This window comes from Mobula birostris, chromosome 17, assembly GCF_030028105.1.
Source record: "Mobula birostris isolate sMobBir1 chromosome 17, sMobBir1.hap1, whole genome shotgun sequence".
Taxonomy (NCBI): domain Eukaryota; kingdom Metazoa; phylum Chordata; class Chondrichthyes; order Myliobatiformes; family Myliobatidae; genus Mobula; species Mobula birostris.
In genome coordinates, this window is record NC_092386.1 from 28133118 (window position 1) to 28277296 (window position 144179).

Here is a 144179-nt window from a genome sequence, read left to right on the forward strand (position 1 = left end):
ATATTACTTGAAGCTTCCAGGTCCAGAGAACCTGTGTTTTTAAACAATGATAGAAGTACCATTAAGTGCCATTTAAAATGATACTCTGCTGACTTCAGGCCCTTCACAAGGCAATTGTAAAACTTACTACAGATGGCTCCTATAAAATTCAGGGTGCCCAGTCTGTGCTCAAAACAATAGATTAGATTATTAGATTATGAGGACACTCAGCCCTCGTTTATTGTCATTTAGAAATGCATACATGCATTAAGAAATGATACAATGTTCCTCCAGAGTGATATCACAAAAAAAAAACAGGACAAACCAAAGACTAACACTGACCACATTATTATAACATATAGTTACAGCAGTGCAAAGCAATACCATAATTTGATAAAGAGCAGACCATGGGCACAGTAAAAAAAAGTCTCAAAGTTCCGATCGACTCCCGATAGTCTCCGATAGCAGGCGGCAGAAGGAGAAACTCTCCCTGCCATAAACCTCCAGGCACCGACAACTGTCGATGCATTGGAAGCACCCGACCACAGCCGACTCAGAGTCCGTCCAAAAACTTTGAGCCTCCGACCAGCCCTTCGACGCCAAGCACCGAGCACCATCCTCTGCCGAGCACCTTGACCCCATCCCGGCCGCCGAGCAACAAGCAAAGCCAAGGACTCGGGGTCTTCCCCTCCGGAGATTCTGGATCACACAGTAACAGCGGCAGCGAAGAAGGCATTTCAGAAGTTTCTCCAGAAGTTTCTCCAGATGTTCCTCCGTTCTCTCACGTCTGTCTCCATCAAATCAGGATTACGCACGGCAACCTACTTGACAGATTACAGATATTATTCACCGGAGTGGCCACACAAGCTACGTTGCGCCGCCATCTTCTCCTCCTGGGGAATGGGATGAATGCGAAACTGATGTAATGGTTGGTTCAATGTTAATCCCACCAGTGGTTGAGTATGGGGTTGAGTGCTTAGCTGATCAGTCTAGCATGGGAGCTGAACCACGGAATGGAAAGACAGAAATGCAAAATTCTGAAGACCTTTTCCGCCAAAGTCTCCCTCATACATAGCAGCATATCTTCTGCTAGAGTTTGGCCACCTAAGGGATTGTGTCTTTAAGTGTGGATGATACTGGAGTGGCCAGATAGAGATACATCTCTACCAAAGGAGATGTAAAGCGTTCCTTCCCTCTGCTGGCCTGCAGGTCACCATTGGGCAAGGTGTAGCACCTGCTTAGCCCCCTGATCAGGGTCACTTGAAGTCATGAGAGTAGATGGTGGATGGTCAGCAGGTGCATATCACAAGTCCTGCTTTTGCAACCATTGACACCAGGCAGACAATCTTTGAAGAGTATTGGTAATGGCTGGGGTCACCCATCTTGTGAAGACACTGCCTAGGAGAAGGAAATGACAAACCACTTCTAGAGAAATATTTACCAAGAACAATCATGGTCATGGAAAGACCATGACTCCCATGTCAAACAACATGGCACATAATGAACGAACGATATTTTCTGAGTATCACACAGAGGCTGTTTTACAATGGCCGTGCTCTCATATTGGTACACACAGGAGATTCTGCAGATGCTGGAAATCTTGAGCCACACATATAAAATGCTAGAGGAACTCAGCAAGTCAGGCAACATCTATGGAGGGGAATAAGCAGTTGAAGTTTTGGGCCAAGACCCTTCATCAAGACTAGAAAGGAGGGAGATAGAAGTCAGAATAAGAAGGAAGAGGAGAGGAGGAGGAGATGAAGCTGGCTGGTGATAGGGAAGGTAGGTGGGTGATGTAGGGGGAATGAAGTAAGAAGCTGGAAGGTGATAGGTGGAAGTGTAAAAGGCAGAAGAAGAAGGAATCTGTAAGGAGAGGACAGTGGACCATTGGAGAAAGGGAAGGAGGAGGGAAACTAGAGGAAATTGATATTCATGTTCTTAGGTTGGAGGTGACCCAGATGGAATATGAAGTTTTACTCCACCAGCCTGAGTTTGGCCTCAGTGTTGCAGTAGAGGAGACCATGGACAGACATTTTGCTATAGTAATGAGATGTCAAATTGAAATGAGTGGCCACCGGGAGACCCTTCTTTTTGCGCTGGATGGAGGAAAGGTGCTCGATGAAGTGGTGCCCCATCTGTGTTGGGCCTCACCAATGTGGAGGACCCCGTATCTGCGTTGGGTCTCACTGACGTAGAGGAACATGTCCTGATGAGTGCCAGCATTTGATTGTGCCTGTGACGTCCTTCACGGGGCATAGGCTCACACATGATAACTGGGCACGTGCGTAAGAAGTCAAACAGCAGTCAATGCTTGCAAATTTGTACCTCGACAGATTGAAGCCAAGGAGAGAGAGATGACTGAAGGAGGAAATAATAACAATTTCATAAACAAATGGTTCCCTAACTATTCCTTCTGATGAATTTGTATTTTAATTGCAGGAAGTCCCTCATCTGAGCTATCAACTAAACTAACAGAAATCATTGTCCTCTGCTCCCATCAATAGCCTTCAGTCAAATACATTTAGAAGGAATCCTACTAGTAAATGATTGCCATTGTGAATATGAAATTGCTAGCATATGCATTCAGTTGAATAGAAAGTGGTTGTGGAATAGATGAACGTCTTTTTCATTGGCACAAAGCAAAGTGTTTAATAAATATAATCAGGGGATCTGGCCTGTAGATTATACTGGCTTTAGAGTAATGGACACCATGCCGAAGGATCCAATTTTGTTAGCCAGCTGTATACGTGTTGCATTTCACTTCAGCAGAGCTTCCCAAACCAAGACAAAAGTAAACATTGGTGCATTCTGATCAACTTGTGAACAATGTTTGAGCACGTTGCAGTAAATGATTATTGCCTGGTATTTCACAACCAGGGCCATATCACCAGCAGCTGGGGATCCTACTACTACCTCATGAGGAGGCAGCTAACCTTAATTTCTTAACTCATAGAGTGATGCATATTTACAATTCTCCATTGGGGTAGGGCTGTGGACACTTACTTGTTGACTAAAACCAAAACTGATATCAAAAAGTCTGGATAGTGGAGGATAGAGGCATATGGGGAAGAGCTAGGAATATGTGACAATCAGACATGATCTTGCTGAGTGGCAGAATAGTCTCAAGGGGCTGAGTAGACTGCTCCTACTGTTCTTTCACTTATCTTCTTATATTCTATGTTCAAAGGATTTTGGAAATGAATTCTGTCCTGGTGGAACCAAGGTTCCTAATTTTTTGTGATTTTTATTATGTTTTCTGACAGCCGGCCACAGGAGTTCAAACAAGAAAACTAGGCTTTAATCTTCAGCAAATATTCAACGGATCCTTTAATATTCCCTTCAACTCACAGCTTATCTTTAAACTTTCATTATTACTACTCTTAGTTCAACACAGCAAGGTGAAAGGTAGGAGGAGGAGAAGATGGTGGCACGACACAGCGCGCAGCGGCCACTCCGGTGAATGATATCTGTTATCTGTCAAGTAGGAGGCCGTGCACAATCCTAATTTGATGGAGGCAGACGTGAGAGCATGGAGGAACATCTGGAGAAACTTCTGAAATGCCTTCTTCGCTGCCGCTGCTACTATGTGATCCAGAATCTCCAGAGGAGAAGGCCCCGAGTCCTCAGCTTTGCTTGTTGGTCGGCGGCCAGGGCGGGGTCGAAGCGCTCGGCAGAGATGGTGCTCGGTGCTCGGTGCTCGGTGACGGAGGGCTGGTCGGAGACTCGAAGTTTTCAGACAGACTTAGAGTCAGCTGTAGTCGGGTGCTTCCAATACATCGGCAGTTGTCGGCGCCTGGAGGTTTATGGCAGGGAGAGTTTCTCCCTTTTGCCGCCTGCTATCGGCGACTATCGGGAGTCGATTGGAACTTTGAGACTTTCTTTTACCGTGCCCATGGTCCGCTCTTTATCAAATTATGGTATTGCTTTGCACTGCTGTAACTATATGTTGTAATTATGTGGTCTTGTCAGTGTTAGTCTTTGGTTTTGTCCTTTTTTTTGTGATATCACTCTGGAGGAACATTGTATCATTTCTTAATGCATACATTTCTAAATGACAATAAACGAGGACTGAGTGTCCTCATAATCTAAAAAGCTGGAACATTAAGTACACTGAATTTTTATACGTGATGGTCAAAAAGTATCTTTTCAGTACAGCCAACTGACTCCTTTTAACCAAGTTTATTAAAATCTACAGTGTCGTTCTGAAGTCTGCCCTCCAGAGTAACTCAGCTGGCATCAGTAACTGACCCAAAAGCAAAGGGAGCAGCAGAGAATTTAATTTACTTTTTAAATTGCAGACATTCATCTCTTCAGAAATTTGTGTCTACCTTTGATGGTCTAAATGAAATGTTTTTGCAGATCTTCAAACATTTTCACAAACCTTGAGTTCTGCCAAAGAATCCTAGTCCTGGAACACTGTCCCTTATATTATACAAACATTATTTTATTCTCTCAACAGATTTAAAACAGGATGCCTGAATAAAGCTTTGTGCCGGTATTACAGTCTTAATAATTAGTTGTAATTAAAGGAGTGACAGTGGATAATTAATCCCTGGCTTTTAATTCCTCTTATTTTCCTTAAGAATGTCACCTACTTTTTCTCTGTAAAGGCTGGGAATGTAAAACTATAAGATAGTAAAAGAAGAGAAAGTTTATTAAGTTCATCTAATTCATCCATCCAGAAGATAATCTGCAATCTCTTGATGAAAGTATCCAACTGTTTTTTAATGCTTGCAGAATTGTAATAGATTTGTAACCAGCTTTACACCTTAGTTAGCTTTTGTGCAAAGAATAAATTCCCAGGTCCTTTCTGGTGATGCATAAGCTTGAGCTGAACTGAAAGTTGATCCCAAGTCATGTATAGTATGAACAGATTTATCTGGTCCAGAATTCAAGATACAAAATAGTTCCAACAGTTCTGAAATTAACAACATTATACATGTCATTTTTGTTCAGTTTCTATGTGCATTATAGATACATTTGAATCAGATATATAATGTGTGTAACTACTGAAATCATGGATGCTATTTGTGTCACTGAATTGTTACAAAGAGAAAATGGAATAGTGATTTGTGAAATCCTACTCATGATACCATTCCTATAAAGCAGAGAAGTATGGAGAGAGAAGAGTAATGAATGATGGGCAGATCAAGATGTGCAAGTAGCTGAAGCAGACAATCAATTGGTAAAGATGACATTAAAACAATGGAACACACATCAAAGTTGCTGGTGAACGCAGCAGGCCAGGCAGCATCTCTAGGAAGAGGTACAGTCGACGTTTCAGGCCGAGACCCTTCGTCAGGACAATTAAAACAATGGAATCAATTTTAGCAACTGAGATAGCAAAGCAAGGATATCTGGAAAGATGAGTTAAAAATGAACATGTCATGAGGACAGTCAGTACTTTGCACCAAACATGATATGGTGTTCTGGATAAATGCATAATGTTTTATTATTTATGGTTGATCTTTCTCGCCATTTGAATATGTGATCATTTTTGTTAACAATAAGTATAATGGCTTCTGAAACAAGTAACAGTAAAACTGTGTAATGGAGAGTCTCTAAAGGACTTATCCCCACTTAATTAACGCAAGATGACTCACTCATGTTTGACAAAAGCTATGGTTTACACATTCACTGGAGTAAGCGATATCATTAAGCGCGCATACACGTTAGCACGGTCAAGTCAATTTCTAGCAATGAAAAAGAGTGAAATAGGAGGAGGGATTGCAGGCCTGAAGCAAAATCAGAACAATTTCAGTGTGAGTGAAAGTTCACTCTGCACCCCTCTAAATTTCATTAATCATCTTGAGCAACTGGTCAACGTGCTTGTTTAGGAGCTAAGTTGTAGAGTGTGACACAGAGGGAACATTTCTGAATACCATCCAAAGGTGGTTGTCCTTAGGGTTGACAGTCACAAAGTCTCCCAGTGAGGGGAGTCTTTTGTCAATCAACATAGAATGGATTTAAGAAGTCCAAAGTAATTGGATACCAAAGAAGAAGCAAAATGGGGAACACCACAACACAGAGAATAAGCGAATATGTTTGTCAGACATTCCAGAACATACTGATAAGTGCTTCCTTGAGCAAACCTGCTTATTATCAGGATCAAACCCTCTCAGCCTGCAGGTAATATCTTTCAACAGCTCATACAAAATTCCAGATTTTTTTTTGAAATTTTATAGTAGCCATCTATTGGCATTATGATGAAAGTATTTTATAAATCAAAGAGTGATGAAGCAGACTACTTGATGTTCCACAAATCCAATTTCCATGCATTTTGGCAGGCTTACTTGTCTTCATAAGGCCCTTAGAACTAAAGGAATATAAGCACGATCTGGCTGTTTGCCTCCCACATGCCTACTCCGTCATTCAATGAGATGATGGCTAATCTTTTATCTCAATGTTATTTTCTTGAAATAACCACATATAGTATCCATTGATTCTTTCAATATCAAGAATCTATTGATTTCTGCTTTAACTACATTCGGCCTTTGTTAGGCTCTGAATAAAAAAAGATCCTCCTCACCCATTTGTCCTGAATATTTATTGTACAGTTTTGAGAATTTGAGCCTTGGTATGGACACCCCAGTCAGCAGAAATTATCTACCCTGTCAAACTCTAAAAGTATATTGAACATTTAATGTCAACCAACTCTCTTCCTTTTTAACTCAAGAGAGCATAGTCCCAGCCTACTTAATCTCCTAGCAATTAGAGAAAATGCCATCTCACCAATCAGTCTGATGAACCATCTGCGTACTCCCCCCTTTCACAAGTAATCTTTCCTCCAGCTAGCTGACAAGACTGACACTCAGTGGCCACTTTATGGGGTACAGCTGTACACCTTCTGTTTAATGCAAATATCTAATTAGCCAATCACGTGGGAGGAACTCAATGCATAAAAGCATGCAGACATGGTCATGATGTTCAATTGCTGCCTAGACCAAACATCAGAATGGGGAGGAAATGTGATTTAAGTGACTTTGACTGTAGAATAATTATTAGTGCCATACAGGGTAGTTTGAGTATCTCAGAAATTGCTGATCCTTGTGATTATCATGCACAACAGTCTCTAATGTTTACAGAGAACGGTATGACAAATAAAACAAAATAAAGAACATCCAGTGAGCAAAAGTTCTGTGTGCCTTTTTACTGAGAGGTCAGAGGAGAATGGCCAGACTAGTTCAAACTGACAGAAAGGTGACAGTGACTCAAATAACCTTGCATCACAGCAGTGGTTTACAGAAGAGCATCCCTGAATGCAGAACACATTGAACCTTGATGTGGATGGGCTACAGCAGCAGAAAACCACAAACATACACTCAGTGACCACTTTATTAGATACAGAAGGTGCCTAATAAAGTGGCCACCGAATGTATAAAGAATATTCCGGATACAACCTTACCAAGGCCCCAGAAAATTGGAGCAAGATCTCTTTACTGTTATACGAAAATCCTCTTACAATAAAAGCCAGCATATTATTTGCTGCCTAACCTGCTGAGTTCCCAGCATTTATGTGTGTTACTCGGTATATTATTGCCCTTTATAATTGCTTGCTGCATCTGCACATTGACTTCTGGTGGTTTGTTTTGAAGGGCACCCATTTCCTCTGAAATCTAACACCTTTCCATCTCTCACCACTTAAAAATTAATTTGCTTTCTATATCTCTACAAAAGTTGAAGTTTTAATGTTTTCCATATTTTAGTCCAACCAACATGCTTTAACCCTGTTTATAATCCCTCTCATGTCACTTTTAATCCTCTTACACAGCCAATACACTGCCACAAAACCCTGTATCATCAGCAAGTTTGGGATCTCTTCTTCCAATTTATTGATACAAATTGTACAAGGCTGGGGCCCCTGCATCAATTCCTGTAGCACCTCAGTAGTCTCAGCCTGTCAATGCCAGATTGATCCATTTAGATTTCTATCCGTTAACCGATATTTAATGTACACCAGAGTATATTCTCCAATAAAATGCAAACCAACTTAATTTACAAATCTCTTAAGGTCACAGGATCCTACAGCATGGAAAGAAGTTCATTGGCCCACCATGTCTATGCCAGCCATCATCTCCATCTACTCAAATCCTATTTTATAGCAGTCAGTTCATAGATTTTTGTAGATTTTCGAGCATTCATCTAAATATTTCTTGAACATCGTAGAGTACCTCCCTCCACCAGCCTTCAAGAAGTACATTCCTGATTTCAACCATTTTCTGATGAAAATATTCTTCCTCAAATCCTCAATAAATTCCTTATCCCTTAAAGCTATCTCCTCTTTATAGGTATTGCTGTCAAGTGAAATGTCTCCCTACATTCTATATGTATGCTCATTATGATACTGCATGCTTCATCAGATTCCTACCCAGTGTTCAAGGAAAACAACTTAGCCTGTCCAATCTCTCCTCATAGCTGAAAATGTCAATTGTCTATTCAGAAATTTTTTTTTATACTTCTAATTGTAATTTATGGTTTTTATTATTGTGCATCCAGTTAAGATGTCACCTGTGTACAACACTCCTTTGGTCGACATCTTCTGGATGATCATGAAACCATATATTTCACGTCTTTTAAGTCTTTTACATTTGTTTTTCATCTTGAATGTGATTCTGGAACCATTGGAGCCTGTGATTTGCAATTCGGAGATTGTTTGGGTGTTTCAGCACTCTGTTGTCTCCGAGAGGATTCCGGGAGGGAGAGGCAGTATGTGTGAACCTCATGGCAGGAAGGCTGCCGGACAGGGCACCAGATGATGTTCAACTCCATTTTGCTGATTAAAGCTTCCATTGTTCACCGATTAGGTGATGAGGGAGATTGAAACATTGAGGCGAGTGTGGAAGGTGAGTGCCAGCTGCCTGCCTTTTGATCACTGGGGAATCGCTCTGCTGCCGGAGAGGGGAGACTGCATTTGATCGCTGGTGGGATCACTCTGCTGCCGGAGAGGGGAGACTGTCCTTTGATTTTTGGTGAATCGCTCTGCTGCCCACAGAGGGAAAGGCCTGTCACTCTACCTGGAGGATGTTACCCAGGTTTTCTGCGTTTGGATATCGACTTGGACTATAGATTTGTTTTCAGTCTTATAATTTTTTATATTCTGTGTTTTTCACCTGATCTTTCTCATTTCCTGTGTGCAGGGCAGGGGGATTTGGAGGTCGATGAACCTGTTCGTTTTTGTTCATTTTTTTGTGTGGGAAGGAGGGATTTGGGGGTTGATGATCGCGCTCCTGTTACTTACTTTTTTGGTTTCGTGGCTATCTGAAGAAGAAGTATTTCAGGGTTGTATACTTTGATAATAAGTGGACCTTTGAACCTTTGAAACCTTGCAAAGTGTTGCTGCCGCAAAACATCAAATCTGAATGGACATTGAGCCCATGAACACTAGCTCACTTTTTTATTAATTTCAAAAATTAACAAACCTCACGATATATGCCGGTGATACTAAATCTGATTCTGATTCTAAAATGCTTTGTTCCATATAACATCCCCATGAATCTCTTAGAGCCATAGAGCCATAGGTTACTACAGTACTGAAACAGGTCATTCCGCCCATCTATTCCGTGCTGAACTATTAATCTGCCTAGTCACATTGACCTGCACAGACTATAGTCCTCCATACTCCTCCCATCCACGTAGCTATCCAAATTTCTCTTAAATATTGAAATCAAACCCGAATCCATCACTTACTGGCAACTCATTCCACACTTTCACCACCTTCCCCCTCATGTTCCCCTTAAACATTTCATCTTTCACCCCTAACCTATGACCTCTAGTTCTAGTGTCACCCAACCTCAGTGGAAAAAGCCTGCTTGCATTTACCTTATTTATGCTCCTCCTAGTTTTGCATACTTCTATCAAATCTCTCCTCATTCTTGTACGCTCTAGGGAATAAATTCCTAACCTATTCAACCTTTCCCCATAACTCATGTCCTCAAATCCTGCTGATGTACTTGTAAATTTTTTTCTGCACTCTTTCTATCTATCCTGTAGTAAATTAACAGAACTGCAAACAAAACTCCAATTTAGGTCTCACAACTATCTCATACATCTTCAACATAACACCCAAACCTTGTACTCAATAATTTGATTTATGACGGCCAATGGGCCAAAAGCTCTCTTATGACCCTATCTACTTGTGATGCTAATTTCAAAAAAATATGAATCTGTATTCCCGTTCTACCGCACATCTCAGTGCCCTACCACTCACTATGTAAGTTCTACCCTGGTTTATCCTCCTAAAGTGTAACAACTCACAATTGCCGTCATTAAATTCCATCTACTATTTTTCAACCAATTTTTCCATTTGGTCCAGATCCCACTGCAAGCTTTGATAGCCTTTTTACTGACTACTACACAACCAATCATGGTGTCGTTCTGTAAGTTTTCTGATCTATCTTACCACATTATCATCTAGATCATTCAGAATCTATTGAACTTTGTAAGATGGCATGCAGTGAATTATTTATCAATCTTCAGGGGATCTACTTCTCCTGGGGTTCTCCAATTCTTTTTCCTTCAATCTAATCTATATCTTTGGTTCCTTTAGGCTGTCATAGCTGAGGGAGGTAGTGGGGATAAGCTTCCACTAACTGATAAATACTCTTAATGGCGTGCACCTCAAATGGCCTCTGAAAACCAAGTCAAATTCCTGGCCTGTACATGAAGTTTAGCTACTAAACTTGGCAGAACCATTTCTACTGACAGGAGAAGGTGCAAAGGCGGGTTATGGCACTTTAAAACCAGTCACTTTGGCCAGATGTTTTGCAGCTAATCTGGGAGGAGGAAAACTCTGATCTGAGAGCTTCACTGCCACACAGCTATACCCACTCATGGAGAAGGCTTTGGGAGTAAACCCCAAGGGAAAAATCCAGAGCTGGATTACCTAAGGCAGTCCAACATTGGGATCAATGCTGACTGTCAATTCCTGCGACCATGGAGCCAAACTCTGTTGGTCTCTGCCGTCCTTTTGGATTCCTCAGCTGTATAGAAAGGGGGAAACCTGCTGCACGATCAGCAGCTTGCTCTCCATATTGTACTGCCCTGGCCTGCACACCAGCTTGCATATCACGTAGACTGCTAGGATGCATTATCCATGTTAACCCTGACCAACAGAAGGTCTCAGTGTGGCTCTTTATCTTTACATGCTGGCAATGGACAAAGCACATTTGCCCCATCCTTCTATTCCAGCCCTGGATCACAAATGGCATAGGGAGTAGTGCTGAGATCACAACCCAGGATGTCTACTTTTTTTTAAATCTTCTACCTAACTCCCCAAATTCTCTTTGCAGGATCTCATTTTCTTTCATCTTATGTTGTTACTACCAATATGGACCACAATCTGCTTTCCCTCCCTATTCAGAATGCCCTGCATCACTCAGAGATCCTGGCACAAGGAAGCCAGCACCTCAGTACAAATGCTCACTCTCAGCTACTGAAATGCCTGTCTGTGCCCTGACTCTGGAGTCTCCTATCACAAGCACTCATCATTCAGTATTTGACCTGCCTTGCTCTCCACAGACCAGCCACAGTGTGAGCAAACCCCCTGAGAGGCTAACAGTATTCAAAATAACTTGTGTGCTAGAGAGGGGAACAGCCACGGGGGACTCCTACTCAACCTACTTTCCTCTCTTTCTAGTTACTCATCTGCCTGTCTGCAGTTGATGTGTCACCACTTCCCTTTAGCTCCTATCTCCATCCTGTATGCTCCTCATTAGGTCCGACCAATCCATGCATTTTGAGAGGAGCTGCAGTTGGACATACTGCCTGCAAGTAAAGACACAGAAGTCCAAATAAAGACCCTTGGCTTCTCCCTAGTCTGCCACATTTCACAGGAGGAACATACCATTCTCATTCATGCATTCATTATGTGCTGTGTCATATGACTTGGGCAATCATGGCCTTGACCACGATTGATCTTGGCAAATTTTTCTGCAAAAGTGGTTTGCCATTGCCTTTTTTTTCTGGGCAGTGTCTTTACATGATGGGTAACCCCAGCCATTATCAAAACTTCAGAGATTATCTGCTTGGCATCAGTGGTTGCATAACAAGCACTTGTGATGTGCACCATCTGCTCCCATGGCTTCACATGACCCCGATCACGGGGGCTAAGCAGGTGCTACACCTTGCCCAAGGGTGACCTGCAGGCAAGTGGAGTGAAGGAGCACCTTACACCTCCTTTGGTAGAGATGTATTTCCACCCCACCATCCAAATACCATTCTACATGTGTCATTTCTACCTGTTTAACCAAAATCAATATCCTTGCTGGTAGCATTGCTGGAGCCGTTCTTTGCTTACTATCCATACGCAGCAATGAAGGTCCTCCATCTCGGTCCGTCCTTGACCACTCAGATGTAAGATGATTCTTCATTGCTGTTTGCACAAGAGCTTTGCTTTACCAGTCAGGGTTGTTAGCACTGAGCTGAACCCCCAAACCTGGAGGATCGGTGGATCATTTTTAGTCTGGCCTGTACCCTTTGACCTGTTTGGCATTGGTGACTCTACCAAGAGCCAAAGGAGAAAGCCCTGACTCCAGCCAATGTAGCTCTCTGGGCCATCGAGGCACGCAAGCCTTCAAACCATGATAAGCAACACACATCAATGTTGCTGGTGAACACAGCAGGCTTAAAAACCATGACAAGGTTGTGGTCCTCAAGGAAGGGACCTCTGTTTAACACTGGGATGAAAGAAGACTAAAGCAAAACCTTTCCCTTTCTTGTAAAATGAGGGAGCTACCTGAGAAAGTACGGTGGTTGCTGACAACTTGTGAATTGTTTGCAAAGAAGTGTATTGGTTGAACTTCAACGTTATCTTGACCTGTGTCAAACAGCTATGAATATTACACTGGCCAGTCTACCAAATCAAAGAAACTGACTACTGGCTTCTTCACAATTTTACTTTGCCTCAGGAAAAGCTGGCATTTTCTACTTTCACGAAGAAATTGCTTATTAGATTTGAGAAGTAATAGTGGCACTAATCCAGAACTATCATGTGGTTACTAATTATAGACTCTTGGTTAACCCTGTGACATTACTTTCTGTTGGTAGGTGGCTTCAGTCATTGACCTCATAATCTAAGATTTGCTGTGGGAAGGAATGCATTGTGCTTAATTTGTTAATGGGATAAGGTAACTGAAATCCCTAAAGAGGGAGTTACATGAATCATCAGTTCCAACAGACCACCCTGTCTTTAACACATTCAATACAATCCTGTGAATCATAGAACACATCCTTACAGCTTTTGTATCTGTTAAAAAAGGTATATAATGAATGCTAATTGTTCACAGTTTAAATTCCCCTTGTCAAATTCTGTGGAACAGCTTTGGCTATTGTACAAAATACTCTACTTTGCACATTTTACCCTCAAGTACTGGTTACTGGGAAATAACTTGGTAACAGGGGAAGAAAGATAAAAGCTAAAATAAATTATTACTGAGTACATACTGAAGTTGGGAGGCTGGAAATTGTCATCTGAATGGGTGGGCCAAGACCATGAAGTCATTTGATGAATATGTGCAGCACCGTGTCTTTCTGACTTCAATGATCTTACTCCCCCAGGTGCAGCGAGTTATAATCAGCCCTACCTTCTCTCACAAACCTTTACAGCTGAAAGGTGCATCCGGGACTTCCTACTTTGAGAGCAGCATCTGTCATCAGATTCATAAGCTTGGCCTGTATACTCAGACAAAAATAGGCTGTTTGCACTCTGATTTGTGAAGAAACCAGCTTTGAGGCAGGCCTGTGGGAAAAGCCCAACATCAGTCCAAAAGCTTTGACAGGCAATAAAGAATTAGAAGCAAAAAGTTTGAAGGCAGCTGTCTGTTATATTTTCACCATTAATTTCCACTCCATCAGAAAGAAACACTGAAAGCATCAATCTTCTATGAGAATAATCATTCTTTATTGCTCAGTTAACAAGAGTAGTAACTTTCCATTTTTCTTGCAGGATCTGCTATAAGCAGCTAATTAAGTACTCATGATGGTAATGTAAGAACAGCCATTTTGCCCACGGAAAGCTCACTGGAGCGGCAAACTAGAGGCTTTGGATGCTAGACGGGAGGATATTACATTGAGAAATACACAAAGGAGGGGGCTTCAGGGAGAAATGTAACATCTGTCCCTTCATCTAACCATTGAGATTCCAATCACCTCGATGAAATGAAGATAAACTAACAGGTTAGCTGAAAAGACGGTGGGCTTCCTCAAAGACCATTTTACATGAGTAAAAGTATTTCAAGGCAACTCTGTATCATGCAGAGTATCCTATTTTGCCTGTTGGGTGCTAGTTATCTGCAGCCTGTATTTCTGAAACAGGATCTGCACTTTGAATTGTATGTCATTGATCAGTTTCAAAGTCCTTGATCCATCACTGTAGCGTTTGTGAATGACTCAGAAATTAGCATAATAACGGAGTTCATTCCTCATGAAATATCCGCTGGTCTGTAGCTGTTAACTTGACATTGATGTATACTTAAAACAGTGTTGCAGAGCAAACAGTAGTGGAAAAGATCAGGCAGAAGGTGACCCCAAACAGCTGTCTGAACTGCTGGAAATAGCTGCCTTGCCTAAGTACAGCTTAAGTGGTGCTTTTATTACTTCACCTCAGAGAACAACAAATGTTCAACACAATAAGCAACTACCTGGAATAAACATAGACTGTGCAAGAGAAGGAGATAATTCTGTATGTATGATACAATACTCAAATTTTCAGATTTCTATTTTTAGGTTCTACCACTATTAAAACCCTAAATCTATCTGAAACAAGACACGAATGGATAGTGACTCCCGTGATATTCATGTCCCCAGAGGACTTATGATTGGACATAAAAAATATTGATTGATAGCTACCAGCTGATTTCAGTTAAATTACGTATCTGGTATTTATTCCAATGAGTTACTACCTTCTTTAGTTTCTGTTGTATGCTGCACAAACGAGAATAATTCATACTTAAAGCATAGCAAAATCGGTTGAATATCATAACATGTTGGTGAAGGCACTGTCAGCAGCAATATTCTACAGGCCAATTAAGAGATTACCTGCAAACAATGGATATAATTGTTCCTTTTGGTCACAATGGCATCAGGTTTCAAAAGCATCCTTGTTTGGTGCACATGAAAGTGTGCTTCAGCTGTGTCCTTAGGACCAGTGTGATGAAAAGCATTGTCATATAATTATCAGCATCTCCAGTTAACTATCTTTGATGTTACTTCATGGTTGCCAGTGAAACCTATAAGCAATCTTTTCCGATAAGTTCCTAGATAATGAGTAACTTTGCGGAAGCTCGCCCATATCTGAATGGCTAGCCAGATTTCTTACTGCACTCTTAAACAACACCCCCCACCCCCGGAAAACAAAATTAGGAAAATTGTTGATACTTCAAGCTGATGAATGGCACAATGATAGAAATGGAGCACCTGGGAGGAAAAAGAACATCAGACAACTCTAACTTCCCCTTAACCAATGAGACCGAAGGGTCGTGAATATACAGCACAAGGAGGTGTGTTAAAGGAGATGGATTCAAAATCAACTGAAACATAACATTAAAGATAAAGAAAGGATAAGAGCAATTTGAAAGACCAATGAAGCAGAACACAAATATTTTTTTAAAAAGTCATTTTAAGCTTGCCACTTTCAAACTGTTCCTGGAGAAGTCAAAACTTGAAGGAATGAGGTTCCTCACTGGAAGAATATTAATCTTCAGTGCTAATAAAATTGATTGGCTTAACTTCACCATGATGAAAGTAAATAATATTTACTGCCCTTAAATATGCAGTAAGCGCTGTCAGTAAGTTCAGAACCTCCTGATTCACAGTATATTTTCTGGAGAAATTTGGAAGGTGCAGAATATATACATCCCCATGATGAAGAAATATTCGGAAGGGAGGGTGAGGCAACTGTGGCCGACCAGGCAAGTCAAGAACAGCACAAAAGCAAAAAAGAAGGCATATAATATAGCAATAACTAGTGAGAAGTTAGAGGATTGGGAAGCTTTTAAAAGCTACCAGAAGGCAACTATAAAAGCCATAAAGAGATAAAAGATGAAATATAAAGGAAAGCCAGCTATTAATATAGAAGAAGATACAAAAAGTTATTCCAGAAATATAAACAGCAAAAGATAGGTGAGTGTGGATATTGAACCTCTGGAATATAATATTGAACAGGTAGTAATGGGACAAAGAAATGGCAGGTGAACAAAGTATTTTCCATCAGTCTTCACTGTGGAAGACACAAGATTAAAGTCTATCACAAGCCTTGTGGCCCACCAGGCTGGTGTTTATGCCCGTTTCCGTGGCGTGAAGTGACCGACAGTGTGAGACTCCCCCCCGCCACCTCCCCCCCCCACCGCCGGATAGGATGCCAGTCTATCGCGAGGTTAACCCCCAGCATTTTTGCCAGTACCCATTCTCAGCTGGGTAGACTGGAGCATTGTGTGGTTAAGTGCCTTGCTTAAGGACACACATGCTGCCTCGGCTGAGGCTCGAACCCACGACCTTCAGATTGCTAGTCCACCGCCTTAACCACTTGGCCACACGCCACACGGAAGACACAAGCAGTACGTCAAAAAATCGAGAATGTCAGTTGGCAGAAGTGACTGTGGTTGCTATTACTAAGCAGAATGTGCTTGGGAAACTGAAAGTTCTGAAGGTAGGTAAGTCAACTAGACCAGAAGGACTATACCCCATGGTTCTGAAAGAGGCAGCTGAAGAGACTGTGGAGGCATTAATATTGATCTTTCAAGAATCACTAGATCCTGGAACAGTTACAGGGGACTGGAAGATTAAAAATGTCACTCCACTCTTTAAGAATGAAGAGGGACAAAAGAAAGGAAATTATAGGCCAGTTAACCTGACTTCAGAGGTTGGGAAGATGTTGGAGTCTATTATTAAGGATGAGGTTTCAGGGTATCTGGAGGCACATGATAAAGTAGGCTAAAGTCAACATGATTTTCTAAAGGGGAAGTCTTGCCTGACAAATGCGTTGGAATTCTTTGAGGAAATAACAAGCGGGGTAGACAAAGGAGAATCAGTATATAATGTTTACTTGGATTTTCAGAAGGCCTTTGATAAGGTGCCACACATGAGGGTGTTTAACAAGATAAGAGAACATTACAGGAAAAATAGTAGCATGGATAGAGCATTGGCTGATCGGCAGGAGGCAAGAGTGGGAATAAGGGGCCTTTCATGGTTAGCTGCTGGTGACTATCGGTATTCCACAGGAGTTGGTGTTGGGACCGTTTCTTTTCATGTTATATGCCAATGATTTGGATGACAGAGTTGATGGCATCGAGGCCAAATATGCAGACAATACGAAGGTAGATACATTGGCAGGTAGTGTTGAGGAAGCAGGGAGTTTGCAGAAGGACTTAGACAGATTGGGAGAATAGGCAAAAAAGTGGCAGATGGAATATAGTGTAGGGAAGAGTACGGTGATGCACTTTGGTTGCAGGAATAAAGGCATAGAGTATTTTCTAAATGGTGAGAAATTCTTTTTTAAAAAGAGGTGCAAAGGGACTTGTGAGTCCTTGTGCAGGATTCCCTAAATGTTAACTTGCAGGTTGAGTTGGTGGTAAGGAAGGCAAATACAATACTAATATTCATTTCAAGAGGACTAGAATATAAGAGCAGGATGTGATGCTGAGACTTTATAAGGCATTGGTCAGACTGCACGTTGAGTATTGTGAACAGTTTTGGGCCTCTTATCTAAGAAAAGATGTGCTGGCATTGGAGAAGGTCCAGAGGAGGTTCACAAGAATGATTCTGGGAATGAAAAGGTTAATGTATGAGGAGCATCTGATAGCTCTGGGCCTGTGCTCACTGGAGTTAAGAAGAATGAGGGAGATCTCAGTGAAATCTATACATACTGAATGGCCTAGATAGAATTGGATGTGAACTAGGGTTGCCAACTTTCTCACTCCCAAATAAGGGACAAAAGTAGTAGTCAAATACGGGACACTTGTGTTTACCCCGAGAAAGACTACCATGACCATGAAGCCTTGCACGGGCACCTGTGTGCGCACGCGTGATGTGCACATACGTGACATGCGTATGCGTGTATGTGCCAATTTTTTTCTATAGATCGGGTTTGGCTTAATCTTCCCGATTCTGTCTGAGTGAAACTACACTGTACATACATTATTTCTACTTTATATAGGCTGTGTATTTATCATATCATTCCTGCTTTTACTATATGTTAGTGTTATTTTAGGTTTTATGTGTTATTTGGTATGATTTGGTAGGTTATTTTTTGAGTCTGGGAAAGCTCAAAAATTTTTCCCATATAAATTAACAGTAATTGCTTCTTCGTTTTATGCCATTTCGGCTTATGAACGGTTTCATAGGAATGCTCTACCTTAGTGCAGGAAATATGGGACAAGGGCGGTCTCGTATGGGACAAACCAATTTAGCCCAATATACGGGATGTCCCGGCTAATTCAGGACAGTTGGCAACCCTAATGTGAACAGAATGTTCCCTATAGTGGGTGGGTTAGGATCAGAGGGCACAGCCTCAGAATAGAGGGATGTGTATTTAGAACAGAAATGAGGAGGAATTTTTTTCGCCAAAGAGTGTTGAATCTGTGGAATTCATTACCAAGGATGGCTGTGGAGGCCAGGTCATTGAGCATATTTAAAGCAGAGGTTGATGCATTCTTGAATAGTCAAGGTGTCAAAGGTTACGGGGAGAAAGCAGGAGAATGGGATTGAAAGGGATAATAAATCAGCCAAAATAGAATGGTGAATCAGACCGAAAGGCCTAATTCTGCTCCTATGTCTTATGGTCATATGGTCTTATATTGCATAAAGACCAAAACTGGGTACCTATCTCTATAGGGGTGCAGCAAGAACTCAGCTCTGGATCCCTGACTGGTCACAATCTGCAGCATTCATTTTGTGAATGAACTGTATGCAATGTGTCTAACTGTATTGGTGAAAACAAGCTGGGTGGCAGTCTGGCTTGTGAGGAAGATGAAAACAGGCTTTAAGAGCTTACAGACAGTTTAAGTAAATGGACTAGAACATGCCAGAGGGAATTTAATGAGGCAAGTGGAATATAAAGTAGAAAAATATGAGGTCTTCCTTCAATTTTAGTAGAAAAACATAGGAACACTGAGTAAATTTTAAATGGAGAGAATTGAAAGGTACAGGTGTTTGGAGACACCTGGATGTCACTGAATCACTGCATATTAATAAGCCATTAAGAAGGTAAACAGTATAATAGCTTTATTACAAGAAAACCAGAGTATAACACTTACAGCAATTATATTGGAACCTGGTGATAATACACCTGGAATATTGTGTGCAGGTGTTGTCTAACTACCTAAGGGCAAGAGGTCAACTTGTTGCAACATACAATTTCTTCCAGTGCTTGGCAGAGTAATGAATGGAGTATTGTTTCCCCTGGAAGGCTGCAGTTCTCTATCCAAGAGGGTCATGGAGGCATAGCCACTGAGCATACTTAAGGCAGAGATTTTTCAAGGTGAGGAGAATCAAGGAATATGGAGTTGGTGTGGGATAGTTGCGCTGAGATAGAAGTTGATTATTATGTATCAACTTGCAACATCGTATTTGAATGGATATGTATTAAGTGATGAAAGGCCTCAGACTATGTGATAACTGAGAGAGCATTTTCACTTTAATAATTTGAATAAGACTCAATCAAATATTTTGGGCTTTGTGTGGTGGGATTAGACTGAGCATGGGGAGTGTTGGAGAGAGAGACAAGTAGATGGCATTACAGGTAGACAGAGTGGTGAAGAAGGCTTTCAGCATAATGGTCTTCATCAGTCAGTGTACTGTGTATATAAGCTAGGATGTTATGTTACAGTTGTACAAAATGCTGATGAGGCTTAATTTGGAATATTGTGTTCAGGTTTGGTCACTCTGCTGTAGGAAATATACAATTAAGCTGGAAGGTGTGCAGAAAAGATTTATATGGATTTTGCCAAGGACTTAAGCAACTGAATTATAGAGAGAAGTTGACTAAGCTAGGACTTTATTCTTTGGAAGACAGGAGAATGAAGGGTAATGTTATAGGAGTCTATCAAATCATGAGGGGCATAGATAGGGTGAATGCATGCATGCAATCTTTTCCCCAGGGTTGGGGAATGAAGAACTAGAGAGCATAGGTTTGAGGTGAGAAGGGAGAGATTTAATGGGAAAATGAGGGGCAACATCTCTCAAAGGGTAGTCTGTATATGGAATAAGCTGCCAAAAGACGTGACTGAGGGAGGTATATTAACAACATTTAAAACACTTGGACATCCACATAAATTGGAAAGTTTGAGTGTGATATGGGCCAGGTAAATGAGATGAACAAAGATGGCCAAGGGGCTGGTTTCCATGCTGTCTGATTCTGTGCCTCTGTCTCTTTGAGGCAATATTCAGAGCTGATACTAGATGACTGCAGTGAAATTCAGATAGTTTTTTCTTGCTGGTGAGTAATTTAGTTCTTATTCAGACCAGATATCTTGTAAAAGGAGGTCAGCAGTTAACAAAAATGTGGTTGTGTGGATCAATTTTAATTGTCTGAAGGAGCTGGAGGAGAACTTCAGTATTTTTGCCCCCTTTCTGTTTGTGACATCTTTAGAAAAGTTGTGTCATCCCTGGGAGATTTCATGGCTGGTAAAGGAAGGAATTATTTTATCTTAATGAAACAAACATCATTAAAGTAGGCATGATAGTTGCTTTTTTGCTTCTTCCTATTTTTATAAGTTCCTATATCTTATTTAAAACTTTTCATCTGAGTGCAACTGTTTTCTACTTAAAAGTTAATAGTTTATTTTCTCATAATTTTTGTGTCAGCTTTTCCAATTATTAATTTCTATTTGCACAGTCACATTTGAGTGTTCCTGTATCAACTGCTTCTCACTGACAGTGGGTTTACGTATGACTTCCATTCAGATCTCAGTGGGGATGAACCTTGAAATCTGGGTGCTATTTTTTAGATACACTGAGTTAGTCCTCATCCTTTCCTTATAATGGCATTACGCGCTATTTAATCATTTATTGTTGAGGAAGTGGAGGAAACAGATGTTCAAGCAGAGTACCAAAGGACAACAGCGTGTTGTTCCTCCGGATGACCATGTGAACTCAACTGTTAAACGCAGACTTTTTCGAGAGGTCACATTGATGCATTTTCATATATACAAACAAAAAATAAATGCTTTATTATCTGTGTAAAAATGAATATTTGACCTATGTTCTATTGGCCACGAAACTTAAATCCTAAAATGTGGTCATTCGGGTTCAACTTCATCAGAGCACGCAGTGAATAAAATACAATATGAAGAGAAGGATATGCTGTCCTGAACATGGGTATCTTCCAGCTGCTCTTCGTCAATGCTTTCTTCGTTCTCTTGACTGTAAACTTGATTCAGTTCCAACTGAATTCCCATCTAATCCTCTGAAATTATATAAGAACGAATAGGAAGCAGTTTGTTGTTTTAAGATTCATCGTGAACCTCTTAAAATTTCAAACGTTAAAAGATTCCCGGAAGAGCTGGGCTGTTCACGGATGAAACACAATGATATGTCCTTTCCACCCTTGGTTTCAGGATGCCAGTAACTACCTTTCATGAGTTGGTTAATGTTGATGTTTTCCTTTTCTACCATTGGGAATTACCATTTCCTTTATATCTGCAAAGATGGGAATCTCATTAATTCTTATGAGCCTTTGATAATGCTGGTTTCAATTATAAACTTCTAAGTATGCCAAATACTGAAAAACTAAAAGCATTGAGTACTGCTCTTTTACAGACATTGGGTTTGTATTAACAACCTGAGACCCATAATGCATCCTTTTTGTATTTTCTTCTGTCCTCTACCCCTCTCTTAGCACAGGCAACCCTAGTTTTAGGGGTCTCCTCAAGATGGAATCTCCATATGGATTGAAGCTAACACCATTCATGCTCTCGCTCAAGTAAATTCAAGTTCAGGTAAAGGACCTGCCCTCTTCTCATCGTTACTAACAGGAAGGAGGTACAGAAGTTTAAAAGCACATGCTCTGCGATTCAGGAACGGCTTCTTCCCCTCTGCCATCCGATTCCGAAATGGACTTTGAACCCATGAACGTTACCTCTCTGCTTTATTTATTTCTGCGCTTTTTTGCACTACTTTTTTTAACTTAACCACTTAATAGAAGTATTAAATGGAGGCAACTGTGGAGGCCAGGTTGTTGGGTGTATTTGAGGCAGAGCTTGATAGGTTCTTGATTGGACATGGCATCAAAGGTTACCGGGAGAAGTACAGCAAGTGTGGCTGGCCCAATGGCCCAATTCTGCTCCTATGTCTTATGGTCTATATACTTAATGTAACTCCATTTTTTTTCTCTATATTTATTTATCATGTCCTGCTGCCGTAAAGTTAACAAATTTCACACCATATGCCAGTGATATTATACTTGATTCTAATTCTGATTTATAACTGAAGTACGTATATGTCATCTTATGCTACACTGAAATTCACTTTCTTGTGGACATTCACAGTAGATATAATGAAATACAATAGAATTAATGATAAACTGTCCACAAACAAAGATGGACAAACAACCAATATATAAAAGATGACAAATCATGACAAAAAGAAAAATAATAGTAAATTATTAAGTAATAAATATTATTGAGAACATGAGTTGTAGAGTCTTTGGAAGTGAGTCAATAGGTTGTGGACTTCCTCAATATGCAACACCACCATCCCCATAGCTCACTCCCAGTGCTTTTGCTCTGCGGCAGAATTAAATCACGATTAGAGGTTTATGAAGTATATGTTTATTATTCTGTCTAGAAGTTAATTTCTGTCACAACTTGCAAGATGCTTGAAGAAAAAGTTTAAAGAATCAGGATGTAATTGGCAACAGAATATCAACATAGAACAGACAAGATTTAAATAATTGTTAAGAAGAAAGGTCACATATTCCAAATAAGAATCTAAATGAGGGAGAGCGAAAATGATCCACAGTAAATGTACTGAGATTTCCAGAAGACATTTGATATGATGCCACATCAAAGGTTATCATGGAAAATAAGAGCTAATGATGTCAGAGCTGACATTTTGTTCTGGATAAAAGGTTGTCTGGCTCGCAGAAAACAGACAAAATATTTTGTTTTCTTGTTGGCAAAATGTAATGAGTGATGTTCCACAGGGAACAGTGCGGAGACTTCAATACTTTACATATACATATGTACAAATGATTTAGAACACTGCTTTAAACATATGGTTCCTAAATTTGATGACACAAAGATAGAGCATGCAGGAAAGTAAGATGTAAATAGGATATAAGGAAACCACAAAGAGATATAGGTCATTAAATGAGTAGGCAAAAATCCAGCAAATGGAGAAGTATGTGGGGAAATGTAAGGTTGCTGTTTTGACAGGAAAAATAAGAATTACAAAGGACCATTACATAATATTAAGATACATATTTTAAGACTCCAGTCCTTGGAGATGCAAAAGTTTCAGGGTTTCCTTCTACTTGAGTCACAATAGGCTAGGTTGCTGATACAGCAAATGGAAAAGCTACCAAAATGTTAATTGAGAGAAGATCTGAATACAAATATAGGGAGGTTATGATTATTTATCTAAGACACTGATGAGATCACATTTGGGGTTTAGTATTGGTTGTCTTACTTTAAGAGACGGTGTTAATGCTTTGGAAGCAGTTCAGAGAAGAACGTTTGAATTAAAACCTGGAATGGACAATCAAGAGGTTGTGCCCAATAGAATTTGGATGAGTGAGAGGTGATGATTGAAATATGTAAGATCTCAAGGGATCTTGCCAAGGTGAATGTGGAACAGATGCCCCTTCTTGTGGAACAATCTAGGCTATGGGTTACAGAAATGTAGAGAATATTTTTTTCTCACAGACGGCTGTGAATCTTTAGAAGTCTCTTCTCCAAAATATGATGGAAGCAAAAGCAAAAACACAAGGGCTTCTGGGTAAATGCTGAGGAACTACAGAGTACAAAGTTAATTTATTATTGAAGTACATATATGTCACCTGGGATTCATTTCCTTATGAGCATTCTCAATAAAAGCAAGAAACATAAGATATCATGATAAGATATAGAACATAGAATAGTACAGCACAGTACAGGCCCTTTGGCCCACAATGTTGTGCCGACCCTTAAACCCTGCCTTCCATATAACCCCCCACCTTAAATTCCTCCATATACCTGTCTAGTAGTCTCTTAAACTTCACTAGTGTATCTGCCTCCACCACTGACTCAGGCAGTGCATTCCACGCACCAACCACTCTCTGAGTAATAAACCTTCCTCTAATATCCCCTTTGAACTTCCCACCCCTTACCTTAAAGCCATCTCCTCTTGTATTGAGCAGTGGTGCCCTGGGGAAGAGGCGCTGGCTATCCACTCTATCTATTCCTCTTATTATCTTGTACACCTCTATCATGTCTCCTCTCCTCTCATACTCCTTCTCTCCAAAGAGTAAAATCCTAGCTACCTTAATCTCTGATCATACTCCACAATCTCTAAACCAGGCAGCATCCTGGTAAATCTCCTCTGTACCCTTTCCAATGCGTCCACATCCTTCCTATAGTGAGGCGACCAGAACCGGACACAGTACTCCAAGTGTGGCCTAACCAGAGTTTTATAGAGCCGCATCATTACCTCGCAACTCTTAAACTTTATACCTCGACTTATGAAAGCTAACACCCCATAAGCTTTCTTAACTACCCTATCTACCTGTGAGGCAACTTTCAGGGATCTGTGGACATGTACCCCCAGATCCCTCTGCTCCTCCACACTATCAAGTATCCTGCCACTTACTTTGTACTCTGCCTTGGAGTTTGTCCTTCCAAAGTGTACCACCTCACACTTTTCCGGTTTGAACTCCATCTGGCATATCTCAGCCCACTTCTGAGATGTCAGTGTCTCTCTGCAATCTACGACAATCCTCTACACTATCTACAACATCATCAACCTTTGTGTCATCTGCAAACTTGCCAACCCACCCTTCTACCCCCACATCCAGGTCGTTAATAAAAATCATGAAAAGTAGAGGTCCCAGAACCGATCCTTATTGGACACCAGTAGTCACAACCCTCCAATCCGACTATACTCCCTAAAACACGACTCTCTGCCTTCTGCAGGTAAGCCAATTCTGAATCCACCTGGCCAAACTTCCCTGGATCCCACGCCTTCCGACTTTCTGAATAAGTCTACCGTGTGGAACCTTGTCAAATGCCTTACTAAAATCCATATAGATCACATCCACTGCACTACCCTCATCTATATGCCTGGTCACATCCTCAAAGAACTCTATCAGGCTTGTCAGACACAATCTGCCCTTCACAAAGCCATGCTGACTGTCGCTGATCAGACCATGATTCTCTAAATGCCCAGAGATCCTATCTCTAAGAATCTTTTCCAACAGCTTTCCCACCACAGACGTAAGGCTGACTGGTCTATAATTACCCGGACTATCCCTACTACCTTTTTTGAACAAGAGGACAACATTCGCCTCCCTCCAATCCTCCGGTACCATTCCCGTGGACAACAAGGACATGAAGATCCTAGCCCAGAAGCTCAGCAATCTCTTCCCTTGCCTCATGGAGCAGCCTGGGGAATATTCCATCAGGCCCCGGGGACTTATCGGTCCTAATGTATTTTAACAACTCCAACACCTCCTCTCCCTTAATATCAACATGCTCCAGAACATCAACCTCACTCATATTGTCCTCACCATCATCAAGTTCCCTCTCACTGGTGAATACCAAAGAGAAGTATTCATTGAGGACCTCGCTCACTTCCACAGCCTCCAGGCACATCTTCCCACCTTTATCGCTGATCGGTCCTACCTTCACTCCTGTTATCCTTTTGTTCTTCACATAATTGAAGAATGTCTTGGGGTTTTCCTTTACCCTACTCGCCAAGACCTTCTCATGCCCCCCTCTTGCTCTTCTCAGCCCCTTTTTAAGCTCCTTTCTTGCTACCCTATATTCCTCAATAGACCCATCTGATCCTTGCTTCCTAAACCTCATGTATGCTGCCTTCTTCCACCTGACTAGATTTTCCACCTCACTTGTCACCCATGGTTCCTTCACCCTACCATTCTTTATCTTCCCCACCGGTACAAATTTACCCCTAACATCCTGCAAGAGATCCCTAAACATCGACCACATGTCCTTAGTACATTTCCCTGCAAAAACATCATCCCAATTCACACCCGCAAGTTCTAGCCTTATAGCCTCATAATTTGCCCTTCCCCAATGAAAAGATTTCCTGTCCTCTCTGATTCTATCCTTTTCCATGATAATGCTAAAGGCCAGGGAGCAGTGGTCACTGTCCCCCAGATGCTCACCCACTGAGAGATCTGTGACCTGACCCGGTTCGTTACCTAATACTAGATCTAGTATGGCATTCCCCCTAGTCGGCATGTCAACATACTGTGACAGGAATCCATCCTGGATACACTTAACAAACTCTGCCCAGTCCAAACCCTTGGAACTAACCAGGTGCCAATCAATATTGGCGAAGTTAAAGTCACCCATGATAACAACCCTGTTATTTTTGCACCTTTCCAAAATCTGCCTCCCAATCTGCTTCTCAGTATCTCTGCTGCTACCAGGGGGCCTATAGAAAACTCCCAATAGAGTAACTGCTCCCTTCCTGTTCCTGACTTTCACCCATATTGACTCAAAAGAGGATCCTGCTACATTACCCCCCCCCCTTTTTGTAGCTGTAATAGTATCTCTGACCAGTAATGCCACCCCTCCTCTCCTTTTTCCGCCCTCTCTATCCCTTTTAAAGCACTGAAATCCAGGAATATTGAGAATCCATTCCTGCCCTGGTGCCAGCCAGGTCTCTGTAATAGCCACTACATCATAATTCCATGTATGTATCATTTAAATATCATGAAAGACCATACCCAACAGTCCGGACAGGCAAAGAATATACAAAAGACCAGTAACTGTGAAAATGCAAAAGAAAAAGAAAATAAATAATAATAAAAATAAATAAATGAGCGATAAATATTGAGAACCTGAGAGGAAGAGTACTTGAAAGTGAGCCCATCATTTGTGGGAACAGTTCAGTGATGGGGCAAGTGAAGTTGCGTGAAGTTAACATCCTTGTTCAAAAGCCTAATGGTTGAGGGGTAATACCTATTCCTGATCCTCGTAGTGTGAGTCCTGAGGCTCCTACCTTCTTCCTGATGGCAGCAGTGAGATGAGAGCATAGTCTTTGTGGTGGGGGTCCCTGACGATGGATGCTGCTTTCCTGCGATAGCGCTCCATGTAAATGTACCCATTAGTTGGGAGGGCATTATCTGTGATGGAGTGGGCTGTGTCCATTACTTTTCGTAAGATGTTCCATCCCAGGGCATTGGTCTTTCCATACCAGCCCATGATGCAACTGATCAAAATACTCTCCTTCACACATCTATAGAAGTTTGTCAAAGTTTTAGATATCATGCTGAATCTTCACAAACTTCTAAGAAAGGAGAGCTTTTACCATGTTTTCTTTATAATTGCACTTAAGTGCTGGGCCCAGGATAGATCTTCTGGAAGGATTACACCAAGGAACTTAAAAGTTGAAACCCTCTCCACCTCTGATTCCCCAATAAAAGACTGGAGATGGATCTCCTGAAGTCAATAATCAACTCCTTGGTCTTGCTTGACATTAAGTGAGAGGTTGTTGTTGTGGCACCGCTCAGCCAGATTTTCAACCTCCCTTCTGTATGCTGCTTTATCATCACCTTTGTTTCAGCCAACAACAGTATTGTCATTCCCAAACATGAGTATAGCATTGGAGCTGTGCTTAGCCTCTGTCGTAAGTATAAAGTGAGTAGAGCAGGTGGCTGAGCAGACAGCCTTGTGGTGCATCTGTGCTGATGGAGATTGGGGAGCAGATGTTGTCGGGGTCTGACTGGGGTCTGCAAGTGATGAAATCGAGAATCCAATTACACAAGGAGGTATTGAGGTCAAGGTCTCGAAGCTTATTGATTAGGTTTGAAGAGTTAATAGTATCAAATATCAAGGTATAGTCAATAAAGAGCATCTTTGCTGTCCAGATATTCCAGGGTTGAGTGAAGAGCCAATGAAGTGGCATCTGGTGTTGACCAGTTATGACAGCAGGCAAATTGGTGTGGATCCAAGTCACTTATCAAGCAGGAGATGATCTGTTTCATTACCAACCTCTCAAAGCACTTCAACACAGTGGATGGAAGTGCTACTGGACGATAGTCATTGAAGCAAGTTACCACAGTATTAGACATCGGTATCATTGAAGTCTGCTTGAGCAAGTGAGTACCTCAAACTGCCGAAGTGAGAGGTTAAAGATATCAGTGAACATTCCAGCCAGTTGATCAGCACAGGCCTTTAGTTCTTGACCAGGTATTCCATCTGGGCCCGATGCTTTCCATAGGTTCATCCTCACATTAGTCTCAGAGACTGAAATCCATGTTTTGATGGTCAAAGTGAGCATAGAAGAGAATGTGCTCATCTAGTAGTGAAGTCTTCTTGCCAACTATGTCACTTGGTTTCACTTTGTAAGAGGTAATAGCATTCAAGCCCTCACACTGGTGATAAGCATCCTTCAATAATTCAAGTTTAGATTAGAATTGCCACTTAACCCATGAGATGGCTTTCTGGAGATTACGCCCAGACCTCTTGTATCTTACTTGGACTTGAGCAACACAAACAAAATGCTGGGGGATCTCAGCAGGTCCCTGCTGTCACCTGCCAGGTGATTAGTAAGACCAGTTGAGTTCCAGCAGGACTCACTCTTCCTCCTGCCCCCACCTTCTTATTTTGGCTTCTGCCCCCTCCTTTTCTAGTCCTGATGAAGGGTCTCAGTCCAAAACAGCAGCTGTTTATTTCTCTCCATGGTTGCTGCCTAACCTGGTGAGAACCATTTGTGTGTATCATGATGGAAGCAGAGTCTTTGAATATTTTTAAGGCGGACCAGATTAAAAACTTGATAACGTTGGGAGTGAAAGGATTCTATCAAAAGATAGGAATGCAGAGTTGAAATTACAATCAGATTCCTGCTGATGGGGCAAAGTAGCCTTATAGTGGCCCTAATTTGTATGTTCTTATATATGTAATAAAACTGCTTTAGTTAAAACAGGCCAGGCACTACTCTTCTAAGGAGATGGAATTGATAAGTAGGAAAGTTATACGAAGGACATCTAATCTGCATGAGACCAGACATTGAACGTGATTGCATGTACAGATGCGAGTTCTAATTCAAAAGAGGATGCAGTGAGGCTGAAGAGGCTGCAAAGATAATTTACAATATTGAAAGCAGAACAATGAAAAATTACGACTAGGAAAAGATGAGCAAGCTGTAATCAAGCCTTCAGCAAGATTGCTTATCCCAAGGTTCTGTAGGAAATCCAATGCCCATACTAAACCTTTTAAACAGGCATCAAGACGGAAGGGGAACCGGGAAGTATTTGTTTATACAAACACAAGATTTTCTCCTGGATGCCTGCTGTGTGACAATGTCACCAAAGTGACAAGTCATTTTATAGATAATAAGACGGATTTGATGAGGATCAGCCTGCCTTCAAAGTATTTGCAAATGCATTTTTACCCCGGGAAACACTCTTAACAATTTAAGGATTGCAGATTAGCTCAAACTTTACTCCATCAATGCTTACTCCATAAGCATTCCTATATCGGATAAATACAGTCAAAAGGAAAAGCTGCAGGTGTAACTTTTAGATTATAATTAGGCTCAGAGAGAGAGAGAGAGAGAGAGAGAGAGAGAGAAAAGGCAACATGCAAAGAGATGTGGAAAGAAAAAAACCCTCAGTAGCTGCAAGGAAAGTTCTGAATAAAATCAGAAAGAATAATTAACATTTGGAGATGAAGTATAGCTTCATGGAAACTCACCACCTGTAGAGAGAGGAGGAGATGCCAGGTGTTACAGTTTGATGTTAAAACTGTGTAAGATGCAGAATTCTAGGGTCCTATTAAAAAATGAAAGTATGTGATATTTTATATTGTACCTTCATAAAGCATCTTATGTCACATTCTTTGTAAGCAGTGGAGCAGCAGACCAGATACCATTGTTTCTACATAGTTCAAGGCACTTGGTTCAATCCTGTTTGGCATTTCCACTTTCTTTCCATGCCTCTGTATATTTGCATGAGTGCTCCAGTTAACTCCTGCATTTCATTGATGTGTGTGACTTCTGTAAATTGCCCTTTCTGTAGGTGGGTGACAGGAGAATTGGGGAATTGATAGACAAGTGAGAGAGAAATAGGTTACAGGAAAATAAATCGGGAAATGAGACTGATGGAAAAAAGTAAGAGCTAGCATAACTTGATGGGCCAAATGATCTCCTAAAATATGAAAAAATAAGAAAGCTTATTTTATATAAGATGCTGTTTTTAGGTTTTTAGTCTGTCTTGAAAGCAGTTAGGCTTTGAGTATCACTGGATATATACTCCCCAGATAAACAGAAAGTATTCCATCACAATGGGTGCCACAGTGGCATAGCAATTGCTTACTTACTACATACTTAAACCATTCACCCCTACTGGAGCGTAGGATGCCAACAGTAGCTTACCAGAGTCCTTTGGCCTGGGCCAGTCTTTCAAGTTGTCCCCAGATGTAGCCTATCCTCGAAGATCCTTCCTTTCCCAGCGATGAAGTCTTTGAAGCTTCTGTTGGCATTTCTGAAGCTCTAGCATTTTATAAGATGGGGTTTCTAGCCCCATGCCTAAATCTCTACCTTTAGTAGTTGGGTTTGGGGCCACCCAAGGCAGATTTGGCATAGCGATTAGCACAACACTATTACGCCTCGGGGAATTCTGGAGTTTTGGAGTTCATTTCCAGAGGCACTTAAGGAGATTGTGCATTCTCCATGTGAACCATACAGGTTTCCTCTGGGTGCTGTGGTTTCCTCCCACAGTCCAAAGACATACTGGTTCTTAGGTTAATCAGAATCATAATCAGGTTTATTATCACAGGCATGTGCTGTGAGATCGTTAACTTAGCAGCAGCAGTTCAATGAAATGCACAATATTTAAGAAAAAAACATAATATTATAATAATAAATAAATCCATTACAGTATACATATATTGAATAGATTAAACATCATGCAAAAACAGAAATAGTATATATTTTAAAAAGCGAGGTAGTGTCCGAGGGTTCACTGTCCATTTAGGAATCTGATGGCAGAGGGAAGAAGCTGTTCCTGAATTGCTGAGTGTGTGCCTTCAGGCTTCCGTACCTCCTACCTGATGGTAACAGTGAGAAAAGGGCATGACCTGGGTGCTGGGGGTCCTTAGCAATGGATTCTGTCTTTCTGAGACACAATTGCTCATTGTAAATTGTCCTGTGATTGGGCTAGCGTTAAATAGGTGGGTTGCTGGGTAGTGCGGTTCGTTGAGCCAGAAGGACATATTCAGTGCTGTATCTCTAAATAAATACATTAAATTTCTGACCAGAGCCTTGTAAAAGGTGGAAAGGATGAAGGATCAAAAGTATTTTCCTTATATGTTTACATGTATCAAGAATTTGCTGTACTGTGTTGGTCAGGCTGTGACATGCAAAAAAACATTCAATAATACAAATGTAATAAAGAATTATACAAAATAAAGTTAGAGGATAAAGTACGGACCTGGAGTAAAATATACATAAATACCAGCATGTGTTTACAATGTAAGTAGCATCTAAAAAGTGGCTTTAAAGTGTTTGCAGTGCAGTACAGTAACAGGGTAGTAGATAGATGGAATGGGATTGGAGTCTAACTTGAATAGTTGATCAGATTAACTACCAGGGGGATAAAACATTTAAGATGGAGTGAAGGTTTTGTTTCAATTACCCTATAGCAAAGAACATAGAACATAGAATAGTACAGCACAGTACAGGCCCTTCGGCCCAAAATGTTGTGCCGACCCTCAAACCCTGCCTCCCATATAACCCCCCACCTTAAATTCCTCCACATACCTGTCTAGTAGTCTCTTAAACTTCACTAGTGTATCTGCCTCCACCACTGACTCAGGCAGTGCATTCCATGCACCAACCACACTCTGAGTAAAAAACCTTCCTCTAATATCCCTCTTGAACTTCCCACCCCTTACCTTAAAGCCATGAGCAGTGGTGCCCTGGGGAAGAGGCGCTGGCTGTCCACTCTATCTTGTATACCTCGATCATGTCTCCTCTCATCCTCCTCTCCAAAGAGTAAAGCTCTAGCTCCCTTAATCTCTGATCATAATGCATACTCTCTAAACCAGGCAGCATCCTGGTAAATCTCCTCTGTACCCTTTCCAATGCGTCCATATCCTTCCTATAGTAAGGCGACTAGAACTGGACACAGTACTCCAAATTTCGTATATTGTAAGATGTTGCTGCACCAGACCAGAGAGTAGTGGCTGATGTGAGGATGCTCTCTATAATAGTGTTATGGAATTGCACCAGTATGTTCTGGGAATATGGAATTTCATCAGCTGCCACAAGAAATATATCCGCTGCCCAGCTTTATTTGTTAATGAAGGATATATGGTTCTTCTACATGAGATTCTGTGCAATATTGATGCCCAGGATACTGAATATTGAATCGGTACTGACTGTAGAGCTGTTGATGATGAGTGGGTGGAGAGGAGACACATCTCTCCCGAAGTCATTTTCTAATTAAGGATTTATTAATGTCTGAAGTAAGTGACTTCCCACCAATTGTATACAAGGGGTGATTGATAAGTTCGTGGCCTAAGGTAGGAGTCAATTTTAGAAAACCTAGCACATTTATTTTTCAACATAGTCCCCTCCTGCATGTACACACTTAGTCCAGCGGTCGTGGAGCATACGGATCCCTTCTTTGTAGAAGTGGTCCACAGCAGGGGTGATTGATAAGTTCGTGGCCTACAGTAGAAAGAGATGAGTTATTAACTTCAAACCTTCTACATTATCACTCAGAGTTGAACTGCACATGCATGTAATGAGAGCATCTTGGACCTCCAAGTGGTCCATACCAGGGGCGATTAATAAGTTCATGACCTAAGGTAGAAGGAGATGAGTTATACCGCTCTCGTTACATGCACGTGCAGTTCAACTCTTTGAGTGAAAATGCAGAAAGTTTGAAGCTAGTAACTCAAGAAGAGTTATTACCCTCTATCTTAGGCCAAGAACTTATCAATCACCCCCACTGTGGACCACTTTCTGGAGGTCCAAGACGCCAACTTCTACAAAGAAGGGATCTGTATGCTCCATGAGCGCTGGACTAAGTGTGTAAATGTAGGAGGTGACTATGCGCTAGGTTTTCTAAAATTGACTCCTTCTACCTCAGGCCACGAACTTATCAATCACCTCTTGTAGGTTATATCCAGCACCTGCTAGTGCCCTGTAAATGTAGCTACAGTTTTTATGCAGACACAGGAAAATTCAGACACTGGAAGGCCAGAGCAATACACAAAGAGTCTAGAGGAGCTCATGGGTAAGGCAGCATTTATGGATTTGGACAGGTCAAGGCCCTTCATCTGAACTGGAAAGAGAGAGGGGAGAGGGCTAGTATGAACAGGAGGAGGGAAGGGGTCGAGCAAGAACTGACATATGATAGATACATGGATTCATCTGCAGGGTGGTGTTAGGTGAATGAGTGAGGGGAGAGCAAGAATAATGTTAGAAGATAGGAAGTGTCAAAGCATTGAAATCTGACAGGAGAGGATAGTGGAGTACACAATAAAGGGAGGGAGTACAGAGGGGAACCAATATGAGGAGAAAGGGTGATGGAAACAAGGGATCAGAAAAGAAAAAAGGAAAAAAGAGACTGAGAGGAACTGTTACTAGAAGTTTAAGATTTTGATGCTCATGACGTTAGAATGGAGACTGCCCAGGTGGAATATGATTTGTATTTAGCCTCATCCTGGCAGTAGCGGAGGCTGTGAACAGATGTATCAATGCGGAAGTGGAAAGTGAAATTAAAATGGCTAGCCTGCAGGAGATCCTGGCAGGCATGGCGGATGGAGCAAAATTACTTAATATTTATGTGTCTGCTGCAATTTGATCAGTAGTCATTCGCAATCCAAAGAATGTGATGCTGCAGGATTTGCGAACATTAATACCGTTGACTGTCAAGGAAAAACCATTAGGCTCTCTCATGTTGGAAATAATTATTGTTTTATATTCAGACAATGTGAATCTTACTTGTCACCTAACAATCGAAACCAAAGGTTATTATGGTCTTTTTCACATGCAGGCATAAAGTGCTTCATTATCTGAGAAAATAATTAAATTAATCTAATAAATCTGAAATATGTCTTTAAAATGGATAAATGGAAAGTGTCTTGGTTTGCAGGGAAGAGGAAGAGAAAAACTAAGACCAATAATGTCAAAGAGTCACCATACTGAAATGAGGAATTCAGACTGATCATTTCCACGGATGCTGCCCGACCTGCTGAGATCCTCCAGTGTGTTGTGAGTGTTGCTTTGACCCCAGCATCTGCAGATTATTTTGTGTTTTTAATTGAAGAGTAGTGAGAATGTGGAATTTGCTGCCAGAGAACTGTTGAGTAAGTAGTTATAGATGTTCTTAATAGGAATCTCAAAAATGATGCAAAGGTGAAGAAAACAAATGCCCATGTTGACAGAACTAGGTATGGAAGGATACTGACATATGTGCAGACTTGTGACCTGAATGACCAGTGTCTCTACTGTGTGTTCCAGGTAATTCTGCGTAAAATTACTCCATTTCATAAAATTCATACAACAGACAAGACTGCCCTTTAACCCAACAAATTCACTGTCTTAAACAATGTCCCCTTGATCTCCTTTATTCTTCCTGATGTTTTCTAAAATAGACACCCAATCAGTGAAAAAATGAAAAATAAATAAATAAATAAAAATCACAGTGCTTTGGTCAGTCTCAGGAAATAGAAGGAAAATGTAATTTTTTTTGTGAAGTTCTTTTTAACTGAGCAAAATTGTCCTAAGATGCTTCGGGTAAGTGTTATTAACATAATTATTGATAACAAGTCATTTATGGCAGCTGGAAGTGATTCAGGCCTTGGATGCAGAGCAGCTTACTGAAGGAAAGAGAATCAGAGAGTCAAAGCTGCTGAAGGAGGGCATTCCCTGGCTAAGAGTTATGACAACTGAAGGCTTGACTTCCTCTCTGCTTTGGAGACTAAACACAGGGATGCTCGGAAGGCGAGATCTAGAGGCACAAAAACATCAATGAGAACTAGAAGTCTGGAAGGGATTAGGGAGAAATAATGCAGTGATTTGAATAAAAGGATGAAAATTCTAAAATAGAGGCAGGCAAGGTGAGAAGCTGTTTCCTTTCTCATCTTGAACTACTGAATAGAGAACATGATTCAATTGTAATTGATTTCATATCATTTATGTTTAAAGCTGTTTTTATAAGAGCCCTCTAGTTCCAATGGTTATTGCTATTGATAGTAAAGAAAACCTACAATCTATACTTCTCAAAATGCCTAAATATAGTAAAGAGATGAAAAGAAATCATGCACCTTTGCAATCAAATCCGTGGGGATTGCTACTGAAATAAAGCCCCATGAAATAGAGGTGAAGTTCTAAGTATTCTTGAACGTTATCATATCAAACATAAATTTTGCCATAAAAGGAAGCTTATATGTTGAACCAGCATGGATATGAAAGCACATCATATAACATCATAAATGAACACAACATTCTGCAGAAAAAAATTACAAAATGACAAAGAAATTCATTTCAGTAATGTTCTGCGTATTCATTTCTATGAATCACATTATAATATTAGCTTCCATCTTTTAATATCCACTAGGAAATCAATCCAATTCAATGCATCTTAAGTTTAAAAAATGTCATAATATGAGCATATAAATGCACATGTATTTATAGAAAATGCCAAAAGGTATTTACTCAGATGATAAAATACAAACATTTGGTATTCTAATACGAGTGGAGATCCAAAGTTAAACTCTCATATTTTTCTAAGCTTGACTGATACGTATTTCAAGAGCTTGGATTCGTTTTTAATGATAATCTGCAGTGTGGCAAAGACTAGGCTCAAGTACCTGTGCTCTTGAAGATCAAATTAAAAATTGTCAATTGCCAGTTTGTCTCATTCTTACAAGTACTATTTTTTCAAAACTTTGGAGATTTTTTTTGTTTAAATGAATATCCCCCTTTATCTGAGAGGCTTTCGGATTAAGCTAAAAAGAGAGCCAAAGCAACATATTTGCCCCTTCCTGATCATTTTAATTAGCACAAAATACTGAGGACCTTAAATAGGTGAATTGAAAAGAGAAAGAGTAGGAAATTTATTTTTTATTTTATTTACTTATTGAGCTGCAGCATGGAATAGGCCTTTCTGGCCCTTCGAGCCACACTGCCCAGCAATTACCCAGTTTAAATCCAGCCTAATCACAGGATAATTTACAATGACCAATTAACCTACTAACTGGTACATCTGAAACTGCGTGAGGAAATGCCCATGCGGTCACTGGGAGAACGTACAGACTTCTTCCAGGCAGTGGCGAGAATAGACCCCGCATCGCCTGCACCGTTAAGCATTGAGCTAACCATCGCGCTACCATGCCTCCCAATTCTTCTTCTCCATGGCTCCACAATTGTTGGCTGGTTTACTGGGCATTCCCAGAAATGGTGTCCTTATTGTAAGAAACTTTGCACTGAGGGAAATAAAATATACTAACAGTTTGCAGTTTTGTTTCACTTAAAGGTTGATTTCATCCTGGCTTGATAATCTTTAAATTCTAACCTAAGTACCTCTGCAACTCAGCTTATCCAATTTTAGCCTTGAAAGGAAATAATCAGTCAATTAAGCATATTTAATAGGTCATTTGTTGCTTTTTTCATGTTGCTTGTTATAAGACCATGAGACATAGGGGCTGAATTAGGCCATTCAGTGCATTAAAACTTCTCCCACATTCCATTAGGGGGGAATTATTATCCTTTTCAACCCCATTCTCCTGCTTTCTCCCCATAATACTTGACTCCCTTACCAATCAAGTACGTTCTGCTTTAAATATACCCAATGACTGGGCCTCTGCTGCTATCTGTAGCAATGAATTCCACATATTCACCACTCTCTGACTGAAGAAATCTCCCCTCATCTCTTTTCTAAAGAACTGTTATTCTATCATCTTCACAATCTTTTTTTTAAATTTTTAAACCTTTGTTGAATTTTTTTTTAAACATTAAGGTGATTGATCCACGGGCCAATGTGGCACAGATGAATGATTTTCAATATAACATTGTTATATTATTTCTCAACATAAGAAACAATTCTCCCAGCAAATAACTGTATGGTACTTGGAAGGAAAAATCCAGGAAATGTATTAAAATTTTCTGAGCAATAGAGCAAAGGTGCAAGTGAAGTAGGGCATTGCATGTAACATGATTCAGAAACAAATTAACGTGGTTATATAACTACATTTAACAGAAATGCTTACCATCAATCCAAATGGACTGAATTGCTTTATGCACCCATTGTTTTTATGTGCATTGATTGAAGTTGTAATGTTATTTGAGAAAGGATTATTAACAACAATTTATAACCATGTTACGTTGTGTCTGAGAGCCAGGTTCAAACCTGACATCCGGTGTTATCTCTGTGTGGTTTGCTCAATGTCCCCGTGACTTTGTAGGTTTCTTCTACGTGCTCTGTTCTCCTCCCACATCAGAGCGAGGTTTGGGTTGGGAGATTAATTGGCTGTTGTTAATAGCTCCTAGTATTTAGGTGAGTGGTGGAACATGGGAGAAGATGCTGAGAATGTGGGGGAAATAAAAATGGATTAGTGTGAATTGGGGTAAAGTAGATCGTTGATAGTCAATGCATATTCAATGGCCCTAAGAGCCTTACTTAATGTTGTACCTTTTCATGAACCCATCCCTCTTAACCAATGAAGTACTTGTGTTTTCTTTAAATTAACAAATGAAGTTACTCACTGCCATTATCACTAATTACATACAAACTTATTTCAAGGTTTAAATGTGATAAGAACCCTTTTCAGTATTAATATTTTTTTCTTTTTCAAGGCATGTTAAGGACAAATTTGTTCAAAATTGTTTCTATATGATTTTAAATGGAAAGGATTCAGTTGCCACTTCTTCAAGGTTTAGATAATGCAAAAATAAAGATACCTTTTGTAAAGCCACAACCGGGGATGTGAGAGAAACTAGTGAAAATGTATGGACTATCAAGGCGAATGTCATTAAAACTCAGATATCTACGTGACACAATACCATCTTCAACACAAGGCTTTTGCAATGTGATGCACTTATCTTTATGTCAAAATACAGAGGTGAAAAATACTAACATTAAGTTCAATAAAATGCATTGCATTTTGAATAATTATACATGAAAAGCATATTAGAAGTTCCAGCATTTACTTTAGCTGCCAGACATCCTGATATCTGTTGATATATTATGCTTGAATTTTGCTCTTTCATACAATATAGTCTTTAAAAAAAAACTGGCGCCTAAAAGGATGCCTGACGTTGATAAATGCCCAATCATTGCTATGCTTCAGTTTAATCTTTCTAATCTGCATGGAGGCAAAATTCACTGATACAGTAAGTTTAAGAATAATTGTGTACTTGGTTACTTCCATAGAACTTGCACACATCATCCAACAGTTGCAAAGAATTACTAAGCCAATTAAAACACAAAGCTGTTAAGTCACTGGAACTGTTAGGATTACTGAACTTTAGGAGGTCTGAGTGCATTGTGGATATAATTCAAATGAAAAGGAGGCTCAGCAACATAATTTAGGTATGTTAGTGTTTTTTCTGTCTGTGCAATTGTTACAATGCTACTAATTGCATTGTAATACAATTGTGTACTCAGAATAATTTGATAAAATCATAAAAAGTAATCAGTTTGTAATGACTGGTTCCTCCATTTGTTAATATTACACAAAGACTTTCACAACAAAGAGAGGATGTGAACTGATGACGTAGGCACATATTTGATCACGTAAATTCAGTTTAGTGGTGAAGCTATGAGACTAGCTAGATAAATCTGCTTTCTTTTCCATTCAGCTTGAATAATTAATGCAGAATAACATCATCATCTGCAGAAAAGTATACAACTTCTTAACACCCTGCAATAAAAGTAGACCCTAGACTTTGGATGGAATTGGAATTGCATTTCTTGCAATTTCACATTATAACTTACCAGAAGGAAAATTAATGTGACGAGTGGCTGAAAATTACTTACTAGACCATATCTAAAGGTTCTTCTCACCTGCTGGTTTGTGAATCCCTCAAGATATCAGTCTATAATGCCGTTGAACAGTTTCCCAGTTATAAAGTTAAGATGGTTTTATATTTGGAAACACTATTTTTGATATACTTTCATCTCTTTCATGGAATGTATTCTGCATTCAAGGACAAGGCCACATCAGCTTTTTCGGAGAGAGGAAGATCAAGGGCACAGGAATCCAACTTGGAACGGCATAAATTTAGAGCAGCGAACTCCACTCAGTTGTATTATACCTGAGTAAATCGCAACCCCTCGCAAGATAAATACCAGATCCCTTAACAGTTCTTTTGCATACATGCCCTACCATTCAACCAGCAAAGTTTCACAGTGACACACCATCAGGCATATGTTATTTTTTTTTCTTATGACATATGAAGATATTCAGATCTTCAGTATACGCCAGCCTTCAGAGGGCCCCCATCAACCATATTCCGCTACTTATCCCCCTGCTATCTCTTCTTCCATTTATTGATCAACTCCATCCTAAGTGTCCTTACTTACTTACGCTGGGGGTATTTTATATCAGTTAATTAACCTATAAACAGTATATCCTTGGGACGTGGGAGGAAACTGGAGGTCTGGGGAAAATCCACAATGTACAAACTCCATACGAATGACAACCAAGGTCAGGATCAAACCTAGGTTGCTGGAACTGTGCAACGGCTAAGCTTGCCATTGTGCCGCTTTATTGACAGGCTTGCTGGTACATACAGGGTTGATATTTTCTCTGGCTGGGGTGTCTGGAACTAGGACTCAACTGCTCAGATATAAAGGGTTGATCATTCAAACATTTTAATTCTCTAGCCAATAGGACTGTGGACTCAGTTACTATGTCCACTCAAGATAGCAATTGATAAAGATTTGAGTGTGAGGGATCAGTGCTATGAGGTTCATGCAGGAAAATGGTGATGAAGTTAAATGTGAGCTATTTTATGACAAATCAGGCATGAAGGGCCAAATAACCGGCTCCTGCTTCTGTTTCTTACATCAGTACTTAATATATCAGTAATATTTGACTAATATTGTAACTATATTGTTTGATTAAGCATGCTTTGTTGTTTCCATAATGCATTGGGGGTTATATGTAAAAGTATGTAAATGGCATACGTCATTACACCACCACGTGATGCATGCGCACCTCGCTTAAGGTAAAAACTAAATTAGACTTGCTTTCCTGACTTTCTTCTTTCTTCCAATTAGTTTTATGTTTTGAGCTACAAAACATAACAGTTAGCTTTTAAGTTGAGGGAACCAGATTTTTAAAATAAATCTTGAACCGGAGGCAAATGTCAGCAGTAAAAAAATCATAAGCTTTAGGGAACTATGGTAAGTGTTACATTTTAAGTAAATATTTATTTTACATTCATTAATAGTTACCATAATTTCATATGTGGGCAAATGAGTAGAAAATGTGTTGCACTTATATCCCACTTTTGCAATTGCCTCAGCAGCAAATATTTTGTTCGCAATGTGAATATGCCCCCAAAATGAGATTTATATAGCTCTTTCAACATTTTACTAACCTCTCAGAATTTCCCTTATGAATGAATCAATTTATTGTGTGAATAATCAGAATAGGAGATCCCAGTTATGAGAGAGAAACAATATGCTGCATTTCTCATGGATGAAATTTAGAAGGAATAAACACAAGAAAGTCTGCAGATGCTGGATATCCAAAGCAACACAAACAAAATGCTGGAGGAACTCAGAATCTATGGAAATGAATAAGCAGTTGACGTTTCGGGATGAGACCCTTCTTCAGGACTGCAGAAGAAATTTAGAAGGATGTTGTTATTTATTTATAGTTATATGCATGGAAACAAGCTCCTTAATCCAGCTCATCCAAACTGATTGTGTTGTCCAGTGAACTAGTCCCTCCTGCCTGTGCCTGGCCCATAGCCTTCTAAACTGTTTGATCCATCTACTAACTGTATCTAGATGGCTTTTAAGTGTAACAAATGTGCCCATCTCATTCAAAATACACACCACTCCTTCCTTTTAAATCTCTCACCTCTCAATTCTGATCTTAAGCATATTCCCTCTTGTTTTTAGGTAGCTCTTGTACCTAACAGGGTAGCCACTGAGTGCATGTTCATAGCTTTATGCTAATCTAGCTCATCCACTTCAAGGTTTTATGTGGTGTGTGGTCAGAGATGTTTTTCTGATGGTTATTTGAGTTACTGTCACTTTCCTGTCAGCTTGAACCAGTCTGGCCATTCTATTCTGACCTCTCTCATTAACAAGGCATTTCTGCCCACAGAACTGCAGCTCACTAGACTTTTTTTTTGCACTATTCTCTATAATCTCTAGAGACTGTTATGTGTGAAAATCCCAGGATTCTGCAGTTTCTAAGATAATCAAACCACCCCATCAGGCACCAACAATCAATCCACTTTCAAAGTCACTTAGATCACATTTCTTCCTCATTCTGATGTTTGATCTGAATAACAACTGAACCTCTTGACAACATCTGCATGTGTAACACACTGGGAAAGGTTTCACTGCTAATGTAATGGTCTTTCTGTAGCAGCAACGTTTGGGTTATGGCTAGAGATAGCAGGGGCTTTGATATGTGTGCCATCCAATGAAGGGAGCATATTTTTCTTGTTGTATGCCAGAGACCGAGGTGACTTGGGTCTTTTGTTCATCGGAAGATGGGGAGAGAAGATGCCAGAAAGGGGTGGTTGTGGACACCAGAAAGGAGTGGACTTGGAGTGGGGCTGGGAGTTGACAAAGCCTGGGGAAATCGATGGAGGATGAGCGGAAGGGAAACCATGAGCTCCAACTTGTGCACACTAGACTGTTCCATTAAAATGGGCCCTTTTCATTATGTTTTCTTTACTAACCTTTTAGTCAAATTAAGAATTATAAAGCTAATTTGTTTAATTGCATATGGTGTACCGTCTGTTATTTTGTGGTACTGATTTGTAACAGGGGAACACATGACACAGCATCCAGACAAACAGGAGGATTTGCACCTCAATCTCACATGTTTAGTGGGGCCTGAGATTGTCTTCCCTAGACTTACGCTGCCAACAGAACCGGAGGGCTACACGTTGCTGCCACATGATTGGTTGATTGGTTTATTAGATATTTGCATTAACAACCAGGTGTACAGGTGTACCTAATAAAGTGGCTCATCACGTCACAGTACAAGAACTTTAAACATGGATTTCTTTCTCATTACTGAAGCTTGGAAGAAGATGATAAAAGCACTATTCTTTTTTTTAGTTAATTTTTGGGATTCAAAGGCCAGTATTCATTTCTCATCCATAATTGTCCCAAAGAAAGTTCAGGGATTCCCATGCTATTGGTGGGGTGGCAGTTCCAGGATTTAGACTCAGGAATTGCAAAGGAATGGGGATCTATTTCCAAGTGAAATTAAAACTACTTTCCAAGAGTACAATTTCACACCCTATTCCTGTCATGGTCTGGCCTGTGAAGTCTGCATTCTGGTTCATGGTCTGGTCCGTGGACTCAGCTGTCCCTTGTTTTGGTTGAGTTAATTATAGGCACCTGATTCCCATCTCGGGGCTTGTAATATAAGTGGCCTTGGAGACGACTGTGAGCTGCTGGTTTGTCTTGTCAAGATCCTCTGGGAGCAACCTGCCAGTGGAAGGCTAGAATGGCCACTTGCCATCTTTAGGCCGTGTTGGAGAACCATCGCTTCATGGATCCTTGCTGTTGGTAGTTGGAGCTGTCTTTGCGGTATGGATTCAGCTGACTCCTGGGCCAGCTGAGCGGCTGCCTGTAACTGCGACTCGGAGCAACCCTGATGCAGAGATGGAACTGTCTGTCGTTCTTCGGTGTTTGTCTTGTCTTGTCCTTGCCTCCGTGGGGTAAGTCAGGCCGTTCTGCCATTGCCCTGCAGGGGGATCTGTCTTGTCTTGTCCTCACCTCCATGGGGTAAGTCAGGCCGTTCTGCCGTTGCCCTGTGGGGGGGTGGTCCTGTCTTGTCTTGTCTTTGCCTCTGTCGGGTAAGTCCAGCCATTCTGCCGTTACCAGACTGATGGACCTGTCCCACCTTGGTGTGGAGATAAAGTTGAGTCCCAGCTTGTCTAAGTACAAGTCCCGGCTCTATGTCTATGCACTGTCCAGTCTCGTGTTAGTGTCGTGTTAAAGATGAGTCCTGGCTTTTCGATGGATAAGTCCCGGCTCTATGTTGATGTACCGTTCCCAGTCTGTCTCTGAGCTCCAGCCTCTGAGTTATCAGCCTCCGCATTCCAAGACCCAAGAACCAAGACCCAAGACCCCAGCCACGTCCTGTCCTGTAGCCATGTCATGTTCTTGTCTAGTTCTGGGGTCCGAGCCCGAGGCAAGACCCAGGTCCTGGGTCCTTGTCCAGTCTCTGGTTCGGAGTCCAAGCCCAGGCTCCTTGTTCATAGTTCCTTGTCTGGGTTCCCTGTGTCTAGTCCATGTCCTAGCCCAAGTCAGCATTCTTGTCCCTGCTCCTTGTCTGTATCCTGTCAGGTCCCTACTTTGGTTGAGTCCTGTTCCTTGTACTTCAGTGTCTGTGTCTTGCATTTGGGCCTGCTACCAGCACCCCCATTGTGACATTTCCTGAGTTTTGGATGGATCAATTAGGTCATAATATTTAGAAATACCCAATAACAAAATTTTGATCTCCCTTTAAGACTCTACATTTAGGTTTCTTATGCCACACCTTGTTTTAATTCACTGCTACAAATTTGGATCAACACTGAATTCAAAATCAAAAGCTGCCTGAGCATTATATTCAAGCCACACTTGTGTTATAATTTTGGACCTGTAACAATAACATAGAGCTTTTACAATTTATTGTAAAACTGGACCAGATCAGTGACTAAAATACAGCCTTGAACATTATTTAAAAATATATTGCTATGCAATCAAAAATAAAAAAAGACCTTAAGAGGCTCTAATGGAATATTCTTTTAAATCATTGCCCTTGAATATACTAGTTTTTTCTCAATTATTTTGTGGCAGCAAATAACCATATTTTAAGGCTGCAAAATAATATTCTTGGTAGACAGTTCAAGCAATTTCTCCTTAACTTATTGACCAAAGTAAATAGTTATTTTGCTCTTGGAAATATTCATTGTGTGTTTAATAGACATAGTTTAAAAGTAACATTCATCTTGGATGACAGCATATGACGAGCAAACCTGGCAGTATATCCCTAGAAAAGTATAACATATCCCCTACTGTTTAGATTCTGAAATGGAATTTACCATAATTTACTGCTCACTCATTGTGGAAGGTTCTCATAAAACCTACTTCATTTTCTGTTAACAAGTTGCAGGCACATGCACAGGTGCTTTCATCTTATGGGTAATGTGTTTTATCGATTATCACTCATTGTACAGATCAGTCCTTTGGAGTGAAGAATAATTTAATTGCAGAATATTAGGAGAGAATTCTTTTATGAGGATTGACAGTGTAACCAGACAAAAACTCTGTCATGTTAAATCCATCATTTTTCACTTTATCGCTGATGTTTAATTGCTATAGCTGACTTGACCGTCAGTTTTCTCTAGATTACTTGTTTAATTTGTGATCTCAAGCGTGGAGAACTCATTTCCTTTTTTAAGGCAGCCACTGATCAGGGAATATCTGCCAAGCAACATTTATATACAAGCACATCAGTATTAAGATACTAAAGTTCCAATATATTTTCAAAATGATTCAAATAACTATTGTTTGTTAAAAATGATGCGCCACTGGAAGATTTGCAAAAATGTGTATTTCCTGGTGATATAATTTTATTAACAGTAACAAAACATTCTGTAGCACAGGCAATAATAATCCATTCAAACTTCTCAAGTACTGTAAATGTCATGCACCCTACTGTTGTTATGGATGTCTGGAAGTTCATTCATTCAGCTGTGATTGCAAATTTCTGTTTTGAATGCTCATAAAAGATAATCATTAAATAATGATTTATTTCTCAGAGTCATTGTCTTGTTTTTCTAGACAAAAGCAGTGTGAAATATAGACCAGGAATGGATGTTGACTTCAAAAATTTATGGAGCTGCCTGCTATGAATCTGTTGGGATTGGAGCAAGATTCCAAGGAATTAGGTCTGGAGCTGAATATATCATTTTCCAATTCTCATTGCAACTTTCTCTGAAAGCTCCATCTGCAGTTAACATTGAAATTAGAGGGTCCTTGGGAAATGAATACCTCAAGACAGCTTTGTCTTTAATTCCACCATGGATTCATCCAGATAGCCTCTACTCTCCGGAGTATGTAAATCAGTCTGGGTTCCAGCTTAGATCATGGTTTAGACTCCAAGGTAAATCAGAAGCTTCTGGTGACAGAGAAGCATTTTTGTAACAAACACTCTATTTTAACAACAAATATGGAAACATTTTCAAAACAGTTTAACAACCAGATTAAATACATTGAAACATGAAAATAGCTTACAACTGCTGTTGAAAAGTTATGCTGAAGAAATGCCATGATTTTAACTGATCTTATCTTTTCAAATTCCTCCAAAGTCTCAGAGATGTCTCCTGTTTTAATTACAGTTACTTGTTTGCCATCCACCCCCATCTTGCCTCTCACAACATCTGATTGTAATACCACTATTGGCAATGCTTCCATTTGCCAACACCCTAAGCTCTGGAATTTCCTCTCTAAATATCAACACATACTCAATCTCTTTTTTGTCCCTAAAGTACCTTCTTAGAACACCCTGTTTGAACCAAAAATTTAGACCATAAGACCATGAGGTTATAGGAGCAGAATTAAGCCATTTGGTTCATGGAGTCTGCTCTGCCATTTCATCAGGGCTGATCCATTTTTCCTCTCAGCGCCGATCTCCTGCCTTCTCCCCATATTCTTTCATGCCCTGACTAATCAAGAATCTATCAGTCTCTGCCTTAAATATACCCCATTACTTGGCCTCCACAGCCACCTGTAGCAATGAATTCCACAGATTCACCATTCTCGGGCTAAAGAAATTCCTCCTCAACTCCATTCTAAAAGGACCGCCCCACACTGCAACCCCCCCCCCCCCCCCCCCGGTTCTGAGGCTGTGTCCTCTGGTCTTAGACTCCTGCACCATAGGAAACATCCTCTCCATATCCACTCTATCGAGGCCTTTCAAAATTCAATAGATTTCTATGAGGTCACCCCTCATTCTTCTGAATTCCAGAGAGTACAGGCCCAGAGCCATCAAACACTCTTCACATGAAAAGACTTTCAATCCCAAAATCTGTTTCATAAACCTCCTTTGCACTCTCTCCAATGTCAGCACATCCTTTCTTAGATAAGGGACCCAAAACTGTTGACAATGTTTTTAAATTTATAGCTCTGATAGCTTAAATAAACTTTGTTCAAAGTAATCTTTAATGATAGATGAAAAGTTATGTAACAGGGAACATTCAATGCCTTTAAATTCTGTAGCAGAATTTCTCTCTAGTGGCAACAGTCTTTGACTGTTTCATGTTGCTTGCCTGAAAAGCAAGCTAAAAGGGAGCAAGTTCTTAAAGGAAACTAGTCATTACTTACAATGATATTGTATATGCTATATGCATAATAGATAGACTCTCTCACGCTGATAATGAGTTTAGATTAAAGCTAAATGCTATCGCTCCTTCCCGAGACGGCATTTTGGTAAGTAGGATCATTTGGCTGAACTCCTGCTGCCTGCATACAGACAGAACCTGAAGAGCAAGGCTCCAGAGATCAAGACAACTAAGAGTTGATAGCGGGAGATGGAGAAACAGATGCAGGATTGCCCTGAGGCAGTGCAGTGGGCTGTTTTCAAGAACTCATCTGAGAACCCAAATGACTACACCAGGGTCACTATAGACTTTATTAAAACAGCTGTGGATGAGTGTGTCCCCATGAAATCGTTCAGTGTTTTCCCCAGTCAGAAGCTCTGGATGAACAATGCAATCTGGAGCCTGCTGAGAGCCAGAGCAGAGGCATTCAAGTCTGATGATGAAGCATGCTACAAGAGGTGCAGGTACAATCTCTGGAAAGCCGTCTGTCGGGCAAAGTGGAGATTCTGGACTAGACTGGAATAAGCGGGGGATGCTCGACAGCTGCGGCAGGGGTTGAATGCTATAACCCCCTACGCAGCTATATCTTGCGACATTGGGGACAGCACAGCTTCATTTCCAGATGAGCTCGCTTTGACCACCAGAACAGGGAGGAACCATCACGTACCCCCATGTCTCCCGATGATCCTTTGGACTTGGTATCTGAAGATGACGTGTGGGCTGCCTTCAAGAGAGTGAATCCAAGGAAAGCATCCAGTCCTCATGGAGTACCTGGCTGAGTCCTGAAGACCTGTGCTGACCAACAGGCTGGTTTATTCAGAGATATCTTCAATTTCTCGCTCCAGCAGTGTGTGGTACATACCTGTTTCAAGCAGGCTTCAATCATACCCTGCCCAGGAGGAGTGTGGCAACCTGTCTAAATGACTATCGCTCTCAGTGGCACTTACATCCACAGTGACAAAGTGTTTTGAGAGGGTGGTGTTGAAGCATATCAGCTCCTGTCTGAATGGTAACTTGAATCTACTCCAATTCACAGCAGGTCTACAGCAGATGCCATCTCATTGGCTCTTCACACAACCCTGGAACATCTGAACAGCAAAGATGCATACAACAGGATGCTCTTTATCGATTACAGCTTGGCATTTAACACCATCATCCCCACAAAACTAATCAGTAAACTCCAAGACCTGGGCCTTAATACCTTCTTGTGCAATTGGATCCTGGACTTCCTCACTTGTAGACCCCAGTCAGCTTGGATTGGCAAACACATCGCCTCTATAATCTCTATCAGCACAGGAGCACCACAGTGACGTGTATGTACCCCCTGCTCTTCTCACTTTACACCTATGACTGTGTGGTTGGGTACAGCTCCAACATCATTTACAAATTTGCTGATGACACCACTGTTGTGGACTGTTTCAAAGGTGGTGATGAATCAGCATACAGGAGAAAGATTGGAAACTTGGCTGAGTGGTGTAATAACAACAACCTCTTACTCAATGTCAGGAAGACCAAGGAGCTGACTGTAGACTTCAGGAGAGGGAAACCAAAGGTCCATGAGCCAGTAATCATGGGAGGAGAAGAGGTGAAGACAGTCATAACTTTAATTTCCTGGGTGTCACTATTTTGGAGGACTTGTCCTGGACCCATCATATAAATATTAATGCAAATAAAGAAGTATAGCACCTCTACTTTCTCAAGAGTCTGTGGAGGTTCAGAATGTCATTGAAAACCTTGGCAAACTTCTATAGATGTGTGGTGGAAAGTGTGCTGACTGTCAGCATTGCGGCCTTGTATGGGAACACCAATGCCTTTGAGGGGAAAATCCTACAAAATATAGTGGATTCAGCCCAGTACAGCACGGGCAAAGCCCTCCCGACCATTGAGCACATCTATTTGAAACATTGCCGTAGAAAAACAGCATCTGCATCAAAGATGTTCAGCACCCAGGTCATGCCATCAGGTAGAAGGTACAGGCATCTCAGGACTCACACCACCAGGTTCAAGAACAGTTACTACCCCTCAACCTTCAGGTTCTTGAACAAAAGGGGATAGCTACACTCATTTAAGGACTCTGTTATATTGTAATTTCATGCTCATTATTTATTGCTATTTATTGATATCTGTATTTGCATAGTTTGTTTACAGTTAACAGTTCCTGATGTTTACAGTTACTGTTCTATAGATTTGTTAAGTATGCCTACAGAAAAAGAATCTCAGGATTATATGTAGTGCCATGTATGCACTCTGATAATAAATTTTACTTTGAACTTTAAATGACACGGCATGTTACCTTGCTCTACCAGTTTAAACAGATTAGCATTGAAACCGTGGTACTGTAGGTTGTTGACAGAATCACGCAGCAATCACCAACTGATCACTAAATGCTGAAACCTGCCTGCCTTTTGATCACTGGTGGGATCGCTCTGCTGCTGGAGAGGGAAAGGCTTGCCACTGTGCCCAGAGAATATAACCTAAGTTTTCTGTGTTTTGAATATGATCTTGGACTACAGAGTTTTTTTCCCTAGTTTTTTTTAAATATATTCTGTGTTTTTTGCCTGATCTTTCTTGTGTTTTTTGTATGTGGGGGAGGGGGATTTGGGCGTTAATGTGCCTGTTCCATTTTTGTTCGTTCTTTGTGCAGGGAGGAGGGATTTGGGGTTTGATGATCGTGCTGCAGTTCTTTTCTTTCTTGGTTTCGTGATTATCTGGAGAAGAAGAATTTCAGAGTTATATACCCTGATAATAAATGAACATTTGACCCTTTGAAACCAATGTGCACATTTTGCAATGCCTGTGCTGAGCAAGAGTGTGGATTAATGGCAAACTGCTGGTCAAACAAGTATTGTTTGTGGGTTAGCTCTGCAGCAGTGAAACCTATAACAATATATGAAAAAAGTGTAACAATTTCAAACTTTGTGCTTCAGGGATACCTCTGTACCATCTGGCATAAGAAGGTCACCAACTTGGATATTCAGGATTTAAAAAAAATATTCCAACTCTTGTTGCTTGCCTCTAAATGTCCTCGTAAAAGTGAAAGTAAGCCACCTTCTTGAACCCTTCTTAAGCCCCTTCTGTTGAAGGTACTCCCACAGAATAATTCCAGTATCTCTTTACAGCCCTTGCTGAAAGATTGTTTATGTCTTACTGCTTGCAGGGATAGTCTGCTTCATTTGCAAAGGAACTTGCAAATGGAATGCAATCATGATTAAGTATCCCCACATGTGACATTATGAGGGAAGGATGGTCATTGGTAAAACAAAAACATAGCTGGTTTTAAGACACTGCCTCAGGGAGTGTAGAAATCTAAGAGCTAACTTTTGGTTCTGAGCCAATAACATTTACATGGATTTTCCACACTTACTGCATGCATAATTGACATCTCCCCTTGCTGATGAAGGGGTAATTGATAACACATAATCTGGTGGAAAGCCATACACTCAGTGGCCACTTTATTTGGTACAGGAGATGGCCACTGAGTGTATGTTCATGCTCCGTAGCACTGGTCTTATAAACCACAAACCATGACTTCACGTCTGACTGGAGCCTCAACAGCAGAGCAGACTCGATGGGCCAAACGGCCTGCTTCTGCTCCTATATCTTATGGTCTTCTGTATGTTCGCAGTCCATAGTTCGATGCATTGTGCATACAGTGATGCTACTCTGCACGCCACAGTTTTAACGCATGGTTATTTGAGTTATTGTCGCCTTCCTGTCAGCTTGAACTGGACTGGCCATTCTCTTCTGATCTCTTCATTAACAAGGCATTTTTGCCCACAGAAGTGCTGCTCACTGGATATTTTGTGTTGCACCATTCTTTGTAAACTCTAGAGACTGCTGTGCATGAAAATCCAGGAGATCATTGTTTTCTGAGATACTCCCAAATCACCCCATCTGGCACCAGCAATCGTTCCACAGTCAAAGTCACTTAGATCACACTTCTTCCCCATTCTGATGTTTGGTCTGAACATCAACTGGACCTCTTGACCATGACTGCATGCTTTTATGCATTAAGTTGCTGCCACATGTTTGGCTGAATGTATATTTGCATTAACGGGCAGGTGTATAGGTGTACCTAATAAAGTGGCCACTGAGTGTACTCCTGAGACAAAATGAAGATGGAATGCATCAACCTACATTGATTTTGCAGGTTGGCTCTTCAACAGGGCATCAGGAGAGGCAAGAAGGTACAGCCAGCTCAGCCATCTGGGAAGAGGGAGCAGAGAAAAAGAGCCAACAATTCGTGTGCTCCTCCATCCATCACTTCCAACAGCAGCAGCCAGAGAATGTCAGATCAGAGAGTGGCTCTTCTGCCACAACATTTGCAATACCAGGGTATGTAGTAATATTAAACATATGAGACTATGCACTAACAAGATGCACTCTGTTCAAATCCAAATGTAAAGTCACCATCCAACAGTGAGTTAATTGCAACTAGAACAGAAATCACACAGAAGAAACATCCTCCTGTTTTGCCTTGTTGGTTCCACATGACCTTGCTCAATGTTTAAATTCTATTAGATTGTGACTTAGGCTGTAAAGTGCTAGATTTATTAAATCGTAAATGGATCAGTGAATACCAGCAATGCACGTTGTAAATTTGCAATTGTTATAGGTTTCTTGGAGGATAGAAAATAACAGCCACATCTGCCTGCTCATCTTCAATGTGTGTTGGACTTGCACAAAGTCATTGAATATTAATTATCCATTGTGGTTTTGAATTGACCTTCCATGCAGTTTTCATGACCAATTTCATTTTTGCCTGATAGCTTCTCAGATGAAATGAGGCAGGTTGACCTATTTGTCAGATTCTCCTCCCAGTGATGTTGTTCTGAACTTCTACCCGGTCTTCTGGCTCTTTCTGAATAGTCACTCTCATTTCCTGGATCAACCCTCATTCAGTGTTAATGAAGGATTTCATTACACTACAGTATCTGCAGAGATGGGAATGCTTTAAAGATAGAATTGCCTTCAAGATCATTTGCCTCAAATTCCAATAATCCACATTGGTTGTAAGGATTTTCTGCTAGCGTGGCAGTTAGTGCAATCCCTTTGCAGTGCCACTGATCACCGATCTGGCTTCATTACCTGCCACAGCCTGTAAGGAGTTTGTACAGTCTCCCTGTGACCATGTGGGTTTCCTTCCGGTGCTCCGCTTTCTGCCCATATTCCAAAGACATATCAGTTACAAATAGTAAGTTGTGGGCATACTATGTTAGTTCCAGAAGTGTGCCCACACTTGCAGGCTGCACCCCGCACAATCCTTGCTGATTTGATTTGACACAAACAACACATCTTATTATATGCGTCACTGTACAAGCAACATAAAAAGCTAGTCTCTCATTTATCTTACAAAAACTGGATACCGAAACCGGATGCCAATGACAAACCTGGTGATTCATCCTCTGCTGAAAACTTCAGCTGCACCCAAGAACCAAGGCATTGAAACTATGCCACCCTATGCCGTACAATTTACTGAGGCCTTGCAATGGTTTTCAGAGAAAGGGGGTGAGCTGGCAGCCAAAAGACCAATCAGGGACTTGTCAATTAAGTGCAGGTAAGGAAGACTAATGCCCATCATATTGATGGTGGGATCACAGGTGTAGTATGGGGTGGCAGGTCTGTTGAGTGCATATGATACTTCTGTAAATGATGGTTGACAGCAGGGGTTGGTGATGGATGCTGCAAATCATTGTCGAGGTCAGAGATGGAGGGGACATGGCTGCAGCCAGAAGGTAATCAATTAACGACGGACAGATGCTTGGACCGGCACAGCGATAAACTGAATTGGCTAGGGGTTTCACAATGACTGAAGTCCCAGGATAAAATGATCCAGCCTCTGCTGCAAAGCTCCCGAAGGAGTATTATACAGGAATGACATCATCCTATGCATCTCCAGCAAACTCAGAGATTCTGCTCCACAGTCTGGGATGGCAGTGGAGGCAAATGCAATAGAAGCATTTAAGGGGCTCTTAGATAGGTGTGTGAAGAGAGAAACATGTACTTGAGTAAACATTGCAGAAAATAGGCACTTAAGGTTCAATTATTTTTTTCTCTGAGAGTTCCTTCTTAGAAATTGAATATTTGGAGATTGATGTAAAATAGTACATCAGTATCCAGCAAGCAGAACAACTTTGCCTTTTAATGTCCTACCACAGAAAGAAGTTGAAAACTACAGCACTAACAGTTGGAAAACACTGCGATTGGGTGAGTGCTGTTGAAGTGAAGGAGCACTCCTTTGCATAGGATAAGCTTCAATTTGCCAAGTTCCCTGCCTAAGAAAGACGTGGAAGGGGGGCAGAGACAGCTGCAACTTCAGAATCAGAATGAGGTTCATCGCCACTGACAAATACTGTGAAATTCATTATTTTGTGGCAGCAGTATCTGGAATACATAAAAAATTATTATAAGTTAGAATAAATATATATAAAAATATAGAGCAAGTAGAGAGTGAAGTTGTGAGCTGGGGTTCATGGGTTCATGGACCATTCAGAAATCTGATGACGGAGGGGTAGAAGCCGTTCCTAAAACATTGAATGCGTATCTTTAGGCTCCTGTACCTCTTCCCTGAAGTCAGCAGTGAGGAGAGGCCATGTCCTAGATGGCAAGCATCCTTCAAGATGGACAACGCCTTCTCGAGCTATTGCCTTTTGAGAATATCGTTAATGGCAGGGAGACTAGTGATATGATGGAGCTTACTGTATCTACCACTGTCTGCAGCTTTTATCAATCCTTTGCATTGACCCCACCATATCAGGCAGGGTACTTGGAGAGGCCCCCAGCAAATTTACTCCTACCTGCTATATTGACAGCCTCAAGGTAGATCAGCATGTCCAAGAACTCTACCTTCAACTCTTATACTGAACACTAACTAAGGAAGCTTGAATATTTGACATCTTCAGCTGTCAGACCATTAAACATTGTCTATCTTCATCCTGGGTATGAAAATAACAACACCAGCAAAGACTCTTGCATTGATCTCTGCTGTGAATTCGATAAAAATCCAAGAAAGAATAATGGGAGATCAAAAATGCTGAGCTATAAAACTGACCTGAGAGATCCAACAATCAATAAGTATTGGGGACCTTTAATTGATATGTCTTTGCTCACTTGTGGCAGGGTTTGATCTTTATTTCACTGATTTTCTGACTATAAAAGATCATGCCTATTTTTCTTGATAAATATGGTGATGGTCACTGCATCCACAACAATGCCATTTTATGATTGCTCAATGCCAACTGAATGTCCAGCACACTGAGGTAGATCACATGCAGAAGTGCTCAGGCAAGTTACATTATGGTCATGAATGAATACTGAGAGTGTTTGTGCAAACCACAACAGCAGGCTGTTCAACCATTCACTCCTCCCCAAGATCATGACTGATCTCTTGCATCCCTTAATTCCCCAAATATCCATACGTTTATTGATGTCTGTCTGGAACAATCCACACCCAAAATCCAACCAAACACCAAATCGAAGGATGTCAGGACAAACCACAAGAGTCACTATGTTGGTACTGGAATGTGTTTCAATACTTGCAGGCTGCCTCCAGCACACCCTTGGGTGTGTTGGTTGTTAATGCAAACAATGTATTTCACTATATGTTTCAATCTGCATGTGATAAATAAATCAGAATCTGAATTAGCTCAGTAAATATCCATCTCTTTGGGTGACAAATTTCAAAGATTCACTATTCTCAAGGTGAAAAATCTATTTTTACATCTCCGCCCTGAAAGAATGTCCTTTTATTTTGAGAATGTGACTGGCTATTTATAACACGTGACTTTTTTTGTTAGGAAACGGGCAGTCAACATTTCAGGAGATCAAGTGACCAGACAAAGAGTCTTGATCTGAAACATTGACATAAGAAATTCTGCAGATGCTGGAAGTCCAGAGTACCCACACACAAAATGCTGGAGGAATTCAGCAGGTCAGACAGCATCTATGGAAAGAAATAAAGTATCAATGTTTCAGGCCAAAACCCTTCATCAGGTCCTGCATGACCTGTTAAGATCACCACTGATCTCCCTCCTGGCACTTATCTTTGCAAATAAAACAAGTGCTACACCTGTCCTTCACTACCATTCAGGGTCCCAAACAATCCTTCCAGGAGAGGCAACCCTTCCCCTACGAGTCTGTTGGAGTCATCTACTGTATCCAGTGCTGCTGGTGTGGCCTCCCGTTTATCAGTGAGACCTGACGTAGATTGGGAGACTGTTTCACCAAAGACCTACGCTCCATCCACGAGAAAAAGCCGGCCCTCCCAGTGGCCACCTATTTTAATTCCATTTCCCACATTTCCCATTTCCATTCTGACAAGTCAGTCCATGGCCTCCTGTACTGCCACAATGAGGCCACACTCAGGTTGGAGGAGCAACATCTTATATTCCATCTGGTAACCTCCAACCAGATAGCATGAACATCGATTTCTCGAACTCCGGTAATGCCACCCCCCCCCCCCACCATTCCCCATTCCCCTCTGGTGCTCTTCCCCCTTCCTTTTCTTCCATGGCCTCCTGTCCTCTCCTATCAAATTTGTCCTTCTCCAGCCCTTTATCTCTTTCAGCAATCAACTTCCCAGCTCTTTATTTCACCCCTCCCTAATCCCAGTTTCACCCCTCACCTATCACCTTGTGTTTCTTCCTTCCCTCCACCACCTTCTTACTCTGATTTCTCATTTTCTTTTCTCCAGTTCTAATGAAGAGTCTCGGCCCGAAACGTTAACTGTTTATTCTTTTCCATTTTCCATTGATGCCGCCTGGCCTGCTGAGTTCCTCCAGCACTTTCTGTGTGTCGCTAAGATCCCCCATCTACTGTTATTCTGAAACTTGGACAGTATTTTCCCTTCCATTGATGCCCTCTGACCTGTTAACTTCGCTCACCTTCACTGTGAGCACTCCAGATTTCCAGCATCTGTAGTCTTTCCTGTCTACTCTTCTTTATCACCCCCATCTTCCTCTATTAATAATTCATCCCCACAATAACCTCATCCTCAATCTGTCACAAATAGTCCCTTTCCTTTCCATCATTACTGCTGATCTGTTGTATAATTCAGGGCTTCAGGATTCAACTAACTGCAGTTGTGTTTATTTTCTCATATGTCCACTCTTTCTTGAAGACTCCAAAGGTACCAAATTATAAATTAAACAAACTTTATTGCACAGTTAGATCTAGAATAGCCTCTTTCATCATTGCCGTTTCAAACTACTAATCTGAAAAACATTCTTATAAATTCCATGAATTTATCCTCCATACTGTTATTATTAATTTGATTTGCCAGTCAAAATGTAGATTTATATCCTCCATAATTATTTACCTTAAATCTACCTGGAATTTTCTGATTGAAACTATGCCCTGCATTACTACCACTGTTATGGGCCCCGTGGGCAATTCCTGTTGTATTTTCTGTCCAAATTGTTGCTACCTTTCGGTTTTCTGAGCTATCATCCTTTAACTCTTCTGCCTTTAGCACAGTCTTTGTCTGGGCTATCCTTCCTCCTTTTCCATTTTGCTTATGACTCCAAAAAGTTAAGAATCATGAAACATTTAATTCCCAACCATGATCATTTCACATCTCCTAATGAGTATTAGATCATGCTATTTATTTCTATTTGTGCATCAGTTCATTTATCTTGTTACAAATGTTATGTGCATTCAGGAAAAGAATCTTCTGTTTTGTCTGTTAACCATTTTTCCTGGCTCTGACGCTAATTGGAAGCAAACCCATAAATTTGTATGCACTGTCCCTTTTTGACAGATTATCATTACTCATTTCACACTATCAATTTTCCTTTCACTTTGACTTTTCAAATTTCCCTTTACCAGATCTCTCCCACAAGATTGCTCAAATTTTATATATAACTCTTGTTATTTGATTTGCTAGGATGCTGCACCTAACGATTTCAAATGCAATCTATCCCAAAGAACCAACTTGCTGTTTCTCCAGTACTGTTGGCATTGCCTCATGAATTTAAATCCTTTTTAGCACACCCTTTTTAGTGATACCCTTCAACCCACTGATCATACTGGCTTCTGTGTTAAAGTGCACATGATTCAGATGGTAATTCAGAGATTATTCCCTTCATAGTTTTGTTTTTTTTAAAATTAAAATCTGTAACTACTCCTGGTGACAGAACAAAATTCTTTGTTCTCTCACTCTCGTTATGAACCACAATTAAATCTTTCCCCTCCTCTCTAAATTGCTTTCCAGCCCTGAGTTTCCCTTAACCCCAGCACGGAGCAGGCAACACAGCATTTGGAACTTGCAGCAGCAGTAAACAGAGGCTACGCCCCTAAATAAACAGCCCCTTTCGCGACTACATTTCTTTTCACTCCCTCAACTAATCCCAAAGATTAAATTCACTTTGAGGGGTTCTGTGAAATAGTTCTATTCGAAATGGGGACCTTCCTTATCATATTTTGGGAGTCTTAAGGAATTACCTACCAGTTGAGGGCATTTGATTGTACTTGGGAAGTTGCCTCCCTTTTAACCTGCTTATAATTTACCTCACAGGGTGGTTGATGAATTGTAAATATGAGTGTATTTTGGATCATCTGACATATTGCAGATGTATGTGAGCTGTCGTCTTGAAGTAGTGTGGGAGTATGGTTGTGAAATGTCCGTACTTGTATTTGTGAATTGTTGTGCTGTAAACATATTAGCTGCCATGATATGTTCGGGGAGGGCGGGTGGGGGGAGGTTTGTTTTGGGGGTATGATGTAAAAGCAAAATGGAGGAAAATGTAATCCATTATGTATTCTGTATTGTGTCATTCCTTCAATAAAAATAAAAAAAATAAAACAAAAACTCAGGTGCATCCCCACCCCTGACCACAGAGTTGTGGTCAGTTTGCTCTTCCTCCTTGCAGATTGTGGTCTCACTCACACAGGTCGCAAGAACCATCTACTGAACAAATGCAAGTATCGGGAAGCCTCCAGCTCTATCTGGACGCACGCACTTGTCTCACTCAGAATCACATCCTCTTGTGTCTCTTGGTTGAATAATTTTACTGTACATAATACGAGCGGTGTGGCTATTTCTTGGAATAAAGTATTTAGAGATAAGAGTGTGGACATGATGGAGGATTACAAATACCTGGGTGATATGAATTGACAATAAACTGGACTGGTCAAAGAACACTGAGGCTGTCTACAAGAAGGGTCAGACCCGTCTCTATTTCCTGAGGAGACTGAGATCCTTTAACATCTGCCGGATGATGCTGAGAATGTTCTATGAGTCTGTGGTGGCCAGTGCTATCATGTTTGCTGTTGTGTGCTGAGGTAGCAGGCTGAGGGTAGCAGACACCAACAGAATCAATAAACTCATTCGTAAGGCCAGTGATGTTGTGGGGATGGAACTGGACTCTCTCACGGTGGTGTCTGAAAAGAGGATGCTGTCTAAGTTGCATGCCATCTTGGACAATGTCTCCCATCCACTACATAATGTACTGGGTGGGCACAGGAGTACATTCAGCCAGACACTCATTCCACCGAGATGCAACACAGAGCGTCACAGGAAGTCATTCCTGCCTGTGGCCATCAAACTTTACAACTCCTCCCTTGGAAGGTCAGACACCCTGAGCTAATAGGCTGGTCCTGAACTTATTTCATAATTTACTGGCATAATTTACATATTACTATTTATGGTTTATTACTATTTATTATTTATGGTGCAACTGTAACGAAAACCAATTTCCCCGGGATCAATAAAGTATGACTATGACTAACATTTCCACCACTCTAATATCTCCACATTTTATACTATACTCCAACTAACTAAAGCTCTCAAGTGAAATCATTTCCTGCAGACGTGATTTCCATCGATTCCCAGATTTTACATGTGCAGCATATCACCTGATCTGACATGCCTGTTGTAACTTAATTAATGTATGCAATTAATTTAATTCAAGATTTTTAAAGATAAAGGTGCATTGCTGCCCTGGCTAGCAAAGCTCCCGGCTTACCACAGTCCACATTTGGTAAATATTGTAGTTAATATGCAAAATGGCATTTGGTAAATCATATAAGAAATTCAGCAAATGGGTCCAATTTCTGGATTTTTTTTTCTGCCACTGAAGTAACAGCCTGAAATAATCACAGATTTTAATTGTTGAAAAATGTCTATAAAGAAAGGAAAGGTGAAATAGAGTCGTAGATTCATAAAGAAGTACAGCACAAAAACATGCCCATCAGCCCATTTAGTCCATGTCAAAATCATTGAAACTGCCTACTCCCATTGAGCTGCACCGGGACCATAACCTTCCATTCCCCTACCTATCCAAACTTCTCTTAAGCATTGAAATCAAGCTCACGTGTACCACTTGTGCTGGCAGCTCATTTCACAGCCTCTGAGTGAAGAAGTTTCCCCTAATGTTCCCCTTAAACTCCTCAGCTTTCACCCTTAACCCATGACCTCTGGTTGCAGTCCCACCCAACCTCGGTGGGAAAAGCCTACATGCATTTACCCTATCTATCCCCCTCATAATTTTGTACACCTCTGTTGAATCTCCTCTCAATCTTCTACGTTCTAAAGAATACAGTCCTAACCTATTTAATCTTTCCTTATAATTCAGGTCCTCTGGACCCTACAACATCCTTGTAAATTTGTTCTGTACTCTTTCAACTTTGTTTACATCTTCCCTGTAGGTAGGTGACCAAAACTGCACACAGTACTCCAAGTTAGGCCTCACCAATGTCTTACACAACTTCAACATAACATCCCATCTCTGGTACTCAATACAATAATTTATGAAGGTCAGTGTGCCAAAAGCTTTCTTTCCAACCTATCTACCTCTGACATGGCTTTCAATGAATTATGGACCTATATTCCCAATTTCCTTTGTTCTACCACACTCCTCAGTGCCCTACCAGTCACTGTGTAAGACCTAACCTGGTTGGTGCTAACGAAGTGCAAAACCTTGCATTTCTCTGCATTAAATTCCATCTGCCATTTTTCAGCCCATTTTTCCAGCTGATGCAGATCCCTCTGCAAGCCACGATAGTCTTCCTCAGTGCCCAATACACCCCAGTCTTGGTATCATCAGCAAATTTGCTGATCCAATTGACCACATTATCATCCAGATTATTGATATAAATAACAAACAACAAAGGACCCAGCACTGATCCCTGCTGCTCACCACTTGTCACAGGCCTCCAGTCAGAGACTCAACCCTCTACCACCACTCCCTGGCTTCTCCCTCAAAGCCAATGTCTAATCCAATTTACTACCTCATCCTGAATGCCAAGCAACTGACAAACCCCCCATGTGGGACCTTGTCAAATACCTTACTAAAGTTGGTGTAGACAGCATCCACTGCCTTGCCTTCATCCACTTTCTGGGTAACTTCCTTGAAAAACTCCATAAATTGGTTAGACATGACCTACCACACACAAAGCCATGCTGACTATCCTTAATTTCTATCCAAATACCACATATCTGGTTTCTTAGAACACCTTCCAATAACTTTCCCACAACTGATGTCAGACTCACTGGCCTATAATTTTCTCATTTCTGTTTAGAGCCTTTTTAAACAGCAGAACAACATTGGCTATCTTCCAATCCTCTGGTAACCCTCTATCACTAAGGACATTTTAATTAGCTCTGCTAGCACCTTGGCAATTTCTACACTTACCTCTGGAAGGGCCTGAGGGAACACCTTGTCAGGTCTGGAGGATTTTTCCACCCTGATTTGCCTCAGGCTAGCAAACCCCTTCTTCTCTGTAATCCGTACAGGGTCCATAAAGTTGATACTACTTTGCCTCACTTCTGTAGACCCTCTGAGTCCACCTCCTGAGTAAGTACTGATGCAAACAATGCATTTAAGATCTCACCCATCTGTTTTGTCTCCAGATATGGATTACCATTCTGGTCTTCCAGGAAATTAATTTTGTCCCTTGCAATCTTTTTTTTTGTCTCTTAACATATCTGTAGGATTCCTTAGGATTCTCCTTCACCTTGTCTGCTAGAGAAACATCATGCCCTCTTTTAGCCCTCCTGATTTATTTCTTAAGTGTTCTCTTGCATTTATTACACTCCGTAAGCACCTGATTTGTTTCTGTTTGTCTATACCTGCTATGTACTTCTTTTTTTTCTCTTACCCACGGCCTCAGTGTCTGTCGAAAAAAACAAGGTTCCCAACACTCACTATCTTTGAAAGACACGTACAAAAGACACATACAACTTTAGTACTCTAAAAAATTTTGTCTTTGAAGGCCTCCCACTTCCCAAGTACCCCTTTGCCAGAAAAGAGACTATCCTAATCCACACTTGCCAGGTCACTTCTGAAACAATAAACCAACATTGAAACAATAAGCAGCCTCCCTCTGTATAATAGAGTATGCTTTTGCTACTTTGATGCTAGATGTATGAATCCTAAGTGATTTGCAATTATCTATAGAATTACAGTTCAAGGCATCAGTGTAAAATCCACGTTAAGTCACCACATTTTTTTGTAAAGATAACATTTTGAAATCCAGCTTCTATTGTTCAGCTTTATCCATACTTGATTTGTGAAGCCACATAAAAGTTAGTGTGCTTTTGCAGGCAATAAAGTTATCTGAAGATGAACTATGAAAAACATAAGCTCAATGAAAGAGTCAGAAGATGACCAACGCATCAAGACCAAGGCTGAAGTGTTTCCAGGATAGTTATTGAAAGCAAAATGAGTAGGATATTGAGAAATAAATCAATATTTATTGACTGCCAAATGATCTAAATGTTCTAATTAGTATGTTTCAACATCTGCTTGATGTCACAGATTTTACTTTCATTTCCTCCCTTTCATGTAAGTTCCACCAACACATATGGGGCAGCACGGTAGCATAGTGGTTAGCACAATGCTTTACAGTACCAACAGCCCGGGTTCGATTCCCGCTGCTGTCTGTAAGGTGTTTGTACGTTCTTCCCATAACAGACTGGGTTTCCTCTGGGTGCTCCGGTTTCCTCCCACAGTCTGAAGATGTACAGATTGATAGGTTAGTTGGTCACTGTAAGTTGTCCTATCATTAGGCTAGCATTAAATCGGGGGGGGGCGGTCAGAGGGGTGCTGGGCTCATGGGATATATATATATATTCTGGGCCTATTCTGTGTTGTATCTCAATAAATAAATATCAACTCCACCATTGAAATCAATGTTTGCAGACTGACTTTCCCCACTGGCAAACTGTTACTGAGGTGCTGTCCATCAATATCAATAACCCCACGCCATACCACATGGTAGCTTTTCAGCACTGAGACATCTGTCACCTAGCAATATATTTCTGAAAGCTCATCATGTTCATCAGTCCGATGCCATGCTCTGAATGTACTTTGTAGCTTCCATGGCAGTTTTGTGACATCTAAAGCATTAAAGGCGTTTGCCAAAATGGTTCACGCTGCCAAGATACTGTCATAGTTCTTTTGTGTCGAATCTGTTTCACCCCGGCCCATGCATTTGCTTCGCCTTACCTTTATCTGCATCCAGGCTGTGACTAAACATTGGCATTCATGTTCCCCACTGGCATGTCTTCTCTTATTTATTGAAGGACCTTTCCCAACCTTTAATTATGTTTTTTGTGCATTTTGTCAGAAGTTAAGTCACCTTCTTTATTAGTTTTCACTCTTTCACCCTCCTGTCACATTTCTGATAATAAAGGGGCAAGTCATAGGAGTTTTTTATTGCGTTCCCTTGAGTAGCGATGTGTTAAAATAACTATTCCACAAAAAGCAGCTAGGTTCCATACTTCTGTGCAATCATCCTGGTTTTCTTCCAGGGTGATTTAATGCACCAAAATACGATTATTGTAATAGAAGTTTGGGAAAAGATTTATTGTGAACTTCAGTGTGAATAAAAGCAAAAATAATCCACACAAAAAATTGATATAAAAGAATACTGTGGCATACATGGTCCTTTTGTACCATCAGGGTCTGGACAATGTGTGGAGATATCATTCTCTCCCAAGGACAGAGTGCAGTTTCTTGTAAACATGCAGGTGACTAACTGGCTTAAGTATCAGTACCAGGCCAGCCTTGAGGGCAGAGAAGGAATGAAATTGGAAATTGGTGAGGACAATTTTATACAGAGCCAGAAGAAAGACCTTCTGACAACACATGCAGGTGAATTTACCTTTCTAGTGGAAGCCCCTGGCAATCCCTTTGATTTAATTGCATTTGAAAGCTACTGGTCTGGCTGCTATCCACTTGAGATGGCTGACTGAAGTATATTTTCTTCAAGCCACAATCAATCATAAAATAGTTTAAGAAAAAGGTCTGTAATAGACTGTTTTATATATAGGAATGCAACCAAAGCCATTTCAGAAAGGCGCTGTGACCTGCTCCATCTGCCCTAATTTAAATGGCATGTGGTCTACGCCCTCTCTGGGATTTGGGTGATGGTGCAGGTCACTTCAGACTCTGTTGCACTTAGCCTTCTCATGAAAAATATCCAACACATAACAAGTTTAAAATGTCAACCCTATCTCTAACAATTAGATAGTTCTCTACAATTCTAACAGACTATTAGTATAAAATACTCTGAACTGAGATATAACAAGGGGCACTAGAATAGTGAAGTATGCATCAGTGGGCATAGTGAGTTCTTATTTTAATTTTTTAGGTCTTCTCTCCCAGCTACATATCTGACAAGTTAGCTCCTAATTCCCCAATATATCATCACCAAACTTGGATTCTGTATTGGAAGTGGAGCTTCACAGTTTGATACCCTTTTTCGAAACAAAACTTCATTGTACAGATGGTTCAACATTGCATTATTTATCTACAGGATCAAAGGTGGCTGCTGTATATGAGATAATCCATTACTGTGTATTGGACAATCCAGGCTCAGTCTTCACATGCTGCCACTGGATCCTCTTTCTCCCCTTCCCCTACCACCATTCTGCAATCCCGTCTCTCTCAGGTCCCACCACCATTTCTTGGTTCCTTGGATACTCATCTTCTTCTCACCCTTCCATCGCTGAACACCCCAAACCGCCCTCCTGCTCAGGCACTACCAAACCTCTTCCGCCTTCTGATCCCAGCTCTCATCCATGCCGGGTCTTCACTATTCCCTCGGACCTTCCCCTCTCTGGGGCAGACGCTCTGTCCTCAATAAAGGCCTCACCTTTGTCCCCCTGCGCCCACACCTAAGTGAGTTCCGCGCCTGCCGTGGCTCTGAGCTTTCTTTCCACCGCCTCCATCTCTGTACCTACTTCTTTGGCAAGGGCACTCCACCCTGCACCGATGGCCCCTTATCCCGTCTTCAACCCTCCTTTTCCTGAGCACCCCGCTCTGGTCTTCTGCCTGCTCTAGAACTTTTTGTTGCCAACTGCTGACGGGGCATCAACTGTCTCGTCTTCAATACTCCTCTCTGCAATTCCAACCTCACTCCTTTGGAACACTCTACTCTCCACTCCCTCCACACTCATCCTAATTTCACCATCAAACCCACAGATAATGGGGGTGCTGTAGAAGTCTGGCGTACTGACTTCTACTTTGCTGAGGCCCAGCGAACTCTCAGACACCTGCTCTTAATTACCCCTCAAACAGGACCCCACTAAAGAGCAGCAGGCCACTGTCTCCCCACACCATCATGACCTTATTAGCTCTGGGGATCTCCAATCCACTGCCACCAACCTCATAGTTCCCATGCTCTGCACCTCCCGTTTCTACATCTTACCCAAGATCCATAAATCTGCTTGTCAGGTAGACCAGTTGTTTCAGCTTGTTCCTGCCCCACTGAACTCACATCTGCATACCCCAACTCTGTTTTATCCCCCCCAATTCAATCCCTTCCTACCAACATCCATGACACTTCACACCCTCTGGATCTTTTCAATGATTTTAAGTTCCCTGGCCCCCATCATCTTATTTTCACCATGGATGTCCAGTCCCTATACACCTCCATCCCCCACCAGGAAGGCCTCAAAGCTCTCTGTTTCTTTCTGGGCACTAGACCCAACCCGTTCCTCTCCACCACCACTCTCCTCCGTCTGATGGAACTTGCCCTCACGCTCAATAATTTCTCCTTCGGCTCCTCCCACTTCCTTCAAACAAAAGGTGTGGCCATGGGCATTTGCAAGGGCCCCAGCTATGCCTGCCCTTTTGTCGGAGATCCAAGCCTACACTGGTGACCGTCCCGCATTTTTCCTACATTACATCGACAACTGCATCACCCATGCAGAGCTTATCGACTTCATCAACTTTGCCTCCGATTTCCACCCTGCCCTCAAATTTACCTGGTTCATTTCTGACATTTCCCTACCCTTTCTCAATATCTCTGTCTCCATCACTATCTCTGGAGGCAGCTTATCTACTGATGTCTATTATAAACCCATGGCCTCTCATAGCTACCTGGACTATACCTCTTCCCACTCGTTACTTGTAAAAATACCATCCCCTTGTCTCGATTCCTTTGTCTCCGCCGCCTCTGCTCTCAGGATGAGGCTTTTCATTATAGAACGAAGGAGATGTCTTCCTTTTTCAAAGAAAGGGTCTTTTCCTTCCTCCACCATCACTGCCCCCAACTGTATCTCTTCCATATCACGCATGTCTGCTCTTACTCCATCCTCCCATCACCCTACCAAGGATAGGGTTCCTCTTGTCTTCACCTATAGTGTTGCACTGACTACTACATTTCTGTACCACATGGAACTTCTTTCCCCCAAATCCAGGTTAAATAGTAAGAAGCTGAACAGAAAATATTGTCACACATTTAGTGGACAAGTGTTCAGTATGACTGGTGCACTTAAGATTTTGCCTTCCATTTAAAATAAATGGAGGCAGCGTGTTGTGTCCTTGAGCAAGGCACCAACCACACATTGCTCTGCGACGACACCGGTGCCAAGCTGTATCGGCCCTAGTGCCCTTCCCTTGGACAACATTGGTGGTGTGGAGAGGGGAGACTTGCAGCATGGGCAACTGCCGGTCTTCCATACAACTTTGCCCAGGCCTGCGCCCTGGAAACCTTCCAATGCGCAAATCCATGGTCTCACGAGACTAACAGATGCCTATAAATAATAATAAAATAAATTAAAATTCCTCAGTGAATATAGAAAATGAATTGGCTGAATGACATATACATTCACCCCTGAGGTGAGCTTCAATCACATCCAGGGTGATAGGCAAAAATTATTTTTAGACTACACTGCCATCTGTGGTTAAGCTACACAAACTGTATAGCCTTTATGTGGACTTTACTTGGAGTAGCTTCACTTAATTCACAGGTGAGGATTTAATTACAATGGCAGCAATTTTGATAAACACAGGATTTTCAATCCATATCTGAAAATTCAGATACGCTGTAACCCTGCACTTCAGGATGCTCAATGTTTTAGGGAGGATATTAAATTTCAACTACAGGTTGGCTGACGGCCTGTCTTATCATGCAGACCGCTGTTGAGAATAGTCCCTCTGTGCTCCATATGGCAACAACTACAGAAGTATTTCATGTGTTGCCATTAATAAGATACGGACCCCATGAGAAACAAGATTACAGCTTATACTAAAGTTAGAATTGTCTGACTGACAGTAAAATACACAAAATTTTTCCTTTGACCATTATAATCTCTTGACTACCAAATTTAGCTACTAATTAATATTGGTCTTTGACAATAGATTCAACAGGCTGGGAGTTAATAATTGCTGTGTAATAAAAATATTGGATTGCGTTGGCGGGTGGAAACCCATTGTTCCATTCATATCCCGATTCCAAGCAGTTCTGGTTGTCTGTCAAAGCAAGAAACAATATTGCCTTTATAGTGGAAACGGACCAATTTCTCCCACCCTCTGCGGTATCGTCACCAAAAATAGGATGATATATTTTCTCAAAGGGCAGCAGTTGCTGAGTGAGTTTCATGATGAAGTTGCTTCCTTTGCCTTTGCCAGTAGATTTGGCTGAACATACAGCACAATCCCTATGAGAGCTACATCAAACAACAGCTGCACGAACAGGGAGTAGAGTTCAAAGGGAAAGCTCTTAAGAACAGATTGTAATTTGCAATTGTTCAGCATTGGCTATTAGAAAACATCCAGATGAATGATGTTATAAAAGCACATTTTAAAGCAGAAACAAAAATTAATAAACATACCATGCCATTTCTATAGCCTTTTAAATACCATACATTGCAGTACAAATCACTGGTGGAATTGCTTAATCATTTAAAATAGAAAGCTTTGCTTGTAGTAGCAGCTGAATGAGCCTCTGCAAGCTGATCCTGATCAGAAAGTTTATGGAGTGCATATCTGATGCCCAATTTTTATTGTAAAATAGGAAACACGTATTGTAATTTTTGATATCATGTTAGACTGTTTTCTCCAGACCGGTTCTACTTAGCTTTTTAATGTACTGTTTCTTTAAAAATTTCCGGTAACTACATCTTAATTTATTTTGGACTTTGTGACCCATTTCTCTTGCTCGAGTGGTATTCAATATGTACCAAAATCTTGCAAAATCTCAATACTTTATCAATTCTGTTATGTTTTTAATTTAGAACTTCAATATAACTTCTGTCTTCATTCAATAGGGGAGGTGGTTTACACACTTATTAACCTGTGACAAATCGTTCAATGAATGAGTTGAATGCAGAGAAATAAAGGCTGAAATGAAACACAAGAAAGATAACTCTTGGGGTGGAGGGTGTAATATGGAGTCAGGTAGTGGAATGGAATAATTGAGAAAAATGGAACAGCCGTGGAGAATGAGTGACACTCAGGATTCAAGCTGAAGAAAAATCGAGCAATGTCAGTTATCAAGATGGGATCATCGCTGGCCTAGTGAAGAGAGAGATGTTTAAGAAGATAAGAACATAAAAAATAGGAGCAGGAATAGGTCATCTGGCCCATCACGCCTGCACTGCCATTCAATAAGATCATAACTGATCTAGCCAGAGATTTGGCTTGACCTACCTGCCTTTTCCCCATAGCCCTTAATTCCCCTGCTATATAAAAATCAGACTTCTGAGGTCTAGAGCACATTCATAATTGAGGCTAAAAGAAAGAAGAAACATGCACTTATATTTTGTCATTCACAGTCTTAGGATTTCAAAAGTACTTTGCTGTCTATGGAATGCTTTGTGTAATCACAGTTGCTAAACAGAGCATGCGACTATCAACTTGCACCGAGCAGGGCTGCACAAATACCAGTGCCACAGATGATCAGAATATCTGTCTGCTAATTTAGTTGAGCAAGAAATATTGTTCAAAATTTCAGAAAGGAATTCTCCGGCTACTTTCTTTTTGAATCAATCCTTGGATCACTTCCATTCCGCAGAAGCATCAAGGTCTTAATTTAACCTCACGGCAGCAGGATAACGTCTCCAACCATACGACGAACCTTTAGCACTTTGCTGAAATATCACCAATCCCAACCCTTCTGTTCTGCATTATGTACGAAAGTGTATGCAGTGCTGTAACATCACTGAAATGAATAGCTTTAGACTGAATAAAACCTAAAGTGGTAAAGGAAAAGATATGTCTTTTCCAGCTATCTAAATGTTCCACCCGTCTTGGCAGGTCTGAACTCCAGAATCCATCATGACCATTTCCAGCTGCAGTCTTCCCCTAAATGAAGCTAAGGACTCAACTGTGCTGATAAAACAGTAAACTGTCAGCTGACACCCTCCTCTTTGCCCATCTACCACATTCATTCCCTCACAAACTTATAGCAGAATCACTCACTTGAATTGACAATGAAGAGTAGAAGTTGGAGCTCGTTTTTTAAGTGCTTCAGTGCAGAGTTGGACAACCATAGAAAAGCTGGGACGTGGGCAAAAAGCCCAATTAAGAGCATCTTTGGCGTAGTTATTACCCTAAATTGTGCAATAAAACATGCTGTTTCCACCATTGTTCCGGTACCTAAAAAGACCAAGGTAACATGTCTGAACAACTGGCGTCCTGTCGCACTCACCTCAATAATAAGCAAATGCTTTGATATACCGGTCAAGGACTACATCTGCAGCTTGTTACCATCTGCACTGGACCCCTACAGTTCACCTACCAACACAACTGATTAACAGAAGATGCAATAGTCACAGCTCTACACACCACCATTACACATCTGGAGAAGAGGGATGCTTACGTGAGAATGCTGTTCTTGGACTACAGTTCAGCATTCAACACCATTATTCCCTCCAGGCTCGACAAGAAACTCATAGACCTTGGCCTTCACCCTGCCTTGTGTAGCTGGATCCTATACTTCCTGTCAGACTGCCGGCAAGTGGTAAGAGTGGGCTCCCTCTCCTCTGCCTCTCTGACCTTCAACACAGGTGCCCCTCAGGGCTCTGTACTAAGCCCCCTCCTTTTCTCTCTGTATACTCATGACTGTGTTGCCACCCACATCTCCAATCTACTAATTGAATTTGCTGACAATACTACACTCTCAAATAATAATGAGGCAGCCTACAGAGAAGAAGTCGTCACCCTGACACAGTGGTGTCAAGAAACCTCTCCCTCAATGTCACAAAAACAAAGGAGCTGGTTGTGGACTACAGGAGGAATGGAGACAGGCTAGCCCCTATTGACATTCATTGAGCTGGGGTTGGGAAGGTGAACAGCTTTAAATTCTTCAGCATAAACATCACCAAAGATCTCACGTGGTCAGTACATACAACCTCTTTCACCTCAGATGGTTGAAGAAGTTTGGTGTGGGCCCCAAGTCCTAAGAAATTTCTACAGGGGCACAATTGAGAGCATCCTGACTGGCTGCATCACTGCCTGGTATGGGAACTGTACTTCCCTCAAGCACAGGACTCTACAGAGAGTGGTGCGGATAGCCCAGCACATCTGTAAATGCGAACTTCCCACTATTCAGGACATTTACAAAGACAGATGTGTAAAAAGGGCCCGAAGGATCACTGGGGACCCAAGTCACCTCAACCACAAGCTATTCAGCTGCTACCATCCGGGAAACGGTACTGCAGCATAAAAGCCAGGACCAACAGGCTCCAGGACAACTTCTTCTACCAGGCCATCAGACTGTTTAACAGATGCTGACACAACTGTATTTCTATGTTATATTGACTATCCTGTTGTACATACTATTTATTATAAATTACTATAAATTGCACATTGCACATTTAGAAGGGTGCTGGTATGTGGTAAGTGGTTAAGGCATCGGTCTAGTGATCTGAAGGTTGCTAGTTCGAGCCTCAGCTGAGGCAGCATGTCGTGTCCTTGAGCAAGGCACTTAACCACACATTGTTCTGCAATGACACCGGTACCAAGCTGTATCGGCCCTAGAGCTCTTAACTTGGACAACATCAGTGGCGTGGAGAGGGGAGACTTGCAGCATGGGCAACTGCCAGTCTTCCATACAACCTTGCCCAGGCCTGCGCCCTGGAAACCTTCCAAGGTGCAAATCCATGGTTTCACGAGAATAATGGATGCCTATAAGCATTTAGGCGGAGACGTAATGTAAAAATTTTTAATCCTCATGTATATGAAGGATGTAGGTAATAAAGTCAATTCAATTCAATTCAAAGCAGCTCTCAGCTGAAGCTAGAGCTACCATATTATTTGCCAGTGCAAAGCATGGGAAGTGTGCCCAAGCTGGGTGTACCTGTAGAAAAGGGCAGAGCTGCCATTCATCCAGGATATTGAAGGTGGAAATATGTGTCTTTAGTATGCCTGGCAGCTCTGCACCAATCCCTATCCTCCCTGCCTTGACCAGTTTACCCGATCAAATCCCACTGTGAAGCATAGACTTATCACAGAAGTCTGATCCACGTTATGCAGGAAGGCTGAAATAAGTGATGGGTCTCTAACAATATAGTTTAAAAAATACTGAGCAATAAAACCTCAGCTGGTAGTTGCAGAAAGTAATACTTCAATGGAATGGAGTTGACCTTTAAACCTTAACAGTATGCTATTAGATTTGCCCTTTGTTCATCTCATGAGTAAATAATTTGGTTCTCAGTTTGCAACTTCACAAGCCAATCTCTGACAGTACAAGCTGAAAAGGCAGCCTTGCATTAGATGCTGTTATTAGTTGTGCTTCTGTCACCAGGCAAACTTCAGACACAACAAAAGTGAGAGACAGACAATCCAATTTCCTAATCATCGCTAAGTGACTTGGAATTGATCAAGTGGATGCAGAAAAGTTTTGCGACATAAATGATGCAAAAAGTCGTCCACAGTAGGATCCAATTTCGAGACAATTACACCTGGCTCCAGAATAGTTTGTGGATTTTTGGCCCTGCATTTTATAAAACTAATACAACAGATCTGGCAATATTGTGGTGAATGAATATCATAAAGTCAGAATTTTACTGCATCATATTTATAACTCACCATTAGAAATACTTTTGCAGTCATCTAATGGATGAAATTGCATTGTGGGCAATTTAGAGACAAATAAAACTTAACTCTCTGCTATTGGCTAAACTCAACTAGTGTGTTGGTGGAGCTGGTATAAAGTCATTTTGGGTTAAAAAAGCTAAAACTCACTTATGGCTTTTTCATTTAATTTTGGGAGCAAACTGAGCTCCATTATAGTGACCACCACTATTAGCTGGCAACCATGGATATCTCTGGAATCATGACTATTTAAAGTCCTTCCACCTTCTACAAATTTAGAAAAACATAAATCTGGTGTTCTTTTGTTATTAAGCATGACTTGCAAATAAAGAAGTCTCAGTAAAATCAGAACCCTACACACCACGGGTTTCTCATTTGGTTAGATGCGGCCTCTGCTGTATGAAATAATGCATTAAATTGCTACTTGACCTACTGAGTTCCTCCAGCTTTTTATGTGTTTTGTATGAATCTACATTGTGTTATGGCAAAAGCACAAAAACACACGGTATTGAATCGTTTTACTTCACACATCCAATAATTTCTCAATATAAACAACTATTTATTAATAAAGTTCCTTTAATATATTATGAATTGTCACAAAATGCTTCACAGAAGCACTAGCAATATTCAACTGGTGTCAAAAGATTAATCAGAAACATTGATTTTAAGGAGCATGACAGGCAAAAGGCAGTAACAAGGAGGAGAGGTTTTTGGAGGGTTTTATAGGCCACCATTGCTGAAAGATTAAATATGATGGGACTGAGGTAATTACTGAGATAGGAAGGGGCGTAATTACAAATTTTTAAAAAATGATTGTGATGTTCCTGAGCTAGAGCCAGCTTAGATCACAAGTCCAAGGGTAATGATGAAACTGCACATTACATGAATTTAGAGAGAGGCAGGAGGGTTTCGGATGACCCCAAGTCTATGGGGTGTAGGTGGATTATTGCGAGACAGTGTTGGAATTATGAAGACTTGAGATATGATCACGTGGGTTTCCTCCTTGTGCTTTGGTTATCTCCCACTGATTGATAGGGTAATTGACGATTGCAAATGATCCCAATTAATGGCTAGGGTTAAATCAAGGGCTGCAGAGCGGAATGGCTGGAAGGGTTTGAATGACCTATTCCGACAGTGTCCCAATTAATTAATTAATTAATTAATATTTCAGCAGTATATGAACTGAGGCAAAGTTCGAGTTGGGCAGTGTGACAGAGGCAGAAAACACCAGTTCTAGAGATATGATGTATGTGAGGTACAAAAGCTGATGAGACAACAGTGGCTCTAAGTTTGTGAGCAATCTGCATTGAAGATCGTAAGAGGTAGGAATAGGAATAAGACAAACTTCAGCAAGAGTTGGCTCCGTTACTTCTATATTCTCCCCGCTCCCTCTATAATTCCAGAGGATGGTACACAGTTATGTCAAATTTCACTCCCCCAATTGCCTCCAACAGGCAAAGAGACAACACAGAAAGAATAATCAAAGTGGACAGCAGACCATTGCTTTTCTTTCCACATTAAGTCTCATCAATAAGGTACTGTAACAGCAGCATTACGTCGCCATCTTCTGGATGGGAGGGAAGAGAGATCCCTTTAATGCCCTCATCAGCTGGCTAAAGTGTTGTTTTACATTTGTTCCTTTATCTGAGAGAGTAGCAGAGTAAACTCAGTCTGTGTAATCAGAAAAGGAGACATTTTATGGTTGCAGAAATTACACTTCGAATAGTTTTTATTATCTGTTTTCTTTATATTTTATCTAGAAGTCCATGTGTTGCCTGCTCACCTTGTTTAATGCAAACCATGTACAAAAAAATAATATATAGGGAAAGATCAGAAACATAAATCTTTTTATTAATGATCGCCAAATACCCAGCCACAACTGACAACTATGAACAAACAAAAAACAGCAATTAAATTTCCAAATAGGTCTCAATGTACCAGCTGCAAGGTTTTATAATGTATTCACTCATCTGATTACTTCCAATGCATAACTGTGAAGCAACAAATTTATTCACGATAATCTCAGCTATATTGACTGATGTTGTGCAATACAAGCAGCATCCTGCTGTTCAGGCAGTTTATGCTGAACATCTAATAAAGATATCAGAATAGAAACAAAACAACATTGCTGCTCGATGTCTCTTTGTAGTTGGAAACCTTTAAATCTCCTTCAAATTACATTCTGCGGTGGGGACTGACTGTAATGTTGCGATTACTGAATACATTCATTAAAAGGCAGGATTAATTTGATTGGCAGCTGTGCTCTGCTTGTGCCTCAAGCCGTCAATTGATCAAGAGTGGCATTTGGTTTCACTGACAGACACAAAGCCTGTGAACTTGTACTGTATGGTTTCAGTTAGAAATGGCATGAAGCCGATCATCTGGAATTCATGCTCTAAGGCACAAGCCTTTGAAGCTTCAAATCTTGAAACCTGATCTCACTGATACTATTATAATAGTGGATAAACTGAGAAAAGGACTGCATAGTTTAAAATTGCTCAATTCCGGCTGATTTACTGGAAGGTATTGTTCTTCACATAATCAATAATACAAAAATTAAAGATTTGTTAATGGGAAGGGGCACTATAATGAACTACAGTTTGTTTTTTGGATTAGCAACTGATTTACAAGAAGTAACACATACAAACTGCTGGAGGAACTTAACAGGTCAGGCAGCATCTATTAAAAGGAATAAACAGTAGTCGTTTTGGCCTGAGTCCCGATGAAGGGTCTCGGCCCGAAATGTCGACAGACAGGGGTCCCAACCTGGGGTCCACAGACCTCTTGCTTAATGGTATTGGTCCATGGCATAAAAAAAGGTTGGGGACCGCTGGTTGATAGGTTATTCCTTTCCATAGATGCTGCCTAACCTCCAGCATTTTGTATGTCTTACTCTGGATTTCCAGCATCTGCAGAATCTCTTAGGTTTATGATTTACAAGGAGATTTAATAAACAACCTTCCTGAATTTTAAATCATAATTTGACAATCCTCAGTCGTTACAATGTAAGTCACTTTGCACTTGAGGAGTGAAAGATTCCAGATAAACATTCAGGTTGAACAGAAGCCCGTCTTTGAAGTGCCCCAGCATTTGACTACACAGGTGCTGTTTATAGCTATATCTGTCTCTACACTCTTTGACATTCTACTCACACTACATGCTCATTTTCTGCATGTTGAAATCCATTCCAGATTTGTGCAGTATTCTAAATCTGTCACTGGCTGTTCCAAGACTACCATCTATCAGCAGGTGCTGATACTCAATGCCTCAAAGGAAACACTATGAGGACGCTTGCCAGCTGAAGGCCAATGGCTATCAGGCTGCCTGCTAAAGTTGGATTTAGTTTCTCAGAGTGATGAAATCCACTGGCAGACAGTGCAAGTATATTGAAGAGAAATTACAACCAGCATGATTCTGAGTGTAAAATGAATTGACTCCGTACCCCATCAAAAACAACTATTATCTCTAAATTTCTTAAGGTAGCAGCGTAAGCTGTATAAAAAAACATCATACAAGATCTTTGGCATTATAAAGAGAGGCATAGAGAACAAAAGCATTGGTAAGGTGTTGGCAGTGTAAGGATCAGAGCATATTCATTGGAATGATATTAGCAAAGAGGAAATTCAACCATGGGGAGAGAGTAGAGCAATTTGGATTACTCTATGTTGTAGAAGCCACATAAATGTGTTTATTACTTCTGAACATGACTTCATGTCTCCATTTTCCCAGGTTCAAAAACACCATTTTTTTTAATAGCATCCAACATGCTATTATTAGTGACCGAACTCCTATCAAATCTCAGCAAACCATTGTCCTTGAGCTTGTTTTTCTTTGCTTTTACAAATAACTCTTGTCTCCCTGCCTCTACAATCTGGACCAAGGGTCCTATCCAATTCTAATCTCCAAAAGATTTCTGATTTAATTGTTCCACTACTTGGGCTTTGCCTTCAAATTCCCAGACCCCCCCACTGGTCCAGAATTTCTATCTTAAAGATCCTACTTAAAACCTTTAACTGGGAGATGAGCAACTTCATTTGAATGCTACGATCTGGTACATAACAGTCTGAACATTTTCGAAAGAAAGTGGTCATATAGAGTCAGCGTGTCAGAGAGTCACACAGCCTGAACACATTCGGTCCACTTTGTCCATGCTGAGCAGAGGGCACTCGTCCCTAATAATACTGTCTTTCAACACTCATTTCATAGCTTTCTATTCCCTGGCAATTTATCCACTCATCGAGACACTTGTCAAGTGCGGTGGTAGCTCTTTCTCTACCCCTCTCACTGGCAGTTTATTCTAAGGGTGATATTTTTCACTCAAGTACTCACCATCATCCTGTGTGTAAACCTCTTTCTTTTTACTCAAAATCTAGGTTCTCTAGCTTTATCTGCCTCTGATAAGAGGAAGTTTCCCTCTGCCTTCCCTATTTATACCCCTCAGTTTTATATACCTCAGGGATGAACCCCTTGATTGAGGTATACTTGGAAAAAAAATAGTGGCAGGAATGCAAAGAAGGATCAGGAAAATTGTAGTAATTAGCAGGTTTATCGAAGATATTACAAAGGAATAATGTGCTGATTAGCAGATTCCTGCACTTAATCGGCCAATGAGTACTATCACTTTCTTGATCAGATTATACCAGAAGCATAGACAGGCACATAGGAGAAGTCCCTATGGTTTCTCAAGCCAGCTCCATCAATGACACAATCACAGCCAACCTCAATCTTATCCTGGTGACTCACCCGCCTGCTTCCAAAACACTTCAAAAATCTACTTCAGCTTTGAATAAACCAAATGACCCAGAAATAACAGAATAAAATATCAAAGCATTTACATGCTTACCAGTGGATAAGCAGCATTCATCTTTCTTCTGCATGATTTTAGCTGCACTTATACCTTTTCTGCATTTCCAGATACTAATGAATAGTGGAGGACCTAGCCCAGTAATTCATTATGTGGCACAACATTTGCCATTTAATTTTATCTAACTTCTAATCATGGAACAAGGTTATTGTCAATATACACACAATAACATTTGGAAATTGCACTGAGGTCTGCTGAGCATACAATGCTCTGAAACATAGAGGTATTGGGGAGTAGATACAGTAGCATCAGTTGGACATTGTTTTGAATCTCGACCACAAATGGGAACAACTGAAACAGTTGATCCTTGACCGTGGGAGAAGGATAAACAAAGAGTGAAGACTTCCTCCTGCTTAGTGAAATGACCCATCCCCAGCTGGGCTATAGCCAGGTCTAGCTGTTCATAAACCTTGATTCCAGATGATCTCAAGATCTACAGGAAGTATTTTACTCCTTATTTTGGAGTGACCCTGCACCAACTAGTCATCCTTAATTTGGGATCAAAATGCCCCAAAGCAAATCAATGATGCCATATTGGAACAACAACTTTAAGAGCTCCCTGTTGAGTGAAAGAACGTGGATCAAAGTTTGTTCTTCTTGTTCGATTTTGGATCTTACTGTCATTTTGCCTGCAGGCACGAGGCATTGACTGCTGTGCACCAAAGAGGATAACTCCTCTGCATCCATAACAAAACACTGTGGCTGTTAAAATAATTTCTTCTTTAAAAATGTGTTGTTTTGTTAGGTAATTGAACCAAAGGATCCATATCAAAAGCAAGGTAACAGAGCTGAAGAATAGGTCTGCCTTAGTTGGACATTTTGGTGCAGTCAGCCTGTAAGCTGAATGGCTTATCTGCTGTATGGCTGTATGCTCCTTACATTAAGACTGAGCTTTTAGGTTGCGCAATAGAACATAGAAACCATAGAAACTACAGCACAGAAACAAGCCTTTTGGCCCTTCTTGGCTGTGCCGAACCATTTTCTGTCTAGTCCCACTGACCTGCACACGGACCATATCCCTCCATACACCTCCCATCCATGTATCTGTCCAATTTATTCTTAAATGTTAAAAAAGAACCCGCATTTACCACCTCGTCTGGCAGCTCATTCCATACTCCCACCACTCTCTGTGTGAAGAAGCCCCCCCTAATGTTCCCTTTAAACTTTTCCCCCTTCACCCTTAACCCATGTCCTCTGGTTTTTTTCTCCCCTTGCCTCAGTGGAAAAAGCCTGCTTGCATTCACTCTATCTATACCCATCATAATTTTATATACCTCTATCAAATCTCCCCTCATTCTTCAACGCCCCAGGGAATAAAGTCTTAACCTATTCAACCTTTCTCTGTAACTGAGTTTCTCAAGTCCCGGCAACATCCTTGTAAACCTTCTCTGCACTCTTTCAAGCTTATTAATATCCTTCCTGTAACTTGGTGACCAAAACTGAACACAATACTCCAGATACGGCCTCACCAATGCCTTATACAACCTCATCATAACATTCCAGCTCTTATACTCAATACTTTGATTAATAAAGGCCAATGTACCAAAAGCTCTCTTTACAACCCTATCTTACCTGTGACGCCACTTTTAGGGAATTTTGTATCTGTATGCCCAGATCCCTCTGTTCTACTGCACTCCTCAGTGCCTTACCATTAACCCTGTATGTTCTACCTTGGTTTGTCCTTCCAAAGTGCAATACCTCACACTTGTCTGTATTAAACTCCATCTGCCATTTTTCAGCTCATTTTTCCAGCTGGTCCAAATCCCCCTGCAAGGGTTGAAAACCTTCCTCACTGTCCACTACACCTCCAATCTTTGTAGCATCAGCAAATTTGCTGATCCAATTTACCACATTATCATCCAGATCATTGATATAGATGACAAATAACAATGGACCCAGCACTGATCCCTGTGGCACACCACTAGTCACAGGCCTCCACTCCGAGAAGCAATCCTCTACTACCACTCTTTGGCTTCTTCCATTGAGCCAATGTCTAATCCAACTTGCCACCTCTCCATGTATACCTAGTGACTGAATTTTCCTAACTAACCTCCCATGTGGGACCTTGTCAAAGGCCTTACTGAAGTCCACGTAGACAACATCCACTGCCTTCCCTTCATCCACTTTCCTGGTAACCTCCTCAAAAAACTCCAATAGATTGGTCAAGCATGACCTACCACGCACAAAGCCATGTTGACTCTCCCTAATAAGTCCCTGTCTATCCAAATGCTTGTAGATTCTGTCTCTTAGTACTCCCTCCAATAACTTACCCACTACCGACGTCAAACTTACCGGCCTATAATTTCCCGATTACTTTTCGATCCTTTTTTAAACAATGGAACAACATGAGCCATTCTCCAATCCTCCAGCACCTCACCTGTAGACACCGACATTTTAGATGTATCAGCCAGGGCCCCTGCAATTTCAACACTAGTCTCCTTTAAGGTTCGAGGGAATACCCTGTCAGGTCCTGGGGATTTATCCACTTTAATTTGCCTCAAGACAGCAAGCACCTCCTCCTTTTCAATCTGTACAGTTTCCATGATCTCACTACTTGTTTCCCTTAATTCCATAGACTTCATGCCAGTTTCCTTAGTAAATACAGACGCAAAAAACCCATTTAAGATCTCCCCCATTTCTTCTGGTTCCGCACATAGCTGGCCAGTCTGATTTTCAAGAGAACCAATTTTATCCCTTACAATCCTGTTACACTCAACATAAAGCACTACAGCACAGGAAAAGACACCACAATGTTGTGCCAAACTAGGTAAATTAGGAATTAAATGCCTAACGAAACTAATCTCCTCTGCACACACAATGACCATATCCCTCCATTCTCTGCACATCTGAGAGCCTCTTCCACACCTAAATGCCTCCACTACAATGCAGTCCAGGCACCCACGACTCTCTGAGTAAAAAATTTGCCCTGCATATCTTCTTTGAATTTACCTCCTCTTACATTAAATTGTGCCCTTCAGTATTAGACATTCTGTTCCTGGGGAAAAAGATACCTCTGTCTATTCTACAATGGTACAGTAGCTTTTGGCTGCCGACTCACAGCTCCAATGACACAGGTTCAAATGTGACCTCTGCCTATGTGGAACTTCATACTCCGACCACACGGGTTGCCCACAGATGCTTCAGTTTCCTCCCATGTCACAACGTGTCGGTTGTTAAGTTAATTAAGTACAAGTGCTGGTGGGAGAACCAGTGATGGGAGGAGAGCATTAATGGATATGTGAGAGAGAATAAAGAAGTAAATGGGGGATTCACGGGCTTTCTCTGAGAGCTGGCATGAGCTCAGTGGGCTGAATGGCTCTGCCTAGGTCATATAGAGATACAGAGCAACCAGGCTGGGCTTATCCCTTCCCACTTTAACTTCCACAGGTCACTTCGGAAAAGATAGATTTGGCTTGAAGAAGAGAAAAGGATTAAATGGCGGCATTGGCAGGAAATGCAATACCTATTACTGCTTGTATAATACCACAATTTGTAACCATCTCGCAGGGACATAAGATGAATAAACTGACCACTGGCAGTTACCGCCAAAATGAACTTTATAAATTCGGCTTCTGTTTTGTTCTTGCCATTGCGGGACCTATCTGAAATTTCTTTCATGGTTTGCTATAAAGTTCTGATTGTAGAAGGCTCAGTGCCAAAGCTGTGCTCGACCAAGTGATAACATTTGTCCAGTAGCTCCCTAAAGTAGGAGCAAAGCCATGTCACATTTTACAATGAGTAATTTATTGGCTGTGAAAGATTGCCAGCCCAAAATAAGAAAGGAAATGGCTGGATTTAATAATTTACATTTTAAGAGATGTTTTTCTGCTGGATTTTATGTTCAGTCAAAATCAAACTGCCTGCTATCACATCCAGCAGCCTACAGGTCAAACCCTCTGGATGAGATTTTCTAAAGGATTTCCCCTAATTAGACCAGAAGACCATAAGGCACAGGAGCAGGATTAGGCCATCTGGCCCATCGAGTTTGTACTGCCATTCCATCATGGTGAATTTATTATCACATTCTCCTGCCTTCTCCCCATAACCCTTGACACCCTTACTGGTCAAGAATCTATCAACCTCCACCTAAATATATTCAATGGCTTGGTCCCCCACAGCCATCTGCAGCAATGAGTCACACAAAATTCACTACCCTCTGGCTAAAGAAATTCCTCCCCACCTCTGTTCTAAAGTATCATCTTTCTATTCTGAGGCTATGCCCTCTGGTCCTCAACTCCCCCACCAAAGGAAGCATCCAATCTGTGTCCACTCTATCTTGACCTTTCAATAGTCAATGAGTTCCCCACCCCCCACCCATGCTTCTAAACTCCAGAGCCGCCAAACACACCTTTTATTTTAACCCTTTTATTCCCAGGATCATTCCCGTGAACCTCCTTGAAAAGGATGCCTACACATTCTTTCTTATATAAGTGGCCCAAAACTGCTCACAATGTACCTAATGTGCTTCAATGCCTTTTAGAGCCTCAGCTTTACGTCCTTGTTTTTATATTTTATTCCTCTCAAAATGAATGCTAACACTGCATTTTCTTTCACCACCAACTCAACCTGCAAGTCAATCTTTAGGGAATCTTGCACAAGGACTCTCAAGTCCCTTTGCATCTGATTTCTGAATTTGCTCCCTATTTAGAAAATAACCTGCACTCTTATTCCATCTACTGAAGTGCATGACCCCACACTTGCCAGATAATTTAATGTCAATATCTTTTATTTATCTGCCAACTCACACACCTCTTTTGACTACACTTCTGTGCACCCTGTCACCTGTAAAAATGCCTTTCCCTTTTCTCACTTTCTTTGTCTTCACTGCATCTATTCCCAATACGAGACTTTCCTTTCCAGATCATCAGAGTTGTCCTCCTCCTTCAAAGAATAGGCTTTCCCTTCCTCCACCATTGATGCTGCATTCACCCATATCTCCTCCGTTTCCCGGACGTCTGCCCTCACCCCATCATTCCAGTGGAACTCCCCTTGTCCTTACCTATCACTCCACGAGCCCCCGCATCCAGCACATCATTCTCCACATGCTCTGTCACCTTCATCAATATCCTTCAACCAAACACATTTTTCTAACCCCCCACTCTCTGCTTTCCACAGGGATTACTCTCTCTCTATGATTCCCATGTCAGATTGTCCCTCCTCACTTATCTCTTTCCTGGTACTAACCCCTCCAAGCGGAAGAAGTATTACATGTGCCCATTCACCTGTCCCGTTACTTCCACTCAGTGCCCCAAGCAGGCCTTCCAGGTTAGGCAACTCTTCACCTGCAAATCTGTTGGGGTCATCTACTGTATCTGAATCTCCTGATGTGGCCTTCTCTACATTGGTGAGACCCGATGTAGACTGGGGGGCCGCTTTGCTGAGCACCTTCACTCCACCCACAACAACAGGTTGTTTCTGATGGCCAGCCATTTGAATGGATGAATGAATAAAATACCTTTGTTGTCATTGTATAGTACAATTTATCATGCACCGATACAGCGAAAATGAGTTTCCAACTCTTACTCAATGCTATAAAACAACAAATAAAATAAACAATAAATAAAATCAAGTGACCAGCCAGTACAAGCAATGTCCAGCAGTACAAAAGCACAACTCAGATGCATGACAGCCATAAAACCAGTATTAAAGTAGCAATTTAACAAATTTATGGATGATGCTTGATCAATTGGTTCAGAGCAATTATCGCTCTGGGGAAAAAGCTATTTTTCATTCTGGAAGTGCGGGCATATAAAATCTTATACTGTCTGCCAGATGGAAGAAGTTCAAACAGGTGATTGCGTGGGTGTGTATTGTCCTTACAGATGCTTGTAGCTTTCCTTAGGCAGCGAGAGCTGTAGGTGTCCTCCAGGGCTGGGAGCTGTGTCCTGATGATCTTCTGTGCACTAGAGACGACCCGCTGAAGTGCTTTCCTATCAACTGCTGTACAACTGAGACACCACACAGAGATGCAGTATGTTAAGATGCTCTCTATGGTGCAGTGGTACAAGGTCACCAGCATCTGTTCAGGTAGACCAGCTTTCTTCAGCCTCCTGAGGAAAAACAAGCGTTGCTGTGCTTTCTTAACTATTGTTGTGGTGTTAGTGGATGATGAAAGGTCTTCTGAGATGTGTATTCCCAGAAACATGAAAGTCCCCATTCCCCATTCCATGTCTGTCCATGGTCTCTGATGAAGCCACGCTCAGGTTGGAGAGCCACGTCTCATATTCTGGGTAGCCTCCAACCTGATGGCATTGACATCAATTTCCCTAACCTAGTAATTTCTCCCCCGCTGACTTCCCCACTCTGGCTCCCCTCTTTTTCCCCTTCTCCTTCCCTAACACCTCCCTCTGACACCCCTTTCCTCTCTCCCATGGTCCACTCTCCTCTCTGATCAGATTTTTCCCTCTTCAGCTGTCTATCACCTCCCAGCTTCTCACTTCATTCCCCCCCCCCCACCCACTTGGCTTCACCTATCACCTTCACTCCTTCGCCTCCGCCATCCACCCACCTCCTTATTCTGGCTTCCTCCCCCTTCCTTTCCAGTCCTGATGAAGGGTCTCAGCCAGAAACGTCAACTGTTTATTCACTTCCATAGATGCTGCCTGTCCTGCTGAGTTCCTCCAGCATTTTGCATTTGCAGAATCTCATGTGTCCAGATAATTTAAATTATGATGAGGGATCAGCATCATATATTTGGGATGGCTGACCACTGAGTAATCATCAGTGGTGCAAACATGTCATGAGTAAGATCTAGGCCAGTTATTGACTCTTGTAAAGCCAGGGCTCAAATGGAACACCTCACTTCCACCAACAGCTAACAGCACTTTGATAATATTGCTATTTTAATTACTTATTAAAAATGGTGCTTAGTTGCAGCAAAATTCTTTAGTTAATAGTTGCCGTGGTGACTACAGAAATGTTATTGCCCTTCTATTCACTTTAATGTGGCATTTTGATTCTGCACACACCCTCTGCAGAAGTGGGGATCTCAAGTACCAGGTTTATAAATACCTGCTGGCACCATCTGACCAGCAATTAGTTATTGGAGTCTGACACCAAGAGATAAGATTTGAATGATGATGGGTCCCTCAGTGCGACAGAGGAAAAAATGCATTTTCTGCAGTGATGTTAATCCAGACAGAGGAGAAAATATACACAACTTCAACCTGTGCTTAATTAGGAAATCATGCTAAGGGAGGGGAAAATATCAGCCAGGAACCTAAATCTGAGGCCTGATGCATTGAACCTTGCATTTGGGAAATAAACATCAAAAAACTAAGCACCACAGGAAACATTGCAGAAAAAAATTTCTGGCTATCCATCCCATAGGATGATGATGGTTCCTTTCAGTCAGTTGGTGGGGTTTATACCCCTCTCCTCAGAAAGGATCAGTGTGTGCGTGAGTGGATTTTGGGTGAGTAGGGGGTGGCACAGGTCCAGACCCACCTTCTCGACATCCCCTCCCGGATCCAGTGGCATGGTGGGGTCCAAGACGGCTGGGGGAAGTTCTATTGCAGTGAATGGCCAGACCAAGCTTCGATGCAAGGGATGCCCTTTCCGTGCTTCACGGCACGTGTTTGCTAGATGGCCGTTGACCCTACGAGAGGGTTCATCCGCCCTTTGACAGGTCTTGTTTTTCATTCTGCAGGGTGTCTAGCCACCCTCCTCACCAGGCAAGCCCGGTGGGGGAGTCAGTTTAGCCGCCGACCACCCAACCATGCAACAGGTGGTACTGGGTTACATGGTACCAGTAGCACTCAGACGAGTGGCCTGACAGAAAAAAATAATGTAACATTGGCACCTTTTACTTGTTCCTTCTCTTTTCCATCACAAGCCAAGATTGACAAGTCTCCTTCAGTACCGTCAGAACATTGTTCAAGGTAACTTATCTATTAGTGTCACACAGAAAATACTGGAGGAACTCAACAGGCCAGGCGGCTTCTATGGAAAAAAGTACAGTCTACATTTCGGGCCGAGGCCCTTTGGTAGGACTGCCTGGCCTGTTCCTCCAGCATTTTGTGTGTGTTGCTCGGATTTCCAGCAGCTGCAGATTTTCTCTTGTTTTCTTATCTATTAGTATCTCACTTTTACAATTGCCTGAGGCTGCACAGAGGCATAGCTAGTACAAGGGCTGCCTGCTTCATAGCTCCAAAGACCTGGACTCAATTCTGACCACTGTGTGGTTTGCACAATCTCCCTGTTGCCATGCCGATTTCCTATTCTTGTTTCAGACTCCTCCCACATCACATAGTTAATTGGCCATTGTAAGTTGCCCCTTGTATGTAGATGAATGATAGGATTTGAGGAGTTGGTGAAACTATGGGAAGAATAAAATGGTTAAGGTAGGATTAGTGTAAAAGGCTACCTAACTACTAGCGTGGAGTTTATTTTTAATTATTTATTGAGATACTACGTGGAATAGGCCCTTCGAGCCGTACACTCAGCAACACCCAATTTAACCCTAGACTAATCATGGGACAAGTTACAGTGACCAATTAATCTATCAACCGGTACGTCTTTGGACTGTGGGGTGAAACCAGAACACCCGGAGGAAACCCATGCGGCCATGGGGAGAATGTACAAACTCCTCAGAGATAGTGGTGGGAATTGAAGCCAAATCACTGCTACTGTAAAGCATTGTGCTCACCAGCACCCTTCCACGGTTCTGTGCTGTTTCTATCTGTAATCTATCTTTATTGCAGCTAAAACAGCACAAAGGATACTTACATTTATTGCCCAAGCCATTAAAAGCAGTAGCAAAACTATCCTACCAGAATTTTGTAAAATTACTGATAACGAGTGTTACAGACAGCTCTGGTCAATACATTAGGACAGGCAAACAGAGGTTTATAAAGATACTGCTGGGACTGGAGAAGTAAAGTTATGACAAGAATCTTGACTAGGGAGTGGTAGCTTTTTTGAAACTTTCATCATACACCAGGGTGCTCTCTTCACTTACTTGATGTGGTAACCATAGTCTTTAGCCAAGAGCAGATGTCTTTAGGTAGTGCCCAACCTTCATAGAATGTTGCAACTCATAACCACTACACTCCCCAGCTGGGTGCTCTGGTTTTCTCCCACAGTCCAAAGACACACTGGTTGGTAGGTTAATTGGTCATTGTAAATTATCCCCTGATTGGGCTAGGGTTAAATCAGGTGTTGCTGAGTGCACGGCTCGAAGGGCCAGAAGGGCCAGAATCTGTATCTCAATAAATAAATAAGTAAGTGTTTGAGAGGAGATTTAATTCTGATGTATAAAGTGATAACAAACCTAGACAGAGAAAACAGGATGATCCCTCGGCAGAAAAGATAATAATTTGGGAGAAATAGATCCTATTTAATTGTTTGAAGGTTGAGAAAAAATATTTCTACATTTTGCTAGGGGGAGTTTGGCACTTACAGCCAGAAAAGACAATGGAAGTAGAAATCCTCACGACACTTAAAAAATATCCAAGGTAAGATTTGCCTGAACCAACAGGGGTATAGACCAAGAAATTGGAAAAGGACCAGGGACCTTTTCAGTCCACTTTCCCAGCAGGGAGATGATTGGGTGAATAGCCACCATTTACGTTAAAATTTCCAAAACCATCACTGTAGTTCACATAACTGTATCTGGGAATACTTGTTGTAGGTATAAATATAAATATGGTATTAATCTTACTGCTTAAACTATTTTTTCATATCAAAAGATCTCAGCTGTATACATTCTACATTGTTCTAAAAAACATTGGGAGTGGATAAAAGAATTGGGTCTTTGAAATAACTAACGCACTTCTTCAAAGTAACAAACAAAAATTATGGTTTTGGCACATTAATCTGCTGGATATTGTTCTGAAAAACATTTATCAAAATATTTTACTAGCAGGGCTGTATCAATCTATCGTCCAGAATATTTTACTGGGCAAGTTGTCAGATGCCCTGATGGTTGATAAGAGGGATGGATTTCATTGGGACTTCTCATGTTATGGTATTAGTGGATAAAAAAATGTCGTAGTTTATAAGTTACTTCTCAATATTTTGTCTATTGCTTAAAACCATAAATGCATGGAATTGAATCTGTATACACACGGCTATTAACTTGCTCCCAGTTTGTCTGTTATGGATGTTTCCATGTGAGCACGTGTTAAGCTTTGCCAAAAGTTAAACCCAAATGGCAGTTGTACAATCCAGTGTGGGACTGTGCCACACAGATAAGTCGAAACTAGTCTGTGCTAAATTGTTTGACCTTGAGCAAGGTCACAGCTTCTACCATTTTGAGCTCAAGAAGGCAAAAACCAGCCACAGCTGCATTTTTTTATTGTTTTCCAGAAGCTTTGATGAAAAATGTTTGTCTTAGGTCTCAGCTAAGGCTTTTTTTTGACATTATGTGTTGATACTCAAGCACGGAAAAGTTATTCAGATGAGGTAACAGAGACTGTAATTATTGATGAAGCTAAGCACAGTGCCTGTAGGGTCTCAGAAAGAAAGCTGTGTAAAAAAAAAGTTGCTCCCCTTTGTTTTAATAAAGGAAAAGTTAAATGGAATAATTTTATCCTTTCCTGCAAAAGGTTTTTAAGGTGTAATTTTATAAGTTCTAAAACAAGGAATATCTGAAAGGGTTAAATCCACTCAGCTATCAACTGTTTAGTTTCACCATCTGAGGCAGTTGGGACAGCTGTCATAGCAGTTTTAGCCTCTTTAATCTTGATCACATGACCCTCAGCTGTTATCACACCAGATCATCCCACAGTTCACTTTCCTGCCTGGGGATATGGATACCTGAAGCATCTGTGTTGTCCATTGGCCAAAGACCAGGCTACTTTCTGGTGTTCGTTTATTTCATGACAGAACTGAACTTGTTTTCCATTTTAAAAATAGTTTCAAGGGTTATGCCAACACATTTTATCAGTGCCACAGAATATAGGCTGTCCATTCTTGGCTGTAAGTCACAGCAAATTGTATTTAATTAAACTGAAATGCAAACATGTCCATGCTTACATTCTGCTACTGAATAAAATAAACAAAAATATAAATGCACAATGTCTCATTACATAAATGTGTTTTAACAATATAGGTAAAAGGCCCAAATTAAAGTTGAAGCACAACATGAATCTAACCCAGTTCATGTTTTTCTGGGTGAAAGGAGGGAATAATTTCCTCCCTTTGGCTGCAAATTTATGTCAAAATTGTTTCTTTGCTCATCATTTTAGTTCATCTCAGTGTTTGGAATGGAGTACAAAGGAAAGTAAGGCATTTTTACATAAAAATGAGAAAAAAAAACTCCCTTACCACCAACTTTCAGCTGGTGCTTTGGCTACTGGCATTCTAGTAGGGCATTTATGCCATTTCAGGCATGAGACCAAGTCTCTGTTCAAGCAGGTTTACAACACACGTGGGGACCCGACTGTATTTTTTGAAGTGCAGGTGAGAGAAGCATGCACCGTGGATGCCGCGGCATTTGAGGCAGAATTTAGCTGCCTAACCAGTGGGGCTCTTTCCAAAAATGTTTGTTTTCAACTAAACGAAGGACCAGCTGACCTTCTACTCGCTGCAACGGGCAGGCTCCATCAAAGCAGAAACAGCTACACAGTGCTCACGGATCAATGTGAAGGAGGCCTGAGCCTACTCGGGAGAAACAAAGCAGCAAGCAGTGGGAAGTTTTGCCAGTTCCTATCCTCTTTGCACTGAAAGATAAAATACTCTACATTTGTCAATACAGAGAGCTTTCCCTAATCCAGTGTTCCAGAGCCCCAAAACAGAACCAAACACTCAATGATGTTTTCAATCAAGCTCCTTAGGTGCACTTCATGCTACTGTCATTCAGATTCTCCATTAATGTCAAACACAAAATATTAATTTTGATATTAAAGTCTTCAGCCTGATCCCAAAGGGCTAATGGTCTTAGCTTGAGTGAGTTACTGAGGACAATATAAAAGGTGGTCACAGGGGTAACGTATGTCAAATGAAGGAGAAAGACTTGGCGGAGTTTGAAAATTGGTCGGCGCTGATAAGTGCCAGCAGGAACTGGAACACCATTATAATGTAAGCCTCAGAAGAAACTGAGGGTGCAACTGTTCACTAGAATTGCTGTTGGTTTATTATTAGATATGGTGAAATGTTTGTCTTTATACAGATCAAATCATTACACAAAGCATTGAGCCAGAGTAAGATAAACAAGAACAACTGAGAATAAAATGTAAAGTCTACTGAAAAAGGGTGGTGTGGATAAACGATAAAGTGCAGGAATAATTCTGAGAGACAGAAAATTTAGATTTAAAGAAATAGAATGATTATAATAGAAGTAATGAGGAGAATTGCTTCGGCACCATCTTGCTTAAGATAGTCGTGAGTTTAAATAGTTGTGAGTTTGTGCTGGTTGGTGTAGGGCAGAATTGTGGGCTCCCTGGCTGGTCATGAAAGAAAAGCATAGATTACCATTAAAAGAAGAGTTAGTGAGAGATAGAAATTCTTGTAGTTAACTGAAATTAATGGAAAATAGTATTCTCTGCTTGTAGAGAAGCAAAATACTGCAATCATTGCAAACATGAAATAAAAACAGACTTTACAGTACCTATGGAAGGAATAACAGAATTAGAGCTCAAAGTTAATGATTAAGAGAAAGGCATTCTTACTTACTAATGAAAGACAAGGACATTCATTCCATTGTGCCTATGCCTCTCCCAGCACTGAAATTCCATCAGAGCCCTGTTCCCCCCTCCTCTAATTCCCTTGTCACCCTAAAATCTATCCTCTCTCAACTCCTTTTTCAATTATTGGGCACTGATCTATGCTAAGGTCCAATTAACCTACCAGCACTACTTTGGGATGTGGAAAGAAACCTACACAGTCACAGAGAGAATGTACAAACTCTAGCGAGATAGTGCTGGAAATTTTGATTGAACACGGGCTCCTGAGGCTGTGAAGTAGCCGTACTAACCGCTGCATCATCATGACATCCTTTCTCATCCAGGGAATGCCCACTTTGGAAGTCTTCAACTACAATCACTCTTTTTACCCTTGGTACTGAGATTCGCTTAAGCGAGGTCAAAAATCCTGGAATTACATAGATCTAGAAATCCAAATCCATAAAAACCAGGAGAAAAATGAAGCCATCTGACCCATCAGGTCTGCACCGCCATTCCATCACGGCTGATTTATTATTGGTCTCAGCCTCAATTCCTGCCTTCTCCCCATAACCTTTAATTAAGAATCTATCAACCTCTGTCTTAAATATACACAATGACTTGGCCTCCACGTCCATCTGTGGCAATGAATTCCACAGATTCCCCACCCTCTGGTTAAAGGAATTCCTCCTCACCTCTGTTCTAAATGGAGGTCCCGCTGTTCTGTGTCCTCTGGTCCTAGTTTCCCCCTCTACAGGAAACATCCACTCCATGTTATATGAATAGGTGGTAGGATTGAAGATTTTACGTAGTTGAGGATAAAAACCATGATCCGAGTAAGCCTTAGTTAATGCAGGAATGTGACAAATATATAACAATTAGCCTGCCATTGAAGTGGAGGAGGAGAGGTTGTCTAACGTAACTGATTGGGGTCTATTAGTCAGAAAGTCCAAGGTCCAATTGCAGAGGGATGAGCTGATACCAAGCTGGCGAAGTTTGGCAGTCAGCTTGGAGGGGATCACAGTATTGAATGCCGAACTAAAGTCAGTGAACAGCATTCTGACGTATGAGTTGGGGCTGTCCAGGTGGGTCAGGGCAGAATGAAGTGCCGTGGAGATGGCGTCCTCGATTGACCTGGTGGTGCAATAGGCAAATTGGTGGGGGTCCAGGGTAGTGGGCAGACAGCATTTCAGATGTGGTAGAACCAGTCTCTCAAAACACTGCAATGATGGGGGTGAGTGCAACTGGACGGAAGTCAATTAGGCCCCTGGCAGTGGAATGCTCCGGCGCTGGCACGATGGTGGCAATCTTGAAGCTTGTGGGGACAACTGCCTGGGCCAGGGGCAGATTAAAAATGTCCGTGAAGACCCCGACCAACTGCCCTGCACAGACTCTGAGCACACGGCCGGGTATTCCATCCGGACCAGATGCCTTCCGTACATTCACCCTGCTCAGGGCGGCGCAAACATCGGAGGTGGAAAGTGAGAGAGGCAGTTCACCAGGTGGGAGATCCGCTTTGAGGGTGACCTCCTTGTTCTCTTGGTCAAAGCGAGCGTAGAAGTAATTGAGCTCATCAGGGAGGGAAGCAGAGCTGGAAGCTGGCAGTACTAGGTGGTTTGAAGTCTGTAATGACCTGTATGCCATGCCACATGTGCTGGGGGTCAGAGGAGTTGAAATGCTCCTCGATTCTCTGTTTGTAGATGTGTTTAGCCTGAGAGATACTTGGGCAGCAGAAACAATGAAAGATGGTCGGACTGTCCCAGGTGGGGGAGGGTAGTGGCTTTGTAAGCATCAGCCACATTTGTGTAGACATGATCTAAGGCTTTATTTACCCCTTGTGGTGCATGATACATTTTGGTAAAATCTTGGAAGCACTGTACATAGGTTACAATTAAAAGTCCCCAGCACCAATAAAGGCTCTGTCTGGATGCAATGTCTGCAGCTTGCTAATGGCGACACTGAGGTCTTTCATGGCTACTTTAGCATTAGCATCTGGTGGAACATAAACTGCGACAGCAATGGTGCATGTAAACTCTCAAGGTTGATAAAAAGGTCTGCACTTAATAATCCGGTATTCCAGATCAGCAGAGCAATAAGTGTCAGCGATGGTAGAGTGAGTACACCATGATCGATTGACGTAGGTGCATAAACTGCCTTCCCTACTTTTACCTGTCACCGTTGCAGCTCCGTCAGCCCTGAAGACCGTGCGCCCTTCCAGTTCCACCATGTTCCAGTACACTTAAACTCCGATAGCCTCATCTTATTGTGATTGGAAAAATGATCTAATCAGTTGCACAAGGAAACAGCTATTTTCCCTAGGGAAATGCCAGAAGTCTCCCAAGGCCTACTTAAAGCTTGAATGCCCCTTATTTATAGTATTTGCTCATGAGATCCAGACATCACAGACAAAGCCTGAGGGGGTAAGTAAAAGTAAACTTCATCTGAGAGCCTGGAATCATATATGAGAGAGAGCAAGCAAAATTGACACCTCCGCTCCATCTGCCCAGAGTGGAATTTCCCGGTGGCCTGCCATTTTAATTCCTATCCCCATTCTCATTCTGTAATGTTGGTCCATGGCCTCCTTTCCTACCACGATGAGGCCACTCTCAGGGTAGAGGAACATCATCTCATATTCTGTTTGGCTAGCCTCCAACCCAATAGCATGAATCTCGATTTCTCCATCCCCTTTCCCTCATCTTCTTTTCCCCAGTCTAGCCTCTTACCTCTCCTCCCTACCTGACTATCACCTTCCCCTGGTGCTCCTCTGCCTTTCCTTTCTCCTATGGGCCACTACCCTCTCCTATCAGGTTCCTTCTTCTCCAGCCCTTTACCTTTGCCTCCCATCTGGCTTCACCTATCATCTTCTGGCAATTCCTCCTTCCTCTCCCACCACTCTTTTTTTTCTGGCATTCCCCTCCCTTTTCAGTCCTGAAGAAGGGCTTTGGCCTGAAACGTTGACTGTTTATTCATTTCCATAGAAACTGCTTGACGTAGAAACATAGAAACATAGAAAACCTATAGCACAATACAGGCCCTTCGGCCCACAAAGTTGTGCCGAACATGTCCCTACCTTAGAAATGACTGGGCTTACCCATAGCCCTCTATTTTTCAAAGCTCCATGTACCTATCCAAAAGTCTCTTAAAAGACCCTATTGTATCCGCCTCTGCCACCGTTGCCGGCAGCCCATTCCGCGCACTCACCACTCTCTGAGTAAAAAAAATTACCCCTGACATCTCCTCTGTACCTATTCCCCAGCACCTTAAATCTGTCTCCTCTTGTGGCAACCATTTCAGTCCTGGGTAAAAGCCTCTGACTATCCACACGATCAATGCCTCTCATCATCTTATACACCTCTATCAGGTCACCTCTCATCCTCCGTCGCTCCGAGGAGAAAAGGCTGAGTTCACTCAATCTATTCTCATAAGGCATGTTTCCTAACACTGGCAACATCCTTGTAAATCTCCTCTGCACCCTTTCTATGGCTTCCACATCCTTCCTGTAGTGAGGCGATCAGAACTGAGCACAGTACTCCAAGTGGGGTCTGACCAGAGACCTATATAGCTGCAACATTACCTCACAGCTCCTAAATTCAATTCCACGATTGATGAAGGCCAATACACCGTACACCTTTTTAACCACAGAGTCAACCTGTGCACCTGTTTTGAGCGTCCTATGGACTCGGACCCCAAGATCCCTCTGATCCTCCACACTGCCAAGAGTCTTACCATTAATACTATATTCTGCCATCATATTTGACCTGCTAAGTTTCTCCAGCATTTGTGTGTGTTGCTCTGGATTTCCAGTGTCTGCAGAATCTCTAGTGAAAGACAACAGATTTCCTTCCCTGAGGGATCAAATGTGTTCTTGTGGCAATCAGAAAGCTATCAATAGTGAGAATAGACTTCTTTAAAATATCACATTTATTTACTTAATTGAGTCTAAATTTCCCAGCTGGAAGTTTGAAAGTCACTTCTTTGAATTAGTGGTTCATATCTCTAGCTGGTAATCAGAATTAGGATCACACTCAGGTTTATTATCATTGCTTTTTATGACATGAAATTTGTTGTTTTCTGGCAGCATTACAAAGCAATCCATTTATCTATCCATTGCACCACAACACCACACTTCGGTGAGAATGCATGTAGAATTTTAGAGGGAGCACCAAAGAGATTCACCATATTAGTTCCTGGGTTGGAGAGTTTCGTATACTAAAGATTATGCAGTTTGGGCTAATACTTACTTTAAAGAATGTGAGGTAATCTCACTAAAGCAGATTTTTTTAAAAATGTATTTATTATACTTAGAGATACCGCACAGAATAGGCCCTTCCAGCCCTTTGAGCCGCACTGCCAGCAACCCCTGATTTCCAGACTTTGACAGGGCAGGCACAGGGATGGTACTTTCCTCTACTGAACTGTCCAGAAACCAAGCATGGGGTGGGATTGGGAAATCGCAGTCACAAAAATATGTCCACTGCTCCGCGACATTTGCCCTGCTCTTCGCTGCACTGAGGCCAAAGCTGTGGCCTCCTCTAGCTGCTCCGGGCTTCCCTGACTGCGGTCTCCATGACGATTGCTCCACTATGCGCTGAACTGAGACTGCGGCTGTGGCCTGCTCCGGGCTCCGTGTCTAAGGACTCACTTTCGTTCTAAGTGCTATTTGCTTACACAATTTGTTGTCCTCTCTCTCTGCACATTAGGTGTTTGTTGATTTTTTTTTTTGGATTGCTTTGTTTTGGGACTGCTGTACGAAGACAGATCTCAAGGTTATATAATGTATACATACTTTGATAATAAATATACTTTGAACTTTGAAAATAGATAGAGTTCTCAAAGTCAGGGCACAGTGAATCTTGGAAATTCTCCACCCAGCCATGTAGGTTCAGTCGCTTAGAATAGTCAAGGGAGGGATTGGTACCATTTTTGACAGTTGGTGAATAAAGGGAAGTTGGTTAACGCAGGAAGGGAATCCAAATGTATAGTCACACTAAACAAAACAGGCTCTTTAGGTCATGGAACAGGAAGCACCCCTTTACACTAATCCTACATTAATCTTATTTTATCTTATGACGTTGCATCGACTGCTTCCAGATTGTAACACTCACCTACACAACACAAAGGAGTTACAGTAGCCAAATGACCTACTAATCTGCACAGCTTTGGGGTGAGAATGAAAACCAGAGCACTCAAAGGAAATCGACATAGTCACCTGTGGACCATGTGCGCCTCAGAGCCAACATCTGCATGAAATCAGAGACACATCGGAAGCACAACAGCTGTGGCACGGTTTAATTGCCATTTATTTCTTACCAGACGATACCTAACAGTATAAGTGTCAGCAAAGCTTCACTCCCCATTGAGCTCAATGCCCTTTGTGTGCGCTTGGAATCCGGTGACCTTGTGGCTACTGTTCTGGCGGCTGTCATCAGAACATCCTTTAAGAGTGTGAACCCTTACAAGGCAGCAGGCTCCATTGGTGTACCTAGCAAGCTGGTGAAAATCTGTGCCAATCAGAGTGGCTGGAGTACTCAAGAACATTTTCAACCTCTCGATGCTATAGTCAGAAGTTCCCACCTACTTCTAAAGAGCATCAATTATACCGGAGCCCAAGACGAGCAGGGTGAGCTGCCTCAATGACTATAGCCCGGTAGCACTCGCATCTATTGTGATGAATTGCCTTGAGAGGTGGATTATGGCGAGAATGTCCTGTGCAAGGATGTGGTCCTGCTGCATTCCGCCTACCATCAAAGCAGGTCTACAGTGGCTGCAATCTCACTAGACTTTGGAGTACTTGGACCACAGCAATACATACTTTATGTCAGGCTGCTGCTTATCCATTACATCTCGGTGTTCAACACCATCATCCCCTCAGTACTAACCAAGCTTCAAAACCTGGGCTTCTGTACCTTCCTCTGCAAATGGATCCTTAACTTCTTCATCGAGAGACCACAGTCTGTGTGGGTCAGTGATAGCATTTCCTCCTGCTAATCAACACAGGTGAACCTCAAGGATCTGTGCTTAGCCTGCCTCTCTACACTCCCCGTACTCATAACTGTGCGGCTAGGCACAGCTCCAATGCCAGCTGTAAATTGACCAGTGATACTTCCTCATGTTGTTGGCAGAATCTCAGAAGGTGGTGAGGTATACAGGAGTGAGATAGATCCGCTGGTTCAGTGTGGCTGCAGCAGCAAGCTTGTAATCAATAGCCGCAAGTCCAAGGATTTGATTGTGACTTCAGGAAGGAGAAGTTGAAAAAATTCACACCAGTTCTCGTTGGGGGTCACCGGAAGGGTGAGCAGCTTCAAGTTCCTGGGCATCAACATCTTTGACAATCTGTTCCGGACCCAACGAATTAATGCAATTATGAAGGAAGCACACTAGCAGCTATACTTCCTTAGGAGTTTGAGGAGATTTGGTATGTCACCAAAAACTAGCAAATTTCGACAATGAACGGCGGAGAACATTCTGTCTGGTTGCATCACCAGCTAGCACAGACTTTCTGATACACAGGATCAAAAGAAACTGTGAAGGGTTGTAAAACTCAGCCAAATCATAATGGGACAACCCTCCTTACCACTGAGGACATCTTCAAAGGGAGGTACCTCAAAAAGGTGGCATCCATCATTAATGGCTCTGGGTCTGTACTCACTGGAATTCAGAAGGATGAGGGGAATCTCACTGAAACCTTTCAAATGTTGAAAAGCCTAGACAGAGTAGATGTGGAAAGGTTGTTCCCCATGGTGGGAGAATCTAGGACAAGAGGACACAGCTTCAGGATAGAGGGCCAGCCCTTTCAAAACAGAGATGCGGAGAAATTTCTTTAGCCAAAGAGTGGTGAATTGTGGAATTTGTTGCCATGTGCAGCTGTGGAGGCCAGGTTGTTGAGTGCACTTAAGGCAGAGATTGATAGGTTCTTGATTGGACATGGCATCTAAGATTACAGGGAGAAGGCCAGGAGCTGGGGTTGAGGAGGAGGGAAAAAAAGGATCAGCCATGATTGAATGGCAGAGCAGACTCGATGGGCCAGATGGCCTAATTCTGCTCTTATGTCTAATGGTCTTAAGGATGCTCACCCATCAGGACACATCCTCTTCTCATTACCACCATAAGGGAGGAGGTACAGGAATCTGAAGGCCCACATTCAATGTTTTACAAACAGCTTCTTCCCCTCTGCCATCAGAGTTCTGAACAGTTCATGAACACTATTTAGCTGTTCATCCTTTGGATTATTAGTTTTTTATAATATAGTCATTTTTATATTTTGCTCTGTACTACTGCCACAGACCAACACATTTCACCTCATATTTCTCTGATAATGAACCTAATTCTGAGCCCAGTACTGGGGTTACTGGAGTTGAGGAGGCAGTAACCTTACTGTGCTGACCATCACCCAGAGATGCAAGAAGTACTGAATATTAGTGGTCATCCCTGACAACTGAGCAAGGTAAGACTGAACACTTCCTTGAGCAGAGCGCCTGTAAGTCTGTACTAAATGGCAGCGTAGCAGCTTGTGTGACCCTATTACAGCTCGGGGCATTGGAGTTCAGAGTTCACTCTCGGAGCCCTCTGTAAGGAGTCTCTGTACATCCTTCCCGTGGAATGCATTGGTTTTCTGTGGGTGCTCCAGTTGCCTCCCACAGCTGAAAGACATATCTGGTAAGTTAATTGGTCATTATAAATTGTCCCATGATTCGGTTCGGGTTAAATTGGGGTTGTCAGGGGTTGCCGGGCAGGAAGGGCCTATTCTGCACAGTACATCTAAACAAGTAAGCAAATAAATACTCAATCAACTTCTAACTGCATTCTGTAGAATATCCACCTACTCATACCCAGTTTTCCATTAATATCTATTCCTTGCACCTTATTCACTCTCCTTACTGCCAAGGATATAGTGGAGCAGGATAATTCTACCAAAGGTGCTGCTGGAAGTAGTCACTGGGTCAGGCAGTATCTGTGGAGGGAAATGTTTCTAATCAAAATGTTTTATTTTGCTTTTGGTGCAGGTTCCAGCATTAGCATTCTCCTGTGTCTAATGCAAGAGAGGAATGTGGATGGTGAGCGTTGCTGTGGTGATTCTATTGTTTACAAAGTTGCCCATGAACACAATCTCACTAGTCATCCTTTGCATTATTTACTTTTTGAGTCAGAGGGAGAGAAATTTCAGACCATTTTCTTTTTCTATCTTAACATTTCAGCTGTGAGATTATCCACCTGTTATATCCCAAACCAGACTGGGGGACCACTTTGTTGACTCGATATGTACTGGGGTACAGCATCATAGAGCACCTTTGCTCCATCCAACACACAAGGCAGGATATCCCGGTGGCCCCCTATTTTAATTCAAATTCCCTGTTCCCATTCTGACATGTCAGTCTATGGCCTCCTGTACTGCTATGAAGAGATCATGCTCAGGCTGGAGAAGCAACACTTCACGAAGGGTCTCGGCCCGAAACATCGACTGTACCTCTTCCTAGAGATGCTACCTGGCCTGCTGCGTTCACCAGCAACTTTTATGTGTGTTGCTTGAAATTCCAGCATCTGTAGATTTCCTCGTGCTTGCGACCTCATATTCCATCTGGGTAGCGTCCAACCTGATGGCATGAACCTCAATTTCTCTAGCTTCTCATCATTTTTCCACCATCCCCCTTTCTCATTCCTCATTCTAGTTCCCCTCTCAACCTTTCTCTTCACCTGGCCTGCCATACACCTCCCTTTAGTGCCTCTCTTTATTCACTTTCTTCCATAGTCTATAGTCATAAACCATAAGGTATAGGAGCAGAATTAGGCCATTAGGTCTCCTCCACCATTTCATCATGGCTGATCCAACTTTCCGCTTAGCCCTGATCTCCTGCCTATTCCACATATCCCTTCATGCCCTGACCAGTCAAGAATCTATCAACCTCTGCCTTAAATATGCATAAAGACTTGACCTCCACAGCTGCCTGAGGGAAAGAATTCCACAGGTTTACCACTCTCTGGCTAAAGAAATTCCTCCTCATCTCTGTTCTAAAAGGACACTCCTCTATTCTGAGGCTGTGTTCTCCGGTCTTAGACTCTCCCACCATAGGAAGCATCCTCTCCGCATCCACTCTATCAAGGCCTTTCAATATTAAATAGGTTTCAATGAGGTCATTCCTCATTCTTCTGAATTCTAGTGAATACAGGCCAGGAACTATCAAATGCTCTTCATATCATTCAATCCTGGAGTAATTTTATTCTCCTCTCCTATCAGATTCCTTCTTTTTCAGCCTTTTACCTTTCCCAACTATCACCTCCCAGCTTCTTACTTTAATCCCCCCTTCCCCAGTCACGTACTTTGGTGTTACCTGGTTTCACCTATCTTCTGGCAGCTTCTACACCTTCCCCTTTCCCCTCCTTCATATTCTGGCTTCTGTCAACTTCCTCTCCAGTCCTGATGAAGGGTCTTAGCTTGAAACGTTGACTGTTTATTCCTCTCTGTAGATGCTACCTGACTCACAACACGCTGGAGGAACTCAGCAGGTCGGGCAGCATCCATGGAAACGATCAGCCAACGCGTCGGGCTACCCGACTTGCTAAGTTTCTCCAGCATATTGTATGTGTTGCTTAAAACTTCCAGGATCTGAGAATCTCTTGCGTTTTTTGCTATATTACTCAGTATTTTTTCCTCTTGTGGACATTATCTGATCTGTTGAGTATTGTCTGTATTCTCTTTATGGTTCCATGACCCAACAAGAGCTCTGGCCTGTATTTCAGCTTCTACTGCACATGATACTTTATATCTGTGGAATTCTCTGCCACAGAAAAAAGGTTGAGGCCAGTTCATTGGCTTATTTAAGAAGGAGTTAGATATGGCCCTTGTGGCTAAAGGGATCAGGGGGTATGGAGAGAAGGCAGGTACAGGGTTCTGAGTTGGATGATCAGCCATGATCATACTGAATGGCAGTGCAGGCTCGAAGGGTCGAATGGCCTACTCCTGCACCTATTTTCTATGTTTCTATATTCTCTTTCTTGAACTGACCTCAGTAATATATTAACCCACTTCTGGTCTCATCCTATCAGGGATATACCATGCATTCCTATCCTCCCTAATCCCTCCACACACCTCTCCACCACCCAATCTCATCTCCCTGCAGCACAAAACGAACATCTTTTCTCACTTGTCCGAGTCTAACAAAGGGTCTTCGACCTAATAGGTTTAGTATGTTTATCTTTCCATAAATGCTGTTTCCAGGATTTTCTATTTATAGTAAAGATCTACCACACACTCTTTTCACAAAAGGTACAGTGGAAATGTGAAGCTTTCACCTTCACATGGATACGGATGCAAGGTTATCTACAATTTTAATGACTGTGATCCTTATTCCATGAAGGTTGCTGGTGAGATCAATGTGAAAGAAAATTAGGTGCAATATTAAACATACTACCAATTACAGATGATCAGCTGTGCAACTTCAAAAGTCAAATTTCACCCACGTAGACCTTGCCAATGTCAAGAATGCAAAGTTTTAGCGGATTCTTGCCTTGACGTTGAATTGGCATTAGAAGCAATGAAATTAATTTTTGACCCCGAAGATGATTTCTGTAGATAATTCTATAAATTACGTGGAGAACAAGTCAGCAAGGATTAGATGGGCTGAAGGGCCTAATTCTGCGCTGTAGTGCTCTGTGACTACAACAAGAAGGAAACAGGCTTAGGCTTCATACAAGATGATTGTCCGATTAAATGATATATATATTTAGTAGCCACCTTGTTAGGTACCTCCTGTCCATAATAAAGTGGCCACTCAGTGTTTGTTCATGGTCTTCTGCTGCTGTAGCCTTTCTGCTTCAAGGTTCAATGTGTTGTGCATTCAGAGACACTCTTCTGCACACCACTGTTGTAACACATGGTTATCTGAGTTACTGTTGCCTTCCTGTCAGCTTGAACAAGACTGGCCAATCTCCTCTGACCTCTCTCATTGACACGACATTTTCACCATAGAACTCATGGTCTCTGGCTGTTTTTTTGTTGTTTTTTTACACCATTTTCTGTAAAATGGCCCATGTTCCAAGCCTATACCAGTATCCGTCCCTCACTTTTCCTTCGCTACATCGACAACTGCATTGGCGCTGCTTCCTGCACACTTGCTGAGCTCGTTGACTTCACTAACTTTGCCTCCAACTTTCACCCTGCCGTCAAGTTTACCTGGTCCATTTCCAACACCTCCCTCCCCTTTCTTGATTGTTCTGTCTCTATCTCTGGAGACAGCTTATCTACTGATGTCTACTATAAGCCTACGGACTCTCACTGCTACCTGGACTATTTCTCTTCTCACCCTGTCTCTTGCAAAAATACCATCCCCTTCTCGCAATTCCTCTGTCTCCGCCGCATCTGCTCTAAGGAAGAGGCTTTTCATTCCAGGACGAAGGAGATATCCTCCTTTTTTAAAGAAAGGGGCTTCCCTTCCTCCCCCATCAACTCTGCTCTCAAATGTATCACTCCCATTTCACGCACATCTGCTCTCACCCCATCCTCCCGCCACCCCACTAGGAATAGGGTTCCCCTGGTCCTCACCTACCACCCCACCAGCCTCCGGGTCCAACATATAATTCTCCATAACTTCTGCCACCTCCAACGGGATCCCACCACTAAGCACAACTTTCCCTCCTCCCCCCCCCCCCGCTTTCCGCAGGGATCGCTCCCTACACGATTCCCTTGTCCATTCGTCCCCCTCAATCCCTCCCCACCGACCTTCCTCCCAGCACTTATCCTCGTAAGCGGAACAAGTGCTACACATGCCCTTACACTCGCTCCCTCACCACCATTCAGGGCCCCAGACAGTCCTTCCAGGTGAGGCGACTCTTCACCTGTGAGTTGGCTGGGGTGATATACTGCGTCCGGTGCTCCCAATGTGGCCTTCTATATATTGGCAAGACCCGACGCAGGCTGGGAGACCATTTCACTGAACACCTACGCTCTGTCCACCTGAGAAAGCAGGATCTCCCAGTGGCCACACGTTTTAATTCCACGTCCCATTCCCATTCTGATATGTCTATCCACGGCCTCCTCTACTGTCAAGATGAAGCCACACTCAGATTGGAGGAAAGATACCTTATGTTCCGTCTGGGTAGCCTCCAACCTGATGGCATGAACATTGACTTCTCTAACTTCCAATAATGCCTCACCTCCCCTTCGTACCCCATCTGTTATTTATTTTTTTATTATTATTAACTTTTTTTCTCTCTCTCCTTTTTCTCCCTCTATCCCTCTCACTACACTCCTTTCCCATCTGAATGAATACATGCCTGGAAATTGGATCACACGTGTATTAAGTGCACTGAAATACTCCTGCACTGTAACAGTAACGTCTCCCTGAGACTAGCTGCCCAATCATGGATACAACCTCACTCAATTTCAAGTAACTCCTACACTGTGCTGTACAGCATTCTGCAGTTTGTCAAACCTTAAAAATCACACTTGACAGAGCAGAGAGTATGTAAATTAATTGCCATGGAAGAGGCAGAGGCTGATGAAAGAGGGAGACAACCACCATGGTCACTTAAATAATTATCTAAGTTCTGGGAAATAAAATATATTCTAGGAAGTAGGGCCCATACATCAAAGGGGCCTGGATACCTGCTAAGTGCATCTTAAGAAGTACTGGGCTGCAATAAATTCCTCTGAGAATGAGATTCCTTAAAATAGAATGATGGTGGCCTCGCAAGTTTTGTCAGGGCAGTCTGATCAATGCTGTTAACACTTGTAGAGTGGAGATCATGTTATAAAAATGATTTTCTTGCAGAGTTGTGATTTATGAGACAGCAGAGATCTGCTGTGGCTGCTTCAAAAGATCCTGTGGCAAAAGGTGCATCCGTGTAGACTTGACCTTAACAGGGAATGTAGTCCAGGTGCAAATGTCTTCCTCGAATGTCAAATATCTCAGTGATGTCTGCCTTGGAAAAACTAGGCTTCTGGATACATTTTTCATGAGATAGATCTGAGTAGGATGTGATGTTTCTGTCCCACTTACATTCAAAGAGATATATGTATGAGTGTTAAGCAAATGATAATGTCTTTTCATGCATGCTTCACAATGAAAAAACATCAGGCGTAATACATTAAATGGAAGATCAGAGCCCAACTTATGTGTCTAATACATCTTTACCTGGAAATAAGTTCCAATGAGAGCTACTTAGAGAAATCAAAGTTCAAATGAAATTTATTATCAAAGAACATATATGTCACCATATGCTACGCTGAGATTAATTTTCTGGTGTGCATTCACAATAAATACAATGGAATCAATGAAAAACTGCACACAATGAAAGATGGATAAGCGACCGTCGTTCAAAAGACAACAAGTTGTGCAAATACAAAACATGAAAAAACATATTTATAATAATAAAAAAAATAAAAAAATAAGTGAGTCCATCATTTGTGGAGTCAGTACAGTTATCCACTCTGGTTCGGGAACCTGATAGTTAGGAGTATTAACTGTTCCTAAACCTGTTGGTGTGAGACTAAAGGCTCCTGTATCCCTTCTTAATGGCAGAAGCGAGAAGAGGGCATGGCCTAGGTGGTTCGGGCCCTTGTTAATTGATGCTGCTTTCTTGCGACAGTGCTCCTAGTAGATGTGCTCCGTGGTAGGGAGGGCTTTACCTGTGATGGACTGGGCCGTAACCATGACTTTTTGCATGCTTTTCCATTCAAGGGGTTTTGTGTTTCCATACCAGGTCATGATGTAACCAGACAGTATACTCTCCACCATCCAACTATAGAAGTTTGTCGAAGTTTTATATGACATGTTGAATCCTCGCAAGCTTCTAAGAAAGTAGAGGTGCTGCAATGCTTCTTTGTAATGGCACTTACGTGCTGGACAGGGGACAGGTCCTCTGAAATAATAATGCCAAGATTTTTGAAGTTATGTTTAAATTTAGACCACACATCATCCAAACAACAGGTCTTCTGCAGTCCAAATTTTTACGTAATAAACTTAAATTAGAGTGCATAGCACGTAATAATAAAATATTATTTACATGTAGAGGTTGTAGAGCTACCCCTGACATTCTGTAACATAAAATATCAATGCCAATAAAGAACACCATTTAATGACCCATCATTAAGGAGATAATTATAAACTTGATAATTATATGTAAATAATTATAAATTTTATAATTATCTCCTTAATGACGGGTCACTATAATACATACTGCAATATAAAACACAGTAGATGGTTGAAAAGGCTGTCACACACTTTGCTCCCTATTTCTCATTCACACACCATCATTATTTTGGCTGTTGGTTTTTGACAGGACCCTGCAACAGTAGATGGAGAGCTGCAAGAAATAGAATGAAACATCATTATTATTTAGATACTGTAGAAGGCATAGACTTGAGTTGGGAGAGAGACGGTTTAAAGGGAGCCTGGAGAAATTGTGCAGTTGATATCTACAAATGAGCTCCTACAGGAGGTGGTGGAAGCAGGAGCAGGAACACCATTTAAGCGGCATTTTGAATGAGCCTCTTAATATGAAATTAATACAGGCAAGTGAGATTAGTATTGTTAGGTGTGATTGGAGGCACTGATATGGTGGGCTTAAGGACTAGTTTCTATGCTGTACAACTCATGACTTTGACCCTAACATACAGCCATCAGACTAGAAGTAGGATGGAAGTTTTCTTCCCATTCCTACACCATGTATATGCCCATGGCAACGCTTTCACATGGCCGGAATTGAAAGAGAAGTTAAAGATAAGGGCATGTTGGGTCAAATGGATGACAGTGTTGGTGGAAACTGGTTGAGTCTTTGTTGAATGAAATAGAGGCCCTACGAAATTCTTGATGAGGGATGGAGGTGAATAGAGTCTGGTTAAGATGAGCTGATTGAAGTTACCAAAATGGTGGAGGACATGAAATATGCCATCTTTGAAACCTGTGTAGGCACACCTATTTGGTCAATTGGTTGTCTTTGCAAGAAGCAATGTATGAAAAGTCTGTTTTGATTATTATTGAGTAACGTAAAAGCTGCTTTCAATAAGACTGAAAAACTGTTGGTAAACTATGTTTCGTTTGTGTGTTAGTTTTAAAATGTATAAAGAGTAGAATATATTCCTCTCTAAAAATGTTAATAGTGAAAAAACAATGCAAATAAAACAAGGATATATGAAGCATTATATAAGCTTCTTTTACAATGTACACATTTGGATTTAATTTATATGTTGCTATTAAATTGTAGATGATTTCCTTTTTGCTGATGCCTACTAAAGTTATGTTTTTTTTTGCTTTTCAGATTACTTTCTATGTAAATTCCCCAATTAAAAGGTACTACAGAACTGCAGGCATTTTCAAAAGTGAATGTAGGCATTCACAGTCTATCCAATGCTTGGCCACAAATTTGAATGCTGATAAGAGGGAAAGGGAAAAGCTCATGGAGAAAATAGTTCTGAATACATATGGACAAGAAAACATAAAATATTCTTATCATTTTAAGTGCAGAACACAAACTATAAGGAATATAATAGATATAAAAAATTATTGTTTATTGATGGGTTGAATTCGCCCACTCACCAAACTCATGGGGAATAAATCTGTTGAAATTTCCAGAAATGCTGAGGTAAGTATTGAGGAAGGTTGTTGTTGGATTTTTATTAAAGTTATCCTTAACCCGTTCTTTGGGTCTGAGACCTGCTTCCACAGAATATTTTCCGGCAGCAACCATTGCATTGTAAGGATACTCATAGCTTTGTTTATGCTTTGAGCATCAGGGAAAAGCACCAAGTTGCTTTTGATAAGTTTCAAAAGTTGAAAAAAAAACATGTTTGTTTTATAAAATGTCTAGACATTGAAAAAAAACAACTGCTCAGGCTTTTAATTTAATTGCAATGGAGTGTGTTCTACAGAATGCCAAATCCAAGTATTTTGAAAGAGCTCCAAATTTCCAGAATATCTACACACTTCCAATTCTAAACTCTTGAACAACTTTGCTTGCTACAATGTATATCTTTAGCCATTGTGGTTCCATGTTCTGGATTACCCACATATAAACCTTTCCATCTCTACTTCCTATTTTAAATGTTCCATAAAAACTGAGTTCTTTGAACAAGGTTTTGATGATCTGCCATCGTAGCTTGTTTTCTTTAGGCTGGTGTCAGATTTCATTGTTCACGTTCCTAATAATAAACTTGGAACATTTTACTATGTTAAAAGATACTAAATGTGTGAAAGGTATTGTATCGTGGTTATTGAGGCTGGTTAGTCCTGTTTCAGAGTCCAATCATCTCTTCACACAATGGTGATATATTTTGCTCAACAAAGGGTCAACTCAGGAAGGAACCCTGAATGATTTTTTTTTTGCTAAGCATTTGAGTGACAAATTGATCCTACTGTTAAGTTCAAAGTTCAAAGTAAATTTATTATCAAAGTACATATATATCACTATATACTACCCTAAGATTTATTTTCTTGTAGGCATTCACAGTAAAACAAGCAAATACAATAGAATCAGTGGAAAACTATGCACTAAGCCTGACAAGCAACTAATGTACAAAAGAATGCAAACTGTGCAAATAAACCAAAAATTAATTAAGTGAACAAATAATTCTGAGAACATGAGTTGTAGATTCATTGAAAGTGAGTCCATGGATTGTGTTCTGTGATCAACTCAGTGTTGCGGTGAGTGAAATTATCCACTCTGATTCAGCAGCCCGTTGGTTGAAGGGTGATAACTGTTCCTGAACCTGGTGGCATGGGACGTAAGTCACCTGCACTGTTATCCATTCTGTGAGCGACTAAATCAGGACAGATCATGAACTGACCTTGGTAACCTCATAATCTCTATTGTACTTTTATCTGTTGAATCTCAGGCTTGTCAATAACTGAATTATGGTACCTTAAAAACCAACTTCAAACTTATTACAAATGTAATTGGATTCTTCAGACTCATTTAGTTAACCATGTTTTGTAATATGAGCTCATCGATTTAAAAATCAATGGGAATTCGCAGAGCTCATGAATAATTCTGGGAGTTTTACTTTAAAATCTATTTTAGTTCACCAAAATCTCCTTAATAATTCTACACCTGCAGTCTTTTGGAAATTAGTTATTGGAAAGATGAGAAGATTACTGATGTGGCTATAAAATCCGTAACAAGTAAGAAGGTGGACAAAATAAAATTGATTTACTTTTTGAAGGTCCAATGACAAGCAAAAACATCACTTTGACTAACTCAGCAATTTTGCCACTTTCAATATATGAGTGTCAAAACTCAGAAAGAATTGACATCACTTTACACTTTATTGCTGATTAGTTAATTATCACTATCTTTTAAGCAGGGCACCTTAAAATCTGTCCATAAAAACTTTCATTTATAAGCTTTTCTGGACATCTAGATCTCAGTTTTTGGGTTATTGGCCACTGAAAATTTGGTCCTGGTGGTCATGACAAATCTCAGAGCTGTTGTTAGGAATTTGAGAAGAATAGCTTACAGAGAAACTTCAGTGGGAATGGGATTATTCAATGAACTGAGACAGACTCACTGGGCTTCCCTTTATGTTGAAAAGAAAACTAAATCAGAAGTTCAAAGGTTCATTTATTATCAAAGTATACAACTCTGTAATTCCTCCCGATAGCCACAAAAACAAGGAAGTAAAGAACAGCAGCGCGATCATCAACCTCAAATCCCTCCTCTCTGCACAACAAATAAAGAACAAAAATGGAACAGGCACATCAACCAGTAAATCCCTCTTCCCCACACACAAAAAAAAGGAAGATTGGGCAAAAAAACAGAGTATAAAAAGAATATAAGACTGATTTAAAAAAAAAGTCTTCTCCATATCCAAAATGCAGAAGACCTGGGTAACATTGGGTAACATAAAATGAAATAAATATGAAACACACAAATTTTAATATTGAACCTAATAACATTGCAGGACTACCTTCCAAAGAAGGGCCACCATTGTTGGTCCACACCATCATCTTCTACAGGCATTTAGGATGGGCACTAAATGGTGTCCTTCACTGCAATACTTAGATCCCTTAAAATGGGTAGAAGTGGAACTAAGTGAGGTCACTGACACAATAGAAAATAGTGTGACTGACCATATAAAAAGGCTTCAAAGAGTTTATGAAATCTATGAAGGATAGTCCATCACAGTTTCATTTCAGTTAACTTACGAGATTTGCACACTGTTGACAAATTCCTCAATTAGTATCCAACACAAATTCTTAAAATTTCGGTGGGCTCTGCCTTGAATTGTTCATGGTCAGCTCAAGCCATCTGTGGGATGGCAGTGGGGATGCATTGAATGAATAATTCACCACATAATAACCAATCTCAAGCCTGTTCATCAGAATAGTTATGCTCCTGGAATGTTGGTAGTGAAGGATTCAGTGTTGGCCACTGCCTGGCAATTGTGCAGAGTGAACATAACTAAACGTCATCATCAGTGCATGGCTAGATATGGTTCTGGTCTTGATGCAAGTATGCATGGATTGCTACACTTTCAAAGGTTCATTATTATCAAGGCATACGTTGTTATGCTGAAATTTGTCTTCTCCAGATAGCCACGAAACAATGCAAGAACATGAAAATTGTTCAGAGAGAAGCATCTACCCTGTATAAAAACAAGGCATCTCAATCATCAACGTCCAAAACCCCCCCTCGAAACAAAACAGAACAGGAACCTCTGCCCCAAAAAATAACCCCTCACCTGCACAAAAAAACTAACAGTACACTAACATCAAGCCCCAAACATGCTCCCCTTGCGTAACAAAACAGCAACAGGTCACTCACGGACTCCTTCTCCGGCAGCGATCAAAAGTCAGGCATTCAGTGCCGAAACCCTTGCTTGTCTTTTGCATTCACCTCTAATGAATTATGAATGGCACTAAGCAATCATTTGGGAAGATTCCCATTTCTAACCTATTATGAAGGAAAGGTCATCGGTGAGGAAATTGAAAATGGTTTAGGAATACTGAGCAGAACACATGCTGTGATACTCCAGGAAAGAAGCATCTGGCATTCAATAACTACAGTATCTTTCTTTATTCTAAGTACTTTCATTGATTCAATATCTGTGGCTTTGATTAGGGCAGCAGCAGAGGTATGTTTGGTCTGGTCCAATCTCTTTTACTCCTCCTTAATTGGGTTCTTATTTGACACTTAAGATTCCTCACAGACTCCTAAGATAAGATATTTGACACTTAGGATTCCTCACAGATTCCTAAGATAAACAAAAATGAGCAAAAATTAATCCTATAAAGAAAAGAACAATAAAAGAACAGTTTGTCTTAGCAAGAATTGCAAATTCTAATGAGGCGAAAACAAGGAAGCCCTATTCGAGATGAAATTGTTGCTGGAATAAAACTATTGAAAAATAATGCTGGCTGTTATGATTATCTAGGATAAGTCTGTTATTATATCAGGACATGAAAGAGTTTGGTTTGGAGTAAGGATGAGAGTACCATTTTCAGGAAGACTCCAAAGTACCTGGTATAAACTGTGACTGCCATTTCTGTTGCGGAACTGTACCCACACATTTCAGCTGGGAGTAAGGAACAATGGCTCTTATGATGCAAGAGGATTATTTGTTGCTGCAGGCACACATCATTTCAATTTTCTGCCACTCTGCAGGTGATTAGTAGAGTTGGACATTTGCTCGAGTTGACATGATGGAAACACAATTAGCATTTGCAAATACCTTTCTTCCCAAAGGAGTGATGGATTTGTTGAACAGATTGCATCAAAAGCAATGGAAGAGCTTATTTCTCCATCCACTAACTTATTTTGAAAAGAATTGGATAAATCCCTGGCTTAGAATATATTTAAACCTGTTAGAAAATGCATATAAAAAACTAAATGCCCTATGGCATATGATGGTTACTCTGCAATTCCCATACAAAGAATATATAAGGCAGCTAGATAGATAGACACTTCATTGGTCCCAAAGGAAATGACAGTGTCACAGTAGCATTACAAGTGCACAGATATACAAATATTAGAAGAGAAATAAGAAAGGATAAAATATAAGTTACCTCAAACAGTCTAACGCTTCCCCAGCTATAGCCTGACTCATTATAGAGCCTAATGGCCAAGGGCAAGGTTGACCTCATGTAAAGCTCTTTGGAGCAGCACAGTTCTCTTAGTCTGTTACTAAAAGTGCTCCACTGTTCAGCCAAGGTGGCATGCAGAGGGTGAGAAACATCGTTCAAAATTGCCAGGATTTTTCAGAGGGTACTTTGTTTTACCACAGCCTCCAGTGTGTCCAGTTTGACTCCTATAACAGAGCCAGCCTTTCTAATCAGTTTATTGAGCTGGTTGGCATCACGTGTTGATGCCATTGCCCCAGCACACCATCGCGTAGAAGATTGTACTGGCAACAACAGACTGGTAAAACGTGTGAAGGAGAGGCCTGTATGCTCTAAAGGATCTCAGTCTCCTCAGGAAGGAGAGGCAACTCTGGCCCTTCTTGTACACAGCCTCTGTGTTGGTGCGCCAAGTCTGTCACCCAGATGCATACCCCAGGTACTTGTAGGCCCTCACCGCATCCCCATCCTTACCATCAATTGTAACAGGGAGCAGTGAAGGCTTAGTCTTCCTAATGTCCATCACCAACTCCTTTGTCTTACTGATGTTGAGCTGCAGATGATTCCGCTTGCACTATTTGACGAAGTCCTCCACCAGGGGCCCTGTATTCATCCTCTCACCCTCCCTTTATGCACCCAACTATTGCTAAGCCAGCAGAGAATTTCTGCAGATGGCACGACCCAGTGTTGTATCTAAGCTCAAGGTTAATGGGGTTCAGTGAAGTAAAGGAAGACATGGCTTGCTCAGAAATCGAACGCTAGTAATTAGCCAAATAGCTTTGATCAGGGCATAAGATGGCACCAGAGCATGGCATTGCAAGATGGCTTCAGTGATCTGTTCATTGCACACAGTATATTATAATTGTTCTGCCACTGTTATAAGACTCTTGAACAAACTTCTTATACATAAAGATGATTTGTTAATCTGTCACTCTACTGTATCATGGTCCTTGTACTTTATTTATCTACTGGCACTGCACTTGCTCTGCAACTGTAACACCATACTCTGCATTCTGTGTTTTTTTTTATCTTCCATATTCCATCAATGTACTTAAGCTTGGAATAAACTGGCTGAATGTTGTGCAAGACAAGCTTTTCACTGTATCTCTGTACATGTGACTATAATAAATCAATTAGCAATTACCAAATACTCTTAATATTGTAAAAGTATATGACCCATAAAGTACCATTTAAGCATGATCACCTTATTAATATGAGAAATAGAGCAATATTCTTAAAGCCACAATATAATTACAAAGTGAGAATTTTACAAATGTATGTGTGTAGTGGAGGTTGACAGACCATCTTTGCGAACACCCTCGTTTATCTTTACAAAAGGTACCACATGATCTTACATCCATCTGAGATGCAGACAGGGACTTTTTATTTAACCATGTCTATAAAAGTCAATGATAGAAATGTATCCTCAATTGTTAAAATCAAAATCAAGCTTGAGTTTAGTGGAAATAAGATTTGCAAGAAGTGTAGGTCACAGATTTTCTTTCCTTTCTCCCACAGTCCACTCTCCTTTCCTATTCTTCTTCAGCCTTTTACCACTTCCATCTATCACCACCTCACTTGGACCCCTCCCCTGCCCACCCGGTTTCACCTCTCACTTGCCAGCCAGTGATCCTTCCCCACTCACACCCTCTTATTCTGGCTTCTTCCCCCCTTCAGTTCCAGTACTGATGAGAGGCCTCAGACCGAAACATTGACTGTTCATTCCCCTCCATAGATGCTGCCTAACCGGCTGAGTTCCTCGAGCATTTTGTGTTCGCTCTTCTGGATTTCTAGCAGATGCAGAACCTCTTGCATTAATGGATACGTTATCACTCATGTAGATGTAGAAGGCAAAGAAGAACAATAAAAAGATCCCAAAATTAAGAACACTTGAGCTCCACAATGATCTTTGTAATTGTGAGTATTCATAGAGAATATTATGAAGCATTTAAACCTCACAAAATAGTTGTAGTAATTGATAATAGGATACAAGAAATTTGTTCACAGGACTCAGGAAAAGTTGGCATTAATAATCTTGAAAATCATCTTACTCTGAAACAGAGCACTTTTATGTTCATTTCTGAGCATCTTAAAGTTTAAAGCTCAAAGTAAGTGTACTATCAAAGTATGTACGTTTATCTCACCTTGAGATTTATTTCCTTGCAAGCATTCACAGCAGAACAAAGAAATACAATAGAATCAATGGAAAACTACACAGAAACTGAGAAGCAACCAATGCAAAAAAGAAAACAACACGTGAAAATACAAAAAAAGTAATAAATAATGAAATATATAAATAAACAAATACCAAGAAAATTAGTTGTAGAGTCCTTGAAAGTGAGTCCATAGGTTTTGCTCAGTGATCAGTGTTGTGGTGACAGGTTATCCATGCCAGTTCAGAAGCCTGATGGTTGAAAGGTATTAACTCTTCCTGTACTTGGTGGTGTTGAACCCAAGTCTCCTGTGACTCCTTCTTGATGAAGTGAGAAGAGAGCCTGAATGGTGTGGCACCTTAATGAAGGATGCTGCTTTCTTGTGCCAGCACTCTTTGTAGATGTGCTCAAAGGTGGAGAGGACCTTTCCTGTGATAGACTGGACTGTGATGGAGTTATAGTGCTGAATGCTGAGCTGTAGTCAATGAAGAGCATCCTGATATATGCATCTTGACTGTCCAGATGTTCCAAAGCCGAGTGGAGAGCCAATAAAATGGCATCTGCTATTGACCTGTTGTGACGGTAGGCAAACTGGTCCAGATCCAAGTGACTTTGCAGACAGGAATTGATAGGCTTCATGACCAGCTTCTCAAAGCACTTCATCACAGTAGATGTAGGTGCTACTGTATGATAGTCATTGAGACAGGTTGCCAATTTAGTACCCCACAGTAAATTTGACTCCTCACTTTTCAGCAGTAATTTCTTTCTCCTGTCTTTTTTTTTCCTGGCATAAAAACTTACCGAGATGATTTCAACATGTAGAATTCTGGTCACCTGAAACTTCAAAGTTTCAAAGGTCCAATTTAATGTCAGAGAAATGAATACAATATACATCCTGAAATGGTTTTTCTTCGTAAACATCCACGAAAACAGAGAAGTACCCCAAAAAATGAACAACAGTTAAATGTAAGAACCCCAAAGTCCCCCCCCACCCGGCTCCCCTCCCTCCCGCTGGCAGTGAGCACCAATCCCCCCTCCCTCCACTGGCAAAAAAAAAGCATCAGCACACCAAGCACTCAGCATGAGTAAAGCGACAGCAAAGACACAGACCTGTGGTTACCCTAAAGATTCACGTTTCACCCAGAATTCGGCATACCACAGGTTCTCTCTCTCCCTAATAAGGGAGAAGGAGGTTTCTCCATTTTCCCAAAAATTCTGCCTGATCCGCTGAGTGTTTTCAGTTTTTGGTTCAGAATTCCACTATTGGCGGTTTTTCTTTTTCTTGGTTTTCAACAGCCAAAATTCATTTTCATTTGAGGGGAGATCCTCAATCTCACTGATCACCAAGTCAAATTATTATTTATTAAAAACCCACCAGCTTTCACTTAGTCTATTTTCTGTAAAATCAGGCTTTTTAAAGTCACACTATTTAATGAATACGGTGTGCAAATGAAGCAGCCAGCCCAGCCTAACCAAGTGAATAGGGCCTCAATGCAAAGGATGTTGTCTTGAAAGATGATATTGATTTTGGTTTGCTTATCTTTCCAGTAAATTTCACTTTCCAAACAAAGATTGGGTGATCTTACCCATTCAAGTGCCCATGGTAACAACCCAACCACCTCACCAGCCTCCACATCCAGCATGTAATTCTCCAGAACTTCCACCACCTCCAACAGAATCCCACCAACAAGCACATCTCTCCCTCAGCCCATTTTCTGCTTTCCACAGTGATTACTCCCTTGTCCATTTGTCCCTCCCCACTGATCTCCCTCCTGGCACTTATCCTTGTAAGCAGAACAAGTGCTACACCTGCCCCTACACGTCTTCCCTCACTACCATACAGGGCCCCAAACAGTCCCTCCAGATGAGGCATCTCTTCACCTGTGAGTCTGTTCGGGTCATATACTGTGTCTGGTGCTCCCAGTATAGCCTCCTGTCTATCAGTGAGACCCAACATAGATTGGGAGACAGTTTCGCCGAGCACCTACACTCCACCCTCCAGAAGAAGTGGGATCTCCCAATGGCCACCCATTGTAATTCCATTTCCCATTCCCATTCTGATAAGTCAATTCAAGGCCTCCTCTACTGTCATGATGAGGCCACACTCAGCTTTGAGGACCAACACCTCATATTCCATTTGGGTAGCCTCCAACCTGCTGGCGTGGACATCGATTTCTCAAACTTCCAGTAATGGCCTCCCCGCCCTCTCTTTCATTGTCCCCATCCCCTTTTCCCTCTCTCACCTTATCTTCTTGCCTGCCCATCACTTCCCTCTGGGGCTCTTCCCCCCTTTTCTTTCCTCCATGGCCTTCTAACCTCACCTATCATACTCCCCCTTCTTCAGCCCTGTATCCCTTTCACCAATCAACTTCCCAGCTATTTACTTCATCCCTCCCCCTTCCAGTTTCACCTATCACCTTGTGTTCCCCTCTCCCCTCCTCCACCTTTTAAATCTACTCCTCATCTCTAAAACTCCTGTCCTGGCGAAGGGTCCCAGCCTGAAACATTGACTATACTTTTTTCCATAGATGTTGCCTGGCCCGCTGAGTTTTTCCAGCATTTCGTGTGTATTGCTTAGAAACAAGTTATGTTCAGTTCCAAGCAACTGCCATAGAAGGAAATTGATCAAATGACCAATGTACTTGAAGGCTCTGCCTGAAATGGTGATGGAAGCAGATTTATATTTTACTTCAAGCATGACTTCCCCACTTAATAGGTAATAACAGCAGATAGGGAAATAATTGTCCAACTTTTAAACAGCTAATATGAACGTAATAGGTTGCATGACCTCCTTTGTGCAAAATGATTTCGGAGGCACATGCTAAAAATCACAGAAAGCATCATCAGTGCATGGCAGTTAAACAGCAAGGGCTGAGTGCCATGTGTGCATGCAACTTGGATAGGTGAATCCAGACTTTTCAAAATTAAATTGGGACATCAAGCATTTTTGAAATAATAATTAATTATTTCCATTGTGATTTGTGAAATGGAAGTAGTAACATTTAAGACTTTCAGGTGATTTTCATTTTCATTATTTGCTAGTCTAATTGGCCATTTGGTGATTATTAGCCAAGGGCTGTTTGATTTATTTGTGCTCTGCAACCATTCAATCTGGTCATTTTTAATTTTTTTAATTGCGAACCACATGCAATAAATATCTCAACACATAATATAAAGTTCACAAAATGGAAGCAGCAGACTTTAGGAAGAACCTGATACTGTCACCTCATAAAGGCACATTAAAGATATACATAAAAGTCCTGCTTTGAAGTTAACTGATTGCTGTACTGAAAACTTTCCGGACATCATTGAGAAAACCTGGTGTTTCAGGGTCATCGTTAATACGACTAGCTTTATTCCTATTTCCAAATTTGTTTAAAAATTTGGATTTAAGCCCCACAGATGCGGTGGTGAGATTTAAATTTGTCTTCAGATAAATTTATCATTATGTTGCCATGTCTTTTTACTGAAGTGAAGATTAGAAAGAAAAGAACATCAAACTGAAAATCACTTTTCACCTTCACTCAAACTAGATGTTTATCAGAGAAATAATATTGGTTCCCTTTCCAAAGAATTCCCTTTTAATGCAGATCCACAGGAAAAAAAGCTGACTGGAATGGGAGTCACCAGAAGTTTCAGCAAAGAAACACCCTGGACTAGATTAAGCAAGCTCCCTCCTTCTATCCATCACAATTCTTTGATTCCAGACACGGATATGAATCCAATATGTTTCAATATTTTAAGGCATCAGATCTTCAGAGAACTTGGGAAAAAATGATGGACTTTATGCAATTTTTATTGTACCTATTTGTCTGAAATTTTCTTAATTAAAATTAAATCTACAAAATGCAGGGCAGATCAAATTCATCCAGTAACTGTTTTCTTGTTCTACTTGAAATCATTCAGCAGATTGATAGAAGGTATATCAGCAAGTGTCAATTTTTTGCTTTGGCAGAAATCATTGGATCCAGATCTCATTACCATCTTGGACCAAATATAGAGAGAAAAAAAATGGTATTGGTGATATGAGCAGAAGAATATAAGAACAGGAGCTGGAGAAGGCTTTATGAACCTACTCCAAAAGCCAATAAGATCATGGCCATTCTGATTGTGATCTTCACTTTGCTGCCAGTTGTCCATAACCTTCAATTCCCCTATGTATCAGATCAATGTCCGTCTTGGCATCGAAGGTGCAAATGATACCATTACCAGAGCCTGCTGGAAAAAGGGAATTCAAAACTTTCACAACCCTCAGGAAGAAATTCCTCTTTACTTCCAACTTACATGGACATATTCTCATATTCTGAAACAATGCCCATAAGTTTTAGACCCTTGTCAAGCCCCTGCAGGATCCTGCATTTCATGAATAATGCCTCCCTCACTTCTAAGCTCCAATGAGTATAAGCCCAACCCATTCAGAACTCTCTCACAAGATAACCCAGGTATTAATCTTTAAAACATCTCTGTATTGCCTCTAATGCCAGTATCAGTTGTTTGCCATCTGCCATGTCATATGATGTAGGCAATCATGGTGTTTCCATGACCATAATTGTTCTTGGGGCAAATTTTTCTGCAGAAGTGCCTTCTACTGGGCAGTGTCTTTACAAGACGGGTGACCCCAGCCATTGTCAATACTCTTCAGAGATTGTCTGCTTGGCGTTAGCAGTCGCATAACCAGGACTTGTGAAATACAGCAGCTGCTTTTACGACCATCCATCACCTTCTCCCATGGCTTCACATGACCCTGATCGGGGTGGCTAAACAGGTACTGCACCTTGCTCAAGGGTAACCTGCAGGCTAATGGAGGGAAGGCGCCCCCTACACCTCCTTTGGTAGAGATGTATCTCCATCCTGCCAGCCCAATGCCAGTCTAGTATTCCTTAAATAAGGAGATTAAAAATACTTGCAACAGCCTGTACAGTTGAAACATGTAGTTGTTACTTCTATAATAGAAGTCTTTTTCAATATGTTAGGATGCAGGTAGAGCATCTAATTAAGAAGCCAAACAAATATGTTTGCATTCCTAATTAGTTTCTTAACAGCATGTTAGCTTTCCGTGATTCATGGACAAGCTAAAAGTGGATGCCTTTTTCTTGAACGTGGCATTTGACAGAGTGAGACATCAATTACAACTCCTGTTTATGCGCATCCTGAACATAGCAAACATCACAAGGCAGCTCATAGGATGTTTTCAATGAACATTTGACATTAGGTAAATAACTAGTCAAGGCAAATCACCATAAACTTGTTGTAAAGATGGGTTTTAAAAGCATTATCATGGATAACGTGAGGCAGAGTTTAGGATTGGTATTCCCGGAGCTCAAGAATTTAGCAACTGAAGGCATGATTGCTATTCTTATAGCAATTACCTTCATGGATATTCAACATGAAAGAAATGCAGGGGATTACATGGAGGGTGAGGGGACAAGAGAAGATAATAGATTTAGAGAGGGATTAGAGCAGGATAGTATACAATAAGATTTGGCAATCAAAGGCTTGAATGATATTAGGTGTATAGAGATCAAATGTTCCTTAAGGTTGTTATAGCCAGGGGTGGAAATGAGGACAAGCTACCACTACCTAATAAATGCTCCCAATGGTATGCATCTCAAATAGGCTCTGACAACATGGCCTTCTCGTGTGACTTAGCTACTAACCCAAGCAGAGCCATTTCTACTGACAGGAGAAGGGGCGATGATGGATTAGTGGCGCCTTAAAACTAGTCTTTTGGGCAGATGATGCTAGTCAGCCCTGGTTGGCAGCTCACGTAGGAGAAAGAAAACTCAGGTCTCAAACCTCCGCGACCTCGCAGACATACCCACTCATGGGGAAGACTTCGGCAGTAAACCCCGAGGGAAAACTCTGGAACTGGAGTCCCTAAGGTAGCCCTACGTTGAGTTCAATGCCGACTGGCAACTCCTGTGACACTGCTGATGCCAAACTGTATCAGTCTCTGCCATTCCTTTGGGATTATTAGCTCTGTGAAGAGGGGAGAGCTTGCTACATGGGCAACAACTTGCGTATCCAGACAGTCAGGATGCAACATCCATGGTCGACCCTGAGCCCTGACCAAAGGAGGCCTCACTCAGAGATCAAAGCAAAGGAGAGCACATCCGAATCTGAAAATGAATTTAGAAAATAACATCACAAAAATTTAAAATCTGTCCATTTCAGTTCTAACCCCACCCCAACCCATTGCCTTTGGAAAATTGTTCACAATCTGTAAAAATGCTAAAATTGGATTAACTTCAGCTGTTTACAACCAAAGGCCCCCATGGAGAAATCATCTTTTTCTGCGGAAGGAAAGGACAAAATGAAACAAGAGTTGAGCAGTTTAATTTTCTTCTATATTTGTTGATTTGGCTTGCCAAAGAGACTTCAGCATCAATAAGTATAGAGCTGAACAACTGTTAAGTCCTCATTCATGTCATGGGGAGCTCTTTAATTTTTAGAGTGTTTTCTTTCAAGACCTCCCGTGCTTGTGAAGATGGGAAACCAGCATGATATATTTCAGAAAACAGGCACCTCTACATGTTATCTAATCCAGTATTAAATTCTTTGAGCTGCCTATAACAAATTACTTTATCCTCGTATGAAATTTGTTAAGCTGCTCTGCTTTTAATTATTGCCAAGGTTGCAGTTCCTGAATGGATGTTGCTATCAAATGTCCTCTTCGCCAAACTTTAGATCCAATAAGCCTATTCACTGCATTTTAAATGAGAAAAATATGAGAGAACTTGCAAGAAAAGACAGTTTTTAACATGTTAAAATATATCCATTTCATTAAACCTAGCATAACGTAATGATTTCAATGCTGTAGTCTGTTAAATGAAGCCCTGGGGCCAAAATATAATTGGATTCATTTAAGAATACAATCAGTTGTGAAGTAACAATGGAAAAAAAATATTCAGTCACTCTTCTAGAAAGCAGCAGGAAACCACAATGAATCACAGCATCTTTAGACAAAGGGAGATGAATGGCAAAACCAGGAGTATTGTAATAGCTGACAAGAGGAGCCAAGGACTTCATATTAAAGGTGTTTATTTTAATCATACTGAACAGCATTAATCATCCATTGCATAGCAGTGGATATAAGGTAGTAAGGTGGTAATTCTATCAAAAGGTTCTCTTAAATCATAAATACGAGGAAAAAGCTCATGATTGTATGCAATATCAGAATTCATTACAAAACCTTGCAAACCTATAAATTTAAAAGAATAATCCTCATCCATTCATTTTGAGAGGACTAGAATATAAAAAGAAGGGTGCAATGCTGAGGCTTTAAGATACTGGTGAGACCTCACGTTGAGTATTGTGAGCAATTTGGGCTCTTTATCTAAGGAAAAATGTGTTGATATTGGAGAGGGTTCAGAGGAGGTTCATGAGAATTCTTCAAGGAATGAAAGAATTAACATATGAAGTATACTTGGTGGTTGTGGGCCTGTTCCCAATGGAATTTAGAAGAATGGGGGGGGATCTCATTGAAACCTATCAAATGTTGAAAGGTCAAGATACAGTGGATATTGAGAGAATGTTTCCTATAGTTGGGGAGTCTAGGACCAGAGGGCACAGCCTCAGAACAGAGGGACATCCACTTAGAGGAGAGATGAGAAGGAATTTCTTAGCCAGAGAGTGGTGAATCTGTGAAATTTGTTGTCACCGGTGGATGTAAAGGCCAAGTCATTGGGTGTTTTTAAGGCAGAGGTTGACAGGTTCTTGATTAGTCAGTCATGAAAGGTTATGGGGAGAAGGCGGGAGAATGTAGCTGAGAGGGAAAATGATCAGCCATGATGAAATGATGGGTTGAATGGCCTAATTCTGCTCCTATGTCTTATGGTCTCACACTTTTGAATATTTGAATTATATGAAGTTTTATTTTAGTATTTAATTTGCCTATAAAGTGCAAGGTGGCAACAGAGGATGGATTACACAAGAACATGAGTCATAGGAGCAGAAATCACAATAATACGTGTTCAGTAAGATCAAGTGTCATCTAACCTTGAGAGCAGATCCTCTTTCTGTCCATTCCCAAAATCTCTTGCCACTCCTAAAGGCCAAAGATCCATCACAACTTTGAATTTATTTGATTTTTCAATCTTCGAAGTTCTCTAAGATAAAGTGATCCAAGCATTCTACAAAATACATCCTCACATCCATCCTGAACAAATGTCTCTTTAATCTGAAACTATTCTCCCAAATTCTATATCCCACTCTGAGAAAAAGCTGCCACTCAAGACCTATTTTGCCAAGGTCTCCAAGATTCCTAACTATGGAGTCACAGGGGTACTCAGCACAGATACGGGCCCTTCAACTTAACTCATCCATGCTGATCACAGAACACACCCAAGTAGTCCTGCTGTAAAGGCCCATATTCCCTTAAGCCGCACCCTTCCAGGGACAGTCCAGCTCATCTGTACACGTGAACTTCCCACTATCTAGGACACTTACAGAGACAGGTGCGTAAAAAGGGCCCAAAGGATCATTGGGACCCGAGTCACCCCAACCACAAACTGTTCCAACTGCTATCATCTGAGAAACAGTATCACAGCATAAAAGCCAGGGCCAACAGGCTCTGGGACAGCTTCTTCCACCAGGCCATCAGACTGATTAATTCACACTGGTACAATTGTATTTCTGTGCTATACTGACAGTCCTGTTGTACATACTATTTATTACTAATTACTATAACTTGCATATTGCACACTTAGACAGAGATGTAACATAAATATTTTTACTCCTCATGTATGTGAAGGATGTAAGAAATAAAATCAATTCAATTCATCCAAGTGTACCTTAAATGATACTACTGCATTTGCCTCAACCAGTTCGTCTGGCAGCTCATTCCACATTCTCACGACCCTCTGTGTGAAAAAGTTGCCACAAAAGTCCCTTTTAAATCTTTCCCCCCTCACCCTGAATCTATTTTTGAACTCCCCAACCCTAGAGAACAGGTTGTTGCCATCCATCTTATCTGGCATTTTATATTGGGCGTGGCACTATTACAGCTCGGACTGTTGCAGACTTCGGGGTTCAACTCCGCAGCCGCTCTGTAAAGAGTCTCTGTACGTGGAACGTGTGGTCTTTCTCTGGATCCTCCTCTTTCCTCCCACAGTCCAAACACATACCGAGTAGGTTAATTGGTCATTGTAAATTGTCCCATGATTCGGTTAATTGGATTTGTCGGGCATGACTCTAAGGGCCAGAATGGCCTACTCCACACTATAATTGCTAAATAAATAAATGAATATTTTTAAATATTTGTTTTAGCTTGTCTCTTATTTTCCTATGTTCCAAACAATAAGGACCTAGCCCAGCGTCTCTCCCCCAATAACTCAGGCCCTCTAGTCCTGGCAACATCCTTGTAAATCTTTTCTGCACTCTTTCCAGTCTATCCACATCTTTCCTACAACAAAGGTGACAAAAACTGTACACAGTACTCCCAGTGCAGCCAAACCAACAATTTATACAACTTGATTATAACATCCCAACTCCTACAATCAATATCTTGACTGATGAGGGCCACGTCAACATGCTAAATGCTTTTTTCACCATCCTGACTACCTGAGACACCGTTTTTAATAAACAATGTACTTGTACTCATTGATCCCTCTATTTTATTACATTGCCCTCTCATTCATAGTACAAGTCCCACACTAGTCTGACTCTCCAAATGCATCACCTCACATTTATTTGCATTGAAATCCATTTGCCACTTCTCGGGCCACTGCCCTAACCGATCAAGATCTGCCTATAGTCTACAAAAACCTAGCAACACACACACAAAATGCTGGAGGAACTCAGCGGGCCAGGTAGCACTTATGGAAACAAGTACATCAACTGTACTCTTTCCCATATATGCTGCCTGGCCTGCTGAGTTCCTCCAGCATTTTGTGTGTGTTGCTTAGGAACAAGTTGGGATCAGTTCCAAGCAACTGCCATAGAAGGAAATTGATCAAATGGCCAATGTACTTCCAGCATCCGCAGGTTTTCTCTTATTCACGATAACCTTCTTTACGATCAACAGCACCTTATTTCATGTCAGAAGTTGTTTCAATGTAATATAATCACTTCTATTTCTTCTAAGCTCTAATATGTTTTGGCCAACCTGCTGAGCTGTCCTCGTTTAAAAAGAAACTCTTTTACCCAACCTCAAGAACCTTCTTTGAATTGTCAGAAATTGATATCTGACATATTTTAAATAAGGAGATCAGAATTATAAGGGATATATAAGAAATTGCTTTGTATATTTATAGCAAGATTTCCCTTCTTTAATCTCCATCTCCCTTGAAGAAATGTCAACATGTCATTTCCCTTCCTAATTATTTGTACTTACATGTAAACTTGAATTTCATGTGGGAGGACACCCTAATCTCTTAGCACTGCACTATTGCATAGATTTTCTTGATTTAAACAGTAACCTGTTCTTCTACCCTTCCTACCACTTTAGTTGTTTTGAAAAAGGAAACATGAAATAGATTCTAGCAGCACCTAATCCAAAACACAAGAGATTTTGCAGATGTTGGAAATCTTGAGCAACACACATAAAATACTGGCGGAACTCAGTAAGTCTGGCAGCATCTATGGAGGGGAATAAACAATTGATGTTTTGGGCCAAATCCCTTCAGCTGATTCAATATTAATTACTTATTAAATTCCACCTTATTGGCATGCTATCTGTAAAAACTTCACAAATGAAGAGAAGCGCGGTTTGTACATGACCAAAGGGGTTATGGGCTATTTGCAAAGCAGAAAATTATTCACTTACTGTATCTTTAAGCTGCTTGTGTCTCTGAGACCCATGTTACATAAGAGCAAAGCAGATATTCCACAAGACTTTCCTATACAATGGAGTCACAATATGAACGCACGCAAGAATATAAGATAATATTGGCTCCTCGCACCTGCCGCATCATTCAATATGATCACTGTTGGCCTGTCCCACTCTTCATTCCCTGTTGTACCAGTTCCCTTAACTAATATCATACACATAATAATCCTACTTTCCTACTTACTCTCCAGTGATCATCCCTTCAGAACTCTGCGGGGGTTCCATCATCCTTGGTGAGATACAGAGTGACAGACATGTCCATCTTAAAGATATATTGTAAGCCCAGGCTACAGTTATCTTTCCTTTTATTTTTAGCCTTAGATCGAATTAAGCACAAAGTACCATCTTCTTTATCGTGAAAATCAAACACTATTTTTCCAAAACACAGCACCTTTATAGTTAATGGTGTCTATCTCACTTAGTTGCTGGTAAAACAACTGTATCTGGATCAGGTTGAGTTTTCCCCCTCTCCATCAGATTGAGGGTAGAATATGGATCAATCTGATTAACATTTTGGGACTTCACCTTTTATTGCTTTTCCAAAATCCACTGGAATTCCCCAGCTTATCTCAAATTCATCAACCTGAAATACTGGAGAAATTTTCACCACAAACCAAAGAAGGGTTGTGAATTGGCAATCTCTTCTCAAATTTATTATTGTATTCATTCAATCCAGTTATGATATATGGCTCAGAATGTTGGACAATATCTAGTAACATGAGGAAAAGAATTGAAGCAGCAAAGATGTGGTTTTCAAGGAGGATGCCAAGAATATCATGGACGAAATGAATATATAATGAGGATGTCATGAACAGAGCAAGCAGAAAAAGAGAAATAATGTATGAGATCATGAAAAGGCAACATGACTTCATTGGACATGTGATTAGGAAAGAGGAGTTAGAATGCACGGTAATTATGGGAAAGATTGAAGGGAAGAAAGCAAGAGGAAGGCAAAAACAAGTGATGATGGAGACAGCAGCCAGAGAACTGGAAATGAATACCAGTGAATTTATCCACTTGACCCAAAATAGGAGTGTGTGGGCCATGGCAGTCAAAGCTCAAACTGGGCATGGCACCTGATGATGATGATGATTCCCTCAAAGAGGCAATGGTTTATTTGCAAGAAGCACATTTAAACAACTTGCACACTGAAACGTTGGGTTGGCAGATAATGGTTTGATGACAATGTTTGTGCTCCAAAAGAGACATGTGACTCACCCATCCAATCAAGATCACAATAAGAGCATACATGGAGTACAGCTGTTCTCTGTTTAAATATACATCACAGACAGATTGGATTGGATTAGATTAGGTTTAACACAGGCACATTGAAACATACAGTGAAATGTATTGAACTTCCAGCATCTGCAGATTTCCTCGTGTCTGAGTGAAATGTATCATTTGTGTTAGCAACTAACATAACCTAAGGATATGCTGGGGGCAGCCTGCAAGTGTTGCCACACATTCCGGTGCCAACATGGCATGCCCACAATGTTTAGCAGAGCAACACACAGCCAACATACAACGAGCAACATCAAGAAGACAAAACTATCCTTTTCCCACCCTTTTGACGGGTGCAGAGTAAGTGAGTGAGCAATCCATATGTGGAGGCACTTGCTCGACCGGATGAAAACAGGAAAAGCAGTGAGCTAAGTGCATTTACCACTTTGCCACCAGGGCAAGACAATGAGTTTTCTCCACTCCAACATAATAAGTTGACCTGTTGTAGATTTTCCATAAAGCAACCCCTCCTGTGTACTACCCCACCAACCTCTGCAATCTTCTGCTTGCCTGCCAACCATTCTTTTGCTGACTACCAAATCAGAAACCTGCTTAAAAAAAAGATTAAAGATGTCCTTAGCTTAATTACACATGAGAATTCCTATCCAGTATTAAAATTAATGGGATGAATTTGTAAAATAGTACACTGTGAAGCTTTTCTACAACTTGATGTCCAATCATCCTGCTGTTAGTCAAAATGCAACTACGTACATAACTTGAATTGAATCTCAGCTAATAAATTTTGAAACAAACTTACGAGAGGGCGTCAACCTAAAGTGCTGTTCAAAGATGAAAGCAGTGTTGCATCTATGATTTTCAATGAGATCATAGTATTCCATTAGTTAAATGTTATGTTCAGTTTAAAATTTTCATTTATCAACATTTTACGTGATTATAACGGGAATAAGTGAAAAGTGAATTAGGTCAGAATTTCGTAACTGGATCATATATATTGTTTAGATCTTTGTATTCTACAATACAACAGTGTAAATATGAAAAGAACTACATCCCAATTACTGCTTTAAAGACATTTATATATCAACCATACTTTTGGCATTAGTGTGAACTGTATTTTAATAACATTATACAACAGGTGATCCAACAGAGATAAATTATGTGGCCATTATTGTCATCTGACTAAATAGCACACACAAAATGCTGGAGGAACTCAGCAGGCCAGGCAGCATCTATGGAAAAGAGTACAGTTGACGTTTCAAGCTGAGACCCTTCAGCTGAACCTGGCCTGTTGAGTTCCTTCAGCATTTTGTGTGCGTTGCTTGGATTTCCAGCATCTGCAGACTTTCTCTTTGTTTGTGATCTGACTAAATATTTGAGTTATCTTAGAGCAATGTGGGGTTCCAAATTACCTTAGTTATTGCTACACTGATGAACTGTAAATCAGAATCCAAAGGCTCTCGCCCTTTCCTGACTTGCACTGGAAACATACTTCTCCTTTTCCTGTTTAAAGTCTGGCAAGGTCATTAAATCTAAACATTGTAGTTTCCATAGCAATGGCAATACATAAGAAGGCCAGAGAGCAAGAGAAATTGGACTGTTACATAGGCTAGTTTTGGGGAAGACAATATTATCTATTTGGGGATGACAATATTATCATTTAAATACCAAAGCACAATGTCAGATCTAACTAACAGTACTAGACAATGGACTAAAAGAGTAAATATTAAAAGGCCCATTTGAATTGTTAGTTTGCAAAGGATGGATCATTCCATTCCATATCTGCAAAAGAAGATAAACAGTCTCAGGTCCATCGGAGAGAAATGTATAAACATCTTTTTTCTCTGAGTCTCACCAGATCAGTATTGCTACTCTTGCTGCAATGATGGATTCAACCCTACATTAAGAGCCACTGCTTCTCAGTTCTAAGTATTTGGTTTTAGTTCTTGGCTTGACTGTAATCTGTCTGGAGTTTGTATGATAACACGATGCTCCATTTTCATCCCATGTCCCAATGACATGCTAATAGATCAGGAGACAACCATAAATTACAACTTGGTGCAGATCAGTGGCAGATCACTGGAGTCAGAGGAAGTGTATTGGCATGGATAGTGGATTGGTTAACCAATAGAAGGCAGAGAGTTGGTCTAAATGGGTGTTTCTCCGGTTGGCAGTCCGTGGTGAGTGGGGTGCTGCGGGGATCGGTGCTTGGCCCGCAGCTGTTTACCATTTACGTTGATGATTTGGAAGAGGGGACTGAGTGTAGTGTAGCAAAATTTGCTGATGACATTAAACTGAGTGGAAAAGCAAATTGTACAGAGGATGTGGAGAGTCTGCAGAGGGATTATAGATAGGTTAAGTGAGTGGGCCAAGGTCTGGCAGGTGGAATACAATGTTGGTAAACGTGAAATCATGCACTTTGGAAGGAATAATAGAAGAGCAGATTATTATTTAAATGGTGAAAGATTGTAGCATGCTGTTGTGCAGAGGGACTTGGGAGTGCATGTGCATGAATCACAAAAAGTTGGCTTGCAGGTAAAACAGGTTATTAAGAAGACATACGGAATGTTGGCCTTCATTGCTAGAGGGACTGAATTCAAGAGCAGGGAGGTCATGCTGCAACTATATAAGGTACTGGTGAGGCCGCACCTGGAGTACTGTGTGCAGTTCTGGTCTCTATACTTGAGGAAGGATATACTGACTTTGGAGGCAGTGCAGAGGAGGTTCACCAGGTTGATTCCAGGGATGAAGGGGTTTCCCTATGAGGAGAGATTGAGTCGCCTGATAGATAAGGTAGAAGTAGGAAAGTTGTTTCCATTGGTAGGTGAGACTAGAACTAGGGGACATTGCCTCAAGGTTTAGGGGAGAAGATTTAGGATGGAGATGAGGAGAAACTGTTTTTCCCAGAGAGTGGTGAATCTGTGGTTTGAGGCTTCTTCACTAAATATATTTAAGAAACAGTTAGATAGGTTTTTACATAGTAAGGGAATTAAGGGTTATGGGGAAAAGGCAGATAGATGGAGCTGAGTTTACGGACAGATCAGCTATGATCTTATTGAATGGCGGGGCAGGCTCGATGGGCCGGATGGCCTACTCCTGCTCCTATTTCTTATGTTATGTTCTTATGTTAAAAACCAAGGAGGAAGTTAATTGGACGTGTGACAGAGTAAGTGGCGGGGCTGCGAGACAGAGTAGGTGGCTGGACTGCAGGAAAAGAGAAATGGGACTGAGGAGGTTGCTCATCTGGGAGCAAAGGTGAAGCCAATGGTCTGAGTGGATTCTTGCTGAACAACATTAAGTAATGAAGTGTTTGTGGAGCTGATGCAATTGAAATAAATAAGTCTGAGAAAAGATATGAGATGGGATGTAAAATAATAGAATGAGCTTAGTTGGCCCTTGAGCGCCATAGTAGCGTGGCAATTGGTACGAAGTTATCACAGCTGTGGGCATCGGAGTTCAAAGTGCAATCCCAGCATCCTTGTAAGGAGTTCCTACATCCTCCCCTTTGAATGCATGGATTTCCTCCCAGCATTCCAGTTTCCTCCCAGAGACCAAAGACATAAATTGGTCATTGTAAGCTGTCCCATGATTGGGCTAGAGCTAAATCGGGGTTGACAGGGGTTGCTAGGTGGCACAGCTTGAAGGCCAGCAGGGGCTATTATACACTGTATCACTAAATAAATAAATTTTCTACCTTAATGTAACATAATATACATGTGGAGAATAGATAACAGATACCAAGATAGATGCTGATGAAGACAATAAAAGCTGGAAGACAACAGTCTAAAGGACATGTAAGGAACGAGAGGAAGAAGCAAGGCAATTTGCACTGAGAAAACAGAATTTTAATTCTCTAAGTTGACATGAGAAAAAGAACGTGATTTAAATTGGTGGGAGGATAGAAAGGAGTAGGCTGGAAGGAATGGGATTTGGAGAGAGTGCAGTGTCTCTGTAAAGGGTAGAAGTTAACCATAATGTGCAAAAGGATGGCTGTTGATCTGCCTGATGAAGTGTCTTGGCCTGAAGCATTGACAATATATTGCCATAGATGCTGCCTGACCTGTTGACTTCCTCCTGCATTTTGTATGTCTGTTGTTCAAGATTTCCAATATCTGCAGAATCTCTTTTGTCACTAGTGTTTTAACATTTTACATAAACAGTTATTAATTTTGAAGTAGATGAGTGCATGATACGAATCAGAGAGCATTTTAATGTCAAAAAATAAACTTATTTTTAGAATAGCTTCAAGCTAGTGCCCAACACTCTTGTGTTTCCTGTTGATGTACCCTACAACTTAAGCAACAGGCATACTCATCCTTCCTCCACTAACACAGAAGAGGAGGTAAACAATGGAATTACTTATTTCCAGTATCAGTATAGTTTCTGCATTACCTGAATGGTTGGGCTATGCTCATTTATGAAAGCCTTTTCTGGAAAGACATCCGTTTCTGGTCTTATCAGCTAGCATAAGTTAAGTACAAGTCTGTTGCAATGTGAACAAAGTCACTGGAGAGACACTGAAGGTGGTGGATATGGAAGAGTTTTATACAACAAAAACAAGCAGCCGGCATCATATTGAGTTACTCTTGAAGGAAAAAGCCTCCCGACACAATATTACATGACAATTTTATATGCTGAAGATCAAAGATAACAGCAGGACAATTACAATGCATCTACAATGCTTCCTTTAAATTATATATAGAGTCCACACACCTTCTTCTTTGCACCCACACTCCAGACACCTAAAATGAATGTTAATCAGCATTGGCTGGTTTGCAATCAACTGCAGTTCACAGCTCCAGGAAAACTATTGTTCAGGGCTGCATTTTAAATTCAATCTACAATCCATGTTCACGTCTAAAGATTGATTGCTGGTGAAGTTAATATTTGCTCTATACCTACCTCCATAACATGCCCTAACAGAGCCAACATATGTCAGAGTCTAAAAGCATTTCGACAGAAGTTAATGTCAGATGTGTTATGTTTTGTAACTTTAAAATATTACATTAATCCAAAGGAAGACATGGGAGTCCAAAATGTGCGTCTAACTTCGGGGTTACCTTAAGCTAGGCACACGTATATCAGCATGATGGCATATGCAATTTGTGTATTTATACACATAACCTCTAATGAATTAGTTAAATGAACAAGAATGCTTAATCAAACAATATATATAAAAGATTATTCAAATATTATTGAAATATTAAATACACAACAAGATGTATTGAGTTAATTTGCCTGCCTTGACTAGCTTAGACCGGAGTGAATTCTGGAAACCTTTAAAACCTTCCTTGCAATATCAGTGGGTCTTTGCTAACTTCCAAAGCAATGAAAGACTTATCCTCTCACTTATGTCAGGGGAGAGTTGGAGCTACTGCATCCACTAAATCTCACTTTCACTATAGGACTGAATGCTTAAATTTCAGCCAATGAAGCAACAGGAAAGTTTCATGGGAAAATTTCTGAAATCATTTTCAAAACATGTAAACAACTTAAATCCACACACTTGCAGTAATTAAGAACAATGTATCAAATTCATACTCAGTACAGACTCCACAGAGCAGGTCTAACTGCATATTTTTTCTTTATTGACCCAGGATTTTGACCTATTTGGGAATAATACAATAAAAGAAAGCACAGGTATTATTTCTTCAGAAAGGCCAACTGATTGTTTTTTTTTTAACTTCCTTTAATTCAGGAGCAGCGAAGATAATTGAGGTAGCTGTTCTTTTCCTTGTCTGGAATGAGTAAGTTTGGGAAACAGCCAGTTATGTTGAATTGCTCAAAGCCAAGCTGCAATCTGACGCCCAAGAGAGTTTGAATTTTTTTTTTGTTAAAAGTATAAGGTAACAACAAAGCAGTTAATTTAATTATTCCTTCATGGTGTATGCAATTACTGCCTGTGAAATATATTGGATTTTTCAAGATTATGAAAGTTTTATGTAAAAACAAGCTTTTCTTTTATGCTTTTGTTTTTCTCTTATTTTCCAATTTTTAAAGTGGAAAAGCAATTCATTATGCTTATGAATTATTGTTATGTTGTTGATTATAATAGAGATCTACATGCAATAAGTACATCTGTGACAGCAAAAATACATGGTAAAATTTCCCCTATACTACATTGTATTAATTGCCTTTCATTATCAGAAGCCAATAAAAGTTAAACAGAATATCTGTTGGGGAATCCAAGTATTCCATCCTTTCACAGGCAAACCTACAGCAATTTTAAATGGCAAATAAGAGTAGCTAAAATCCTATAACTCTGTTGTGTCACAATAATAAGTGGATCATGCACTGTAACCTAGGATAAGTCAACAATTTGCAAGCACACAAAAGAAATGCTAAAATACATGCCCCAAAACTCCAAAACATACAGTAAAGAATCTACAAAAGATAATGGTTAGATAGAAGATGTTTGCCCCAACTTCACATTTCAACTCTTACCAACAAATTTATAGTTCAGCCCTCTTTTCAGTGAAATCATCTTTCATCCTCAAGGACGTGGACCCATCATTCTTAATTCTTCATACAATAATCCCAGGAACAAATGAAGTTTGCATGCAATTTCTTTGGCTTTTCACATGCCCTTGCATCACCTGGACAATACTAACTCTTATGTCAGGCTGCAGTTTATTCACCACAGCTCCTCCTTTAACACAATCATTCCTACAGATCTGATCAAAAAGCTCCAAAATCTGGGCCTCTGTACCTCCCTCTGCAACTGGATCCTTGACTTCCTCACCAGAAGACAACAACCTCTAAGCATCGGAAATAATATCTCCACTTAACTAATAATCAACACTGGTGCACCTAAAGGATGTGTGCTTAGTCCACGACTGTGCTCTCTCTACACCCATGATTGTGTGGCTAGGCACAGCTTAAATGTCATCTATAAATTTGCTAATGATACAACTATCTTTGACAGAGTTTCAGATGGTGACAAGAGGGCGTACAGCAGCAAAATATATCAGCTAGTTGAGTAGTGTAACAGCAACAATCTTTCACTCAGCATCAGTGCAACCAAAGAACTGACGGGGGACTTCTGAAAGGGTAGTACAAGGGAACACACACCAGCCCTCATAGAGGAAGCAGAAGTGAAGGAGTGGTCAGTTTCAAGTTCCGGGGTGTCAATATCTCTGAGGACTTATCCTGGGCCCAACATATCGATGCTGCTACAAAGAAGGTACAACAGCTGCTATATTTCATTCAGGGTTTGAGGAGATTTGGTACATCATCAAAGACACTCACAAATTTCTACGGATGTACCATGCAAAGTATTGTCTCACTGGCTGCATCACTGTCTGGTATGGGGGGTGGGGGTGGGGTTGCCACCGCATAGGATTGAAATAAGCTCAGTGAGTTGCAAATTTAGTCAGCTTCATTGTGGACACTAGCCTCCATTGCATTCAGCAAAATCTTCAAGAAGAGATGCCTCGTTAAGGTGGCATCCATCATTAAGAACCCCCATCACCCAGGTCATGTCTTGTTTTCATTGCTGCCATCAGGAAGGAGGTATAGGAGCCTGAAGGCAAACATTCAATGATTCAGGAGCCATTTCCTCCCCTTTGCCATCTGATTTCTGAATGGACATTGAACCCATGAACACTAGCTCACCACTTTTTTTTTATTTTTGCACTTCTTATTTAATTTAATTACTTAATACTTACTGTAATTCCCTATATTTCTATTATTATGTATTGCATTGTGCTCCTGCTGCAAAGACAACAAATTTCATGGCATTATGCCAGTGATGCTAAATCTGATCCTGATCCTGATTAAATGGTTCATTGTATGATAAGATAGACTCTCGACCTCATAATCTACTTCGTTCTGATCTTGCACTTTACTATTTTCCTCACTATTCTTTCTCTGTAATGTCAAAATGGTTGTTGTGATGCACCTAGTGTGGTAGTGTAGTGGGTAGTGCATGTCACTCTTAGTTTGAGCTTCCACCACTGGCTATCAGTCTTGTGAAAAAGAGTCGTGTGTGCAAGTTTCTCCCTGCCAGTACATAGCCTCTCCAATAGCAAGCCTCATGTAGTGCTTCCTTACTGGTGACACATGGAAACTGAACTCCTTTCAGACTTTGGCTGAACTGGAGAGAACGGGGAGGGTGTCTGACTGCTGCACACATAGCACGTAGGCCCACCTGTGTGTGGACATGCCCTGGTGCTCGTGAACCAGATCCCCAGCTCTAGGGAAATAACCCCACTGCCTTGTTGTCAGCCTCGGGATAGACAAAGACTATGGGAGTAAACCCAGAGAGCAAGTCTGGAGTGGAGCCCTTAAGGCAGCTGGACGCCATTGAACGTCCTTGCAGCAGCTCCTGCAGCCAATCTGGTGCCAAACATATTGCTTCATAAGCTTTCCTTTGGACTATAACGGTGAGGCTGAGAGGGGGATCTTGATTACTGGGCACCTCAGGATCTCCATACCTTCTGCCCAGGCTTGCGATGATCATCATCACCCATTGTCCTTCAAGATAGATAGATACCAACCAACTTTCTATAGCTGTCACAGTTTATTCTGCGTTACTATTATTTTTCCTTGTTCTACCTCAGAGCACTGTGTAATGATTTGATCTATATGAATATTATGTAAGACAAGCTTTTCAGTGTATCTTGCCTAATGTCACAATAATAAACCAATTCCAATAATGACTTTGAATAAAGTCCATCATAGAATATGCCTTCTAACATGACTGGTATATCTGCATTGTTAACTTTGCCGACCCCCCGCCCCCCAATGCCCCATACGTCAAAAATGGCATTTTCTAGGACGGCTGATTAATCAGACAGTTTATGGTCAATCTGCCCCTGCAGTAAAAGTCGAAGTAATCATTTCAGAATCCTTGTGTATATGAAGTCCCAATTTAACATTAAGGATTATGCTTTATGACAGGGTTTTCGTGCAAAGTGGGATCAATTCAGAACACATCTGATGCTCAAAATTTTGAGGTTCTGTGAGCCAGCAGGTTGATTTCCACCACAACCTGTGATCTCATTTCCCAGCATTCCTTTCACTCTTGCATTGCAATCTAACTAGGGCAAGCTGGGCGCAGCACCAGTTGTGTCTAACAGTGACACGCCAGGAATACATGTAATAATTAACAACGTGACACACAACAGGCAGAGGTAAGTGCACCCATATTCAGCGCAAAGCTTTGTAATCCTGTAGCTGCTTTACCAGTAGCTCCATTTTGAGTAGAAGGAATATAAGGTTGGCTGCTTCCTTTCACGGGTTTATTTTTGCAGCCTGCAATTATACACATCTAAAGAAACCATTTAGCCCTGAACCAGTTAACAATTTAATCCTCCAAATTTTGATCAACAGCCTAGAGTGAAAAACAAATGAGATATGGAGATATGGGTTGTGGATTATTTACATATTTTCTGGCAAGCTGTCTAAGAGAAACACTGAATCAAATTCTAGGAATGGACCACCCAGTTACATTCTAAAATCGGAAGCACTGTGAGCCAATGCTCATCATAACATTTGAGAAGAATATAATTTGATTTTCTTTCTTAGTAGAAAATGTAAATAACTGATACACTTATTCAAAATGTCATCATTTAATCTTTTACTAACAATCACTGAACCAGAGTGAATTAATCTTCCTGCCGAATGCTTTAATGTCAGATTAGCTGCGCGTCTGTCTGTTACTTAAATATTCATCAGACAACTGTAAACACTTAAAGAACAGGGTATCACAACAGAAAGGGATCTGAAAATACTTGTTTTGCCAAAGAGATAACTTAAAGATAAATGGCAATCTTGAAAGGTTCATTTCCCTGTTTTTAGTTCTTGCAGGAAGTTTGAATTACAACTATGTGTGCACAGGAAGAGTTATTTCCTTTCTCTGATTTGTCTTCCTTTAAACATTTTGTTTGAGGAGAGTTCTTAGATTATATAATTACATATTTGATTATGATTTGTACACCATCATTTTATTGCCTTTTGAGAGCATATTTTGTTGCTTGATTTTAAAATATCATACATTATTTCATCTGTATTCAAAGTTACAATTATATTCTCTCATGACATTGCACATTCTATTCAAGAGGAGAAAAGCTATATGGTAACTATGTGGTTTGCTTTGTTAAAACAAAATAGGGGCTCTATTGCCTAGTGCTGGAAAACTGATGCAGGGATTCCAACACATTTATGCTGCACCCTCATTGTTATTTTCCAAACATTGCTAAATAGTATATTGCACTAGCTTCAATGTATTGGAAGAACAGTCAATATGGGTGTTGCCCACTTCATCAGAATGCCCATCTGAAAAATGCACTATTGACCCTACCTCCTGAATCCAGACTTAGATTGCTAACCAAAGGTTTATCTAGCCCATGACTAAGGCAGTGAGTATTATTTATTCATTTGTTTGTTTGTTTGTTTGTTAGTATTTGCAGAGTCTGTTGTCTTTTGCACATTGGTTCGTTGTCCGTTTTTTGCTTGTGTGTAGTTTTTCATTGATTCTATTGTACTTATTTGTTCCACTGTGAATGCCTGGAAGAAAATGAATCTTAGGGTAGTAGATGGTGACATATATACACTTCGATAATAACATTACTATGAACTTTCTACCTTGGATCAAACACTCACCGGCAGTTGTGAGGAGTTGAGGCAAATGAGGGAAGGGCCGTGAAAAACGTTGATGGATTGAACTGTGGGAGCTGGAGGGGCCGTGGGGCATTTGATGCATTGGAAAGGGAGAGAAAAGACTAAGTTTTTTGTGAAGACAATGGGGGAAGATAATGGCTTGAAGGCAGTTATTGCAGTTGTGTGCAGGGGATGATTAGGTTGTTTTTTATGAGAGGAGATGGGAAGGCGAGATGAGACAAGGATGGACTTGTTTAGCTGTTGTTGCTTTGTTGCTTGTTATGTTCTGTTTAGTTGCGTTCTGCATTGTTTCATCGAGCACTGTGGGCATGAAATGATGTCGCCGGAATGTATGGTGACTCCACGCCACTTCATGGGGGGTGTTGGTTGTCAATGCAAATGACACATTTCTCTGTATGTTTCAAGGTACATGTGATAAATAAATCTGAATCTGAATTTGGGAGTCACTCTGGCATAAAAGATCCCAAAACTAGATATCCAAGTTAACCGGAACACTCCAAAAATGTTATAGTCACAAGACAAAAGGTAGACATAATATGCCTTTAAATACAATCTTGATCAAAGTTCGAAGTAAATTTATTACCATGTTATATACATGTCACCATATACTATCCTGAGATCATTATTTGCAGGCATACAGTAGAATCAATGACAAACTACACACAAGCAAAGACTCTCAGACAACCAATGTTCAAAAGAAGATGTTCGATGCAAATGCAAAGTATATAAATGTATAGATAGGTAACTAATACCGAGAACAAGTAGCAAAGTTAATAAATAAATAAATAATGTTGAGAACATGAGTTGTACAATCCTTGAAAGTGAGTTTGTAGATTGTGGAATCAGTTCAGTGTTAAGGTGAGTGGAGTTATCCATACTGGCTCGGGAACCTGATGGTTAACGTTTGATAACTGTTCCTGAACCAGCTGGTGGGGACGTAAGGCTCCTGTACCTCCTTCCCAATGACAGCAGCAAGAGGAGAGCACAGCCTGAATGGCTGGCGTCCTTGATGATGAATGCTTCTTCCTTGTGGCAGTACTCCTTGTAGGCGTGCTGAATGGTGGGGAGAGCTTTTCTTGTGGTGGACTCTGCTGTATCCATCGCATTTCGTGTGTTTTTCTGTTGTTGAGTGTTGATGTTTCCATATCAGGTAACGAAGAAAGTCAGGATGCACTTCACTGTGCATCCATAGATGGTTGTATCCCAACCAAGTGACAATTAGACTTATCCTGCACAATGATTTCTGTGCATAACTTTCTGTATTTGTTTTTTAAAAGCTTGTGTTGAGTCTAATACCAATTCCATGTTCAAGGAAGAGTTTCTGCTGTACGAGGCGTGATTGATAAGTTCGTGGCCTAAGGTAGAAGGAGTCAATTTTAGAAAACCTAGCACATTTATTTTTCAACATAGTCCCCTCTTACATTTACACACTTAGTCCAGCGGTCGTAGGAGCACACGGATCCCTTCTTTGTAGAAGTTGGCGTCTTGGAAAGGTGTCTAAGGTAGAAGGAGATGAGTTATACAGCTCTCGTTACATGCACGTGCAGTTCAACTCTTTGAGTGATAATACAGAAAGTTTGAAATTAATAACTCATCTCCTTCTACCTTAGGCCACAAACTTATCAATCATCCTGCTGTGGACCACTTCTGGAAGTCCAAGACACCAACTTTTACAAAGAAGGGATCCGTATGCTCCATGACCGCTGAACTAAGTGTGTAAATGTAGGAGGGGACTATGTTAAAAAATAAATGTGATAGGTTTTCTAAAATTGACTCCTTCTACCTTAGGCCACAAACTTATTAATCACCCCTGGTATGTATCACCTATTACCTTACACTGCCATCCCCAGTGCAGATTCTTTCAGCAACCTCAGATGTGTACCACTTAGACATACCAAACAATTTAGCTCCTTCTTTCTAGCTAATTTATCTTAATTCAAAACAAATCACTTTAGTGCAGTACACTTTATTCTAAACTGAGAGGTTGTGAGGTACTAATATCAAAGGTTTAGTTTAGAAAGACATAGTAATGTCATTGCACTGACTGCAATAACCTGACAGAGGTGGTTTCAGAACAATGCATTATTTGCAGTATAAAAGCAACTACAGCATTCAGCCTCAAGGCAACAGAATATCTTTGAAAAATGAAGAGAAATTCTGACAGCTGATACAATGAATTTCCAAAACACATGAGGGTAATGTCATTTTTGTTTCAGTAACTGAAAGAACCTATCAAATGTATCAACAAAAAAGTGCAGAATACTGGGCCAATGCAGCTATTTGCATTTGTCTATGAGACAAGTGTTAAACACAAGAGGTTCTGCAGAAGCTGGAAATCCAGAGCAACACACACACAAAATGCTGGAGGAACTCAGCAGGTCAGGCAACGTGGAAAGGAATAAAGATTTGACATCTTGGGCTGAGACTTTTCATCAGGACTGAGGAAAACTGTATTCCTTTCCATCGATGCTGTCTGACCTGCTGAGTTCCTCCAGCATTTTGCGTAGGAGCAAGGGATCTATTCCATTCATAGCTGTTCATTCCGTAACAAGTTTTGAAAAAGCTGGAACGATTGAACCTTTCCCATTCATCTATATCAATAGTTTATTAGAGCAAAACAAAATAAGAATAAAGAAATTTTTGATAGGTCTGTATCAATGTTTGAGTAAGAAGGGGCAGCCTGTTTGAAATATCCTGAATCAAATTGTTCAATAAGTACATATAGATGTTCAAATATATGACTGAATTTGATGAGATTTGGTAGGTCACTAAAGTCCCTAGCAAATTTCTACAAGACGGTGGAGAACATTCTGACTGGTTGCATCCCCGCCTGGTATGGAGGTTCCACTACACAGGACTGAAAGAGGATCTAGAAGGTTGTAGATTCAGTCAGCACCATCTAGGGCAAAACTTCCCCAACCATGGAGGACATCTTCAGCAGCTGGTGCCTCAAGAAGGTGGTCCCTCACCATCAGGATATGCCCTCATCTTCTTACTAGCATCAGGGAGGAAGCATAGTTGCCTGAAGACCCACACTCAGTGCTTTCACAACAGCCTCGACCCCTCCACCATCATATTTCTGAACAGTCCACGAACCGATGAACACTACCTCTTGCACTATTTACTTATTGATTTTTATTGTAACTTATAGTAATTATTTATGTCTTACACTGTACTGCTGCCACAAAATGACATATTTCATGACATACGTTTCTGGTAAATAAACTTGATTCTGACTCTGACACCCATCGTGGAGCACACTTGGTCAATAATGTTCCACTCATGCAAAGCAAATAAGCCTCAAGGAGCCTAACCTACATTAAAGATAAAGATCCTGAAAGCACATAATTTCAAGGATCTTTCAATTGCCTGAACTTGACCAAAACTTCACAAAATGCACTTTACACCTGAGGTAAATATCAGAAGTTCAAAAGTGTTGCACTATACATGACTACCTATGCACTATGCAAAGCAAAGATCAAAAACATGCGATTGGGTTTGCCAGAGTGAGCAGTTCAAATTCCATCTGTGATTATCCGGATCTTGAATCCTTTGATAAACAATACAGAGTAACCAAGTCATGCGTAGTTCCAAAACCTCATAGAAAACAATATTGAGAAACAAACCCTGGTATCAGGAATGAGTCTTACTGTTAATGTCTGAATAAAGTCTGGTAATTAAATTTATACACAAATGTTTCATGATTTACTAAGTTGCTATAGATCTTAGATTAGAAACTTTCTTGCATAACACAAGCTTTTATAATACTCCATACAAATACATTTTATTAAAAGCCTTCCTACTAAATGCAATTAGATACTTCCTTTACATTTTCACACATAGCAAATATTAGGTCTGACGCCAACTTGTGATCAAAGCACATATGCACAGCAACAGCTGGGAATGCCCATTTATGTCAATCTCTGTACAAAATCCAGTGGAAATCAATTCTGTCAAACTTTACTGCATATAAGAGTTTCACCAACTACATAGGACTTGAACACAAAACCAAGTTATAACTGGAGGCATTAAATGATCCAACCTAAATGAGCCACTGTCAGAGAGTTCAAGACATTGGGCCACATCTCAAATAGGTCTTGTTTCTGTGTGTGTGTGGAATATTTCACTAAGAGTGATGCCTTCAATCTTGTGCAGTTAATATCTCAGGTTGATGATGTTTTATTTTCTGAGAGCTCATGAACTTGAAATGTTAGACCCAAGATCTGCAGATGCTGGAACCAGGAGCAAGAACAATTTGCTGGAGGAACTCAATGGGTTGCACGGCAACTTTTGGGCAAAAAGGAATTATTAATGATTTGGGTCAAGTCCCTGCCTGAGTCCTGAAACTTTGACAATTTCTATCCCCTCTCAGATGCTATTTGCACCACTGAGTTTCTTCATCAGATTGCTTGTTTAATTTGAAACATTAATTCTGATTCTCACTCCACAGCCAACATTAGACTTCTTTGAATACTCCGTACCTGTTTGGATATACAGTACACAGGGCTAACAAATATCAAGCTTATCACCATTTAGGTCCAAGCAGCTCACCTGATTAGTGGCCTATCAACTACACTGAATATCCATTCCATCGATCATTGGTGTACATTACTGCTACAGTGTGCATCACCTACAAAATCACTGTCGTTCCTCCCCCAGACTACTTCAATAGCACCTGTCAAGACTGTGACCACCACCAAAAAGAGTACAGGGGCAGCAAGTGGAATGGAATGCCATCACTTGCAAATTCCCCTCCAGTTGGCACCGTATCCTGACATGATAATGTGTAACTGGCTCTTCATCACTACTGGAACTACATCATTGTAGTACTTTCATCAGAAACATGAAGGTAGTTTATCATCATTTTCTCAAGGGCATTGGGATGGCAATTAATTCAGTCGGAAGCCCTGGATGAACCATGAAATTCAGAATTTTCTGAGGGCCTGATCAGAGGCATTCATTTCTGGAGGTCAAGAATTCTACAAGAGGTGCAGGTATAATCTGCCACCTCACAGGCAAAGTGGAAACTCTGGACTAGAGTGGAATCAGCGAGTGATGCTCAACAGCTGTGACAGGTTTGAGTGCCATAACCCTCCTGCTAAGTTAAATCTAGCAACATGGGTAGCTTTGCTTCCAGATGAGCTCAATGCCTTCTATGCTCGCTTTGACCACCAGAACAGGGAGGAATAATCGCACACCCCCATGTTTCCCAATGATCCTTTGGTCTCAGTATCTGAAGATGACATGCGGGCTGTCTTCACGAGAACGAATCCAAAGAAAGCATGCAATCCAGACGAGTATCTGGCTGAGTACTGAGAACCTGTGCTGACCAACTGGCTCGTGTGTTCACGGATATCTTCAACCTCTCGTTCTGGCAGTGTGTGGTACCCACCTGCTTCAAACAGGCTTCAATCATACCTGTGCCCAAGAAGAGCGTAGTAACCTGCCTCAAAGACTATCACTCAGTGGCACTTACATCCATAGTGATAAAGTGTTTTGAGAGGCTGGTGGTGAAACATATCAGCTCCTGTCTGAGAGGCAACATGGATCCACTCCAATTTGCCTACCAAAGCAACAGGCCCATAGCAGATGCCATCTCATTGGCTCTTCACACAACGCCGGGCCACTGGAACATCAGGACAGCAAATGTGCATGCATCAGGATGCACTTTATTGATTACAGCTCAACATTTAATACCATCATCCCTTCAGAACTAATCTGCAAACTCCAAGACCTGGGCCTCAATACCCCCTTGTGCAATTGGATCATGGATTTCCTCATTTGCAGGCCCCATCAATTCAGATTGGCAAAAACATCTCCTTCACAGGTGCTCAACAGAGATGTGTGCTTAGCCTCCTGCTCTACTCACTTATCACCTATGATTGTGTGGCTACTGCTCCAACACCATATAATAGTTTACTGTTGTGGGCCTTATCAAGGGTGATGATGAATCAACATACAGGAGGGAGACTGAAAATTTGGCTGAGTGGTGTAAGAACACAACCTCTCACTCAATGTCAGCAAGACCAAGGAACTGATTGTGGACTTCAGCAGAGGGAAACCAGAGGAACATGAGCCAGTACTCATCGGGGGATCAGAGGTGGAGAGGGTCAGTAACTTTAAACTCCTGATGTCACTATCTCAGAGAACCTGTCCTGGCCACATCATATAAATGTAATTTCAAAAAAAGCATGGCAGCACCTCCACTTCCTTAAGAGTTTGTGGAGATTCAGCATGTCATCAAAAACCTTAACAAACCTCTATAAATGTGTGGTGGAAAGTGCATTGACTGGTTATATTATGGTCTGGTATGGGAACACCAAGGCTTTTGAGTGTAAAATCCTACAAAAGGTAGTGGATTTGGCCCAGTACATCACGGGTAAAACCCTCCCAACCATTGAGCATATCTACATGAAACATTACCGTGGAAAATCACCACCCAGGCCATGCTCTTTTCTCACTGCTGCCATCAGGCAGGAGGTACAGGTGCCACCAGGTTCAAGAACAGTTAGTATCCCTCAACCATCAGGCTCTTGAACAAAAGAAGATAACTACACTCATTCTGTTTCTGGTGTTCCCACAACCGATGGTTTCACTTTAAGGGCTCTTCTTGTTATTTCATGCTATCTTTAGTTCTTGCTATTTATTTATACTTGCATTTGCACAGTTTGTTGTTCAGTGATCCTGTTTACAGTTACTGCTCTATAGATTTGCTAAGTATGCTGGCAGGAAAAAGAACCTCAGGGTTCTATGTGGTGACATGTATGTACTCTGATAATAAATTAGAGTACAAAGAACTTTTGTACTCTACAAAGAAAAAAGAACTTTTTTCTTTGTAGAAGTAGAAATAGCAGAAGTTAAAGTACAATGTATGCAGCACAATTCAGCCTTTCTGAATCGACAAACACCGTGCTGACTATAATAAAAATGACATTGGGAGGAGAGGGCAGAATTGACTGTTTAGTTCGACCAATACTCAAAGTAAGCAGTAAGCTGTACTCAAAGTTAAATCTGTAGAAACTTGCAGCAACACTGATTTCTCACTCTTTGAGGACTGCAGAAGAATCTACATAACAGAGTGAAATTATGATTTGGTCATTATATCTCAAGATAATTCCTTAATTTAAATATTTATACTTTGTATTTTATCTTGAATATCAACAACTAACATTAAAACCTTATTCCTCCCTGTAAAGATTAAAAGGAGGAATTATATAATCAGACAAATGTTTTATCCTTTCAAAAAGAAGAAAAATCTTGAACTGAGAAATTAATCCACTAGATTACAAAAGAAAATAAGGAACAGGCCATTTGATCCTACTCCCACCTTTCCACATTTAAATCTATCAGCATCATTTCAGCATGAGATCTGGTTGTTTTTAGTTCCCATAGTGTCTCATTTTGCCAGCTTCATCACCCACTCATCACTAACACGTGATGACGTGACTGGTTCTCAGCAGCAGGGATCAAGAAGAAGGTGTGAGGACTTATTAGAGATAGGAAGCAAGTTTGGAGCAGAGAAGCAAGGTCATTAGCTGGAACCTGAGGGCCTAACTTAGAGGGAAATGTTGAATAGATTATTACTTTATTCCCTGAGCATAGGGAATAAAGCACGAAGGGAGATTTGATAGAAGTATACAAAATTAAATTATAAGTAGGGTAAATGAAAGCATGCTCTTTCTGCTGAGGTTGGCTGAGACTGGAACTAGGGGCCATTGACTAAGGTTGACAGGTGAGATATTTAAGGGAATCTTGAGGGGAACTTCTTCACTCAGATGACCTTGAGCAGAAGCGCCTGCGGAAAGTAGTGGATATAGCCCAGTCCATCACGGGTAAAGCCCTCTTCACCGTTGAGCACATCTTCAAGAAGAGCTGTCGCAGGAAAGCAGCATCCATCAAGGACCTCCAGCTTCTAGGCCATGCTCTCTTCTCACCGGTCTCACAGCACCAGGTTCAGGAACAGCTATTACCCCTCAACCATCTGGCTCTTGAACCAGATGAGTTAACCTCACTCAACATCACTCACCCCAACACTGAACTGTTTCCACAACCTGTGGTCTCACTTTCAAGGATTCTACAATCTCATGTTCTCAATATATATTGCTTATTTATTATTATTATTATTATTATTATTATTTTGCTTCTTTTTCTGTTTTTGCATTTGCACGGTTTGCTGTTAGTTGTTTGTCAATCTTCATTGTGTACAGTTTTTCATTGATTCTATTGTGCTTCTTAGTATTTACTGTGAATGCCTGCAAGAAAATGAATCTCAGGGTAGTACATGGTGACATAGGTACTTTGACAATAAACTTACTTTGAACTTTGCAGTGCTCTATGACTCCATGATTCTAAGCAACATTTCCTTTCTGAATTAAAAGCAACTCTCCTGTTCTTGTGGGCTAGAAGGAATCATACCAAAACTTCTCCATTCTAAATGCACTTTTCATCGTGAAGATTCACCATACACTGTAATACACCACTGAAATTCCAATATTTCAGTATTTGTGTGGCTTTAATCCGCCTGTGTTAGGAAGGCAGCCTCCCTCCCACCAAACACCTGGGAGCAGAACACTTGGTGTGTAAAAAATATTGCAGAACATGGCAGAAATTCAGTAGTTTCCACTCAGTTCCACTTTAACCTCTTGGCAGCAGTGTTGCCGTCAGCCCAACAGTTAAAATCAATGCAGCTTTGTGTGAAAAGTCTGAGGAAAGTTAATTAATCATTTGCCCACAGAGATAAAGAATGATAGAAGTAATAAGTGAAGGCAAAATTACTTGCTGATTTGCTTTGGATTTGCTCAATCCTGCATGTTTCTTCTGCTAATGAAATGCCCACTGGCTTGAGTTGCTGTATCTTGCATTTCCATATAATCAAATAATTATATTATTTTTATCTGCTATTGACTGAAAACATAGGAATGCAGCACATTAGGTGGCCTGATGTTTAAAGACCTCTGATATCATGTTGCTAAAAAGTCCAACATCTAATTAGTCTGCCTCTGGACCTGATAAGTAAGTGTATTGAGCAGAGTACTGAAAGCTGCAACGCTAGCAGAAGCTTTGATGAAAATGCTTCAAAGTGCTGTAGTTGGCACACCAGGGTGCCAATAAGATCATTGTTAAAAGAGCTATTAAAAAGTAGTAAAAATCTAGGAGAAAAGACTCGCAATTTTTTTTTAGAATTAACACCTGCATAAGTTATCAGCCAAAATATATGATATGTGAGCACATGTAAAGTTAGAGAGATTTATGCAATTCATGTCACAATGACTAAATGTACTGTTTTGCTATAGTTACACATCAGGAGATGCTTGCTATACTATGTGAAATAATGAACAACCCGTTTTTCTTCTTAATGATCATTCTGATTCATAGGACGATGTACACTCTTTCTCTGGGTGTGCTCATCATTTGTTACAAATCTGTGCTTACTCATTCAAATAGACCAACACTGCTTGAACAACTTTTTATAAGTCATTTGGGCAACCCTTATAAAATTAATACTTTATAAACTGGGGAAGCGTTTGTTTACATTTATTTTATCTAAGTGTCTTAGTGCAGAATATAATGAGTGAGAAAAAAAGAAATTTCAAAATATTCGGAAAGTTGGAATAAAATCCATCTCCCCATTTCATAATGTTATTTTGGAAAGATGCCATGATGTCATTCACTGGAGACTGAGATGTACTGTCCAGAACACCCCCTACCTTCATGATAGAACCGTGAGATTTTTTTAATGCTGAAATGCTGAATAATCCTTCTGGCTTCACAGATGATGCTTGACCTGCCGAGTTCCTACAACAGTTTGTTTCTTGCTCAACTTTTCAAGACTCTCTTCTTTTACTAAAGCCACTTTACTATGGTATCATCTTAAGCCTCACTTCTATCCTCTTCTCACTTTGCCAATGCCAATAAATGTCTGAACCTTGTTCAGTTCTCCTAGTTGTTCTCTGATTGCTTGGTTTAAAAATGAAGTTAATGCATTCTCAGAATAAAATTGCAATCTACTTCATAGTAATTACTAAAGTGCAAGGCCTTATTTTCATTTTGCTAGATTTCTTGATAACTCCAATTCAGACTTAATTTAACAGCAGTAGAAACATCATTAGGACATGCATGCTGGATTCACTGGTTGTCTACAACATTCCTCTGAAGATAGCTGCCAGGAGATTGACGTTAGAAGTGCTCTAAATGTCTCACACTAGAATCGATATCCTGCCAGGTATTCTTGTTGCTTGGCAACATTATCACCAGAAAGCTGGTGTCAGCTACTCTGGTTGTTAACAAGCTATTCATTTATCCATCACCACAACATAATCAGTGATTTATAGATATCCCATTGCACCTTCAGTGTAAATGAAATAATCTGGTCGTTTGCCTTAACTGCACCTTTGAGTGAACTTCTCCAGATGTACTCTAGCATGAAATTGCTCACTCTAAAGAGTGTGACTTCCCTGCTGCCTTCTGTTACACAGAAATGTACAGACAGTAGTGCTATCTGTGAGCCTCCACCTCTCAGTAATTCTCCTTGAAGGAGGATTGCATGACCATCATCACAACTAAATACATGTTTTTTCTCTATCTTCTAGAACTAGATTGCAAGACATTTCTCTGGCACCTGTGAGTGCACGAAACTGATTATCTGTATGTATTCGCAGGACAAATTGCCAAGGTTTGGATAGTATTTGCCTCCAATCTTTTTGAAACTACGGCCAGCCCTCCCAACCCCTCTTATCACAGCCCGGCAACATCATCAATACAACATTCCAGAGGCAGGTGTGAGGCTCCAAAGGCAAGGAAGAGAGAGATGGAGTGTCCTAAACCATCCAATTCACATCCCACTGTAGGCTTGATCAAAGACCTGTTATGGCTGGAAGAATATCATTAACTTCTCTTGCTCTCT